This window comes from Glycine soja, chromosome 2 (genome assembly GCF_004193775.1).
Source record: "Glycine soja cultivar W05 chromosome 2, ASM419377v2, whole genome shotgun sequence".
In the NCBI taxonomy this organism is placed as follows: Eukaryota; Viridiplantae; Streptophyta; class Magnoliopsida; order Fabales; family Fabaceae; genus Glycine; species Glycine soja.
Genome location: NC_041003.1, coordinates 50393994 through 50534603, shown reverse-complemented (window position 1 = coordinate 50534603; position 140610 = coordinate 50393994). Strand labels below are relative to the sequence as shown.

Genomic DNA, 140610 nt, shown 5'->3' with positions numbered 1-140610 from the left:
GTTCAACATAGCCTGCCTAATTAAGAGTAACAACTAGGCAGGATTATGTTTGGCTTTTGTTGGCTCCACTTGTTTCATTGCAAGACAGCATGGTATTTATACTAGATTGAAAGAAATTTCCGAAATTATACCACAAGGGGGAAAAATATTAAAAAGATAAAATGATAAAGAAAAATATACAAGTTTTCGTAATGGATGATTCAATACCTGACCAGATGCAGCCAATGCATCTGTAAGAAGGGAAACAGCCAACCACACTTGCATACATATCTGATGTGCCGCCATAGCTACTGGACCATGTCGAGCAGCCATTGATGTCCCCAATGTCATGGTTGAAAGAACAGAAAGTGTTCTTCCAAGAAGGAAACCACCTGTAACAGCCCACAGATCATAACTGAAACAACTACACTAACCTAACAGAAAGCTAAATAATATACACAGTAAAGAAAAGAGAAATGTGTCCATGCAATTAAAGTTAAACCTTCATAAATTAATGCTCTATAAAAATTAATAATCTCTCTAAAACAATATTTTTTCTGATCCCAACTTGGGCCAGTTTACAAAATTAGTAATGTGTCCATTCCAAACACACACTTGTTCTATCAATGCTATTTCCTTAAAATAGAAAAATTACAAACAGAAACAGGAAAAAAATTGGAGGTGAGATCTTTTGCTTGGAAAGTGTTTTGTAAACAGTGTGAGATTGAATTTAGCATCTAGTTGTTATCTTCCCTTTTCCCTACTTCTTCAACAAAGAGAAAATCATTTGAAGAGGAGTGCCAAACACACTCTTTCATCTCAGGTTTTAACAACACATAATAAGAAAGAGACAAATCCTCACCAGATTTAATATAACTGCCAAATTGCAGGTCTCCCATCTTTGGAGGTAGTAACTCAGCTCGCTTATTCAGACACCAGATCATCAACATGGTCCCAATATATCTGAGGTACAAAAATTCCATCATAATTAGGGTTGAATCAAGTCAAGAAATAGAAGGAAAAAAGAATGCTTTTGAAAAGGACTTACTGAGAGATAACTGTGGAAATGGCCGCACCAGTTACACCCAACCGAAAGTAATACATAAGTAAGGGAAATAAAAAGACAGCTGAAAAGTTACCAATGCCTGCATTTTCAAAGAGGAATTAGCACACACACACATACAATATAATGAAAATGATTTTAAAATTTAATCAATATTTGAAAGAAAGTAAAAGTAGCATAATGTTAAAATTGCAGCCTCTTTGCATATGCAAGGGGAAGGCTGTGTACAATTACCCTCCCCCGTACCTTTGCGAAATGAGGAGCACCACGGTATGTAAGTTTGTTTGTTTTTTGAAAGAAAGTAAAACAACAAGAACATTTAAGATATCAAAATCTAGAATTATTTTTCAAGATTATAAGTCAGTAAGTCACAAGCATTCCAATCAACTAAAATATCAAATGCCCTTTCCCTGGTGCCAGTGGCGACCTACAACCAGCCGAGGATGTGCACTTGCACCCCTCAATTTTTAAAATTTATCAAATTTATAAATAAAATTTTATATTTTTATATTTTATTTTATTTATATTTATATAATTGAACCACGGATTTTATTTTTTATATTTGTTCATTCCTTAGAGTTGCATGTGAGGTAGGTAATAATAAAAATAATGTATTCATGAATTGCTGAGTATTATAGGATCCTTCAAAAGGTATTAGAGTGCATGCAGACTTGCCTAGACATATAACAGGAGTTTTTGTATCCTTAAAACCGCGGAAAATGCCTTGAAGAGACAAAGAAAGTACAACAGCAGGAGCGCCAACAGCTCTTAAAGAGAGAAAGTGTCGTGCGGGAACATATGTTGGATTTTGCTGTTGAAAAAGGAGATGACAAATTTCATATAAAAAAATAAAATAAAGGCATAGAGTAGAGTAGAGAAGAGGGTGAAAACATACAGTAGAAACACCAATTAAATGTAGAAATGCTCCAGATCCCAGATATAAAGCTAAAGCCTCAAAAAAGCCAAGGACGAGTGCCAATAGCAAAGCAGTGGAGACAGAGGAGAGTTGTTGTTTTGTTTTGGCATCTGCAGTGGAGGAAGCCTTGGCAATGTCCTCGGCAACAAAGGAAGTAGCAACACTTAGAAGGGGGATATTAAAAAGCTTAGAAATGATGTTAAAGATGGATATGGAAACGCCGGCAGAAGCCAATTCAACAGTGCCAAGTCGACCAATGTAGGCGGTTTCCATCAACTGTGCTAAGGGGTCAATTGCCTGACTGGCAAGGGCAGGCAGAGTCAGCGATATAAGCTCTCGTCTCACATCCACAGAAGAGAAGGAAGAGGCTTCGGCTTCGGCTTCGGCTTCGGCTTTGGCTTTGGCTTTGGGACCAAGTGCTATGAACGGCACGTAGAGGCTTCGGCGCAGGAAGTGGGGGCCATAACCGTAACTGATATGGCTACGCTTGCGCATGCGCATGAAGGGTCTTCTGGTGAAGCCTCCATCAATATGATATTGATATTGAGAGGTGGTGAAATGGGTAGCCTCCATGACCATCACTGCAACTGCAAACTGAAGGATGTATTGCTGATGAAATGGAGTTTGTAGTGATTTTAGATGAACGCCTTTGACGTAATTTTCTTTTTCTGGGCTTATATAGAAAAAACACTTTTTAATCCATCGGTTAACTTATAAGCTTTTAATCAACTTATAAACATTTTAATTACATGTTAATTATTATTAAAGTCTTAATTTATAAGCTTTTAATCAACTTATAAATTTTCAAGTGATTTATAAGTTAATTTTGTCGATACACTTTTATAATTTATGGTGATTTAAACTCTGAATAAAACTCGCAAAATTATTAGATACATATTTTTCATAAACACAAATATGTTTTCAGTCTTTATTATAAAATGAATAAGTTTAATTTTATTCATTGTAAGAAAATTCTATGGTTTTGATCTTAAAAAAATTGAAATCATTATTCTTAATCCCTACTATTTTGTGTTGACATTGTTTAACATGTCAATTGATCATTTCAAATGGCACTCACCGTGTTTGTTCTACTATGTCATCATGCGACACTTCTAAATTATTTTTCTAAATCTTAAATAAAACATTTGAAACCGAAAATAGTAATTCAAATTTTAGAGGACAAAAATGAAAGTAAAATGTTTTTTAGAGACCAAAGCTATCATTCATTCATTTCATTGGACCAAATATAATAATTTCGATGAAAAATAAAGTTTTTTTAACAAAAAATCAAAATCAAAATCAAAATTTGTTCATTTGAAGAAGAAAAAAAATTATATATATTTTTATATATTAAAGACTATGTTCCACAGAATATTTTATTAACTTTTAAGTTTTTATTAACTGAAAATTTTATTTGATTATTTAGTAAATAAATTTTTTTAATAATTTTTATCGTTTTTTGAAAATGCTAATTGAGATAATATTTTTTAAAATATTAATTTTTAGTTTTTTTATATTTTTTCTATTTTTATTCTTAATATATTTATTAAATTTCTTACTTATTTTTTTAAAAAATAAATCATAATTTTATTATGTTTTAGTTATTTATGACTTTTTAACTACTTCAACCTAATTAATCAGTTAACTTTACTTTCAGTTAATTTTGTTAACATATTATAAATAGTCTGGAACATTACCTTATCATTATTAAAAAAAAAACTTTATCTTACATCAATATTGAAATAAAAAATCCTAACCACACTCTCTTTTTAACACTACTAAAATATTAAATTCAGCAACTTACAATAAATCCGGGGAAGCCTCAATGCTTCAATAGATTAAGAACTAATTACTTGACTATTGTTTTGTAAGACCAATTTGATCATTTTCACAAATAGATTAAGAACTAATTACTTGACTATTGTTTTCGTCACTATTTCCATCAATTACATCTATTTTGATAGATAGCTCGTGCGTCAACTCGTCTCTACAGTTACGCATAAACTTTCTCCAATTTGGGTTTCGTAACCGTAACATAGAGGAATGAAACGCGCGTGCGAGATCATGCAACCACATGAAACACACGTGAAGTGTAGTAAAGAGCAACAAATTTTTTTATGGGATTACATAAATAAGTACTAATAAAGTTAATTAAGGTGCAGAAAGAAGAATTTGTGCCTTAAATGTTCATCAGTCAATGTATGTCGTTGTTACTTGTTGGCAGCGCCCACCTATACATTAAGAAACACTTTTCTCTTTCCCTTTGATTTTCAATCGTAATATTACACAAGGAACTAACAGTTATCAGATAATTAGAACTCTTAGTACATGTTTAAGATTTTTTTTGAAATAATTATTTTTCAAAGGCTATTTTAGAAACTTGGTTACTAAAATAATGATTTCTTTGAAATAAATTCAAGCAAAAAGCATATTTAAAAATATAAATCATTACTCTGTAATTATACATTATTTTAAGAAAATATTAGTTGTACCTACCAATTTATTTTAGTAAAATATTTGATTTAATTGTAAATACAATCAATTATTAAAATGGTCCGTAGAAGGAATTCGTGTTAATTTAATCGGTGTAAAAATAAAAAATAAAAAATAGAATGAGATACATATGTTTTTTCACATCCCAAACCCCAATAAACAGAGTTTGTCTCGTCGGCTCTTAAAACTAATTTATGTGATGAAAATAGCATATTAGTTGAGCAATGAGCAGGAATGGCGAGGCTTACAAGGTCGTAACGAAAAGCTATAACAGAGTTGTGAGTAAGAATTAGCTCCAAACCAAAAGCAGGAAAATATAACAGTAGAGTAGCAAGTACAGTTTGAATTCCAAATATAGGTAGAGAATCCGCTGGCTAATTAGTTAGAGTCAAGCATCGAAGAAACTTGCCATGCACTCCATATTTAGAGTTAAGATGGAATTCGTTGTAAACGACATTTGACTCAAAATCAAACTTGGACAGCGAAACCAAGTACTCAACGTTAAATACTTGATTGAAATTGAAATTGTGGATGCGCTTCTTCTTCCATGCAATTGCAATCAGCAACGCAATATTGAATTAATGAAATTCGGTGTAAGGTACGTAACGATACCAATGTCCACAGAAACAGCAATGAAGAGAAAGAAGCATCACACTGAGAAATCCAGAATAATAGGACTCCTTGTTGCGAGTTTCCTTCGAGGTCGGCTCCTCCACCGCACTCTCATCATCGCCATCTCCGCTTGCCTTCTTCTGCTCTTCGCCCTATTCTCTCTGTTCGCTCCGTCCACGCTAAATAAAATCAATCTTCAGACTACTCAGAACAATGACCAAGTCAGATCACGATTCCATGATTCGGTGTTTCAGGTTCCGGTAAGCTATTAAGTATTAACTGAAACGCAAGTGTCATACTGCTTCTGCATTTTTCTCTTTTATGCTTAATCTATTTGTGTTGGTTGGACTTTCATTTGAAGGCGGGTGGAGGTAGTTTCAGGCGTGATTTATGGAGTTCAACTCACTCACGCCTCTTCTATGGCTGCAGTAATGCCGGTGTCAATTTTGCAAGTAAAGCAAATCCAACCAATTTATGAATTTAAATTAAATCAAATTTTAAGCCGTGTGTTCATTCGTTTTTTTATTGGACGTGCAATTTGATTGCGTAAGTACTTATTTCTTGCACTTGCAGAGGCAAATGCCAAAACGAATCCAGATCGATACTTGCTAATTTCCACCAGTGGAGGTTTAAATCAACAGAGAACAGGGGTAAGCTTCTTCATCAACTAATAACTATTTATCATCAACTCACATGCAATCCTCTATGGTTTCAAGGAGGTAACCAATATTGGAAGATTTACCTCTTTCTCTATGCAACCAACATGAATTTATTAATAATGTACCTGAAATATGTCATATGCTATTGCTCTAAATCCAAGGAGAGACCAATTAATATGGGAGTTGTGGCTGCAGATAATTGATGCTGTGGTGGCTGCATATCTTTTGAATGCTACTCTTGTTGTTCCAGAGTTGGATCATACATCTTTCTGGAAGGACACAAGGTCTGCTGTCTTTGCCTTGCAAATCATATATGATATTTTTATTGGTCATTGTCTCTTAATTTGTGTGCTATTTTTTGCAGCAACTTTTCTGAACTATTTGATACAGAGTGGTTTATAACATTTCTCCGGAATGACGTGAGAATTGTAAAAGAGCTTCCGGAAATGGGAGGGAACTTCGTGGCTCCATATACGGTGCGTGTTCCAAGAAAATGCACCCCCAAGTGCTATGAGGATCGTGTTTTACCCGTGCTGGTCAGGAAGCGTGTAAGTCTTCACATGCATCCTCAGATCAAAAATATTTGCATGCATTCCACCAATTAAAATCTGGACTTTATCTCCCCTGTTTTGACCCTAACTAGCTGGAAATATGTATGAATAAATTTACTTGAAAATATATGACATTTTATATAAATAATGTGAGTAGAACTTTTAATCATAAAAAAATGATAATTGATTTTTTTAGTAGAACATTTGATATTTGATTAAACATATAAATAAGAAGGAACGAGAAACTAAAATGAAGCGATAGAACATTGATTAATCAAAATTGAAATTCATCTGAGCAATGATGACAATTGACTTTTAAGCCGGAAAGACAATATTTACTAGTAGTATTCATTATTTCCCATAAAATACAATAAAGAAATTATCAGAAGTAGTGACTCGTGAGTCTGTCAAAAGCGTAGTGCACTCGTGCAGTGAGTAGTGTTTGGGAAATATTATTTTTGAAAAAATGTTATTTCAAAGCTAATCTTCAACTATTGTAATAATTACGTTATGGTGTTGTTCTTGATTCGATGGATGATGATACTTAAATTCCTTGATGCATGCAGGCTGTTCGGTTAACTAAGTTTGACTATAGACTTGCTAATATGTTGGATGAAGATCTTCAAAGGCTGAGGTGCAGGGTTAATTACCATGCTCTCAAATTTACGGATTCCATTCAGGGGATGGGTAAATTGTTGGTTGAGCGGATGAAAATAAAAAGCAAACATTTCATTGCTCTACATTTGAGGTAAGCTTTATTTCTGGTTCCTTTACTTTGCCATTTAGTTCCTCAACAAAGAATGCAGTATATATGCAGCATTCGTGATCATCAGCTTCATTAAGTTACAGAAATTAACTCGCATTTTGTAATTGAGACGTAAGCTAAGTTCTTTTCATGATTCATATTGAAGTTCAACGTGATTCAAACTGATGTTTTATCACATAGGTTTGAACCGGATATGCTTGCATTCTCTGGTTGCTATTACGGCGGTGGAGAAAAAGAGAAAAAGGAACTTGGCGAAATTAGGAAACGGTGGAAAAATTTACATGTAAGTTTTTTTTTTTGTAGTATTAGATGTAAGGTTTTATTAGCATATCTAAGAAATGAGCTCCACATGCATCATGCATGTATGAAAAATGATTGATGTATTCTTTGTTATTTGGAAATGGGAGGCAGGCAAGTAATCCTGAGAAAGTTCGAAGACATGGAAGATGCCCACTTACACCAGAGGAAGTGGGTCTTATGCTAAGAGCACTAGATTTTGGAAGTGAAGTTCTGTTGTACGTGGCATCTGGCGAAATATATGGAGGTGAGGAAACGATAGCTCCCCTGAAGGCTCTTTTCCCAAACTTCCATTCAAAGGAGACCATAGCTACCAAGGAGGAGTTGGCGCCATTTGTGTCATTTTCTTCTCGCATGGCTGCACTAGATTTCATAGTTTGTGCTGAGAGTGACGTATTTGTTACAAACAACAACGGGAACATGGCGAAAATTTTAGCTGGAAGAAGGAGGTACTTGGGTCATAAAGTCACCATCCGGCCAAATGCAAAGAAGTTGAACCTGTTATTCATGAACAGAAATAATAGGACGTGGGAGGAATTTGCCTCTCGAGTTAGAACTTTCCAGGTAGGGTTTATGGGAGAACCAAATGAGTTGAGGCCCGGCAGTGGTGAGTTTACTGAGAACCCATCAGCTTGCATATGTCAAAAAAACTCTGCTGGGGGAATTTCCTACCCCCTAAATCATAGCAATATTACCGAGTTTCAAGAGCAGCAGGAGTGGTCGTCTGAGGTAGATAATAATCTCAATGGAACTAAAATTGATTCACTCCCTCTTATAATGACCACGGACCAATTAGCTGAAGTGCAAGAATTCTTCTCCGATTAACTCTGTTATCTCTCAATGATTTCATGGACCGACGCTATTGAAAATTAAGCCTTAATTTGTACATATATATTCAGCTTGTTAAAAAATGTAGACTGTAAGTAGCAATTGTTCTAGAGGATAGCATAAGCGTGCGTGAGTGTTTCATATAATGTGGGGGTGTTGTTAGGTGCCTTAAGCGGTATTGCTGGTGCACCCATCATTTTTTATTAATGTCCAAAATGTCTCTGATTTATTGTTCCTTTTTAAGTTGCTTCTGGCTTAGTGGTGATCCGTAAGCAGATTTTTCACATATGAATCAACTTGATCCTGATGAAGTTAATCCGTAAGTATGAAGTTAATTTGTATAAAATATACGGATCAAGTTGATTCGTATGATTTATACGGATGAAGTTCATCCGTATAAAACATATGGATGAAGTTCATCCGTATGCTTTATACGAATGAACGTATGAGTTGATGATCCGTAGACCTCATACGGATCAAGATGATCCGTATAAGCCCAATTCAAAAGTTTTTTTAAATTTTTTTTGAAAAATATTTGTGATGAATTAATTTATAATTAATGGCCCAAGCAAGAATCGAACCTGCACAACGCTCTAACCAACTGAGATAATGAGCCAATTACATTATAAAATAAATAATATTACTATACATAACACTAAACTTTCGAATTTATATTTAATACACATGTAAATTTAAATAATAAATTTTGTGACAATTAATTTTGATATAACTCATATAATTATTTAATCCGTATATTTTTTTATAAATAAAAAATATTTACTATTACAAAATTTAATATATATTAAATTTTGTAATAGTAAAAAAAAATTAATGTGCAAATGAATAATTTAACATATTAATAGTTAAAAAAATAAAACTTTAAGAAATTAAAAAAATAATACGAATGAAGTTCATCCGTATAAATTACACGGATGAACTTGATCTGTATGCTTTATACAGATGAACTTCATCAGTATAAACCATACAGATCAACTTGATCCGTATGCTTTATACAAATCAACTTCATCCGTATAATTCATACAGATCAAGTTGATTCGTATATGAAAAATCCGCTTACGGATCATCATTCAATTAGAAAAAATAACTTAAAAAGGAACAACAAGCTAGGGACATTTTGGGCATTAATCAAAAAATGCTGGGTGCACCAGTAATATGCGGGTGCACCTAGCAACACCCTTTTCTAAACACACTTGAAGAAAACTACCGGACTATCTACCCTTCTGGATTTGAATTGACTCCGTGGCCCAATACTTGTATTATTCGTCTTGCTTTGCCTTTATAGTAGCATTTTATTCTAGTTTTACTTGATTAGTAAATTTGTCTTTTCTTTCGATTGGTTTAAGGAGCACTTTGAAAAGTCATATTTACGGAAATTTCTATTTGTTGAGAATGTAAAAAAAAATTACTAACAATATATGAAAATTAGACTCTTATTTTTATACCATCATTTTAATTACAAAAATACGTTTCCCTTGAAAAAAATATGTTGGTGATGTAAATGTATAAAAATTCAAGATTGTAAGACTCGAGAAGATGTTAAATTGTATTTTAAAGAAAAGAAAACAATTAAGATCCTTTTAATTGTTTTTAAAAAATTGATACATTACTGATATATCCTTATTACAGGAGAATAGATGATAGGTTTTTTGTCCAAAATTTATGATTTAAGTTACTAATGCAATGATACTAAAAGTTAAGTGTGAAGGCATTAGCAAACTCATATATATATATATATATATGTAATCATTTCTAAATATTTAAAATATTTGATATTTTTCATTTAACAAATAAAAATTATTGTAAAAAATATTTTTTTAAAGCTGGATGGAAAAAGTTATCCTTTACCTGCTAGAGAATCTCAAACAAATAAAGCATTAATGTTTTACCACAGTCACATATTATGAAATTAATTCCATTTATTTATTAAACTTATTTTTTAAAGAGTGTTTTTATTGATAAAATAAGTTATTTTTAATTTTTAAATTTTTTTAAAATAAATTCTATATAGTTCTTAAAAAAATACTTTTTAAAAATTTAAACAGCTGGCTCATAATTATTGCTATTTTTGTGTTCTTTTGATAATAAGAAAAGCGTTATGCATAATCATCTGCTGCCAGTGGTTACTTTTTTTTTATTCTTATTAAATGTTATGAGTTGGTTTTATTAGAATGTTAATACGCATAATCTCTTTCTCATCCTCTTCCCTCTTTAATTACTAAACTAATTTTATAACTTCTGTCTACTGGGTGGTGTATGTACGCGTATACTTTGAATTACATTTGTCTATCGTGGTGTGACCTTTCATAGCTAAAAGAATTTGTCCTAAGCCCTTCTTACAGTTTAATCTGTGAACTGAAAAAATACATTTCTTCTTCTTTTTCACCATTTTGTATAATTAAACCAACAAATAGTTTCCTACTTTTCTCCCACTAATTATTTTTCCTAGGAGACTTTGTATGAGATTTTGGCTCTACTTAATAATCACAACCAAAAACTGACACCAATCATGAAGCCCATCAACGCACAGAGACAATCCTTTGAAAGGTGATGACAATAAGTCATTTCAAGTTGGGACCATTAGCGTTACTGTGAAGCCCTTCGGGGTTGGCATTTGCGACCCATTCGTATTGGTCCCCAACTCCCTTTACAATCACAATGTACTCAGTAGTTACATAATTACAATAAATTGTGAATTGAACATGTATTTTAATAAATAAAGTGCAGTTATGATTAATAGTTGCCTTTTTATATATCATCAAAACAAATTATATTACTTTGTTTAACAAAAAATGGTTAAGATTTTTTTTTTCAAAAGTTGAAAATTATTATATTCGTTTATTGGATTAAAAGTGTTTAATTAAATTAATTTTTAACTAATAAAACATAAATTAACATGAAAACTTATATATGGTATTATAATTTTATGAACAAAGATATGGTAGTATTTTTTTAAGAAAATATTTTATTACAAAATTAAAAAACTCACTAAATAATACAATGATTAAAAAATATAATACTAAAAACTTTATAACGGTCACATTTATTATCGCAGGTATGTTATTATTTGATCAAATTGTGTCTTCCTTTCGCATAAAATAATTACATACTAACATCCATACAATTTAATTAAATCAATTTACATAATAGAGATTACTTTGACAACATAATGGTTTAATCAATTTAATTAAAATTACCAGACACACAAATAAATGAAAAGGATCGTAATGGTTAAATTTGCATCCAATTATGATAGCAATAAATATTTGGAAACAACATCATGGTAAACTAATTACGCATCCGAAACGACCATACCACGGTACTATCACAAATTTATACTAACTACAAAAATATTATAAACTATCAGTCTATCACTGATTCATGAAGGAAAAACAGTTGACAAAAAAACAATAAATTATTCATATAAGACAAAAGATTATTGTCTTATTACTGATTCACGTAAACAATATATATATATATATATATATATATATATATATATATATGAAATTGTGCCACATACAAAATACCAACACCGGGCACGTACAAAATACCAACTTTGTATTCGACATAAATAGTTTTCGAAAATCTTATATGTATAAAACAAAAAAATAATTCTTGCTCACGAAATATATATTGTTCAAGAAAACCAACGTCGGATACATAGAACCTTTATCCCAAATAGAATAATATATAAGCATACGCGACACAAACAAAAATTATGTACAAACCCGTAAATCAAATGTAGAGGTCTTTTAGTCAGTTGAAAAAAAAAACTTTATGATCATAATACATAAATTTACAGTTTTTACAATTTTATTGATCGAAATAGTTTCTCCCCAAAATAAAATTAGGGTTCATACAACTAAAATGGTCCATATATAATACATATCAAACAACTTTAAATTCCAATAATCTAATAGTAACTTGGCTTAGATACCACTTGTTGAATAATTTAATAAGCCTTATAAAATACCAAATGAGCACCAAAACACATTATGTCATATTATCAAGAGGTTTTAAGGAATACTTGGATCCATAGAGCTTGATCAACACGTAGCGGAATCTTACAGTGGTTACGAACAATTGATTTAATGATCTTCTTCAACCAAATCACCTTCTTCCTTATGAGACCTTTGTTTTCTCTTCAGATGGGGAGAGGATAAACTGTTTCTAGATTTGATGTCTTAGGAACCATAATCATGTTTTAGGTTTTAACCTATTAGGGTTTCTATTATCCCATAATGGGTCAAATTGATTATAATATAATATGTAACTCATATTAATTAATTAGGAATTTTACGCACACAAACGCTAGTTTTTTTTTCTTGTTTTTTTTATATCATCATAATTAAGATCTTAGATTCCTTAATTGATTATGTCAATGTTATTTCATCATTCATATTTAATAAAATATACTAATTATCTACAATAGTAGTCACAAATCTTTTTTTTTATTCCTTAATGACTTGTGTTTTGTGGTGTAAAGTTGAAAGTAAAGACCGCACTAGAAAGTGTTACTTTCTAAATACTCCTAAAGTCGTAGATTCAGTTTAACTTTGATGATTTTAAAAGGGGAGCTCACATTTTTTTTAAGGAAGAAAATTAACTCATTATTAATAGTAAGATGAAAGATACAACCGTGAATATTATCAAAAACTTGATACAAACATAAGAATTTGATGTCCTTACTAAGAAACGAGCAATAATTTCGTTGGTCTTCTAATGATATTGTGTTTGAAAAATTAGAAAATGAAATTCTACATTTAGATAGAAGAACATTGAAGTTCGTAATTTCTGTAAACCTTGTTTAGATTCCATTCAGAACTGTGTCACAATCAAACTCAAATATTATATTTTGAAGACCTATGTTCTTGAGCCCAACGTAATCCATGAAAAAGACCTACGGCTTCTGCCTCTCTCCTTTATGACTCCCTTTCCCATCAATATTTACTAGCTGAAAGTATTAAAATTTATTTATTTTTAATTATTCAAATATTATAAAAGAATTACATATATGTTTTAATTCCAAGAAATGGTCTGAGTCTCTCAGAAATTGAAGGGAAGGGAAAGCAGAGCAACTTTTATAGCCAGAATATCTCAATGAGGTTGGCTTAATGCCTTCCATTGCACCTGCATGCATGGTGGGCTCTGACTGGGTCTGCATTGCATCACATGTGCCCTGCACGTGAGTGTCAGAACTGACTCTCTTTTGGGTTTGGTTCGGCCTTTGGGCAATCACTTATAAAAGACAATGTAATGGGCTACCATTAAATATTACCATCAAATTAAATGAAATTCCTCTGTGTATGTAGAGTGTGGACAATCACAATACAATCGCAATAGCATTGATACAGACTAGTTTACCTCATTTAAAGAAAGAAATATATAGTTACTTTCTAGACAGTATTTAAGAAGTTTATTTTAAGTAATTCCTCTAACCATAATCGTTATCAAGCATCCTTTAAGCCTAACTCGTTGAATACAAATATTTAAAGTGCTTTTACAATTTATTATAAAGATTTGAATTCAATACTGTAACTAGCTGGGAACAAAAAAAAAACATGAATTAAAACACTGAACAGTGTAACTAAAACTTTTTTTATAATAGAAAAGACAGAGGGGATTCGTATAAATTGGCAGATCCCGCAATAATCAATCACATGCACATATATATACTTGGACAAAACTTGACCAAACATGAAAAATAAATAGCTTTACAAGAGGTCAAAACGCAAATAACAAAGCCTTTGTGGGGTCCAAGCCAAGAAGACCTCATTGCAATTGACCTGACCCACTCAGTCTTCAGATTCAGAGCAATAACACACGAATGATTCACATTTGAAATTTGGGGACGCTCCAAGGCCAAGGCTCTCCTAACTTTCCCACATTCCCATAACAACATTATGATTAAAATGCTTGCCCCATCAGATGAGTGGAAAGAAAAGAATATCCTCTCTCTCTGATTTCATCTGCACAAAGTCCTCATTACTTTACTTTAAAGCCTAATAGATTGGTAAGCCTATATGCATATTCTCCAGCTGATCCCATCCTCTCTTTGACTTCTATTTTTTTTTTTTTATATAGAAAGAAAAGTGAGCACCTTTGTTTTCATCTCCTTAATTAACTTTTACGTAAAAAATAATTCAATACCATAAATTGCATTTGTCTAGTTTTCTTCTTGACCTATAACACATGTACACCCTTTAATTATAAATACCTATATAACATCTCTTGTCTCTTTTCATATTTTTTATTGCATTTTTTTATCACATTTAATTATTTGTATGTTTCTCTTTTCTTTTCTCAAAATATCAAATGACATGTAATGTTTATACATCATTATTCTTTCTTTTTCTTTCACGTGACTCTTCTTCCTTTCCATCTTTCTTTTTATATAATAATAATAATAATAATAATAATGGAAAAAGGGTGAGATGTCCTATTTCAATTCTATTGACTAGGGAGAGAAACCTGCATTCCTGGGTTTTTTAGAACATCACTTCATGGTTGATGGTAGTATTCTCGTAACCCTTACATCAAAGCAAGTAGGAGTGAAGAAGTACGAACAGAGTGTCAGTAATCGACTGATTGCTAGAGAGAGGAGATTATTATTCTCACTCTGAATTTTACTATTCTCACCACCTATGTGGTGGGTTTTACTTATTTCCAAAATTACCTTTTCCATGGAAATACATTTTTGTTATATAAATATATAATATAATCATGTTTTTATTGCATATATATATATATATATGGGTGAAAAACATAAACAATGAAAATACGATCATATGATATATTTGTATAATAGAATTCTGTTTGTGGTGAAAAAATACATGTAACAAAAATACCACTCAGTTATAAAAGTATACAACAAAATTATATTTTTGTTGTATTTTTTTTTCACCAAATATATATATATATATATATATATATATATATATATATATATATATATATATATATAAAATATGATTTTGTTGTTTACTTTTAAAATGCTGTGCTTCCATTGGTTCGTTTGACCGAGCATAATTTTTTACTCATATGGTTAATTTTAGCTTATAATGTCTATTTTATATAGCTTGGTATACAATTTTTGCCAACAAAAAACCTTCCTCCTATGAAAAAAAATTGACTTGAAAGATTTGGGGATTGGAGTGCATGAAAAAAGAAGGGAGAAAAGGGAGTGGGGGTGTTGTGAGAGAGAATGGCGAGGGAATTAAGGGAAAGGATTGAGGTGTAGGAAAGGAGGGTAACAAAGACCATAAATTCCATTAATCAACACTTTCTTACTTATAGCATAAATTACATTTGTCTTGCTAGTTTTCTTCTTTACCTATAATATATATGTGATATATGGACACCTTTTAATTATAAATATGTATTATTTTCTTACAATAAATTATAATTAGGTATTAAATCTCACTTTAAATAAAGATGAATAGATTAAATCTTATGTTAATATATAAAATGTCGAATGTCCACCAAAAAAAATATACAATGTCGAATAATTAATTAACTTATACTCGTATTATGTTCTCTTAAAAAAATTAACTTATATTATGTTAATAAAAATCTTTCCAAATATTTTACCCTCATTGTATTCCCAGCATAAATGATGAAGTATTTTCAGCAGGACTTTCCCATTTTATGATCTGAGCGGCGGAACCAGAAGATCTAATACCAATAATAGTCTATCTCTAGTAATCTATCTGTTATATAGTTTGGCAGCAAAATCTACGCATCGCATCTAGCAACATCGATTTTTGATATGTGGAGTGTATAGATTGAGGTATTCCATTGTCTCAAAAGACTATACTATATATTAATATTTCCATACAGCAAACTCATGAGGTACTAATTTAATCTTACTTTATTATATTGTTAGATAAAGTGATACGGTAATCAAGTAAAACAAAAGGGGAAAAAAATTAATTTTGAATTATTCTTTCAGTTAGAAACTTCATGACATAGCAAATAATAATTATCTAGATTTCTCGATATGACATTCTATCTTCCATATATTTTATAAAAGGTGATTGAATACATGTTTTGTCCGTCTGAGGATCGAGGAGAATAATATCAAACTGGCAAACAACATACTGTACAATTTTTTTTTTTAAAAAAGTAAAGAATATTTTGCATAACCAATTTGAAAGTTTTTGTCCCGATTATGAACTAACAAGGTAAATTTGTTTTATTGGATTTTCATGATTATATGTTTAATCCTTAAAGAAGTTTGAGATTTTTTCTATGAACATATGATGTATTATTATTTGAAACCAAACACGGGACAAGTAGTGTCAAAGTTTGGTGTAAGGAGGTACAAAGAACATACGATGCAAGAAAAGAATTTTGAGAAGTCAAGAACATAGAATTCATTTCATTTCAGATTTGTAACAATTTCATCCACAGTATTGCCGCATGTATTGTATTCCTTGAAACTTTTGTCACTAAACATGATTTTCTTTTTTGTTGCTGCTTTACTGGAGAAAACAACTAAAGTGCGTGGTCAGTATCTAAATCATCCATATAAAGAGCTACATAAAAAAAAAAAAACTAGTTATTCTACGGCACGGGTACATGAACATGACCCTTAAGCACATATTTTAAGATTTGTTCCCCAAATTCATGTATTTTAAAAAAAAATACTAAATAACCTTTTAATCTCTAAAAAATAGGGGTTTTTTTTTTTATTTTAGTCCTGCATTTTTTTTATTTTACTCTTTGCTGTTTTAAAATTTAAAATTTATAAGAACTAAAAATGATGTTTAAATGATTAAAATAAATTTCCTATTTTATAATGACCGAAAGCTTATTTAAGTCCGGAAAAAAATATTAACTTTAGTAGTTTTCCACTGGCATTTAGCCGCGGTACAAAGATTATTCTTTTACCTATTAGATTAGAGGTTAACTTCGCTTTTATCTCTCCATTATAGTCCACGTATAATTTTTGTATATCACTATCTTTTAGCGAAATTAATTTCTTGGATTTTTATTTGAGTTTAATTGATATGTATTGTTAATGTAAAAGTTTTTATAGTATTAACAATTTTAAAATAATTTTTTATATGACTTTAGATAATTATTATTAAATATCAACAAATTTACCAAATAATAATTTATAATTAAATAGTGTAAAAAAGCTTTATATTATTAACATATATATTATTTTTAATTATTAAAAACAAGATTTTGTGTACTAGTCAGGATTCGGAAGTTGTCGTACTCGGTGGTCGTTCGAGTATCCTATTCAAATTCCAAATATCTAGCATATTTAAATAAAATAAGAGATAAATTTTATCTTCCAGTCCAAAGATAAAGATAATACCCTAAAATTAAAAAAATATTTATTATAGGAAAAATATAAGATCATATACATTATCTTGAGAGAAAAGATTGACATCGTATAGCCCGATCTCTACGATACCATCATGAGTGAATCTTGCCAAATTCGATCACAAGATTTTGTAATACATAAAATTCATAAATTCTCACTTACTCATGAGAGTGAACAAATGCAATACATTCAAAGAGACAAGAATAAATCCATAAATCTATTAAAATGGGGTTGGAATTTTTTTCTTCTTTTATAATTATTTAAATATCTAACTTAATGAATAATGATTTTCACAAAACGTTTATTATAAACACGAGTATTGATATTTACATAAAAAACATAAGCAGTGATATTTATAATTGAAATTTAACTTTTAGTATTACAAAATCATGAATATTTCCTCTTTAAATATTGCTTAATATATATTATAAATTAAAATAATATTATTTAATTATTACTAGTTCAACCATAATTAAATCATTAAACCTTAAATTATTGTCATCACCAGTTTAACATATAGTCCGATTTTAAAAAGTTTGGACCTATTTTATCCTTTTCATTTAATTAAACAAAAAGACTATATTATATATGCAAAAAGCCAATATAATTATTCATATTTTTTACTGAAATTATTCATTTTTTTTGTTTACGTTATTTTGTAAGTACTCATATTTCACCCTGTAAAATATATTTAAAATAAGAATTTATATAGAATATATCGTCGGTGTAAAAAAATTTATACATCTTTCAATCACAAACTGTAATATATAAAAAAATTTGTTAATTTTTAAGTAATTCATTTAAAAAACATGTTTAAGGTTTTGATTAGATAAATTTCTTAATAAGTACTTATAAGATTTTTTGGTACAAATAAGTACTTATAAGATAAAAACAGTAAAATGAATCAAACTAACTTTTTTTTATAAATTAAAATTAACTTGTATATCTCCTTTTTTTATAAGTTGGACGAGTTTTTATAAATATTGAATTATATATATAAGTTAACTTTAACTTACAAAGAAACTTTTTATTCATTTTACATTTTTTTAAAAAGTACTTTACTGACAAATTTTACCGAAAAGACTTTTAAGATGATTTTTTTATTAACTGTGGGTGTAAAAATAAAAAAAATAATATTTGGATAAAATTTTAAAAGAAAATTTAGAACAAAAGGTACCGTGTTCATTTTCTTGGTGAATAATGGAAAATTGAAGAAAACAAAACAGGAGTGCTGCAATAATTGTCTCAATAGAGATTTGAGATCGATTTTGAGTACTGGCGAAGCATATGATGGAGTGGTAAATGCAAGCAAAGGCATCCAATCAACAACTCAATAATGATAAGATAAATTATTGGGTTGGGCGATATTGATTATTACTGTATGACTCTGGTAGCATGCAGTAATTTGATTTCACATTGCATATATATAGATGATTTTCACATTTATATTCTCCTTGCGAAAATACGATATACTGTGTATGCCATACAAAAGTTAGTAAGTTACAGAACCAACTCAATGCAGATACGGCGGGTAGCCCACAAGACAGATACGATAGAATAATTATAGAATATTAACTACGGATTACGGGTATTCCCTAAGACGATGAAGATGATTGTTATGTTCTTTTTGCATGCTTTTGTAATTGTGGATGCTGGTAGAAACTAGCATGCATGCATGTAGAATTTAGAAACGTAAAACAGAAGAACAATGTGAAAAAAGAAGTGACCGATGAGACAACGACGTGGTATATATATTATGGCATTTGTTTGGTGCATACAACACATTACCAATCATGGCTTTGGACCCCCCACTTTCAAATCACGTTACCAACCGCAATCAATATATTGGTGCCCAGATTCATATTTGAATAGGAAAATGTTGTGTCTTTGTATAACAAAATAGTCTCTCTCTCTCTCTGGCCAATAAAATATGCTTTTAATTCTTGAGAAATATTTAATTTATTATTCTTTAAAGACATGAAATTTTATTATTTAAGAATATCTTCAGCATTTTAATTTTTTTTTTATCAGATTTCACTTGTCTAGTGTGTGTTTGCAATCTATTGGTAAATATTTCTCTAAAGTTTTATCACATCAAATACATAATACTATAACAATTGGTATTATAATTGATGATTGGATCGGATGATCAGCTCAAACAAATATAATAGAATTGACGATGTATTTAAATATGAAAATCTTTTATATCAAGTCTTTCTGATAGTAGATCTATATATATGACGATCAAATGTCTTTCTGGTAACATGGATATTAGTCACACCATGTGTTCCATAGCCCTGAGAAAGAAAAAAAATGTTGACAGCAATGAATAAACTCTTAGGACCTAACAACAAAGAGCATATTAATTGGTAGTTATGATATCAATGGAGCTTTAAGGACATTCCTGGATGAAAAAAATGCTTCTGCTTAAGGAGAAACGGTCGTATAAAATAAATTCATATTTGAGAGATATTATTGAAGTTTAAGTGCTGGTGAAGTCTCACATTAAATATACAAAAGCACATTAAGCAATATATATATGAGAAAGACCCACAAACTAGTCTTATAAGGTTTTAGGTTAAGAGTGATGTTATATTCACTTGTATAATGCACTTGTGACCTTTCGTCGAAGATTTTCTCCAAATTTATCCCCTCAATTTCACAACCAAATCATTTTTAATAGATAATTTTAATTATTTATTTTAAAATTTTTATGTTAAAAGTTTTCTTCAAATATCAACTGTTTGTACTATTAAATATTTTTATAGAAAATATTATATTAAATTACAAGATATATTTTTAGAGTGAACTGTTAAGTGTATATATTCTCTATAATTTTTTCTTACACAATTTCTTCAAATTTGTATGTGACTAAATTCACAATAGCAGAACAAGTTATGAAGGAGCGATATCAAATGTGTAATGAGTGAGCCAAATGGCAATGACACCTCACACCTATTCGCTATTGGTACAGATAGAGTATCTTTTCAATCTTATTGGCTTTCATAGGCAGGTCAATTTCATTTCATGTTCGTTCTCCCACTCGATTAGTTTTAGAATATCAGTAAGTGGCCTTAACAGGATTTCTTGTTGGGCATCAATCTTTTCAAAGCTTCATGATTCGTAAAAAAAATTTAAGAAAATAATAATACATGAAAAGCTGACCATTTGGATTGTTACTTCAATTTTTTCAAAAAGAAAAAGAGCTTTATGAGCTATTACACATCATATGAAAGAAGAAAAATAAAACATAAAAATTGAGAGAAATTAAATAGAAATGATAAAATAACAATATAAAACTAATTAATTTTATTAGTATGAACCTTTTTAATAAAATTAAAATAGTAAAATAAATATTTTAAATATATATTAATAAAATGATATACTGTACTCACACATAATTTTATTTATAAAAAACTAATATAAATTACGACTGTAATATTAAATATCAGGATAATATATTGTATATATTATTAATATAATTTACTATATATATTAATAAATTAATTTAAATTAAATTAAATTATTAAAAGAGATAATCCTAACAATTTTCATTTACTTTTGTCTATTTATAAATGACTGCTGTGTATTTTTTATATAATCGTGAAATAGAATTTTAACACGTGTAATGCACAATAAACATGTTAATATTATATAATTAATATTTATAATATATAAACTATTTTGAATATTTAAATTTTATAATAAATAAATATTTTCAAAGGTATACATTGTATTTTAAATTTATAGTAACAAAATATTAATTTTTAATTTACAAATAAAGATAAAAAAATATAAACTGAAGAAGATAAGGTTTATAATTTTTTTTTTAAATTTCGTAAAAGAAAAATTCCTAGTTGATGCCCAATCAATCCAAATGATTTTCTCGTAGAAGACATGGCAGATGTTTGTCATGGTGATCATCGTGCTAGCGACTAGTTGTGTTTTTTAATTTGATTAAAATGTATTTGCAGTCTCATTTTTTTATATTATCATTAAATAAAAATATTATTTTTATAATAAATATTTTAAAATATAAATTTAAAGCAACTTTTAGTTAATTGAAAATATATTAAAATTAACTTTTATATTCTTTTAATATATATCAAAAAACTAAATGACCAAAAAAATTAGTGTTAACAAAATAAAAACAAAAAAGTCTGATCTGACCAAAGAAATTAGTATGTAACCCCTTAATGTTATATGGTAGTTTAATTTAATAGTGAATAATTGTAAATTAATAGATGTTATATATTCAGTACAAACGAATTTGGAGATCAAATTTCTATCCATATACTTGAGAGATTAAGAGATATGGTTATCCGCTAATGATACTATGCACACTATGTTGATATAATGCACACCAGATCAATTGATAAAAAAAGAAGAAGCTATTTTTGCACATTGATAAAAAAAAAAAACTAAAAGATGCGTATTGCTGGAATCAAAATATGACACAAGTAAATGATTTTCCAATTATGGAATTCCTTTTTTTGTTAAGTACAGTTACAAAAAAATATTAATGTTATATGTCTTACTAGCTTAATATTTTATGAAGAAAATATTATTTGTAAAAATAAATATACTGAATATCTTAAAATTAAAATATAAAAAATATTTAATACTTTATTCTTTCTAATAAGTAGAGTAAAATGTAAGAATTGAAGATTCAAACTTATTCTTACAATGAATTGATTGACAAGGTTAGAGTTGATTGGATTCGAATCCAATTTGCACATAATACGATGATATGAATTGAACATTTCAAATTAGGACCATTGCAAGTCATGAAGGACTAAGGAATCAGTTTTTTTTTTTTTTTTTGAAACGGCTAAATGAATTGCTACATAAATATGCTACGGAGATTCTACAAAAAAGAAAAGAAGAAGAAGAAGAAATGTCTATTTTTTTAAGTTGACTTAAGCATATGACTTGGTTAATTGAGAGTTTCTTTTCTATGTGCTTAGGAGGTTAGGGTTTGGAGAGAAATGGGTGAAGTGGATTAGAGCTTGTTTGTCTTCTAGCTCTATTTTGGTATTGGTGAGTGGTAATCCAACCTTGGAATTTTTGGTCAAAAGGTGATTGCATCAAGGAGATCCCTTAGCTCCTTTTTTGTTGAATGTTGTGATGGAGGGACTCTGCCGGATGATGATACAAGCGAATGCAAATAATATCTACTCAAGCATCTTGGTGGGAAAACATAATATATTGAAGTTAATCTCCTACAATATGCGGATAACATCCTCTTTTTTGGTAATGCCACTTTTGAAAATGTGCATACTATTAAGATGATGTTGAGATGTTTTGAACTCATTTCGAGACTTAAAGTGAACTTTCACAAAATTTTTGTAGGAGCTTCGGGGGTGGTTGATGTAACCTTGGAGGGCTTTGCTACTATGTTAAATTGTACGATTACCAAATTGCCTTTTGTTTACCTTGGGATCTCTATTAGTGCAAATCCAAGAAAGGAGAAAATGTGGAAGCCCATTATGGACAAATTTGCTATAAGGTTGAACTCTTAGAAACATATAACCCTCTCATTTGTGGGAAGGCTTTACTTGATAAACTTGATAATATATTCTCTCCCTTTATTTTCTTGTCTTTCTTTAGGATACCTGGAGGAGTGGAAAAAACAATTGAGAGGTTACAAAAAAAATTCCTTTGGCCAAAGTCTCATGGGGTTTAGGGGTAAAGAAGGTTAAGTTTTTTTAATGAGGCACTTTTAGGTAAGTGGAGATGACTCTTGTTTAAACAAGAGGGGTCTTTGTGGGGTAGTATTTTGGAGTAAAAATATGAAGGGTGGAGTGAATTAGTAGATGGAAATGTGCCAAAAAATTCTTTTATTTAGTGGCGAGACTTGTGTTCTATTTGTGGTAGTCAAGAACCTTTGTCTTGATTTCAAACTCGTTGCAAGTGCAAGATAGGTGATGGGGGAAGGCAAGCTTTTGAAAATATATTATATATATTGGTAGGGGATGAGAACTTAGCTTCTTCTTTTCTTAGGTTGTTTGGTCTATCAAAACAACAAGATGAAACCATTTGCAAAATGGGGAGGTGGGAAAATGAAGTGTGGATGTAGGACTTAGTGTGGAGGAGGCGTGGTTTTGCATGGGAAGAGGTGTTGAAACAACATTTAAATCAAAAGCTGGCAATGTCAAATATAATTAGCAATATGAAAGATGATTGATTGTGTACTGAAGGTAAAAATGGAGATTACACTATAAATAGTGCTTACATGCTCATTAGTGATCTAAGAGAGGGAGTTGAACGCCAAGACATGTTTTGGAGTTATGGGGCCTAACAGTCCCTCCAAAGGTCCATTGCTTTATCTGGAAAGTGTTATGCAATGGCTATCTTCTAAGTTGAACTTAATTAGGAGGGGAGTAGTACGGATTCATCTTTGTGCCCATTTTGTAATTCTCAGGAAGAGTCCAGTGACCACATCTTGTTTAATTGTAATTTTAGTCATCAGATATGGAATACCTGCAATGGTTGGCTGGGTTAGAGTATAACACCGTCAGGGGAAGCCCATATGCATTTTTTCTGCAACATAAGGGGATCTCTGCACCTAGAAGAGAAATATGTGTTCGGATGAATATGTGGGCATCTATCGTATGGAACTTGTGGAAGTTAAGGAATCAATGTATTTTTCGAGAAGCGCATTGCACATACTCTAATATCCAAGTCAAATTTTAGTAGAGTAACAATTCTGATATATGAAGTAATGAAGTAAATATATATATTTGAGGTTGTCATGCACTATTTGTAGAGAATATATACATTATATGTTATGTGATCATTATTTCATTTTGAGCTTGTCACATCTTATGTAAAAAATCTGATGCAAAACATATAGTTATTTTTTTTTTGTATGTAGGGCTTATATTTGTAGAGGCAGCATGATTGACAATTGTGGTTTCTTGATTTAAAGGAGTAATAATTAAAAATTATTCTTGAAAATTGTCATACAAATTGTGTAGTTGATCAACACAAAAGGCTGAGTCAATTAAGTAATTTAATGTTGAGCAAAGTTGCTTGACCTTTTTTTATTTATTGAAGTTGCATGACCTTACTATATACTTTTAGAACAAGAGGTAATACAATACTATAGTGTTAATACTTGAATATTCCAACAACAAACAATACTCAGGAAAAAGTATGGCCACAAAGGTGGGGGAGTTTGGAAAACAAAATATCACAATATTTTAAAATTTAATTTTGGAAAACAAAATTACCAATAATTTTATAGTCCAATTTTTTTTTTCGTGTTGAATACTAATACACTTCTACTATGATGAATATTAGCATTCTGTGTATATATAGCCACAAAGGGTGCTCAACTTATATACATGTGTTGTGCATGAGATCTCTAGAAATCAAATCCAAATCTGCTAGCAACACTGGTTATATTCAGCAAAATATTTCCGTTAGTCATTAATTTTTTTTATTAGTTTAAAAATTTATTTGACTGTTTGGTATATAAGTCTTTTTAAGTGATTTCTTAATAATTTCTACCTTATTTTGAAACACTTTTAAAACGGTAGCTTTTAACTTGTTATATTTTTTTTTTATTTTTATTCTCGATATATTTATTCATTATCTTTATTATATTTTCTAAATAAATCATGATTTTATTATTTTCTGTTATTTAACACTTTTTAACTACAACTAGTTTTATCGAACACTTTTAATATAATAAGTTAGTTTTTCAACTTCCAATTAATTTTGCCAAATATAATCATACTCTTTAAAATACTTTTTATATACTTTCTCTTATGGGTTAAAATGTATTCAACATATAAAAGCTACAACTAGTTTATTATTTCCTTTAAGATTCTCCTTTTTATATTTTCTTTTATCATACTCTTTAAGATATTTCTTTTTATATTTTTCCTTCACTTTTATCTTCAATATATTTATTCATTATCTTATTACATTTACTAAATAAATCATGATTTTATTATTGTTATGTTATTTTATACTTTTTAGCTACAACTAGCTTTATTGAATACTTCTAATTTAATAAGTTAGTTTTTCATCTTCAAACTAACTTGGTTGAATATAATCACAATCTTTAAGATACTCCATCTTATGTACTTTCTCTTGTTGGTTAAAATATATTGAAATTATAAAAGCAAGACCAAATTTTTAAATAAGATGTAAAACCCATAAAATTTTGTGATTTTGAATAGATTTCAATGAATGAAAATGTGTTAAAAAGAGTGTATACAATATTTGATTAACATTTTTCTCAAATCTTTAAATAAATTTCTACCTTTCAAAGGATTAATTCTTTAAAAAGAAGAACATTCTACCGATCTGACTTCAATAACACCAAAAAAAACAGCAGCAATTCATTCCATGATACATTTTCTGTAAACACATCCATATGTGGACAATTCTTTGGTATTTTATTAGAAACAAATGATTGAGCGGGATAGTTTCTGCGTCTCGGGCAACAAAATAAAAGGAGTTTGTGGATCTTACTATATAATAAAGGAGTAAAACAAATAAAAACGTATGTTAGATGACATATATATTGTTTTAAATACTTTTTTTTATTACTTTGAAAAGGCATTGCATATTTTTATATTTTTAAAATGTTAAAGTTCCTTGTTGATTTAATATTAGGAGGGAAAATATGAAAGAATAATATAAATTAAAATACATAACTTAAACTTTTGATTTTACATCATTAATATTTTTTTTTCTTTTTTTTCTTTTAGAAGTGTATTTTACATATTATTTCACAACTGTTTAAAATACCTTTTCAACAATTTTACACTATCATTCTTTTATTTTTATTTATATATTTAATTTTCTTAATCACTATTTTTTAAAACTCTATATCATAATTTAAATTTTTACTATAAATTATATATTAAAGTAATATTTATACACTATAAATTTTAATTATGTAAAATAAAATTCTTATAACGTAGAATAAAATACTATAAAGAAAATAATATTAAAAAGTATAGCAATTGTGAGAGGATAAGATGATGTAGTATTTTTCAATTAGAAAAAGGAAACAAAATTGTAACGTAGTAGTTCCGATAAAGCCGAAAGAATTGAAGGAGGCAATGGAATTCCCAGTTGGTGGTATTTAATATAATAAAAAGCAGATAGTTGTAACCGAAAGGAGGAAGGGGCATAACCGGAAATAGATTAGCTTAGATTAGAACGGAGGCAGGCGTCAAAGTTCAAATTTTCAAGCTTCCAAAGTGGGAATATGTATGTTAGATGTTTTTCACGGATGATAAGGTTTTATCATATGTTGTTATATAAAAAATTATGTTCCAAGTTTCCTACTTAAGTAACCACCAGGAAACTGGGATGAATTGAGAGAAAGGGTAGGATATAAAATAGAGTTGAAAGTTAAAAAGAGGAGGGAGGGTCAAAGGAAATAGAAATGATATAGAAGTAGAGAAACTGTTTAACAAGAAAGAAAGGGGAAGAAAGCTTGAGCCAAATGTATTTTAAATTTAGATGAAGAAAGAAAAAAGTGAGAGAGAAGAGAACACCGACGAGGCAAGAGAGAGAGAGAATTAAAATAATAAAATTAGGATTGAGAAACGGACGAGGAAGTCCGTGCTGGCAAAAGATTCCCTCATTCATTCACTTACTTTTTCTATTGGTGCTGCACAGTAACTGCTGGGAGGTGTTAAATAGCAATTTTGATTAGAATTAGAAACCCTAAAAGGAAAAGGAAAAGGAAAAGGAAAGAGGCATGGGGTGTGCCAGCTCCAAGCTGGAAGATCTCCCCGCAGTGGCCCTGTGCCGGGAGCGGTGTGGTTTCCTGGACGAAGCAATTCACCAGCGCTATGCACTCGCCGCCGCTCACATCGCTTACATAAATTCTCTCAAGTCAATTGGTCACTCCTTACACCTTTTCATTCAGCAAGACATGGATTCTCCTCCTTCCCCCTCTTCCTCCCCTTCTCCCCCTCACAAACTCGCCCAACACCTCCCCCCCTCCTCTCCTTCTCCCTCCGATTCCCTCGGCTCCCACCTCCACTTCCACTCCGACTCCGACGACCTCCCCTCCCTCCACCATTCCCCTCAATCCTCCTCTCCTATTCCTATCGCTTCTTACTTCACCGGTCCAGATCATCACCCTCCCCATCTTCATATGAATTTCATGCAGAACAAGGCCTCTCCTTCCATTGTCTACGAGCAGATGCCTTTGAGTCCCCAAACCATGTACGTTGGAGAGTCCTCCTCTTCCTCCTTTTACCCTTACCAGTATCCCCCTTACCCCTACCCCTACGATCCCTATTCTGTCGGAGTACCCTCTTCCTCGCCTCCTCCTCAGCAGCGCCTTCCCGTTTCCAAGCCTCCCCCGCCTCCGCCCTCTCCTCCTCGCTCCTCCCCTTGGGACTTTCTCAATTTCTTCGATAACAGCGACGACAAGTACTATTCCCAAACTCCTTACCCTGCCACCGCCACCGCCACCCCCAGCCGCGATTCCAGGGAGGTCAGAGAGGAGGAGGGGATCCCCGATTTGGAAGACGAGGATTACCACCATCACGAAGTCGTCAAGCAGGTTCATGGGGATCAGAAGCTTGTCCAGCCTAAGCACGAACCCCCTCCCTCCTCCCACCACAAGCCGGACGAGGAAGACGAAGATGATGATGATGATGATGATGATGATGATGATGATGATGATGATGAAGATGAGGTAGAATACGAGGTGCACGTAGTGGATAAGAAAGTAGTTGATGGTGATAATAATGATGGGAACAAGGCCAAGGAGCACGCCGCATTGCGTACCCGGAGACCTGGTTCCCGGAATCCACTTGAGGTTGCCAAAGAGATTCAGATTCTATTTCAGAGGGCTTCCGATTCTGGTGCCCAAATCGCCAAGATCCTTGAGGTCGGCAAGCTTCCCCACAATAGAAAGCACGCAGCTTATCAAGGTAATAAGGATAACAATTCACATTTCTCTCTATTCACATTTCACTCCTCACTCACCTTTACCTTATCGCTTCCTGCGAAGCAGCTTCTTCGAAGATGTTACAAGTTGTTGCTCCCTCATTGTCCCTTGTCTCCTCCCAACCTTCTACTTCCAAAGATGCCGAATCCGCCTCCGCTGCTAACATGGATTTTGATGTTGATCTAACAACCGGGGGGCGCAATCTTTCCTCTACGCTGCAGAAGCTCCTTCTTTGGGAGAAGAAACTCTTTAACGAAGTTAAGGTATGGATCTTAAATCACCAATCTCATTCATTCCATTGCTTTCAGTTTTTTCCACTTTTAATTTTTAATCTCTGTGAGGCAATTTAATCCTGCTGCATTCACATCAGTTCTTGTATATTCTATTGTAACCAACCTGTGCTGATAATTTGAAAGAAACCAACTGATCAGAAGTCTTTTATGCCATAAGTAAAACATTGTTAACCAGTGTTTACAGGTTTCCACATTTTTTTTTTCCAACGTTCATTTGTTTGCAGGCAGAGGAAAAGATGCGTGTTATGCATGATAGGAAGTGTCGCAAGCTGAAGCGTTTGGATGATAGGGGTGCTGATTTTCATAAAGTTGATTCAACTCGAACTTTGGTTAGGAATCTGTCCACAAAAATTAGAATGGCAATTCAGGTGGTTGATAAGATTTCTATGACTATAAACAAGATAAGGGATGAAGAACTGTGGCCACAGCTGAAGGAATTAATCCAGGGGTATGTGATGTTAAAAACTAACCATTCTTGTTATTTGTTCAAGTCCTAAATGTCTCTCTGTTAATGATGGGCAACACTGTATGTAGGGATGGATGGAAAAATAATCCCATATCTATGCTCCAATAATCCAATCCTTCAATTCCCCCCCAATCCATTGGATTATTGAATTTTTGAAAATGCAACAAGTGGTGTTTCTTCCTATTAGTATTTATTTAGTATTGAAAGCCAATTACTTCTTCCTTCTGCCTTTCCATCACTATGTGATTCATAAAGTATAACATACTTTTAAATGGATGGTTTTAATTAGTTGGATCAGGGATGGATGGGATTGGATTTTTTCATTATATTTCTAATGGATCATAAATAGATCGATGGATTGTTTTTACCAATCCATTATTATCCAACTCAATTTGTGCTTCTTTTTTGGGTGCTTGTCTATTATCGTTGAGTTGATATAAAATGACCTTGTGTGGAATGTGTAGATCAATCAGCTGGTAGTGTCAATTTTTACAGTTATAATAAAAACTATGCAGGCAACCACATCTAAAGGAGGGGTAAGAGTTGAGGCTTTGTTCTCATCTTATAATGAGTCGGTCAAGCATTTTCTGGCCTGTTCAGTGGCACTTTCCACTTTCAGCTGTTTGTATTTGCTTTTAGTAACTGAACTAATTATGTGCTCTACAACATTAGACAAAGGTTGAATGGAAGGGGTTATTTTGTTATTAAGATTCCATTCCATAGGAATCATTTCCCCTATATTTCAACCCTATGAAATGAATCGATATATTGATGGACAATTTCCCAGAATTCTTTGATAACCATGGTCAAATGTATATATATATATATCCTGAGGAAATCCAACAAATCCACCTGCAATCTACACATAATGCTGATAGAAGCAAATACTTGGCCATCTTCGAAGACCATTTTTGATAATTTTAATAAATCCTGCTATTTACTTTGATGTATGTTTATAACTTCCAACCATATAATCTAGATAATTTGGTGGTTTATCTGTCCAATTTCTGGATAATGTTGTGCTTGAGCTGTCAGCCAGAGGAATAATCATCCTTTACAGGGGAGATGATGCAACCCTACAAGAGCTTTTCGAAGAAATTATTACTCTCCAATCTACAAGAGGAACCTAAAAACCTTAAAATATACCCTGTTTATCCTTGTGCAAGTGGATTGAACACTTGAATTCAGTATTCTCCATCCAGTTTTCCGTTGCACACATGCTGTGATGTTGTCACCCATGCCATTTTTATTCTTCTCAAGTTTGTATGGTTGAATTAATGTTCTCATTTTCTTTTGAAGTTGCTAACATTTTTCTGTCCTTTGGGATAGGACATGCATGAGAGATATCCATTCATACATAGTATAGGATACATGTTTTGCCTTTTCTCATACTAATGTAATTATCACCTGAGAATTTTTTGGGAGTCTGTGCATAACATTCAATGTATATATGGTATAATATGAGTTAAGCTTTATTTTCAGGTTGACTAGAATGTGGAAATCCATGCTTGAATGTCATCATGATCAGTGTGAAGCAATTAGAGAAGCCAGAATACTGGGTTCCATTGGATCCAGGAAGAAGAGCAGTGATAGTCATCTCCAGGCAACCAAGCAGCTTGAACATGAGCTTATCAATTGGACATTCCAATTCTCTGGCTGGATAAGTGCCCAGAAAGGTTATGTTAGAGCATTGAATAATTGGCTGTTGAAATGTCTCCTGTATGAACCTGAAGAAACTCCGGATGGCATAGTCCCCTTTTCCCCTGGTAGGATTGGGGCTCCGCAAATATTTGTAATATGTAATCAGTGGTCCCAAGCTTTGGATAGAATATCTGAAAAGGAAGTTGTTGATTCCATGCATGTATTTACCATGAGTGTGCTTCAGATATGGGAACAAGATAAGCTAGAAATGCATAGGCAGGTGATGCAGAATAAGGATCTAGAGAGAAAGGTGAGAAATATGGATAGAGATGACCAGAAGCTGCAGAAGCAAATTCAAGCGTTAGAGCGAAAGGTGGTTCTGGTATCTGGAGAAGGTAAAGGTCTCTCAGTTTCTGAGAATATCATATATCAGAGTGACAAAAGCAGCAGTCTACAGGCTAGCTTACAGTGCATTTTTGAGGCCATGGAGAGATTTACTGATGAAACTGTGAGAGCTTATGAGGAGTTGCTACAACGGAGCAAAGAAGAAAGTGCTGCCCGGAATCACGAGAGAGTCTCATAGGGTGGTGTGTAGCTGATGGAAGTTGGAATCATATTATCCTTGCCATTTGCCGAGAAGAGAAACTAGCTGATCTCCCTCTACTAACTCTATTCTTTACAATAGAGTCTTGGGAGGAGGGGCTGGGTTTGACTTCTTACTAGGCTAAGCTAAGCTAAGCTAAGCTGCATTGGAGCCGAAGATGCTGCTGGGATGGGACAGTGGAAATTGTTGTCAAACGGAAGGAGAAGTGAGGTGTGAGGCGCACAGTGGCTTTTTGGGTACTCAGTGCTATAAGGCTACAAGTGAAGTTGTGCTGGCTAAAAGACAGTGGAGCCCACAAATTATAACATCTAAATGGTCTTTCTTTCTGCATTAGAAAATAGAAATGAAGGAGAAGGACGGACTTTCAGGTATATAACCCCTGTAACTGCAACTGCAAGTCATGATAGAAAGGCGCTCAAATTGAAGCAGTGAAATTGGAACAAGTTTCTCTCCTTCGCTGATGAACGTAGCTAGCTAGCTGTCTGTCGGAATAACGCACGTCACTGAATGCATGGGTGTTTATTGGTTCCTGTATTAAAATTATGTTCATTTCGTAAAAATATTCGTTTTCAAGTTAAATTATTGTACAGATTACCTATTAGTAACACTGAGCAGGCTTAATGGAAAAGCATTTAGAATAAAATATTTTTTTTATAGCCATTCGTTCCTCAACTGAAATCAATTGCTGAGAACTGTTCAAAGAATGAAAACAGAACCCCGTTATTATTAAATGCAAAGCAACTCACATTTGACATCAGTGGTGGTGGGCTCTTCCGTGACCAAATTTTGTTTATGACAAGACAAGATAGACAACAGAGAGTGGAACAGGCTGGCCAAAGCAGAGTCGAAGAGCTCTCAAAGTGAACCAACCTCATCACGGTTGACTTAAAAAGTAAGTCCAGTTGAACTAATTTATTTAGGGTGTTAGAATTTTTGGTGGCAGATCCAAAAATATGTTTAAGAGTAAAATCATGTTTAGTTATCTCTAAAATCAATTTACGAACTTAAGTTTAACACAAACTTAAGTTTGTAAATTTTATCGCAAACATAAACTTTTGAGATAATTCACAATTTGGTTTATGAAATGGAAGTGGCAATTTGTTTATTTTTGGCTCTAAATCTATATTCTTACAGACTAATCTCCCAATGTCTGAATTTACTTATTTTTTAGTTTCTCTTTTAATGTCCATAAACTTATACTATTTTAGAATTAAATTGTTCAAAGACATATATTAATATGTTGTCATTTTCAAGATGAAATTTTGTATTGGTATTAATAATATAAAAAATAAATAAAATTATACATTAAAAATAAAAACTAAAACTTAGATAATCATCATATGATAATTATATTAAAAAAAGAATTTTCATATTATGTTTAGATAGTAAAACTGATGCATAGGAAGAGAAACATTTGAATTTTTTTAACCATTTCTTTTTACTAAAAACATTTTAGTACTACTTGTTTATGTACTCCTTACCTAAAGGAAATTATATATATCTAATTACAAATGTCTATAAATATGATTAAATAATGAAATAATAGTTGTCATTTGTACTAAATAAGTTTTTCAAAAAGTTGCCTGTCAAAAATGAATTTGTCATCAAGGCAACTTTTTCAATGTTAAAAGGAAAACTCAAGACTAAATAAGTTTGTTAACTCATTTGTACGTTAGGATAGATTCAAATGTGTCCACAAGCTTGGATGGGTTCCTCATATATCATACTACTCTAATTTAAGAAAGCACTATTTTTTGGAAATTGTGAATAACATTATCTGTTTTGAGAGTAAGAAGTTGAGGTGTAAAACATCTTTCTCATTTGGATCATAGTGTTGAGAAATTGTTTGATGCCTAAGGGGTTTTCTTTTAAGTCCTTCATCTAAATTCGTAGCAAGTGAAAGAGTGACTTTGGTGAGTTTGTTATGGTTCTTGATGGGGGGTGTTTATGGAAGGATTTCACCTCGTGGGAGTTAGGTCATGTGGTGATCTCTGTCTGTGTTGGAGAATGCCACGCTTTTTGCTTTCGACACTCAGCTTCTAGCTTTTTTAACCTTTTATTTTTATTTTTTATAAGATCTTGCTAATCTAGCATCAATCTTAGGAGTTGGTCATAATTTTTAGGATGAACTATGCTTGTGTGAGGTGGTTTCTTTGCTTTGCTGGGAGTTTTTTCTATCTCACGGTTGTTATGGGACACAAGCTTTCAAAAACTTCTTTTGTGACAATCGACTAATGCTCTTTTGTTGGTTTCTAGTTCTTTTGTGAAGTTTTATAGGACCTTTCTTTTGAGTCATGCTCCATGTTTTTTCACTACATCCTCCTTATTTTTTTTATTCGTGCTCCATATCAATTGGTGCGAGTACAATGAAAAATAACTTAAGAGTTGTTTCCTACCAATGCTCATCTTTAGCCACTACAGGTTGCCTCAAAAGGGGGAATTGTTGGTATTATAATGGTAAAGATGTCTTAAAGTATCAAAGGGTGCACTCATAGAGATTTTGATGCCAAAGACAATGTTCGTCAAATTAACGACTAGTTTGAATGAAAGGAACATACTTGATGACAATTATTACATTGGTATTTATAAAAGTTTAACAATGGTGTGTTTAAGGGTTTAGTGTCATCATCCTATTCTATTTGTTCAAGGAGTGGTTGAGATCGTAGGTGGTGTTGATGTCTTCTTGTACGTGAGGTTCATTCTCGTATTAAGAGTAGTTGAGTAATTTTGGGAAGGATGTACTCACTAAATCTTTAGGTAAGTGTTCCGATAAAGTTAGTTCAATAAAAGTTGAGCATCCAATCAGTGAATCAATTCAATGATTATCGATTTGAGAAAGTGTTCGACCTCTACATGTAAGAGTTATTCAGAAGTTGATTAATTCAAATAATTCAACAAATTCAACGTATTGATACTCTTTAAAAACATGTCAAACTTTGGGTCCATTGAACTAAGGGGGATCTCCAATAAAAAAAAAACTTACATATTTTACACTTTTCCATAATATTATATCGTTGTTTTTACTTTAAGCAACTCAATCATTTTTTTCTCGAACCAAGAAACTCGTTAAGTTTCTCAATAAAAAGAGTATACAATTTATCTCATTCTTTTATATTTCATCATCATTCTTGAAATTTCAATTTAATATATTTGAATGCCAATTATTAAATAATATTAATAAATAGTACATTTTAATTAAACAAAAAAATTACTTTAAAATTTAAAATACATAAAAAAACAATATATCCATAGGATTACTAAAATAGATGCAACGGGGAACGGTTGAGATGCAACGTTAAATTTTAGTATTAAATAAGAAATGCACCATAAAATTTCTGTAATGGTTTATATTGGTTATTTTACAAAGAGGTGCACTGTAAATGAGAGATGCAAATCATTCCATCTACACATTAATCCTATGTATGGAATGAGGAAAAGAGGCTAGAGAATGAAAGAAAATTTTTAAAAATGAACTTGAATTGAAACGCCGGGTCTTAAATGGGTTGAAACGGTTCATATACCTTGCACTTGGTTTTCTTCTTCTTCATGTATCCGTACAAGGTGGGGTGCTTATTGCTTACGCGTAAGAATTTCTTTTTTTTGTCCTTTTCAGTCCTAGTTACGATTTTTTTTAAGACACCTTTGTTACGAAATTGAAATGTGATTCTTGCGTTGCGTGGTAGATTGTCACTTAACAAAAGGTGACAGATCACAATTTGCACAAAAATGTTATTGGTTATTATTGAATTTGAATTGGGAAATTTTGGCTACGAGACATTGTTAACTGTTTTTTTACAAGTGCTAATCATAATATGGTTAACTGCTAATGATTGATCATAACATGCACAAGTTACGCTATTTATGAAATATATTTTTTAATTTTCTTTTTCTTTTTTTATTATATTGTATAAATATAATTTTGACTAATGTTAAATGAAAGTGTCGTATGAAGTATTTATTAACCGCACTCGAAGTGAAACGTACGAAAGTTAGTGTAAAATGTACGAAAACTGGTGTTCGGTTCGTAGGAATCCATGCTGTCTAATAAACGTTAGAAATGAGTAGGACCAAGAAAATTATATAAATAGTAATAATTATAATTATGTTTCGCGGTCACTTGTTAAATTCTTACCAATGTAGCACCAGGTTTGTGGGATCCGAACTCTCCCACCTTAAAAAGGAAAAGGAAAAACTTTGACTTGATTAGAATATGCATCCCAGCGCGTGATCCATGGTAATACTAATGGAGAAAACATTTTACGGAAGGGAGAGAGAAGTCTTAAAATGCACCCTTAATGGATCTGCGCAGAAGCTTCCCTCCTATGAGAATGACATTATTCTTTCTTGGTTTCAAATTCTCAACTGTAGGCAAGTGAAAAGGTAAGAAATCAGGTATGTACTAGACACCAAGAAAGAAATAATTAATTTGAATATATAAAATTCATTAGATAAAAATTACTAGCATATATAAATTGAACACATGATGTTTATCTGGACTTCACGTGTCAGGTGTTGAGATGTATTAGTCGGCAAGGTATTATTGGTGGAGCTGGCTAGCTTTGGAAGATATTTGTAATGCGTCGCAAAACCAGGTAGGAGTCAGCGATAGTTTTCTTTTTTCATAACAAAAAAGAATCAAAAAAAAAAAAAAAAGAGAAAAGAATGGGAAGCATTGATTGGGTAGGTGTAAGATAGGGTTGTAGTTAAAGAAAGTATGGATAAAAAGGTAATACTGAGGAAGAGCATATTATGAAGTTGGAAATTCATTTAATAGAATATTAATGAGTGCTGGATTGTAATAAGTAAACAGTGATTAGTAGTAATTAGCAACAGTGAGGGTGAAGGAAGGGTACTGAAGCATAGCATAGAAACAGGGAAACTAAAAAAATTGCCAAAAAGGCAAATCACGCGAACACAATAGTTGTAGAGTATAGAGTCTGTCGAGATCTCATTCATGATCGGTGATAATTGTTGAAGAGAGAGAGACAGAGAGAGAGAGAGAGGATGGGTTGTTGCCAATCATCGATGTTGCTGAGAGTGGGAGAGAGGGAGACTCACCCTGAAAAGGAGAAGGAAAGGGAAAAGGAAAAAGAGCAAGCGTACGGAAACCACCAGAGGCAGTCTGAGGGAGGAGAGGGCGACGGCGAGAAAGAGGTGGTTGATTTCTCGTTCTCGGAGTTCTCGCTGGCGGAGCTGAAGGCGGCCACCAACAATTTCAGCTCTGAGTATATCGTGTCAGAGAGTGGGGAGAAGGCACCCAATCTGGTGTACAAGGGTCGCCTCCAGAACCAGAGCCGTTGGATTGCTGTGAAGAAGTTCAGCAAGTCTGCTTGGCCTGATCCCAAGCAATTCGTCGAAGAGGCTTCCGGCGTTGGTAAGTTGCGCCATCCAAGGCTCGCTAATTTGATCGGTTACTGCTGCGACGGCGATGAGAGGCTTCTCGTTGCCGAGTACATGCCTAATGACACTCTTGCCAAGCATCTCTTCCACTGTATGTCTTATCTCTTGTCTAGTAGTGTTTAACTTATCTGTTCATTGTTTGATTCATTCATTGATTGATTCATTGATTGATTGATTCAGGGGAAACTCAGACTATTGAGTGGGCCATGCGGTTGCGAGTGGCTCTGTACATCGCACAGGCTTTGCACTATTGCAGTTCTGAGGGGCGTCCCTTGTACCATGACTTGAATGCTTACCGTGTTCTCTTCGACCAGGAAGGTGATCCTCGTCTCTCTTGCTTTGGTTTTATGAAGAACAGCAGGGATGGCAAGAGTTATAGCACCAATCTTGCTTACACACCTCCTGAATATTTAAGAAACGGTAACTAACTCCCTTCTCGACATTTACTTTTTATATATAATATAATAACTCGTTTCTCTCAATCGGAATGCTTTTGTTACAGGAAGGGTCACGCCTGAAAGTGTCATTTACAGCTTTGGAACCGTTCTTCTAGACCTCCTCAGTGGCAAGCACATCCCTCCCAGTCATGTAACTGCCTTCTATCATTTACCTGCCCCTTTCTTCACCTAACTACTTTGCAAAACTCCCACCTTCTGCAAACAATTACTAGTTTCTTCTTAGTTCACTTGGTGTCCTAACTTGTTGTCACCTATTTTATTGTCAGGCTGATTCCACATATCTCGCTAAAAGGCTGTAAATGCCTCTATGTTTTTAATCGTGCCATTTTAATCTTAAACATGTCATTCTTACTTTCAGTGTTTTTCCTATAGGTCTTGACTATTAATTGTGTTTATAAGTGCTTGTTATGACTGTATTTATTTTGTTGCATTGAAGTTGTGACTGTACCTTAAATGATGTTACATTATTGTTCCATAAATGAAACATGAACTTGTACGAATGACAACTTAAGGTATGAAAATCTTTCTAGTAGATTAAATAGTTAATAATGGAAGTTGCAGATGCTATGATAGGTATTTAAGTATAACATAAGTGCATTTTTCATATGCACACATGTTTAATTTGCTTTCTTGGTTGGTGTCATATGGAGTTCATATGCTCACATGTTCAATTTGCTTTCTTGGTTGGTGTCATATGGAGTTATCTGATTCTGTTTGCAGGCACTTGATATGATACAGGGGAAAAACAATATGCTCTTAATGGATTCACATTTAGAGGGAAAGTTTTCAACAGAAGAGGCAACAGTAGTGGTTAATCTTGCCTCTAAATGTTTGCAATATGAACCTAGGGAGCGGCCTGATACAAAGGATTTGGTCACAACACTTGCCCCATTGCATACAAAACCCGATGTACAAATCCCTTCTCTAACTTCATAATGGAACATATTGTTGACTGACACTTTGTTGTTTCACCAGCCCTATCAAATATTTCATTTCACTAGAATAAGGCTTTATGTTGGATGTTAATGTCTAATATTCAAATTCTACGACTTTTTATATTTCATATTTCTTTCTTTGAGTACTCATTTCCAAATGGAATCGACATGGTTGGTGTCGCTTAACTCACCTTCCTCAAATTATATAAAACATGGTAATTCAAATATTAGTAATCTGGGTGATTTGCAAAAGTTCATTTTGACTCTAGGGTTTCTTTAGTCCGTAAACTTTTCCACTTGCTTGAGATGCTATAACATAATAAGGGTTTTGTGTGTAGGTAAGGTTAAAAGAATTTGTCATCTTTGCTGGTTTGGTCCTTGTTTCAGAGTTACATTAATTAACCTCATTCACCCCAAAATAAATCTTGTATGTACTACTGTTAGTTTATTACTTTTAAAGGATAGAAGAAGATTTAGTAATATAGGCATAGGACCTTTAAGAAACCTGTTCTTTGTGTACATCTATCTCATAAAGAGCTTAGTCAAGACTTTTTTTTTTTTTTTTTTTAAATCTACAGCCAATTCTTAGAATTTGAGCTTAGGGTATAATTCAGCGCCCACAAAATCAGTTTGTAAAGTGAGGATTGCTTTTTGAAGTTCTAGTTAAGTCACCTTTCTAAGCGATGTGCGACTAAACACACCTCCTTGAGGCTGCAATTAAGGTATCTCAAAAAGGCCACATTAATAGAAGTGACTGCAATTAAGGTGACTTTCCAACACACCCTCTCACACCTAAGGCTATGGGCCTAGATGTTGCAATTGGGTGGCCCAACAATGAATTTTGGATAGGTTCTGCTACCATCTTGGAATTTGGGCTTAGAGCCCAACTCTACCCTTTGAAACTAGCTTTAAAAGGTCAACTTGTACGGTGAGCATTGTCCAAACCTTACAAGAACTACATTGCCATATCTTTAGTTGATGTTGGATTTTTACACATCCTTTGCCCCCACAACCCAATTACAACACCCTTTCATGCCTAGGAATAACCATCTAGAGCATAGACAAATATGGGTGGCTCAATAACAGATCTACGATAAGCTTTGATATCATATTAAAATTTGGGCTTAGACTCTTACTCAATCCCACCAATTGACTTGTAAGGTTAAGATTGCTCAAGCTTTATATGCTCTATTTAAGTCATATCTCTAGATGATGTTGGACTAAACACACTCCTTCTAGGCTGTAGTTTAGGCAACTCCCTAAGAGTTTGCAATTAAGGAGGCTTTCTTATCCCTCCCTCTCCTCATTTTCAAGGCTATATAGGCTTGGAACATGGTAATGTGGGAGGCCCAACAATAAATCTAGGATAGACTCTAATATGGCTTAGGGTCTATCTCAATTCCATAGAATTGACTTTAAAAAATCAGTTTGTAATTTGATGATTGTCCATGCCTTATAAGAATTACATTGGTTATATCTCAAATTGATGTGGGATCTTAATGCACCCCCTTGTGTCCATGACCCAATAGCATCCCTTCATGCGTAGGAATAGGCATCTAGAGTGTAAACAAATATGGATGACCTAATAATGGATTTAGGGTTGGTTCTAACACCATATTAAAATTTAGGCTTAGGACCTAATTCAACCTTGCAAAAACGACTTGTAAAGTGAGATTGCTCCAGATTTATAAGCTTTATTTAAGTCATACCTCTAAGCAATATGAGACTAAACACACCTCCTTGAGGCTATAATTAAGGTGGGCTAAGGGTGACCACAATTAAGGTAACTTTACAACACCCCCTTCATGCCCAGAGCTATGGACCTAGAGTGTGGTGTTAAGAACCTTGGGAGAACCACACCACAAAAGCCAATTATTGTGATTAGAGAGTCATAGAATGTGGGTTTGAGCCTATCTCAACCCCAAAAGCTAGCTCATAGGTAGGGTTGTCTCCCAATTATATATTCTGTTGTGGTCTTATCTCTAGCCAATGTGAGGCTTGAGTTTTTCTAAACACACCCCTTCATGCTCAACACTATTGGACTTGATGCGTGGATGACATGGTGGGAGGCCCGTTTAATGGATTTAGGATAGACTCTAATATCATCTTAGGATGTGGGTTTGGAAAACTCAGTGGCAACCAACGTAGGCTTGTAGTTGTGACGGGTGTTCACTGTGAATAAAGCAAAGCACGCCCTCAGGTGGAAGGAGGCGATTCCAGTGTGACGCTCGCTAGAGATGTGTCACGCGTCGTGTGCGTGAACTTCTCTTGCCGGAAAGGACCCTGCGTGGGGTCATTGTGGCGGTGTGTTGAGTTGCTTGTGGACATGGATGACGTGACGTTCTCTCGCCGGAAAGGACCCTGTGTGGGGTCATTGTGGCGGTGTGTTGAGTTGCTTGCGGACATGGATGACGTGACGTTCTTGAAAGGTCGCTGATGCAGATTGACATGTGGGCAGCACATTGGTTGCCAAAACAGGCCCAACACTAGGTGCAAGTATTGTTCACCTGCAAAGAAAGTTGCGCACAAAATGTATTTGTGCAAGGGACGTTGGTGACCGTTGTTGTGGAAGTGGAGTCCGAAGGAATCTTGGTAGCCATGAAGGGAGAGGCGACGGTGGTTGTTGGCGAAAGGTTGCCGAGATGACTGCCAAACAGTAGCAAAGGTGTGTGGTACTGCACGGATGTTTGTGAAGAGAAGGAATGTAACCTTAGAAGGACAAAGAAAGGTCCACCGGGGACAGTAGGTCCCCAATGGAGAACGACTTTCGTTATTCCTCTGTCAAGAATAACCTAAGCTCTGATATCATAGAACAGTGTTATTTATTGTGTAATGTTTTGTGTTAATGTAGACCACACCTCATGCTATTTATAATATGAAAAAAGGAATCAGGATTGATTACAAGATCAATCAATTATTGATTAATAAGGAAACTAAATAATGAGTAATAAGAGAAATAATCTCATATTAAACTGTTGTAATTAAAACTTATCAAATCATATATTTCACAAAGAGTTTGTTCTTTTCATTCACCTTCTTATAAAGAGCTCAGTCAAGACTTTTTATCTATAGCTAGTTCTTAGAATTTAGGACCTAACTTAATCCCACAAAACCAACATTAAAAAATTAGATTGTAAGTTGAGGATTGTCCAAGCCTTATAAGGACAACATTGACCATATTTCTAGTTGATGTGAGATCTTAACTCACCTCATGCCTAGGATTGCGTGACCTAATAACAACTCCCTATGTCTAGGAATAGACATCTAGAGCATAGACAAATACAGGTGACCTAATAACGATCTAAGGTAGGCTTTGATACCATATTAGAATTTGGGTTTATGGTCTAATTCAACCTCACAAAATCGGCTTGTAAAATGAGGATTGCTCAAGGTTTATATGCTTTATTTAAGACACATCTAGGAGATAAGATGAAACAACCCCCTTAAGACCCCCCCCCCCTTCTCAAGGTTGCAGTTAAGGTGGGCTAGGGGTGACTGCAAGGTAGATTTCCAAAAGACTTGCTCACGTCTAGGGCTATGGCCTAGATTGTGGTAATGCAAGTGGCTCGACAATGAATCTAGGATAGACTCTACTATCATCTTAGGATTTAGGCTTAGCGACTAATTCAACCCTACAAAATTGACTTTAAAAAATCATCTTCTAAGTTGAGGATTGTCCAAGCCTTGTAAGGACTACTTGTGCCCATGATCCAATGACACTTCACACTTGGGAATAGACATCTAGAGCACAGGCAAACACAAATGGCCTAATAATAGATCTAGGACATGTTTTAATACCATCTTAAAATTTAGGATTAAGGCCTAATTGTTAACTCATTGACAAGTGCACCAATTCGTCCAAGTAGTAATTTAAAAAGATAAGATTGAGTATTGCTTCCACAAAGATTTCGTTTGCACTCAAGATGATGTATATCCAATTTGTGTACAATTAATGAATAGATTTACGAGGAGCAATTTGAGGCATTTTTGTGAAGTAAACAACTATACTAATCTAAGCTATGATTGAGTGAGAAAAACAAACACTGGGAGTGGCAAAGGATCGTGAACGCAGGATTTGAATTTGTTGGGGGCTTTCCTATCGACACTACTCTTTGATGCGATATAATTAATTTTTCTCTATTCAATATTACCCTAGTTATCACCTACATCTATTAGTGTACCCTAACCATGATTCCTCACATGAGAGGGCTTAATTCCCCTAATATCTTTCTCAATCCCTCAAGAATTAAATTAGTTGAACCGCATGACTAATGGAGATGCGTAACAGACCTCACACTGTCCCTAGCAATGAAGCATTTAGATGTTCTTTCCAGTTCTAAGGATAACAAGACATTTTCCAATGCCTAAACCCTAAACATATCATATATATGGGTGATCAAACAAATACATGTGAATACACACAGAAAGAAACAATGAAAACTATGAATAACATTAAATAGATAGTGAGAGTCATTACATAAAGAGAGTTTGGTGGAAAGTTCCTCCAACAATGGGTGGTTTAACCTCTCATTATCATGAGACACCTAACTATACAAAAGAGATGAAAATGTGTGGAGGAATGGAAAGAAGATGGGCGTGGAGGTAGTTGGTGGCTCCTAATGGTTGTTGTCTTCTTCTTCGAGCTCTAGGTTTTTTGTGCTACTAAAATCTAGAAGAGTCCTCCTAAACCCTCCTTATATGAGTTTTTGTGATATTCATGCTAAGCGCGAGTAAGTGACTGGGCACTAAGCGTGCATCACGCGCTAAGTGCATCTTCACGTGACTTTAGGCTCTCCAAGCAGCTTCCTCACGCTAAGCCGGGATCTTTTCGGCTTTCCGCTAAGCGACTACAACGTGCTAAGCGAGCCTGGTGCGCTAAGCGAGAACCATCAGGCTTCAACTTCTCTTCAATCCCTCATTTGTGTTCCTCCAAAACAAAAATCACCCAAAACAGTATAAATCTAACAGTTTAGGCATCTACCACACAAAAACTCAGAGGATACCAAAATTTCAATTATTCACACAAAAAGAAGTAATAAAAGAGGAGAAAATTGATAATTCTTATATGTCTTAATTACAGAATATGCTTATGCACATCAGTTATCACTAACTCAACCCCACAAAATCAACTTGTAAGGTGATGATGGTTGATGCTATATAATCTCTATTTAATCCATATCTCTAGGTAATGTTGGACTAAACACACCCCTTGAGACTGCAATTAACCAAAAATGAATTTGGGATGAGCTCTAACACCATTTTAAAATTTGGGCTTAAGATATAACTCAATTCTACAAAATTGACTTTTAAAATCCAGCTTGTAAGCTTTTTTTTTTTTTTTAAAAAAAAAACAGCTTGTATGGTGAGGACTGCCCAAGCCTTAAAAGTACTACATTGGCTATTCTCTAGTTGATGTAGGATCTCAACTCCCCCCTCACACCCATGACCCAATAACTACATCTCTTCACGCCTAAGAATATACATCTAGACCACAGACAAACATGGGTGGCCTAATAACAATCTATGGTGGACTTTAATGCCATCTTAGAATTTATGTTCAAAGGCCTAACTCAACCCTACAATCAGTGTGAATTGCTCAAGCTTTATAAGTCACCTCTCTAGGTGATGTGAATCTAAACAAACCTCCTCAAGGTTGCAATTAAGGCAACCCCTAAATCCTCACGCTCACGGCAGCCTAAAGCATGACAATGCAGGTGGCTCAACAATGAATCAAGGATAAATTATTACCATCTTAGAATAAGAAAACTCCCTTAGGCTTAGGGATAACATCTAGAGCACAAAGAAATATGGATGACCCAATAACAAATCTTGGTTAGACTTTGATACCTAATTTGAATTTGGGCTTAGGGCCTAATTCAACCCCTCAAAATCGCCTTGTAAGGTGAGCATTGCTCAAACTTTATAAGCTCTATTTAGAAGCTATGTTTCTAGGTGATGTGGGAGTGTGGGACTAAACACACCCTTTCACAGCTACAATTAAGGCAAGCTAGGGGTAATTGCAATTAAGGCGGTTTTCCAACATTAAACAAATTTTGATTCATATTTTTCAAGCATTTTAAATATAGGACAATCTAGTACACAAGGCTCCTAATATTGGAGTCTAGGGAGGGTAGATGTATCAGGCAGCCTTACCTCTGTGAGTGGAGAGAGGTTGTTTCTTGGATTTGAATGTGACTTCAAAGTAAGACAACAATGTTACAGTTGTTCAAGGCTCGCCCTCTATGTAAGCATTGCAATATGTGAATATGAAAACTATTTATGTAGAGACTCTTTATTGTATTGCATTTATATATTATATAAAGAGATTCAGTTGGATAAGGATGACCCAATTGCTAGACTCGCATGATTTCAAAGTTTGAGCTTATGGTCATACACCTGGTTGAATGACTTTAGGATTGAGCCCGGTGTTACTTTTAAGTTTGCATTTACTTGCAGTTTGAAAAATCTTAAGCTATATGAATGATTTTCATGTATGTACTTTGAAGGTTTTGAAGTTTATATAGCCATCGGATAAAATTTAGTTATCTATCTATAAATTTTAACTTCGCATTCATGCGTATCGTACAAGAATGTGTTCTTTTAAGCAGTATGATAAAAATAGTGCACAAGCCAAACTAGCTCATGCAAGGCTGAACGTGACTAAAGAAAGTTCTTCCATGCTTTTTGTATACTTTTTTCAATTTATCATGCATGCAAGTATTTTTATTGTCTTCCTTGTCTTATCATGTATTTGTAAGTGTAGAAAACTAGAGAAGGGATTAAAGGTATATATTGGGCTATAGCAATGCCAACATCTTCTGTCACTTGATATGGAAATATATCCTTGTTAAATGGCAATTTAGGCGTATAAATGGGATTAAAGCAGCAACAATTCTAGTTGATTATTATTATGTGCTTCAGGTTCGTTCTCACATTATGCTTGGAATTCCAAAGCACGAGGAGGTTCCATCAACCCCACAACGTCCTCTTTCAGCAATGGGTGAGGCTTGTTCAAGAATGGACCTAACTGCAATACATCAGATCTTGGTTGCGACACACTACAGAGACGATGAAGGAACTAATGAGGTAACTGATGGGTGCATTGGGTTTAAATTTACTATTTTTGGTTGGATGATATGCCATAAGGTTTGAATTTGGATTGGTTCAGTTGTCGTTCCAAGAGTGGACTCAACAGATGAGAGATATGCTGGAGGCAAGGAAGCGTGGAGACTATGCATTCCGTGACAAGGACTTTAAGACAGCCATTGATAACTATTCCCAGGTGCAATTCAGCACTTGTTTGACATTGTAAATTATTGTAGCTTTGCTATGAGCACGCTAATTATTTTGAGATGCTTCTGCATTGTTTGTTATTCATTCATGCAGTTTATTGATGTTGGAACGATGATCTCTCCAACTGTTTTTGCAAGGCGCAGTCTGTGCTATCTGTTATGTGATCAACCAGATCCTGCACTACGAGATGCAATGCAAGCACAGTGTGTTTATCCAGACTGGCCCACGGCTTTCTACATGCAATCAGTTGCTCTTGCAAAACTGGACATGCACAAGGATGCGGCTGATATGTTAAATGAGGCAGCTGCATTGGAAGAGAAGAGGCAAAGAGGAGCAAGATGATCATAGTTTTATGCAGTGGGATAATTTGAGGGTGCCAAGTTCTGTATAAAGGTTGAGCTGGGAAGCAAAACTAACGTTTGAATCTGAGTTTAAATGTGTCAGAGAAATACAACAGTGGTGGAGTAGATGGCACATGCTCTTTATTTCACCATCTTATAGGAATCTGTTACAACTTGAAAACAACTGTGCTTATGCACTCTAAATTGGGAAGTAATACCGGTAATTTTTCCATTGTTAATGAAATTGATTGTTTGATGCCTACTGGGTTACTTGCTGATTGTCAACCAGGTGTTTATTGAGGTTCTTCTAACTCCTCACTGGTCAAGGCCATGGTGTTCATAATATTATGTTATGCCTGCATAATCTACATAATACATATCATTTTGTTTATTTTTCCATGATTGGTAAAATCCTGAATACAAATTACCGGCCCTTGCCCATCGGCCATCGCAGTTGGCAGCATGCACGATTTTTAATCCAGCGCTTAATTTTGATCTTTACAGATATTTAAAATACTTTTGTCCTGTTTATAGGAATGTAAATTATAATTTTTTGTTTCTCTCATTACCTTTGAGGTTTAGTGCAATATTATACCCTTGTATCTTTTTACTTTAGGACAGCTTACTTTAGCCTATATCATACCAAAAGCCACTGTTACTTTCAAAGTTACTCGTGCTTCGTCTAGCGTCTATCTTACAAAGATAACATAAAATTAGAAATTTTATGGGTTTTGAAATAGTAGTATAAATTGAGAATTTTAGATGCTGTCTTAATTAACTTCATATATCCTTTATCTTAAACACTTAGAGAGCCCAGTTTCTAATATTCCATAAAGGTAAACCAATTCAAAGGGAAAATGTTTTACCATTAAGTTCATAAATTAACTAACACATGTTTCAGTTTAATTAATGATATAAAATCTGTGTTTTGGATATTTAATTGCATTAAGTATTTAGAATTAGAAGAAAAGTTTTGTTGTTTATAATTCTATTTAGGTCAAGTTAGATTATCTTTCATAAAAAAATAATTATGATTTATAAGGGAAACAAATGTTTTAATGGTTTCAGATTATATGGATTGATTTTGCCCATGTAGGTTTTTAAAACAGATGAATCATCAATGCTCATTACTTTTCATAAAGTGGGTACGATGCCAACAAGGATATAACCTCATCTAAATTCCGAGTGTTTACAGATTAGTTAAATCACTTTCAAGGAAGAAAAAAATTGGACAAATCAAAATAAATTAGATTGGTTTAATTAGATTGGGGGGCCAACTGCATCAAGAAGGGATTGGTTTGTTTTTTGGTTGACGTAATTGCTCCAAACCAATAGGCACCCAACGTAAATATTAATGTTTTTTTAATGTAATTTTGAATTTTTGTTTTTGTCTTGACAAGGTATTTGGATCTTCTTATTTAACATATAACTAATTCTCCTCTCACCTGATCAACTCATTTTGTAATAGAGTGATATCAACTCATTTTGCAATAGAGTGATATCTTGAGCTGAAACTACATGTCCAAGCTCGGAATTAAAGAATTAAATATCATTTTAATTAAGAAATTCAAGTATCAAATCACTTATGTTAATAATTTTATGTTATTTTTGAGTTTTTTTTGGTACATTGATATATTTCTGATTACATTATCTACTTTTGATTTAATGTGAATTTTTTTGTAATTTTTTATTTATGGATTAGTTATTCTAATTATATTTTTTTAGTTTTAATTATTATACATATTTTTATTATATATTTTACTATCAATCTTATATTTTATCTTAAAATATTCCATACCAAGTCTAAAATGAAATAAATTAACATACTCTAAAGTAGATGTCATATTTTTATTATGCTGATTAGTGTAGTGGTTAAAATATTTCGAAGCTTAGTGTTAAGATCATATAATAAATTATGTAAGTAGTTTAATGGTTTAAATAAATAATATAAGACGAGAAACCAAAAAATAATCAAATTCTGCCTTGGTTAAGAAAAAGGATAATATGGAAAATTAATAAAAAAATTTAAGGATAAAAAAAACATAAACAACTAGAAATTAATATCTTAAAAGTATTATTTGAATTAAAGTATAAAAAAATGTTATAAGCTTCTTAAAAAAAATTTATTGATCAAATATTGTTAAGAATGTTGGACAAAATATTTCAAATAATTAAAAAGCTAAAAACTAGGTGAAGTGTTTGCCAAGCATACACAAAGCTAAAACTATTTATTCAATTACTTCTCCTTTTATGATGCCCAAAGTACCTAATCAATCTATGCTGTCAAAATGTTATTGTATAGTAACTCACTCTCCACTTGACCGTTAACTTTATTATACAAAGTACACCACTTTTTAAGAAAGGGATGATTGATCAAATAGAGACATTTTATAAAACTTTTTTTATATATTAAAAAGGTTCTTACAAAAAATATTATTAAATTTAGGTTTTTTCAGGCATCTTAGAACAAACTTATCAAGTTAATAAGTATTTTTTGTATCACATTTTTTTTATATAAAAAAAAGGTTTGCACTCCACGTACGTGACATATGTAACATTCACTTGATGACATTTGGAGTCATTAGGTGAGTCAATATTGACATTTGCAAAATTATCATGTCATCTAGAGTTTTTTTTAAAAAGATATCTTCAGGCTTATATGTGTCAACATTTGGTGAAAGTTGTCAGTGGTGCCACCCTTAGTAACATGTGGCTGATGTCCATAAAACTCACAAACCTAGTTGGAAAAAAAAAATGTAAACATATTTTTACAACTAAAACACTTGATCGATCAAAGACTTGAACCTCACAATGTGGTCATTGCTTCAAGCCAAACACGGCTTGAGCCACACAATGTGACCAACAATGTTTCTTCATTTTTCTAAAGTTTGTTGGTATGAATGTCTAAATATATATGAGATTTTTTTTAATAATTGAATGATTTGTGAACATTCAAAAATTTTAAACACATAATTAACAATCATTATTTTTTCTATCTTTATCTTATGTCGCATCACCTATTATATCTCTATCAGGAGATGCTAAATACATTTTGGGTGTTTAAATTACTTTTAATGTTTTTATAGGAAAACAGTAGCACTAAGTATACAAGTCAGCTAGTTCACGTAGGTTTGCAAATAACAGGTTGAGACAAGCTGATGACTCGTGAAATAAATGAGTTGGTTTGTACTGTGGGCTATTGCTTGTGTGTTGGCGGGCACCATGGGCTAGCTAGTGGACCCTAAATAAAAACATGAAAAGTTATGTTAAAAAAAGTTAAATAATAACCTAAAAAACAAACAAACATTAAATGATGCCAAATTTAAACTAAAGAACAATCAAGTATATACAATTAATTAGTTTGTTTTTTAAGAGGAATATACGTTATGTGAGTTAAATAATTAAGTTGGTTCGCAAAACTGCAACTGCGATGTAATAAACAAGTACTAAATCTGTATAGATGGACGACTTGCAGTAATTATATATGGGCTACTCTTAACAGCACTAAGGCCTAAGCCTGCTGTTGAACTAGCCAGCTCGCTAATCACAACCTATATATCCAGTTTTAGGAAAAACTTTAGTGCTCAATGGAGTAGAAACTTTAACAAAGTAATAGAAATAGCAACGGAGAGAATAGTACAGTATATCTAGCTACATATATACTGGGTCAACTCCTATTATATATAGGCATTGGTAGATACTTATCAGATAGTAGTATATGATAGAAGTTCATTCCAATGAGGTTATTGTTAATTTTAAGTTTTGACTTGCTTGTAATCATTTATCAATTAATACGAAAGATCATGGATTGATTCCTGAAATGATGGAGAGAATGACTAAGCACGTCTCAGGAATAATTGTATCCCAGTACGGATGAGATAGTTTTGAACGAGGATCTTCAGCTCGAAATGTGGGTGGTGGTGTCATCTTAATTGGCATGTTATTGTAACCATGTTAGTTGAGGATCGTAAACCAATTAAGATGCCTAGCTAGTCTTCAGACTCATTTGAATCGAAATGGAATTGTTAAAATGATATACATGTTTTTAAATTTTAAAATAAACAATAAAGACACGGTGGTTTTGTGATTTTTCTTTTCTTCGCTTCAACTCCATGTACCCAAAATATTGTCACCACGTCAAATATTTCTTTATGATTAATACCAAAATAAACAAACGAGCTTAATTAATTTTGGAGGCATATATATAGGAGTACATATATTTGGCACGCGGACGCAATAATGAACAGTGGGTGGGTGATGGAGGTCCCACAGCGTCGAATTGATTGCATTGCATAATAAACACGTGCACGCACTCGTCTCTTTGTTCTCAAGATAGCAATTTGATTTGCATATGCTTTCATTTCCACTAGCAAGCAGAAGCAGGTACATCATCACCAATAACTCTCTCCATAATGATTAGTGTTTTTGTTTCTCATGCATATGTCTTGTTGCTATTGCCTTTTAAGGCGCATGCACATGGCTGCATATATTATTCGCACTATCTATACGTTAAGTCGTATATTAGCACCTAGCTAGCTAGTTCGCTCCTCAATTTATAATTTCTGGCTGTAGCAGTAAGTATACATATATACCTAACCTATCCTATCATCATATTTCTTGCCAAACTAGTGCAGTAGTATAAAACTGTGACGGACTTCATCAATCTCTTTCCACGTATGCGCCACTTTATACTTGATATATAGTTCTGGACTGTGTTTAATTTAACTCGAGTCAATTCGGTAAGAAAAAGACTGTTTTACGAATGAATTGAGCTTCATGTTACATAAAGTAATTAGGTTAACTCAAAATTCAACGGGGAAAGATTCGATAATGTGATAAGAGCTCAATTCTATTTCCACACATCCTTGGAATATATATGTGGCCTTTTAATTTAAAAGATGGATTCTTGGAATAAGTTCGATCCACATTAAATCAAATGGAGGACCTTGCTCCAATTGTGCCTCAACCTAGTGTTATCCGTGCAGACCAACAAGAGAAGATGCATAATAATTATTGGAGCCAACAAGTGTTAAGCCAATCAATTAATTTACGCACACAAACCATCTTTTTCTTTTTCCTGATATTAGTATTACGCATCCCGCATCCCACAATTTAATAGTTGTAACTTGTTAGACTCTATGGTTAATTACGTGGGAAATTTGAAGCTTCAATAATTTGCGTTAAGGGGTACTATTTTGTAAAAAATAAAGAGAAAGGACGAAGCTAGTTCATTCTTTGTGCACATGGATTACATTGGTATCTAAGAGAAGAAATATCTGTGCATCACTTCCACAAATTTTAAGAATATTTTTGCCTGTCACCAAACATGGCGCGTTCTAAATTGTTGGTGTTTAAAATAACGGAAGTCGGAAGATATGACAAACGAGGCCAGCTCTCTCACCCCAAATAAAAAAGATAACACTTGGTTTATACTTTTAATTCGAGTCCTAGTGCACAAATTTAATTCAATATATGCATGATACGTATTTATGTCGTGGGAAAGGATATCCTTATGGAGTGGACATATGGTCTAATTTACACAACTGAATTATCTCACTTTAGAATATTTCACCCTAAAATTTTAGATGCATATATGTTAGCCTCACGCATTACTTACGTACATATACAGACAGAGGAAACATGTCTAATTTTAATCAGAACTATGAATGACTGTATTTAATATTTTTTAAGGTTTGATCATTTATTTTAGTTATACGATTATAAATAATTTGTAATACTGTCATCTAATTAGTATTTATTTTCTATTTCATTGTTATAGTCTCTCTTTTAGAGTATTATGTTGACCGACTCTAAAAAAAATTGATCAAGTAAAACAAGATAGGATCACAGATAATAAATGACATATTTGAATTCTTATTTGTCTCCATAGAGTAAGTTAAACATAATTATTCATATTTTATAAGTGGTTTCCTTTTTCTAAATTTATGTGATAAAAAAAGAAAAAAAAATAGTGTGCTAACTAATTATTTCCCTTTTTTACACACAAAATATGGCAACTTGTGATAAATCTTTTTGGGATAATGTGTAGTTCCCATATAAATTGGTCATTGCTTCTCATGAAAATTAGTTGGTACTAATATCATAATAAAAAAAAAACAAATAAGATAAATCTTTTGTGCAATTGCACGACATGTACATGTAGAATGTGTTCATGCATGCATTGAATTAGATTAATTTTAAAGAAAAAGTTTATTCCATCCAATAATTTTAATTTTCTTAATTAACTATTTGATACGGTTTGTTTTAAGATTTAAATCAAATCCAATCCAATTCTATTAAAAAAAACAGTTTAGATTGGATTTTTTTTTAGTTTTGTTTCTATTTTCCTTTAGATAAAATATATAACAAATATAAATAAAAGTATCAAGTATCTCATCTTACATCACTATGTAGTTAATAGTATTATATTCTTCAAATATAAACAATTAAAAATAAATTTATACAACATGAAAATCATGTGTACTTCTTTTATTCGTAAATTACTTTTTAAATCTTCTTATCAATTAGTCTAACATCATTTATTGTTATGATTGTTTTGAACGTATAAGAATTTTTAAAAAATATTATTCAAAACCTTTGAAAACATATTTTACCTAAAAAATTATACTTGACATTTATGTCAGATTATTTGATAACATGATAAGTCTATAAACTAACAACATTACTGTTATACTATTATTGTCCTTGTTAAAAGATGACTTAAGCATATAGAGTAATAAGTTTGGTGTCTGGAAGCCAAAATTATACGAAAGCAGAGGCAGGCCTGGTAGTTAACATTCCAATTTCCTTTAAAAAATAATTGTGTTAACGACCAAAACTCGTTTTAGTCCTAGATATTTTTTTTATAACAAACTTTGAAGCAAAACAAATTAAAATATAACACATAGCTCACCGCAAAAGGACAAAACAAAGACGACCTGTTCTAGCCAAAAAGAGCACTGATTTTTTACACCCGATAAATGCAAATACTTGTTGACATCCATAATTATTTTTTATATTTTTTTTCTAATAATTACATCATGTTAGTAATTATATTAATTATTTATTTCTTATATTATTTTTATCAAAAAGTTATTATGCCATTCGAAATCATGATAGTTTGTATTAATTTCAGCATAGTATAGTATGTAATTTAATTTAATTTAATAAGTTTTAAAAAAGAAGTACATATATAGGAAGTTGCAATTATAAACATGTAGTCGTGGTAGACTACGTTAAATATTTATCATGTCATCTGGTGCCCACAGTCCACACGCCGATGAATAATTTTGAGCAAGAAGAAGGCAGCATCAAATCAATTCATGGCGTCAACTCCATAACCACCAGCTTAGCTTACGCGTTAGGGAGGGAACATGTATGTCAAATTCTAATCTTACCAATATATTTATTTAAATTATTATAGGATTAAAGTAAGTTAGTTATTATATGGCAGGATGTAATAAATATTTTTGAGGCACATGCGCAATAATATTTGGTGCACGATCATATAGAGGATGGTAGTAGTATATATATATATATATATATATATATATATATATATATGGTGTTGACTTAGAAGAAGATGATGGTAAGAAAAGAAAAAGAAGAAGGAAATGCAAAAGCTAGGCTGGGAATTTGTGAGGCAGGGGTTTGAGATAGCGAAGGAGAAGGACGATGAAATAAAGTGGGTGGCTCTGCCAGACCAAAAGGAAGCTGGGCATGGCCATGGCTTCTTTTCTGCCAATACTGGTTCTTTCCTTCCATCCTCACACTTTAACTTTATTCTTATTTTTATCATTTTTAATTACTTTATATTGCTGTATTAGTCCAACACTCCTTAAAAAACAAACAAATTTTGTCTTCAGCACTTCTGCTTACGGCAACCCTTCATTTATTGCCATAACAATTCCACCGGTTTGACAGTTATTAATAACCAACCATCCTACATACTATGCTATTATGAATGGGCAACCCATAGTCAATGCTCATAGCTATAGTACCCGTATCTTCTTTGGCTGTTAGTGAAACTGAAAATTTTACATTATTTTACTACTACTAGTACTAGGCTAACCTTTTTTGTTAGGATAAATTTCACATGCAATGTCTCATAAATGTTTTTAATATAAATCTTTATTAAAATGAAACTTTCATTATGATAAAATGAACCACACCAAAACCACTTGAGCAATTGTTATATATATAAACTTTGTTCTTTTTATCTCTTTTATCCATCACTTCCTTTCCGTCCAAAACGTGATTTACACTCGACATTTTTTCCAATTATTTATTTATGACACCGACAGCAATACAGCATAGGAAATAATGTCGGATACTAGAGAATTTGCATGTAGTCAAATCTGATGTTAATTTAAAGTGCCTATTTAGTTTGTTTACCTAATTAATTAATAAGGAGTACATACATACATGTACATAGAGTGATGTAAAGAACTTTTTATTTACGAAAGGAGATTGTCTATGTTTTTATAAACCAATAGCCGATGATGTTGCATGCCCTGTGTTGGCAGGACTTCCGCAACATGAGGGAAATTTTAGCCTTGAACCTGAGCTGCCGGTGATTTCAACAGAGGACCTGCCATGGCTTGTTGGAACAGATGCAGCAAGGAAAGCAAGATTTAAATTTTGGAAAAGAACTTTGGTGAGATCAAGTGCTCTGAAATGGCTCCTGGTGAATTCCTTTCCCGATGAAAGCAAACTCGAATCGGCAAACAACAAGAACAAGTTTAAAGGTTGTCCACGTGTGTTTCCGATAGGTCCTATTTGTAATTGTAGGATTGATGGTGAGCTTTTGGGAAGAAGATATGAGCTGCTTGAAGTGGCTAGCAAAGCAGAAGGCGAAGTCAGTTGGGTGAGTCCCATTGGGGAAGCAAAGTGGCACTCGAGGCTTCAGGGAGGCCTTTCATTTGGGTATTGAGGTCCACTTGGCGCCAAGGCTTACCGGTTGGGTTTTTGGAAAGGGTTATGAAGCAGCAAGGCAGAGGCATGACCATGGTCGTTTCTTGGGCACCACAGAATCAGATTTTGCAGCATAACTCTGTGGCTTTGTTATATCACTCACTGCGGCTGGAATTCCATATTGGAGGCTTTACAGTTCCAAAAGAAATTGCTTTGCTACCCGGTGGTCAACTCTGCCTATGTTGTTCAGGTTTGGAGGGTAGGCTTAAAACTCAATATTGGGCTTGAACCAAAGGATGTTGAAGAAGCACTTGTAAGGTTCATACAAGATAAGGAAATGGATACCCGGTTAAGGATATTCAATCAAAGAATCATGGGTGGCAATAATAATAAGACTGGAACTCTCATGTTGAAAACCTTCCTCCAAGATCTCAACAAGGCAAGGTCTACAACTACATGAATTATTTCTCCATGCAGCTCTTTGTCAAGACCCTCACCGATAAATTTACTATTCCTCTTTCTGAAGGCATTGTAATATTCAGAAGGAATAATCGACGACACTCCACCTTGTCTTTAGGCTCTGTGATCGTCATGTCTAGTTCACTTGAATCAATGTATATTTTTGTTTGAGTTTTTATAATAATTTCCCCCCTTCTTATGTGTATTATTATATATAAGAAATTGCAATGGCTCTCTGCTAGTATGTTTTATTACAAAATCTTGGTTGAACTTGGGTACATGGTCTTGTTCTTGCTTTCTGTTCATGCTTATTTCTTCAGATATCTTAAGTAATTGTTTCTATTTCATTATACATTTAAGTCTTAGACATAATTTTAATTTCTAAATGTTTAAAAAGAAAGAAAATTTCTACCACTTTGATCACAACTCAATTCAAATTTAATATGTTAATTCAGATGTATATGAAATGAAACTAAAATAATTAATTTTTTACTCCTCACGTCAACACAATTATATATGATTACATTAATTTTCAAGATGCATATATACCCATTTAAATCATAATCTATCATGTTCGTACATATATACACTCATTACATTCATGTTATATAACAAATGCATATATTATAACCGCTTCATTAAAGTCTTCAGCATTTGCAAATCCATATTATGCATGTTATACCAAAAAAATATATAACTACTAATCGACTCATTCCTGTGTATTAATACACATATTGGACTGGAGTTTACTGGTTTTTGCAGTGGAATGAATTAGAAATGCACAACAACCTACAAATGAGACACGAAAGTCTCACTAGCCAAGAGTTAATCTAAAATAAGATGCACATCATCAAGACCAGATAGTCAGGTCTATTTTGCCCAAGCACGCAAATCTGAATTATTATGTTGCAGTGACATTAACAAAGCTGTCGTGGTGGTGGGTTGGCAGAGCCTTTCTTCATTCAAGAAATGTGCCAGACCAGATAGTATTATACTCGTGCAGATCTGGATTTTTCCTGCCCCCAGAGGGGAACAAGCTAGGATTTAATTCATATTTTTGTCATTTTGGGTTACAAGGGAGATGTGGCTGAGACCTTTTCTTTCTGATTCTCCTCTGAAGGAAATTTTGAAGTGATTTCTTTATGGAAAGGCCTCGCGAGACATGTATTAATAAGGTTTCAGAATGCAAGCCTGTGCTTCCCTCCATTTCTCGACTTGCTAACCATATTATCACTCTTGCCTGCATATATTTTTATAGTTTAAATCATGAATTTGATGGTGATACACTGAGAAACGGTATTTAATCATAAATCATTGTTGGTATAATTTATAATATATTTTTGTAAACTTATCATATTAATATGTTGTGATTGGATGATGTAAAATTATTTTATACTTGTATAGTTTATTTTCTCTTAATCATTTTTTTACAAGCATTCATTTAATTTAATTTAATCCCATCTAATTTTAATAATTATTTCCTTTCAATCAAAATTGTATAATTATTAACAGAAATGATTTTTTTTCAAATTTTACTTATTTTCTAACCGTTCTCCATATTAGTCATAGTCTTTTTTCTCTCGTGAACCGGAGGATTAAGATAAAAAAATTTGTATAATTATTTCATTTATTAGTTTTTTTTTAATTTCACAAGCTTGCTTCTCCCATTTTGTGAGCTAAATGCTGATTTCCAGTTTCAGAGAAGAAGATAAAGCATGAAAACATGGTTTAAAAACATAGAAGGTTGGAAGATATAAAGTATAATTAGGCATATTAATTACCTGAAGTTCTGCCGTGTCAAAAATGCATTGGCGTCCATTATGAAGAATAGCTACAAGTTTATTGTGTATGTTCAACGTCCTATTCCTACAAAAATCTTACAGAAAATGAGAAGAATTAGCAAATAACGTAAGAAGAATCCCACTTGCTTAATTCCTGAGATATACAAATGAAGGGAATCGTAACGAAAATACTGAAAAGAAAGAGTCCAGATTGCTTGCATTGAACGATAGGGATGAGGAGACGAAGACTGAAGACGAAGATCCAAATAGCAGTTTCGCTTCATATATTAATTTGAAAATGAAAAATGGAACTATTTTGTAATGGGTAACAAAGATATGGCAAATTTCAAGTCATGCCAATTAATTTGCAAATATTGAAGAACTCAAAAAACGCAGGGAGTTAGTTGATTTGAAGGGTGTTATATATATACAAATATAGCTAGCTAGGAAGTTAATTAAACTTGAAAAAATATCTTTGGGAAATGTGGAAAATGAGTTACACATGCCCAAAACTATTCATTATGGTTATATAGCTCTTATCAGTTGCGTACCCGCGGCATTCAGCATCAATCAATGCCTTACTAACTCAATCTGTGTTTTCATGTGCCTTCTATAAGTTGACAACTACCATTATTTGCTCTTCTAAAGTAGAAAATTACCCTAATTGGAAATTTGGCCACTTGGTCGACTTGAGTTGGTTTTACTTTCTCTGTGTAACCACTCTTATTGCATTATGCATCTCTTATACGTGCTCCCTCTAATTTCTTTCACGTGATAGAATTCATTTTTTTATTTAAAAAAAAGACATTTTTTATTTGTTGCATGAATTTATATATATAATACCCTTAAATTTCAATCAGCTGCCTATTTTCCTTTCTTCAACCAAACCCTTTTATCTATCTCTGTGTTGGTCATTTTCCTCTAGTAACTTCTACGTACTCTGCTAACTCATCACTATTTCATTTTCATATCTGCACGGATTATTAATTATAAGAAGAAGCTATTCGATGAGGACCTTAGTTAAACATTTTAAATATTATTTCAATTATTCCGGCATATATTCCATCAGCACTAATAGGATCCTTAGTTTTTCCGCACAAAACTTCCAATTATTTGTTGAAAAATGACTAGCAAATTGACTGTAATCAGTTTTCAACTAATCTTTTAGTTAGTTTCCCCAAAGATAGTCTTCAACTTGAAAAGAAAAAAAAAAAGACAATCTGAAAGTTATAATATTTATATTTCTTTTTTATACAGTATCTCTTACAACTCTTTTTCTTCAATTTTTTTATCATGCACGTTATTTATCTCACATTTCTCGTATAATAAAAGTTGTATAAATTTGAACTAGAAACCTAATTTCTTAAAATCTAACCCGATCAAAGAGTATTACACACTTAGATTGTTCTCATGTGTCACATGCCCCGTGTGAGGCGTTTTTATTTTATTTTATGAAGACGTGTGTTGTTGTTCTACTTCAGAAAGAGCAAGATATATCTAAGAAATCATGTGCTCCACTTCGTAGGCCTAATATGCCAAGATTTTTTTGAGCCAATGGGACATAACAATATGTAGCAAAGTGATTTTTAACCAATTGACGACTGTAAAGTGATTTATTTTGAAAATAACGTTGACATTTTTCATGTAATTATGTAAAAAACAAGTAGAAAAGGGTAAATAGTAATTAATAATGAATGGTAACATTAGTTGCATTTCCATGTTAATGGGGGATAAGGACGTGGGAAGTGAGAATAAGGCATGAAGAGGGAATTTAAAAAATAAAATGAAGAAGGAAGATGGAAGAGTCAAGAGTAAAAGATGAGGACCAAACACCCAATCCCTCTGAGATGGACGCGGCTACTACATACGTGATTAAAAAGAGCATCAAGCAATCAATCACGTACAATTGTGCACAGGCACATGCATAATGCATTCACCCCAAGTGTAATCCTTTATCGATGATAAATTCCTAATTAACACTGCACTTGTGGAAATGGTATTCACACCTTTCATACTTATCCCTCCAATTCCAAATCTGGTTGGCCTACTTCATAATCTTCAAAGCAAGCACATGGTTTAAGCATTTTGTCTTTTCAGTTAAAGCCATCTCCTAGAGGCCCCTGATTCTGAACTAATATTAAGAGACCAACATCACAACTTATTGATCAAAAGAGGCAATTTATAGCTAAGGAGATAACGTGACTTGGATGGTTAAGGAAAAAAAAAGATTGTGAGTTCAATCTCTTCTACTAATAAAAATTAACAATACTAATAATTAACATTTGTCGAACTAAAAAAATATGTTAACCTATGATGAGCTCACCATACTATGCTGAATTGTTTTTCCTCCCTCTTGCTTAATAAGAGGACTAATGATAATTGTTATGCATACCTAATTTGTATACTTACATCGCGTAACAATTATTTAATTTTTCTCTCTTTTATTACTTTATTTGTGTCAAAACATTAGGAATTTGATTTCTTCTGAGTTTTTATCCAGTAGATGCTAAAATTAGTCAATTTACAGTATGTTTGATTATATTTTTTGTAGAATCACACAACAGGAGTCCTGGAAGATGGTTGAAGAACTAGAGTAGTGCGTCAACAACCATTTAGTGCAAGGAGTCAACCTTGAGGTCAGGCTTAGCGCGTATCTGGCGACTTAACCCACATCTGACGATTTAGCGTGCAGTTACTTATGTCAGCTGGACTTTGCATGTGCGCTCAGAGTGCTCATGCAAGCTTAGCACACATTTAATGTCAAAAAACATGACTGTTGCATTTTAAAGAAAAAGAAATGGGGAAACTTGAAGTTGGGTCCAAATAAGGAGCTAGGACACAAGAGAAGAGAGAAAATTCACTCACTTAGGGATCATTTCCTCCATTTTCTTCCATTCTCTTCCACACCTCTTATTTTCTTTTTGTACGTGTAAATCTTTCATGACAATGAAAGGTTAAACCATCCATTGTTGGGAGCTCATCAACCAAACATTCTTAATGTAATGATTCTAACTATCTATTTAATGTTATTTTGATATTATTGCCTCTTTTTTGTCCTTAATATCATGTTTATGGTTTGATCACCCATGTTCATGTGGTGTTATAAGGTTTATGCATTGGAAAATGTTTATCTCTTAAGAACTTGAAAAAAACATCTAGGTGATCCATGTCTAGGGATAGAATGATATTATTTAGTCTTATTTATGCATCTTTATTTTTAAAGCAAATTATTTTATGTAGCTCTTAAGGGATTAAGAGTGAAATTAGGTAATTTATACTCTTTCACATGAGAGATCATGGTTAGAGTGGATTAGCGAATGAAGGTAATAATCTAAATAATGTTAAATAGTAAAAAAATCATTATTATTGCATCAAGAATAGTTTCAGTAGGTTGAGTCCCAACACATTTCGTAATTTTGCTTCAACCGACAATTCACCCCCAATTGTTTATGTTTTATCTTTTTAATGTGCTTTGTTTTATTATCTTTATTTATGTTAAATTTTACATTTTCGTATCATGATTCGACCAATATCGAATTTAATTCATTATTCACTTAAAATTAGACATATACAAACTCTGAGTACAATCAAAGTCCCTATAGACTTGATACTCAATCTTATTGTTTTAAAATACTACTTGAATTAATTGATACACTTTGACAAGAAGTTAACAAATAATCCATTTAGAAACAAAATTTTTCTTCTTTTTTTCTAATGTCATGAAGCATTAGATCATAGTCTGTGCTTTAATTTGGACTTCACTCGTGTTTTCTTGAATTGCAATTTGAAAGAGCATTATTCTACTTCTATATAATAAATTTAACTCTCCACATATGTACCAAAAAGCAATTTAATTCTACACAAAATAACTTTTATACAATTACTCTTTTTCAGTTAGTCATGTGTTTTCTTCGTTTAATGACACGTCTTTTAAGTTTTCATAATGGTTAAGTTGGAACTGCAACATATTTTTTGTACTTGTAATTTGATAATTCAACTGTGGTTTGACACTTTTACCAAGAATTAAAGATATTATGATGGTGGATTTGTTTAAAATAAGTGTTTTTTAGATAAGTATTTTTTAAGAAGCAAAGGATTTGTTTCTTAAAATAAACCATTTTTTTAAGAAATAATTTAGACAAATATACTAAAAAAATAAAAAATATATTTATTTTATTAAAACAAGCATTTGTTTCAATAAATAAATTTAAATAAACTAGTCATAAATTTCCCTAAGTTGGTTTTTCCATTGTCCTTATTCTAAAAGTGAACTACAGCATATATATTTCCAGCAATTCCCCTGCATCCGCAAGATGTAGAAGCTAAGGGCTCTCTCCATTAAAAGGATGGTGGCATAGATGAGAAATATTCTTTTCATCTCTTCCACAGATTTGTGTTGTATAATTCCATGTATTGCGGGAGATAATTGGGTAGCAGATCATAATCTCCTTTGCTTTTGGAATGGGTATTTTGGGGCTCGCCTTGGCATTACATTGCATGGTTTTGTCATAGCTACGTACATGTGTAATCAATTTCTCATAGTTTTACCCTTCCATTTGCCAATTTAATAAATTTAAACCGGCATCTGGTTACCTGAAGTCCATGCACTCTATCTAGGACACCTTAAACTGTAGCAACCTTTTTCTTTTATTTTCTATATTTTTGTCATTTGGGGAATTGCTAGTAACTTTTCCGGGACTTAAAAATTTCCTTTTTATTCATGCACTCTGTTCGTGACAAATCGCCGGTAGTAACTTGAGGGTGTTTTCATTGATGGGGTTGAATTAGTCGATGGGATTGCTTGTCAGTGAAAGGAAAAGAGGATAACATACAAAAGTAACGCTTAACTATGTTAACAAATATCATGGTTCACACCTTCAAGTGGAAATTCTCACTCATGTATATAGTGTAAAAAGTTAGTAAGAAAAAGAAGAAGAAGAAGAAGAAGAACAGAAGTCTTCATAATTGAGGAAGACTGCCCTGAATCAGTTGTATCAACTGTTACCATGCTGCGGCAGATGATGCTCTTGTTGTCTTTGTAAGTGATGTTGTCCTTCATCTTCCTGTCCCTGTTGTTGCACATGCTCACGATGCTGCTGCTGTGTCCTGTTAACATTCTCAATGGAGGATTGAACCCGCCTGCTAGTTCTCCATCCAATGAATTCCATAATGAGAGAATTCATACTGACTGCAATCCCAAATCCAGTGAATGAGGAAAGGAGAATGGAGAGAATTGCATTAAAATTGAGCTACAAAAGTGAAAAAAAGGTAGATGTCAAAATATATATATTTTCACTCTCACCGAGTGCCAAGTATCTTCACGAAGTCAGGATATCATCTTACAATAGTATAAAATACATGAGATAACAGGATGAGAATTGCAAACTGGAAGCAAGCATAAGCCCATACGAAACTCCTGCTCACTGCCACCACAACAGCATCACTCATGTTAATCAGAAATTAATAACCCTGTATCATGTAGTCTACAGAATAGGATTAAAGCAACTCCAGAGGATCTAATGAACAAAGAAGTTACAGAGTATGGGCCTTGTTCTAATCAATTCTCGTATCAGAATCATTAGGACAATGTCAACTTCTTTTGCCATTTTATTTGTTTTAATCAGACATTACACACCAAACCAGATGTTGCGGCTGATAGAAATTGTTTCTTTGAACTCACTAAACTTAAAATGAACAGGAAAATTACAGAGTATGGGTCTTGTTCTAATGAATTCTCATGTCAGAAACAATAGGACAATGTCAGCTTCTTTTACCACTTTATTTGTTTTAAATCAGATATTCGATACCAAATCAGATGTTGCAACTGATAGAAATTGTTCCTTTGAACTCACCAGACTTAATCGTATACTCCATTTGCCAAAACCCAAACAAACTTTGTTTCTTTTAACTCATCTGACTTAAACTGTATCCCCCAATTTGCCAAAACCCACACATAATCAGGTTCAAAATCAAAGTCCAAGATTTACATTTAAATACAAATATCAAGATCCAGTACAGGGGTAACAACCCGGCATTAACTAAAGAGAACTTTGAACTGTAGCCATCCACCCACTGTAGGACAACAACATCAATGCTTTTTTCCACAGGACTTAACAGACGAAAACTAAGGGAGGAGGAAGGAGGAAGAGGAGGATATGGATCAGCACCATTTAGAGCTAGAACCTTTTTCGAGTTTTCTTAGGTCTTCATCCACTCCTTTTTAATTGGATTATCTTCCATTTGATATTTTTGTCACTGAAGCTCCTACTGCTCTTTAAATTAAAATTATTTAACAATGTTGACTTCTCCTTTAACTTAAAAACTATTATTATAGAACCCTGCCTTTTAAGATAAAGCCCATTATAAAAGCAAATGGAAGTAAAACGTCAGATGTTAAAGGGAAAGCTTCTATTTTCTGGGTCCTCCCAGTTTGTTAAAGCTTACAAAAATGATTCTGCATTATAAATTTTTTGGGGGGCTTTTTTCATAAGCTGATATTTTTAACCTATGAAAAAAGAAGTAAAACAGTTTTTAAAAACAAAACTTACATAACTATTACAATTTTTTAAACATCTTTAATTAAAATATAGTTTATATTCAAAAAAAGAAACTGAAAAACTCAAATAAACAAGCAAGAAATACTTGAACATGCTTATTCTTCCTTTTTTGGGGGTACAGGAATGCTTATTCTTCCTTGATAAACAAGAGTTAGACACTTAGTAATTACAGTAGTGATGAGGGTAATTCTCAATAGAGAAATGAGGTGTACAGACCTTGTAACTTATCTCAATTCTTTTGGTGGTAGGAAAAGCGCAGATAAGGAATGAAATTTACAGGTCTAGTGAGGAAAGACATACTAAATAATAATTCCAGCCCAATGGAGGTCGAAACATCTGATTTACATGTTTATAAGAACCTACTAGTTAGTCCAATATTTGTCAATTGCAATGCATTGTTACTTGTTTGTCCAATATTTCTCAATTTCCATTGCATGTATTCCATTTTACTATCTCATGATTATCTTTACCATTACCCATATCTTTAACCATAGCTTGGTGCATAATAACCTACTTGATGAATTCTAGCAACTCTTTCCAATAATTCTTTCCAACACACTTTGTACCATGAATTAAAATTCATGCAAGTCTTAGTAAATAATAAATGGGACTCGTTAAATAGGAGATGAGGCCTACATGAATATCATCCAATAGAAGGAAGTGCCTTCAAAGGAGTATAAAGAGCATATTGCTAACATTTCTCTAACTTACTATAAATTTGAAAATTATACATGAATACCAGTTCACTTTCATACTTCGTAATAAAAATAAAAACCAGAACAAAAATGAAATCAAAAGTGCAAATGTTAAGAAAGAGAGAAGAAAACAGCTTTACCCATGGTTGATGCAATCATAGATGAAAGGAGACCTAAAACACAGGAGAATGGTAATGAAATGGCAAGAGCATGAGATCCCAAATCTGAAACCTGGTAAACTAGAAACCATTGTGTCAGACACACTTATATTTCACACAAAACAGTAGTTATAACTTATAAAGTTGGCTTGGTGGTTAAAGGGAGAAGGGGGCAAGGAGAGGTTGTGGGTTCAAATCCCTCCCTTTATTCCCCAGAACATAGGTACAAAAATGTATTCCATGAAATAATTAACGAACAAATTGAACAAAATAATAAAATGCAAAGAAAGCCATTTGTTTAAATTTGGACCTACAACCTGCCTAAATTGTAAACCACTTTTCCCACTCCTTCAGCATTAATTAAACTTCAAACAAGTGATTTTTTACCTTTTTAAGAAGCAGATAGGATTTCCTTCTTAAAAAAAGCATAAAACTATTTTTTTTAAGAAAAAACTATTTAGGCAAACATAAAAAAAATTGTTTATTTTATTATAAAAAATAAAAAATAAGTTTAAACAAACAAGCCCTAAGTAGGTTTTCCCTGTTATTATGCCCTAAACCTAGAAAATTTTCCTTCATCTATAAACTGAGAAAATTGCTATACTACCAGTGGATGAGTTTATATTTTCAGAATCACCTACTAACAACTACAAGTTGGTCAAAATAATCTTTCAGAGGCAAGTTTCTCTTGTAGATGGCACTGTGATAATTAGATGCAATAAGCCCAAAATCATAACTTGATGCAAGCAGCAGTTAGCCAGTTACCATAAACTTCAGCACAGATACAAAGAAAAGCATACCAGTAGTTGCTCTAGAAAACAAAAGTACGAAAGCATGCTGACCAAGATAAGTACTGGTACATCCTGCCAGATCCTGTCATGCATTAAAATGCTAGAATACATTACAATTAGAAAAGTAGTGATCGGCTGATGATTTATCATAGATTTTTGTAGACGTAAGAAGGGTGATGTTTATGTCTTTTTAGGAGGAGTATCTTTGGTAGATTAACAAAGAGATTTTGATTTATTTATTATCCTCTAGGTTTTGACATGTCTTTTTTTCTTAAAAAATACTTTGTTTATCCAAAAAAAAAGAAGAAGCAGATGTATATGTTGTTCAATATCAGAATCAACTGCATATGTTTATTAGACAGTCCATCAGCCAATAGCATATGGAGAAGGCTTTTTGGTGTGTTTGATGGGCCTTGGATTTTCACCCATAGCAACGAGCAGTTTCTTTAGATGAATTCTAAAATTTGGCAGGTGCAGAGGGTAAAGTTTTACGGCAGTGTCTTGTACACTGTCATTTGGGTCTTAGGATGGAGAAGAGATGCTTGGTTACTCAAGGATAATATCCTTCAACTTGGTGTAGAACATTATTGTTCTGATGGCATCTTATTGGAGCTCAGCACATGGATTCTTCCAAGGGGGGATTCTTAGATGAATATAAAAAGGGATTGGACAGCTCTGTTATTTTCTTTGGTAAAGTGAAAGAAGGAAATCTATTCTTTGTAATTTTTTCCTTGTATTCTTTCTTTTCCTTAAAAGGAACAAAAAGGATACCAAACAATACCAACAGCACATCTTACTGCCACAGTGCCACTTACTGAAGCTGAAGCGTTTTAAACTTAACAACCCAAAATAATTAAGATCTACTACTTTATAAAAATTTATAACCAGCCTGGTTGCCCTAATATCATATCATAGATAACACTTTAGGTCTCTTCTATGTCAGTTTAAGTGCTAATAGAACGCACAGATGACTAACACGGTGAAGTAATTAAACATACCTGTAATAAACTATTTCTGACTGTTGTGACACATTTGATCCCTGCCTAGCAAGAGTTTCAGGATTATAAATTTTCAACAGTGTTACTGGGAGGTTTTGGACATCCTGCTTGCAGACATCACAGGTCCTGTTTCCCTTAATACTAAACCACTTTACTGCACATTCTTGGTGAGCAAGTGCAAGATCACCTTTACAACTGCATTCCATCTTAAGTGTATTCCCTCCTTCCCCAAGCTCCACCAAACAAATCCTACAGACTGCTTGTTCCTCTGGAATATCCTCAGTAGCATCTTCAATGGCTGGAAAGGAAAGAACAGAGTGAAAAGACACAAAGGAGGAGGAGGGATTTAAGCATACAGTTAACAAGACAATACAGGATAATGAGAATAGCATATTGATTAAAAAATTTATGCATTCTATAGGAATCCTAACTCAGAAAAAGAAAACAAACCATTAACTAAAACCCTAAGATCAAATTGAGAATCAAAATTAAAAGTTAACATCATTATAAACTTCATTCAGTATTATCATTTCTTTCTTTAATTTGGAGAGTCCACTGCAATGAAATGAAAAGGTTTTCCTTAGATTATATCTCCAGGAAACCTCTATTTTCTTTCTTCTATATTATTGTTGCTAGTTTCATTTAATTTATGGTTTAGTGCTCAACTCGATATCAAATACACGTTGCTTTTCAAAATGACAGAACATTTCAAATTATGCACATTTTAATCAAGAAGTTTAAAAGGGACCTTTAGAAGAGAATTTTGAAAATTCCATATATTTTTGAGGAATTACCAATCTCTGGAACGAAAGCCCCGTCAGTTGACTTTCCACCAACAGTTTCACGATGTGGTTTTGCCGAAATTACACGAATCAAGCCCCTAGAATCTGTAACCCTTAAATTAGTGGATTTGCCATTAACTGGGACTGAAAATGATCGCATCATATGCTGATGAACTTCCATTGTCTATACAAAAAGAAAAGGCATACATACATTAAGTAACATGTGCCATTTTTTACTTACAAAATGTAAATAATAAGTACAATGTAAAAGTAGTTGTTTTGGTCTTGAAACTAGAATGAACAGTGGAAACATACACTTAAACCAGAATCACATCCTAAATGTCTTCCGTGTCCATTCTCTGCAGCCGAAGTTGCAAATGGAGTAACTGGTAATGAATGTGAAACTTTTGTTGATGGGGAGATAACCTTATTATTAAGAGACAGATGAGTAGAAGAGGAAGGTTTATCCAAAGGAGCATCTGATGGGGGAGTGTTAGGAACTATGAGACCTGTCCTTTCAATATCCTGGGAACAGGTATTTATCTTGAAGCTCCTCTGAGGAAGTAAACCTCTCATTGAAGACCTGACTTTGGCTGAATTTGGCCTTGGGGGAAGTCCTCTTGTGGAACCAGGACTTGATCGTGAAACCAAAGGACCATCAGTCTTTGCAAAAGTAGATAATGCAATATCTAGTGACCGTGCTGGTATTTGCAGTGAGGATAGATTAGGTCGTCTGGACTGAGGAATCCGGAAGGCCTTGTCACCCTTTTCATTTCCAGTACATGTCTACAATGCCATGCCATCAAAGTATAATTCAGAGCTGGACCTGTTTGTATTCCTTTTATGATGGCATGGTGTTATAATTAATAATTACTTAGTCTATCCAGTTAATCTAAATACTAGTAAAACATTAGTAATCTTTTTTGGTTACAAAAACAATAGTAATCTAATTCTAATCAATTGATAAAAAAAAAAAAAAAAAAAAAAAAAAAAACAGATTATAGTGCACTGCCACACCCAGACCCACAAAAAAAAAAAAAAGATCTTGAATGAAAAGAAAGCACAGAAATAATTTAGTAGTCACATTACGATTATTCAGATCAAACCAAACCCAGGGTTTCATTTCAGAAGAAAATATTTAGAGTAACCTGGGCAGGATCCGGCCCAAAATCAGCAAGTTGGAGCTCAGCATCAGCACTGACACCTCTCTTTTCCATCCAAGGAAACGCTTTGGCAAAACTGTTACAGTCATGGCATCAAATGCCCAAACGCCATAATGTATTATATTATAGTTTGATTAGAATTATAATAATAGAAGGAAAAGAGGGGTGAAAATGATGATACCGATCCGAACAAGGGTTAGGGATCATTTGATTGAGATAATTAATTAATTAATTAACCAAACTCGAAAGATTATTCGCTTTTCAGCAATAGTTAGTTATCCCACGATTATTACCCGCCAACTGCAACTCGTGACATGCCAACTTTATGATCCTTACACTTCTCCCACGATTCTCCATTCTAGGTTTTTCCTCTGCACTCGGCTCCCACACCTTTCTTCACATGCCTCTCAATTCTCTTGCTTATAAATTTTGATTGGTTTCTTAAAGTTATCAAAAATGAATGAATTTTAATAAATTATAATTATTCACAATATTTAAAAGAGAGGTGTTAGCGTGTCCGATTAGGCTTTCCAGTCCAAAATGCAAGGGGGTGGAGGAAAGAATAATTAGAGGTGAAAGAAGTTTTAAGCCCAAGTAGAGAATGGAAGGCCTTTTCAGCCCCATTTGGCGTCAAGGTAAAAGTTTGATTTTATTTTCGAATATAATTGTTAGAAGAGTTAAAGAATAAGAAGGTGGTAAGCAGGTGTTAGAATCTATAAAATAGCGTGAAAAAGAAAAAAAGAGAATTGGGGAGTTTCTTATTGGTAGAAGTTGGACTAGAGTTTGAAGTGGAGTCCAGTGGCAATAAAGGTAGAGTGAATTGTTGGAAGCAGTGGAGTCCAGTGGCAATATAAAGTTTGGAATAAAACTCATTATAAATTATAAATTTTTTATTCAATGTAAAAGTTATTTAAACTTCGTGCATGTTTGCTTTAACATCACATTGAACTTGATCCACACTTTCTGTGTATTCTAAACTATTTGATGTGAATTTTCTGGAGAATGTGACTTCTGGGCACGGATCCAAACATGTAAATATTTATTTAAAATTAATTTTAGACTCAGAATCAATTTTTTTTATCGTGAAACTAAACACACACTAAATGAAATAGTGTCCAAATACCATTTTTCTATTTTGTTATATACTTGTTTCCTATCTCTTTTGCATAAAAGTTAATATAAATTTGTATTATATATAAATAACATTCCTTATCTCTGTCGCCTTTGGAAACGTAAAATGTGGAAGCAAGAAGCAGCCCTCTCTTTATAATAGTAAAATCCCCATATTGTGAAAAAATAAGTCTATTTGAAATTATATAGTTGTTAACATGTATTTGGACCTATATTTTGACATGTTTCAACTTGAGTTTAAAATGAGTCAAACATGATTTTTCAGTTGACCATGATGCTTGGTATAATGTTGGAAACAAAATTCCAAGTTTCAAATTCAAGTTTAATGGAAGCAATTAAAAGTAATTTTTGTATTAAGACTCTTAAGTTGTGTTATTTGTTTTATATATATCCCTAGTTATGTTAAACTCAAGTCGTTTTGGTGATTACATGTCCAAAATCATTTGTGATTGCAAGTTTTTAAACATGCCAAAATCAATTTTCTAATACATGAAAACAAAAATCACATGACTAAAAACTCACATTCTTATAAAATCACATTGATTAAAACTTAATTCTACAGACATATATCCAAAACACGCACATAATATATATGATGCCTACAAGATGCAAAAGTTATAATTGATGACTTCAATGGGACGTGAAAATTCACGTTAGATTGTCCGGGGAAGTAGTGATTTTCCTTCCCTGATCTAGCAACGTAATAAAAAAGGACATGGTATTTTTCCATCTAAAATTAAGCATATGCACAAACAACACTTTCTTGTATACCAGCATTCAACACGCAAAATTTTGACCGCACCAGCAAAATGAAAGTTCCCTTGTGCAACTTCAAATCCACTATCCAATATAATGCATATAATATTACAGATATCGCATGGACAGTTGCTATTGACATTCTTCCGAGAAACCAACTCCACCGAAGTATACCTATTCTTTTTTCTCATCTTTTCCATTATTTTGAGGATTAAGCTCGTCATCATCATAATATTCTTCAAAATATTCTTCATCACTATCCTCCTCATCATCATAATAATACTCCTCGTCATCGTCATCCTTATCATCCTCGCCATTTTGTAGACGAAGTGTGCCATCTCTTGACTGCTGACCTCTTAACCTCTCTTGAATTCGATCCCTAATTGCTGTTCCCTGTTTGTAGATCCAAGTGGTAACATTAAAAAAAGAAAGCAAAAAGATGAGAAGTTTGCATACATTGAAAGAGTTGCATAGCGTTTTCACATAAACTAGGCTCACCATCTTGTGACAGCCTTCTTCAAACATTTCCAGAAATCCAGCAACCCAGCGGTCGGCATTTTCCACCCACTCATTCCGATGCATACCAGCAGTCTTTGCAACAATTTGGATCTGGATAAACCACGCATAGATATGTATCTTTACCATAATTGATAATTCAATAAAAACAACCATGATAATTTTTAATGTATGATACTATTAATCGTACATAAATGTTGAAAGGAGAATACTTATGTCCACAGGACAAGTATTGCCTTTATTATGTATAAAAAGCATAGGTCACTGCTATATACAAAGCAAAAACCGTAGATTAGTTTCAACACTTTCAATTTAATGAAACATCTCCCTCACACCCAGATATACATTAGCAAAATCAATAATTTAAAAAAACTGCTTCCTAAATCCTAATACTGCTTTTAAAAACTATTCTTAGAGACAGACTCAGAGAGAGATGAGAAACTAGTATCAATTCTCTCTATTTTCTTTTACAAGATGATTACAGTAAAGCAAGTCCATAGTTTATTCACTCTCTAGTATCTTTTCCATGCAGGCACAAGAATTTTAATGTTGGCCAAATATTAATATGAGCTTAATAAAGTCATGGAAAGAATTGAAACAAGCAATATTTGGAATCAGATGTATAACTGCCAATAAAGAATTATGCCAAATTAAACTAGTAACTGATTGATATCAGTTTCATGGCAATAAATCATACAACCACTAATTACCAGTGAAACAGTGATTTAAGATGCTCAACAGTGAAGGTTTGACAAAAAAAAGGGAGAAATTAAGAGCAATATTTTCTCATTCATCCAGGTTTGTCACACTAAAATTACAATGATAACTTAAAACTATATTGAAAAAATATATATATAGATATGTAAATTTAGCATGTAGCCAAAGGTTTGCAGTACTTCTAAGATAAATAAGAAATTCAATCTGCAAAGTTCTCCCCCCACCCACCCTTCTCTAATTACAATAGTAATCAAACAGCTAGAAGATTCATGAAGCTACTACAATTATTTAAATATTAAAGCATACAGAGGATTTGAAAACACAGATCTATATAATGAAATTTATCACAATATGAGGAAGGCAATTTTTGAGAGGGTATATTCAATTGATTTGATAATGTTAGGACTCCATGATTCTGAACTAAAACAGACTGCATGGTTCTAAATAACAATTAAAACAACATAACCGTATGTCAATTCAGATTGGGTTGGTTTTTTTTGTTGATTTTACTCCTTAATCACGTTTTTGTCATTGAAAAATCACTCCGAGATCCACAGATGCAATACTTCAACAAAATTGTAAAGATAAACCGTTGAACCAAAAACCAGTAGCAGATGTCCAACGTCCCATAACAGTTTGAATCACAATTGAGCTTAACTATGAATTTTTCAAAGCACGTTACCAAACATTCTTAGCTCCTACTTCAACAATCATTACATGTATCAATTCAACTTGATTACCTAAATGATATGTTATAGCAATACATACCTTTTCGCCAACTTTTTCTTGATGTTCCTTCACTTTCTCTTGTAACGTTTTCAACCTTCTATTCACCCTCAGTCGCTTTTCCTATTTATGACAAAGTAATGATGACAACCACAAAAGACAAGAGCATTCACCAAAGGAACAAAGAGTGACGTCAATATAAGAACAAACAATTTACTTAAAGAGGTATCATGTTAAATTTTAAAGTAGAATACATCAAAGAGATCTATGCCAAATCATGCCTTCACATAGCTCACGCCAAGCTCGTTTCTTGAGTACCCACGATCCAAGTTCCGCAGCACATATTGGTTATAATCTTTGACAATCCTCATTATAACATCTGACGTGGATATTCCTTCAGTCCGTTTTGTTTCCTTAAACCTCCCAACAGATTTAACCTGCATACAAAGTTCACGGCATATAGTATAAGTGAAAGGAGAAAGTAACAACGAAATTAAAAATAAAAAATAAAAAGAAGGTTTTTTCATACATACAAATTCATAAACATCATTGGCAGCACCACTGGCATCAGCATAACTGTGGACAATGGGTTGACAAGTGCAAAAAAGATGATTATATTATGCAATGAAGTTACTAGATTCAGATGTTGATGTTGAGAGATTATTCTTACGGAAGAGAGTCATGAGCCACATAGTCAATGTTGTGCTTGTCAAGAAACTCTTGATTGATAACCCAGGGGGCATCAGGAATAACTTCATCCACCCATCTGGTCTCAAAATGGAATCGAACTCAAATTCAAATTCAAAAGGTTGAAGAAACAAAAAATAAATAAAATATCATACTTGCAGTGGCGCAGGGATTCGTATCGTTCGGCCTCTGTCATAACAGTTTTGCCTTTGTATTTGTGGGTGACTTGATCGTTGCAACACCCAACAAGCAAGTATGTATTCGGAAACCTAAAATCCCAAAGTAAGTGTCTGTGAATGGAACCTTGAAGAAACTCCTTCTATTAATGAATTAGTAATTAATTATTAATGGATTGATATAAAATGAAATATATAATCAGATCTCGGAAGGAAAGAAAAGGATCAAATAGAAAACGAGGCTTAGGAAATGATTGAAGCATACGATTTCTTGGCTTGCTCAAGGGAGCGGGCGTGGCCAAAGTGGAAGAGATCGTAGATGCCATCCGCGTATACCCGAACGGGACGGTCCTGGTCCTCCGGAGGCAACGCCGTTTTCGAATGCTCGCTCTGATCTGCCATTCGTCTCTGCTCCGCCCCGCCTCTCCTCTTTTCCTCTCTATGACATGAAATCGCAATTTCGCAAACGCCGTATGCGCTTTTTCTTCACTATTTTCCTCCCAAATCTTCTTTTTCTTCTTAAAACCAAGACCAGGAGTAGTAAATGATTGTTTTTTTTTTTATTAACAATATATCCAATAATACTATCAATTTTTTTGGTACAGAAATAAAAACGATAGTATTACTATCAAATTAATGGCATATAATCCATATGTTTACATGAATTTCTTTTAAATAAAATACATTATTTTGATAAAATAAAATAAATTATTGTTGAAACATTTTCTGAAATCCCATATATCATTTATTATTAGTAACTTTGTTGGAGGCAAATATAACTATTACGTGTAATAAATCTTTTTTTTAATATTTATCACATTTATATATTTAATATTAAGGAAACATTTGATGTAATAAATCATTCATATAATGTAGATACTCGTATTCATTTTGAGTATTTTATCTTTTATTAAAATAATTTAAGTGATGTTCATCATTATTTATTAAAAATCTAAAATATAATTTATATGTTAAAAAATATTTAAGTATATATTAGTGTGTGTAATGTAACTGATAAATATTTTGTATACATTTAAAGTTTACAATAGTTAGTTACTTATTGTATAAATTATATTATAATTTAATTTGTTTATAAATAGATACTTTTTAAAATTTATTGAAATTTAATTTAAAAATAAAGATGAAAATGATAGATTGAAACAAATAAACGATTAAGGAAATAGAAATATACAGATGAAATTAAAAAAAAAAAAAAAGTGGTTTGAGAAATAAATTATAAACAAGTACTAGTACTATTGCCACTCTTCTGGTGATGGGTTTGTAAGTAAATGCTTCGTTTGAGAAGTGGTGTTGATAAATGAACAAAATTCAGGCACATTGTGGACGTGACTTGACATGGACCTTTCTGGTTCTTCTGAAGAAGACGAAGGCTCTTGCATTCCAATGGCTCGAGTCCTGAAAAGGACTTGTTCTTCATGGTTAAGGCCTTCATCAAAATACATGTGGATTCTCCTACTCTGCCAGCCCATTTTTACTTGTTTGCCCAATCAGCTTTGGGGTTATAACGTCCATCCATGTCCACATATGCCAATATCATAGGTTGACGATAAGACCCCAATCAGCATAAAAAGAAAAAGACTTGCGTGGACTTGAGTTGTGAGGAAGGATGAAGAAAGCTGCACGAGTGGTGTTTATCCCTTCTCCAGGAGTTGGTCATCTTGTGCCCACCATTGAGTTCGCCAAGCTTCTCATCAACCACGATGAGCGTCTCTGGATCAGTGTGTTGGTAATGGACACCACAAGTGCTGCTTACACAGAGTCCCTTGCATCCCAACGTCTCCAGTTCATCAACCTCCCCGAATCACCCTCCAAATCTGAACCAGCAATGACCTCTCTCCTCGAACAACAAAAACCACACGTCAAACAAGCTGTCTCCAACCTCATCTCTGACGACTCCGCCCCAGCACTCGCCGCCTTTGTCGTGGACATGTTCTGCACAACCATGATTGATGTGGCCAAAGACTTGAAGGTTCCTTCGCTGGTCTTCTTCACCTCAGGCCTTGCCTTTCTTGGTTTGATGCTTCATCTTCACACCCTGAGGGAACAGGACAAGACCCACTTCAGGGAGTCCCAAACTCACTTGCTCATCCCCTCCTTCGCCAACCCAGTCCCGCCAACAGCTTTGCCTTCTCTTGTGCTCGACAAGGACTGGGACCCCATTTTCTTGGCCTACGGGGCTGGCCTCAAGAAAGCCGATGCTATTATAGTAAATTCATTCCAGGAGCTGGAATCCCGTGCGGTGAGCTCCTTCTCCTCCCACGCCATTTATCCGGTTGGACCCATGCTAAACCCAAACCCCAAGTCCCATTTCCAGGATGATAACGACAGGGACATCCTCGACTGGCTAGACAGTCAGCCTCCCTCCTCTGTAGTATTCCTGTGCTTCGGGAGCAAGGGTTCTTTTGGAGAGGACCAGGTCAGGGAGATTGCACGTGCTCTTCAGGACAGTGGCCTCCGCTTCCTATGGTCCCTGCGGAAACCTCCCCCCAGTGATTCCAGTTTCATGGCCATGCCCTCTGATTACCTTCCCTCCGATTTCGTTGAAATTTTACCCCCGGGCTTCCTAGATCGGACGGCAGGAATCGGAAAGGTCATCGGATGGGCCCCTCAGGCCCAAATACTGGCCCACCCGGCCACTGGAGGCTTTGTTTCCCACTGCGGTTGGAATTCTACCCTTGAGAGCATATATTTTGGTGTGCCCATTGCCACCTGGCCGCTCTACGCCGAACAGCAGACCAATGCATTTTTACTGGTCCGTGAGCTCAACATGGCTGTGGAGATTGCGTTGGATTACAGGGTGCAGTTCATGGCTGGACCTAACACTCTTTTGAGTGCGGACAAGATACAAAACGGAATAAGGAATCTGATGGACATGGATCTAGACACAAAGAAGAGAGTCAAGGAAATGAGTGAAAAAAGTAGGACGACTTCCTTAGAAGGTGGATGTTCCCACTCTTATTTAGGTCGTTTGATTGATTATATAATGAATCAAGTCTAACCATGTATATACAACATGGATGGTTGGAGGATATATATATATATATTTAGTTCAGCACAGGTCAATCGGACCTCAATATTTCAATTACCTGTTACTGTAACTGATTTCTTTGTTTCAAATTCTTGCCACTGTGCATCAAACGCGTGTTTCCATCTGAACATTGTCCGAAATTATATATTTTTTGTCAAGTTATTTGAATTTGCTTCATGACATTAGTAGTCATCCATAGCATCAAAATTGTGGTTTCATCACATCGAATGTCCTCTATCTACTTATTTTCTACCTTGGAACTGATCAATTACCCCGTGTAGGATTATGGATATGTTAGTAGACCTACCTCAATTCGTCAATTCAACAATCCATTAACATACATGATAAAAATTAAATTTGAAAGTGTTTTTAAAATTATAAAAGATGATTCCAGGCATGGAGTGTTTTTTTGCACGTTAAATTGGCTTTGAACAAATTTGTGAAATGTCTATTGAATGGTTTTGGAACAGAAAAATACACTGTTAACTGGTATGAATGTTAGTAAGTGATTGTGACATCTAAAGTGAAATTCAGCTAAACAAGTGATTAATTACATCACATTGACTAATACCTAATTCAATGAAAAGTAAATATTTATCAATTCAATCTGATAATTGATTAATAAAATATGCAACTATGTCATGTAGTAGAGTCTTTTCCGGCGAGCTAAGTTCAATAACAAATTGAATCTAGCGTATTGTCTTCATCACAATTATTACCGTGTCGTGTTTAGTGTCAATCTGTAGAGGGCAATCCCACCTTTTCTCTCCGACGGGTACCCACGCAGGAATATTTCTCGTAGCCCTCTCCTTTCATCCCGGTGCTGGATTTATATTTAAGAGGAAAAACGAAGAAAAACAATCAACAACGGCATATGACATGCAATGTACTTAACTTCAATTAAAAGAAAATAGTGAATACATAAGCAACTTGAACATGACAGAAGGCATCCATCTAATTTACAGTTTTACACGTGATACGGACTCAACTGGAAATGAAATTCTCTAAAATAGGACCATTGTGCATGAAAACTGGCTGGTCTCGTTTTGTAAGACAAATAATGCCAAAGGAATCCTATCCCATATGTTTTCCTATATATATATACCACTACAGTTACAATGCTTGCAAAATAAAATTAAACTATTTAGGGGTAAGACTCAATAATAATCATAGTTGCAAGTTTGCCTCAACATAGATGTTCCTGAGCTTTTGCCACATATTGTCATTATAACATCACTATGGCAAGAATCTTGAATAAATGTATCATCAACCTCGTAGACTTCTTCATGAGATAACATCTCCACTATCACCCAAAACACTTTGCTCTTAATTGTTCGGTTTCAGTTTTATCAAGCAAGCCCTAAGACTACAGACAAATATTGTATTTAAATGCTGCATTATGTAAAAAAGGCTGAGCTGAAGAATTATACCTCAATATAACAGTAATCATCACACCATTTCTTGTATCAGGGGTAAAAGGTAGGATCAAACTTGTGTCACTATTCAACTGCACAATGGTATTGTACATGAATTGAATGTGTTGTTCATCACTGAAAGAACTGTTTCAAATGAATGACCAATAGCAGTTCGGGTCATGTATGTGTGCACTGGTCATGAAACTATCATTGGTTATAACCAACCCTGTGACTGCTGTAACAACGAACCAAACTCAATTTTTTGAAAGCTGCCCACTGCAGAGCAGCCAACAGCTCACTTTGATAAAATTTGTTATAATACATGCATTTCAGTCACTAGATTCCAAAATCCTATTTAAATTTGAATTGTTGCATGGCTTATAACCAGCATCCTTCATGTCCATGGTCAATTTGTCCAAGATATAATATATCTCACCACTTTGAGGGTGCTTCTCATCTCTGGATACAAAGAAGTTCACACACCCAGCAATCTCAACCCAACTACATCCCATTTCCTTTTGCAAACCTTTTTCCTTCATCTGATTTCTCACTCTATCAACATTTTCCCACTCTCCTTCCTCTGCATAGATATTTGAGAGCAAAACATGATATCCAGCGATCCTTTTTTCTGTTTCCATATTAAGCAACTTTTCAGCAATAACTTTTCCCAATTCAAAGTACCCATGATTTTTGCAGGCCCCAAGAATAGAACCCCAGATTTCTATGGCATTACCATCCTCACCCAATCTCTGGACAAACTCATAGGCTTCGACCACCCTCCCAACCCTCCCTAACATGTCTGCAACACAACAATAATGTTCAATTGAGGGCTTAACTTGATGTACTTTGTCCATAGACTCAAATATGTGAAGACCTTCTTCAACCAAACCACTATAACTGCAAGCAGACAAGATGGCAACAAAAGTAACTGCATCAGGCTTAATCCCACATCTCAGCATCGAATCATACAAGGCAAGAGCTTTCTTACCCATTCCATGCTGACCATAGCTCATTATCATTGTGGTGTATGTGACAGAATTCTTCTCTGGTGCTCTGATAAAAACATTCTCAGCATAACTGATTGCACCCGATTTGGAATACGTGTCCACTAAAGCAGTTCCCACAAAAACATTTTCGTCCAAGAAATGTCGTATGGCAAATGCATGAAGTTGCCTGGCAAAGGTTGTGCTTCCCATTGAACTACAAGCTGGGAGAATCGATGCTAAGGTCACTGCATTTGGCATTACCTTGTGAACTAATGCCTCTCTAAGAATGAGAATGGCTTTATCGCTGAGACCATTCTGTGTATAACCAGCAATCATAGCATTCCATGTGGCCAGATCTCTATCACTTGGGCAGTTCTGCTCAAATAACAACTCAGAAGTCCTAACCAACCTGGATTTCGCATACATATCAATCAGATAACTCTCCATACCCTCAAACTGTATCCCATGGCGAATTAGATATGCGTGGGTTTGCCTTCCAATGTAAGAGCTCCTAATGTTAGAAGCCGCAGAAAGAAGGGCCGTCGCAGTGACGGAATCAATGGGAAACTTCTGCTTCTCCATCTCGCACACAAGCATGAGTGCTTCCTCATCCAAACCATTTTGTACAAAGGAAGAAATTATAGTATTCCACGAAACAGCATCCCTTTGAGGCATGTTATCAAAAACCTTCAAGGAAGTATCAACAAAATTGCATCTGGAGTACATAACCATGATAGCATTGACAACAATAACGGGAGTAACTGCCAAACTTTTAAGAACAAATGCATGCAGCTGCTGAGCCAATTTAATTTGCTGCAGCAGCGAAACAGCACAGATAACGGACAGAAAAGTGACCTCATCGCACACGGCCTCCTCTGACTCCAAGGCTCGAAGGAAAACATCAATCCCTTGAAGGGGACAGTTATTTTGAACATAACCACCAATCATGGTATTCCAAACCTCTGTATTTTTGTTGGAACAACGGTCAAAAACCATCCTAGCATAGTCTAAGCAACCAAGATCAGCAAACATAACGATTGCGGAGCTAACAGCGAAGACGTCATTGGCATAGTCAGCACCAAATTTAAGAAGCAAGGCATAAAACATAAGAGCGGTTTTGGGATCGGGGACAGCAGGGAAGACATTGACGAAAGTAACGGGAGTGGGAGTGATGGAAGTTTTAATGAGGGTGGCGAAGGCGCGAAGTGCGTGAAGCTGTCTGTGGGTTTTGACATACCAGGAAATCAAGGTGTTCCAGGCGACGACGTTTCGTTTGCGCATAAAGGCGAACACTTTGAGGACGTAGTCGAGTTGGGATTGAACAGTGGAGGGGGGCAAGCAGACGGAGTACATGTTCAAGAGGGAGTTGTAGACGATTCGAGAGTTGGATTGGGAGCGAAGAAAATGGGAATGAATGGCCTTACCGGCCAAGAGGTTCTGGGTTAGGGAGCAGGCCTTGAGGGTGGAAGAGAAGGTGTAGCAATCGGAAGGGGTGTCCGGGCTGGACTTCATTTCCGCGTACAGATGGAGGGCCTCCAAAGGCATGTGGTTGCAGATGAAGCCGATGATGACGGTGTTCCAGACCGCGGAGGAGGCACGTGGAAGCGTGTCCAGAAGATGGCGTGCCAAGTGAGGTTGTCCCTGTTGGCACAGTTTGCTTAGGCGAGACCGAATGCTAACGCCGCGGCTTGGCTTTCCGCCCTCAACTGGAACAGGAGGAACGGGAACAACCGTAGAAGAAGCCATGACCCTCATCCCACACACAAACAAACACTATCCCAATCCCATCCTATTCTTGTCACTCTTCATCCATTCCCAACCTACCACCAAAATATCTATCCATATTACAGAAAAAGATTAGGTGAAATTGTATGAAATTTTTCCTAGGCCAGTTTTTTTGTTTGCCTATAGTAAACAATTTTAATTGTCTTTTTTCTGTTTATAATAATACAACAATTTTTATTATTTTTTATAATTTAAAATGTCTCATTTTCATTCTAATTACAATTTTTTTATACTTTTGATTTCTTCACCATCAAGTGTCAACTAAACTCATTTGAATAAATGTAATGTCACATTGATATCAAATACAATTAGGTAACTTTAGACAACGAAAAAAGATAATAAAAAAATAATAATTATATAGACCGTGTATCAAACAACATTAGTTTTTTAATTGACTAAAAATCAATTAATTTTGTTTATATTTGAGTTTGATGAAAAAAATTAGACGGGCCCATCGCCAATGCCATCGTAAATGGATGGAATTGGATCTTCAGAGAAACGAGGAGTGCAAGGTTGCTATCGTTAGTGTTGATGATGCAAAGGAGGCACTTGAATGCAAGCATGTTGTTTATGATGTAAGTTTTTGACATTTTATCACTTATTGTCCTTTTCACACACCTACCCCAAGTCTCCAAAAATACTAAATCATAGTATCAGCTGCATATGCTTCATGCATAGTATCACCCACTATTGGCAAACCCCTTCACCTCTTTTCTTGCTTCCCCTGCATCCCATTCCCATCATTTCATTATTACCGACAGTCATTGCTGTTACCCATTTACAACCATTTGTTTCTTGTTTATTAATTCTGACAGCCTTCAATTCATCATATATTAAATTCATCAAAATTAAATATAACATAAAGCCAAAGAATTAATGAGTAAACTTCTATTAAAGGTACATGAACTGGACGCGGAATGCTTAATAGTCACTCATCACTGTTAACCTTTAGTTTTATCAAATAGGTCCTAAGACTGCTGAAAAATACAGTATTAAAGCTTTATTGTGTGGAAAAAGGATTAAGAATTATACCTTGATATAAAAGTAATCATCACACCATTTCTTGAATCGGGGGTAAAAAGTAGGTTCAAACTTGTCACAGGCTTGTTTTTTAATCTACATAAGAAGCATGATATATTGTTAGAGAGATTTTAAGTGACCTTGATTGCAGAATCCTTAAGCATTTGCAAAAACCTTTCATAGAAACATAAAGAGAAACAAATTCTGTGCTTAACATTTCAATGCCTCCCATTTAAATGAACCAAGCTACATAAATTGAACTCAAGAAAACCCACCTAAAACTACAAAAAAAAAATATATTAAAAGTACTCTCAAAAAGGACCAAAATCATCAAGGTGTGGTGACATTTTAGAACAAAAGAAATTGATTTTTTTTCTTTAATCTTTTACCAAGAAAAAAGCCATTATCAATTCTTAATATAAAAAAGATATCAAAATAGAAATATCAAATTTATATTGTTCGAGAGGAGAAATAATGAGAGGTGTTTCTTTTTTCTTGTACTAAACAAAATCCCTAAATTGGAATAAAATAAAAATTATTTTAACCTTTTAATTTAAAAATAATAAATAAATTTATGTTAAAATAAGCTAAAAAGAATTTTTTAAAATAATTATTTTTTTATACATTTTATTTATTCATTTCCAATATTCTTATCAATTATTTAAATAAGAAGAAATATTCATAAGTCATTGGTGAACCTTATTTGACCAAAATCAACTCAAAATATTTGAGTTGGATTTTCTTGTGTATTTAGGTCAAACTTAATCAAAATTATTTATGTATGAGTTGGTTTATAAATTTTAATTTTTAAATGTTCACTTATTAATTAATATTAAAATTACTATTATCATTATATATATATATATATATATATATATATATATATATTAAATTTTAAAAATATTATTATTAGTGATAGGGACTCTATGAAATTCTTTAAATATGTTTTGTGTAAGAAGTTTTTTTTTTAAGGATAACATGAAAGTTCACCTGGAACCGTGATGTTGCAAATTAATCAAATATTCTAGGTGTAGACGATAGGTTTGTCTTGTTGGTTGAATTTTTAAGGTTTGAGGTGTAATATAATTGGATATAGACCTATGTAATATGTATCAGTGTTTGCTATTATTTTACTTTTTTTTTATAAATTAGTTTGAAATTTGAAATCATTTTAAATTTGCAAAGCTCGTTAACCCAACCCAAATGATTTTATTTGTGATTGGATTTGTTTGAATTGGTTTTTTTAAAAAAATTATACAAATTCAACTCAATTCATAAAATATTTGATTGAATTGAGATATAGATTTAACTAGACAGAAGATAACTAGACTCATAAAGACTCCTACAAATAAGTAGAGAATTTGTTTTGACTTTTTTTTTTAATCCTATTCATCTAATAACACATGTTTTTCACCCAATTTTTCTTTGTCCTCTTTATTTCACTTTTGTAATGTACTTATTCATTAGGGGTAGGTAAACGTAAGTCCTCTGACATGAGAAGCTTATATATAGTTATTATGCAAAAAGATTTTTAATTATTAATTTTTGCTAATATAAGGATTTTTAATGTTAAAACAGTACTCAAAAAAAGGCCGGAAAAGAAAAATGAAGTTGAAAAGTCGAAAACATCCCGGGTCTAGGTTTTCTCTCTCGTCCACTCGCAGATTCAAACATTTGGGAGGCTGAGGCATCTCTCTCTGTTTTCTAGGTATGTGCAGTTCCTCAATTAGAGTTTGGGCGAGGATTCCAATTCCATAACCATTCCCTGCCATGCCACCTTCTCTGCTTTTGCTAACTTTTTTTTTTTTTTTTGTAGAATGGGAGCTGGGCGTGAAGTCTCCATCTCACTTGATGGAGTGAGGGACAAGAACCTTATGCAGCTCAAAAAGCTCAATCTCGCTCTTTTCCCTGTTCGTTACAATGACAAATACTATACCGATGCACTCGCTTCCGGTGAATTCACCAAACTAGGTTCTACTCTCTGCTTCTTTCTCACTTCCGTTTTTTCACATTAATTCATTGCTTCGGCTCTTTCATTCACCATTACTTCACAATCTTTATTCTTCCTACCTGTTACGTACTTCTTTCTCCTTGCTTATGTATTTCTGAACCAGCTACTCTACTGGGTTTATGCTGTCAGGGTTTTGTTGGGGAGTCAAATTCAAAACAAATCACTTGTGATCCATTTCAAATAAATAAATAAAAAATGAACTCTTTTTTGTTCCAATTAGTTACTTGTTTGCCTCCACAAAGCTTCCCATGATTAGGGAATGATCTGATGGACAACAAGTTGGTTGCCAAAACATATATTTGATAGTTTTTTCCTTTTATTTGATGCTGAAGCAGAAGCACGAGTGTGTCAATGTCTGTATCTTGGCTTGTATATTCCCTTTGAGATTTTCTTAAGCTTACTGCACTTCAGTTCCTGCACAGGTTGTCTTTAGCAATTTAGCTTCCTTCACATATTAAAGCTCAAGATTCTGATTCCACTGTAGGATATTAGGTCTTATAATCCATTATTAATATATATTCCTCTGCAAGGGTAAGGCTGCATACAATGACCCTCCTCATACCTTCGCACTGCAAGGAGCCTTTGGCACCGGGTACATTAATTTTTTTCATACTCATTGTTGTCAAAATTGTGAGTAAGATCAAAGGATTGCCTTCTGATTCCCTTGCGCGCTCTCACTCAATTAAGCCTAATCACATTCTCTAGTCTCTATTGGTTTTGTGTTATGCCTTCCATTGACCATCATCTGCATTCTACTTCCAGCACCAACATCTTTGTTTCTGCCTTCAAGGTTCAAGCTTCGTGCCTCACTGCCTTCAAGCTTCTTTTTTTCTGCCCTTGCTTTATGTTTTAGATTGCCATTGAGGATTACTTATCTGACTTTTTTTGTATGTAAACTTATGATTGTGAATTTTCAATTTTAGTTTAGTTAAATATTGTGATTTAAGCGTTATTTTTTGTGTACACATGTGTTAGTATAATTTTGCATTTTTAGTAGGATCTTATGATTCATGTTACGATCTGGGTTATATAATCTTCTACTCCCTTCCCGGTCTTAGCTAGGATCTTGATTTTGACAACATTGGATATGCTGATGGTTGGAGAGCTCTTTTGAATTGATTTCCCCCCTTCTTTTTTCTGCTTTATTTAAGGAGAATTCGTACTCCCTCTTTGCTTTTGGTAAATTTATCCATGCCTAAAAAAATGTACAGAGTTATCTTTATTGGAATACAACACAAGGTGTCTTCAATACTTAATCATGTGCTTTTGAAAGCATTTGGACTTAAGAGTTAACATGCAAGCATTTCTTTAATCAAACCAGCTGTTTGGTATCTCTGCCCTTTCAGTTTGGTTGATAATATGAATGATACACAAAGAAGGGATGGGTATACAAGGGACCTATAGAATGTGTCTAACACCATTGATTACTTTGCCTTTGTCTTTCAGCTTACTATAGTGATATTTGTGTTGGAGCGATTGCGTGCCGGCTGGAGAAGAAAGAAGGTGGGGGGCAAGTTCGGGTTTACATCATGACATTAGGTGTTTTAGCACCTTACCGTGGACTTGGTATTGGTAAGCAAGAAACGGAATATCTTTCCCTGGTGATTGAAAGTTTAATTGATCATTCTGTTAATGACTTCTTGGTGTGGATACCTGTCCCAGTACCACAAATACAGATTAATGGTTTGTCATGAGGTGCAAGCTTCATATTGGGAACATGTTAATTTACATCTGGCAACAATCATTGTTTCAAAATTTATCCCTTCCTTTTAAGCTTGTTATGTACATTGTTTTATAAACTATGCAAGTTTTGTGATGTGAATCTTGGGATTTATGCAGGAACAAGGCTTTTGAATCATGTTCTTGATCTTTGCTCCAAGCAAAACATTTCTGAGGTTTACTTGCATGTGCAGACAAACAATGAGGATGCCATAAACTTCTATAAGAAATTTGGATTTGAAATTACAGAAACAATCCAGAACTATTATACAAACATTACACCGCCTGACTGCTATGTTCTCACGAGGTATACTGTTCTAAGCACAACGAAGAAATAACATTTCAGATTTTGAGGGGAAGTAATCAGAGATTGTTGCATTGTTTTATGGGTTTTGCCATGGATGTATTACACTAAGGTTTTTTATGTCCAATGCTAGATTTTAAACAGCAAAGTTAGCTAAAAAAAAAAAAGGAAGCACTTGGAGATTCTCTTGCTAAGGTACCATCTTAGAAGCAATTTATTAAAAACTATCACAAATTATTAATTTATTATGATAACTAAAAACTATCACAAATTATTAATTTATTATGTCAAAGACTAAAAGAAGCAATTTGTCAAAATCTAAGATAAAAAAAAATAGCTTTAAATTTTAGGTACTAAAAAAAACACTCACTTCAAAATCAAATACTAAAACATTAATTAAGCCTTTTTTAATCAAGTATCCTTGGCCAAAAGTCAATAGCTAATATCTTGAGACATTAAGATTCATTTAAGAAATTGACCTCTCTCAATATATATTTTTTCATTTGTATGAGTTAAAAATTAAATTCATAATCACATGTTTAAGAGATAATATTATTTATTAATCATGTCACATGCTTATCTACATTGTATGGTCAAGACTAAATGTTTTTGACTTTGGGTTATATTAAAATTTAAAACTTTGTGAGCAATTATACCCAAAGTTAAAAATATTAGCAAACCAAACATAACATTAGTTTTAATTTTGTACTTTAACCGTACTTTTTGTCTAGTTATAATTATTTATATTTAGTATTTTTATAAAAAATATTCAATAGATAAAATTAGTGTAATGTGTGACATGTCCTTTATTTTTTTAGATTAAATAAAAGTATAATATTTTTTTTAAAATGAAATAAACAAAATGGTTTCCAAGTGCTAATTTTAGAGTTTTTCTTCTTCTTTCTAAACAGTCCATACTTTTTTTTATTATAGTCTATACTTTCTCTTTATTAATTTATACAGATTAACCTCATCACTTTGCATTATATTTTTCTAAGTTAGTGGAGATAATTTTGAGTGAGAAACGTAACATTAACAAGTTTAATTGAAATTATGAGATCCAAATGTGAATAATTAGAATAAAGGAAATCAAAATCATGAAGATAAAAACATGCATGAAATAATACTTTTTTAGTACTTATTAGTTTTACTTCTTTTTTTAACCCCTCTATTTGACGTTCAAATTACAAAATAATTAATAAGTTATATTTGTTTAATTTTTTGACATAAAAAAAAGTTAATTTTTGGTTTGACCAGTCTTCAGTTTTTTTTTTAATAGATCAGTTTACTAGTTTAAATCAGTTTGATTTAATTTTAAACATCTCTAATACAACAAACATATATGCTACAATTCATATGAATAAGGCAGAGATGAATAAAAGAAAAAAAATGTAAGATGAATGACGAGATGCAAAGAGATAGGAAAAAAAAGTGCACTGTATAAACTATTATATAGTTTGCTATATGAATATAATATCTTACAATAATTTGCATCGCGGCAAAGAAGAAACATAAGTAACTATTTTGGCATTTTAATGTTAGACACGGATCCTAGGTATTTAATTTATCTCAATTGTTTGGTATGGTGAAATTATCCTGCAAAAATTCCACGTGGATAGAGAGTTGAGAGTAAAGACGATGGAAGACATTATCCACACAATATCCCATCCCTTATCGGATTCATCATACTACGTGTACACAATTGGTTGGAGAACTAGATCATAATCTCATCCTCACTACACTGCGTCATTCAATATCCACCAGGAGTTCGATACTGCTTTTACATGCGGGCCAAGGTAGTGGCTCAGCGTGCCCCATATCTTCCACCCTTTGGCTATTCCTAACCATTGAGTACAACTTCACATTTTAGAAGAATACCCCCTCTTTTGCTGCATCAGAGGAGTTGTAAATTAAGAGCATGGCTGCACAAGCTCTTGTATCATCATCTTCTCTTACCTTCTCAGCGGAGGCTGCAAGACAAAGTCTTGGACCAAGATCACTCCAATCTCCATTTGGCTTCTCCAGAAAAGCCTCCTTTCTTGTTAAGGCAGCTGCTACCCCCCCTGTCAAGGTCTGTAATTCCTCTCTCACTCAATGTGTTTTTATATTTTTATCTACACTTGTACTTAAAAAAAAAACTCTCTTTCTTTTGGTGTTCAGCAAGGATCAGACAGACCTTTGTGGTTTGCATCAAAGCAAAGTCTTTCTTACTTGGATGGCAGGTAAATTTCATCCTTGTTCATTAATAACTTAATATAACGATATATAAACTTCTCATAAGCTCTTACAGAATAATTAAGAAGATAAAATGAAGTTTATTTCATGAGTTAAAATTAGTCTATGCATAAGTTAATTCATTTAATCTAGTTATTTTGTTTATTCCGTTAACACTTATGTATCTATGCTATTTATAAGTGTAATAAATAAATGAAATGGCATGGTGGTGGTGGAATTGAGTTGATTTAGCATCATTTGCATTGCAGCCTTCCGGGTGACTATGGATTTGACCCTCTGGGACTTTCAGACCCTGAAGGAACAGGAGGGTTCATTGAGCCGAAATGGCTAGCATATGGTGAGATAATCAATGGTCGTTATGCAATGTTGGGTGCAGTTGGTGCAATAGCACCTGAAATTCTAGGCAAGGCTGGTCTGATCCCTCAGGAGACAGCACTCCCATGGTTCAGAACGGGTGTGTTCCCACCTGCAGGAACCTACAACTACTGGGCAGACTCCTACACACTGTTCGTGTTTGAGATGGCACTGATGGGATTTGCAGAGCACAGAAGATTCCAAGACTGGGCCAAACCAGGCTCTATGGGCAAACAATACTTCCTAGGACTAGAGAAGGGTCTTGGAGGTTCTGGTGAGCCAGCTTATCCAGGAGGACCTTTCTTCAACCCACTAGGCTTTGGTAAGGATGAGAAGTCCTTGAAGGATTTGAAGCTCAAGGAAGTGAAGAATGGAAGGTTGGCTATGTTGGCAATCTTGGGTTACTTTGTTCAAGCTCTTGTCACAGGTGTTGGCCCATACCAAAACCTCCTAGATCATTTGGCTGACCCCGTGCACAACAACATCTTGACCAGTCTCAAGTTCCACTGAATGTATTATATGTTATTTTACATATTCTTTACGTTGCCAAAACTCAACTACCTTTCTACCTTTCTATATCATGTGGACATTTTGTTCCTTGGTGTGGCGCTGTAAGAAATGACATGTAAAACAACTAGAAACATTCGACATCTTTCTTGTGTTATCTCTTTGCTCGTTAGATTAACCGTCCCTAAGCTTTTATTTATTTGAGCCTTCTTCCTTCATTCCAAATTGCTCGAGTCTCACGACAATCTTGTTAAACTGGAATGAATCCTATACACAAATGTGTATCTTTTAAGGCAATAGCTTAACTCCCAAACATTTGTTTCACAGCAACCTCAAATATCAAACAGCAATCAAGTCACAAGATTTTAATTTTGGTCCACAATTAGGTATTTGAAAATCATTTTAATTCTTTTCTATTTTGAGTCTGAATTAAATATTTTATTTTAGAAAACTAAACTCATTGACCAAGAGTAAAAAAAAGGCTAAACGCTCTTGGAGTGCTTTTTTATATTCAATGCATAAGATTTTTTTTTTTAAACACTATGCATAAGATTTAAACATGTAACTTAGTTTGTTAAGAGAAATTAAGTTTTTTTGTCCCTCGAATCAAATCACGAGGTTTAATTTAAATTTCATTCAAATTTGATAAAAATATATTATATGCGCACAAAGATTTTTTATGTGTATTTTGCGTGGTCAGAATTTGTGCGGAAAGATTATATGCATACAAAGACAAAAACTGCTGGAACAACAAGGACCGACCAAGTGGTGTGATTTAAGAAAAAATGAAATTAAAGTTGATATTTGGTAAAATTTTATTGAGGTTTATTGTAATTTTTTTACACTATCAATCAGTTGAAAATCATCTTAAATTATGATTCAAAAGTTTTGTTAGTATTGAATTTTATTTAAGAATGACTTAAAAAAATTAATTAGTATTACCTATATCATATATGAACATGATATATCTATCTACTTTTCATGAGAATTTTACATAATCATAGTTAAATGTACTTAATTTAGGTTAATTTACTTTTACAAACACTTAATTGAAAATTATTTTGATATCATGAATGTTATTACATAGTGTTGATAAAACATTTTTAAATGTATAATTATTAAAAAAATATAACCTTTTGATTTGAAATTAGGCAAAATTGTATTTTTAGTTCCTCATTTTGTCTTCAATTTCGGATTTGATCCCCCATTAAATTAATTCATAAATTTTATCCTCCTATTTTCTAAAATCATGCAATGTTGGTTCCCCAGGTCATGATTGGACGTTGACCGTTAGCAAATGATATTGACTGTCACGTGTCATGTTCTTATTGGATCATGACTGTCACGTGTCATGTTCTGATTGGTCAATGAAAGCAACAATGCATTTCATCTTTCAGGGAGTTGACATCCAATTAGAGCGTGACATGTGGCAGTCGTCATCCAATAAGAATGTGACACGTGGCAGTCAATGTCACTTGTTAATGATCAACGTCCCATTGTAGCCTGGGAGACCAATGTTGCATGATTTTACAAAATAGGAGGATTAAATTCGTGAATTAAATTACTAGGGGACCAAATCCAAAATTGAAAAAAAACTGGGAGATCAAATTTACAATTTTGCCTTGATATTATTAAAAGAGTAAAAATAATACAGTGTTACTTCCACATAATCAGCGAATAGTTAGTCTGGAATATGATTATGTGAGGTGCAGGAAGCAAAAATCTAGATTCACCTGAGAACAAAAACTATAAAGCAGGCCAGGCGATCCACGAAAGGGTCAAACAATTAACTAAAAACAGAATATGAAGCGAAGGTGGGCTTGAGTGGGCCAAGCGTTCAGCAAGAGCAAGTAGTAAAGTATCATTTTCATTTTGGCGAACGAGTGCGAATCTTTTTTCTCTTGTGTTGTTATTTTATTTCATCTGCATCTGCATCTGCTACGTTGTGTTGAGCAGTGAGATCTGTATCGCCAAAATTCATGGTAACCTCTCTAACCAGATCTCTTCCTTTTCACTTTGCAATATGCTTTTGCTCCTGCATCCATTAATTTTACATTCCTCGCCTTTTTGCTTCTTCTTTTATTACTTGTTAGCTTTCTCAATGAACCTGTTTGCTGTTATACTTTACTCTTGTGATCTGATTCTCGGTTTTTAAGCCGACATGCATTGCCTTTTTCTTCTCTTCTTCTTCAAAACTATTGGATCTGATTTCAATATGTTGATATTATTATTATTATTATTATTATTATTATTATTATTATTATGTGCTTGCATTTTGCTGTTTTTTCCCCCTCAAAATCTCTGGCCTCTCATGTTAAAATGCTTATTCCATTGTAGATTTCGTGTTGAATGCATCGTCCGAGTTAGGTTAATTTTTCGACATTTTTTGGTGTAAAATGGAGGTGCCAACTAGGAGAAAACCCGTGATCTACTGGATTTGCCTTTTCGTCATTGTCAATGCGTTTGTACAAATTAGCAATGCATTTTATCTTCCGGGAAGCTACATGCACACTTACTCAAATGGAGATAATATATATGCCAAGGTTAATTCATTGACTTCTATTGAGACTGAGCTTCCCTACAGCTACTACAGTCTCCCTTACTGCAAGCCCCTTGGTGACATAAAGAAAAGTGCTGAGAATCTTGGAGAGCTCCTCAGGGGAGATCAGATTGATAGCTCTCCCTACCTTTTCCGCATGAACGTTAATCAGTCAATCTACCTCTGTACTACGACCGCCTTGAAAGAGAATGAGGTAAAGCTACTGAAACAAAGAACTCGTGATCTGTATCAAGTAAATATGATCCTTGACAATTTGCCTGTTATGAGGTTTGCCAATCAAAATGGGATTAAGATCCAGTGGACGGGGTTCCCTGTTGGGTACACACCCCCTGATGGCAGTGCTGATTACATCATTAACCATCTCAAATTCAAAGTCTTGGTTCATGAATATGAAGGAAATGGTGTTGAAATCATTGGGACTGGGGAGGAAGGTATGGGTGTTATCTCTGAAGCTGAAAAGAAGAAGGTATCTGGATATGAAATTGTTGGCTTTCAGGTTATCCCTTGCAGTGTTAAGCGTGATCCTGAAGTCATGACAAAACTCCACATGTATGACAATATCTCTTCAACAAACTGCCCATCTGAGCTAGACAAGTACCAACCGATTAAAGAGCAAGAGAGAATATCATTTACATATGAAGTTGAGTTCGTGAAAAGTGATATAAGATGGCCATCGCGTTGGGATGCTTATTTAAAGATGGAGGGTTCCCGGGTGCATTGGTTCTCCATCCTAAATTCACTGATGGTGATCTTTTTCTTAGCTGGTATTGTCTTTGTCATTTTCTTGAGAACTGTGAGAAGGGACTTGACACGGTATGAGGAGTTGGACAAAGAGGCACAAGCACAGATGAATGAGGAGCTTTCTGGATGGAAGCTTGTTGTGGGTGATGTATTTAGAGAGCCTGATGGTTCAAGGCTTCTCTGTGTGATGGTTGGGGATGGGGTTCAGATTCTTGGAATGGCTGCTGTGACTATTGTTTTTGCAGCCCTGGGTTTCATGTCACCAGCTTCCAGAGGTATGCTGCTTACTGGGATGATAATTTTATATCTTTTCCTGGGAATTGCTGCTGGATATGTCAGTGTACGTCTATGGAGGACCATTAAGGGAACCTCAGAAGGGTGGAGATCCATTTCCTGGTTATCTGCTTGTTTTTTTCCTGGAATTGCTTTTATTATTCTGACAGGACTGAATTTTCTTCTCTGGGGCAGCAAAAGTACTGGTGCTATTCCCATTTCCCTGTATTTTGAGTTGCTCTTCCTCTGGTTCTGCATCTCAGTTCCACTTACCCTCATTGGAGGATTTATGGGGACAAAAGCTCAGCAAATTGAATATCCCGTGCGAACTAACCAGATTCCAAGGGAGATTCCTGCACGTAAATATCCATCATGGCTTCTTGTTCTTGGGGCAGGAACTCTTCCGTTTGGAACCCTTTTCATTGAGCTTTTCTTTATCCTTTCCAGTATCTGGCTTGGGAGGTTCTATTATGTATTTGGTTTCCTGTTGGTTGTTCTTCTATTGCTGGTTATTGTTTGTGCTGAAGTGTCAGTGGTCCTCACATATATGCATCTTTGTGTGGAAGATTGGCAGTGGTGGTGGAAGTCATTCTTTGCTTCAGGCTCTGTTGCTCTTTATGTCTTCTTGTACTCCATTAACTACTTGGTTTTCGACCTGCAGAGTTTGAGTGGACCTGTCTCAGCTATACTTTATCTCGGCTATTCCCTGCTCATGGCAATTGCAATCATGTTGTCAACTGGAACCATTGGCTTCCTTATGTCATTTTACTTTGTGCACTACTTGTTCTCATCAGTAAAGATAGATTGAAGTTTGCTTTGCTATCTCTCACCAACTAAGCAAAAGGCATGCTGGAAGATGAATTTTTCTTAAATAGTATAACTTTTGCTTAATTCTTTTTTGTAGCTCTATTGCTTTGCAGCATGTTGAGTGGGGAAATAGATGCCTTGCTGATTGCAGTAAATAGTTGCCACTCAATTTTATGTTGCTATGCGAACTACAGTTTGTTCCCCTTTCTATCTGTCTCTCCCGTAAGTGGTTTACTCATTCAACTAGTGTTTGGTATCATTTTGTTTCATGTGATTTAGTTTGTTCAAGTTGCTTGAGGAAGTTGTAATTGCACAGACTGTCTTATTCCTTATTCTTTCAAATATCAAGAAAAATTAAAGGGATACTTCTAGATTTCTTGACGGTATCCACTGTGCTTTTGGGAGTTCGAATATTTTGCTTTCAAGGATTGGAAAGTGACTTCTTCGTTTACATGATTTTTCTTAGTTTTCCACATATCCGGCTTGGCATTATATTACTACTTCCAGTCCTTATTAAAAGGTCTGAATCAAAAGTTTCTTGGTTCTTTTTATAAGGGTTAATCTAAAATGTCTCTTACGGTAATTATTTTTTTACAATAAGTCAGTTCTGGAATGGCTTAACAGTAAGAGAAACATAATCTATTAATTTAGGATTAATGCTCTCAATTAAATTAACAGAATTCTTTAATTCTGATGATTAGTTAGTAGGGACCTTAGAATAAGGAGCAGAAGTAGTACTTTTTTTTTACTGCGTATTGTTTCATACTGAGTACATATTTTGTTGTGGATCTGCAAAATATTAAATAAATGTACTGGAAACGGCCTGTGAAAATAGACCTGTCCACAAGTCACTCTTAGACGGAATAGGATGCTGCGATGTTCCTTTTTATATTTTGATAAAGACAAAACAAGTTTAATGGATCGTATGCAAGTGAGTCTTGTTATAATGTTTGTGTCTTTATCTTTTAAATCATGAGAGAGAACATGCAAGGATCTATGCACATGTTTGTTTTCACGTCTGATTAGCAATCGACGTGGAAGCTACAAGTTGCGGCAACAGATTAAATGCACGTAGTATCCCTATGATGTGAAGCCAAATAGATTCTAAATTTGTTTTAAGTAGATAGTTTGTGTGATTGGCTCATTTGTCTGTGCATCTAACTCTCTTGATTCCGTCAATCTCATCGCAAAGGGAAGCCACCCTCTCCTGCTGCTGATACTAGTATCAGCGTATCACCTTTGTTATGAGTTGGGTTTGTTGTTTGGTTATCATGTATCCAAAATGAAAAAGAAAAACATTTATAAATTACAGGTGTTTCGTTTCGTATATCCTTCTGCGTTGGTTTCATATGGTTCTATTCTAATGACAAACTCCTGGATACGCTAGCAGTGAAAGAATTACAAACCTTTGTTAGGTTTGTTTCTTCTGGCTACTATTCCCTTGGCCAGGCTCTTCAATTTATTGTTTATCCAGTTTGGCAAGCTACAAGAGAAACTTTTGCGTGGATCTTGTCTGCACAGGCTGTGTAGAGTAAATTGATTGGTAATTATTTTATATTTAATAGTTACATAAATTTGTGAGACACAATTACTTTATAACTAAAGGAATGACGTATTCGTTTTTTTTTTATTGATTTAGTTGTATAGATAAGGCGTACACTGGAAATCCACACTAGTTTCTCTTAACTATTTAGTTATTCAAATCAAATCCTAAAACAAACATCATGAAAAAAGAAGTTGCCTGCTAGTTATTGTCAAACATCGGCAGATTACTCCTACACATTAATTATATTGGGATGGGAGACCCTTTCCAATCTCCAAGACATTCCAGAATTGGGTCAACAATCTTTGCTTGACACATGGCTGTATATACTTTTTCAAATTCCTCATCGGGTGAGAGATTCTTTTCTCCGGTGAGCAACCCTATCTCTAACTCCTCCCTCACAAACTTGTACAGTGGATATGACCTACACTCCTTTATTCTGTTTGGAATTGCTGGATTGCCATTCTCATAAGCTACCCTTGCATTTTCAACTTCCTTTGGCAAGAGAGACTTCAATTCATCCTCAAAAGCTCCTATCTTCTCAAAAATCAACAAGCTCACATTCTTGTCATTAATGGCACTGATGTGTGCTTTCTCATAAAGTACTTGCTTTAGTTTTGGCATCAAGGGGTACGTAACATTGGAGGGATCATCAATGTAGGAAAATACGTACTCTCTATCGACCACTTTAAGCAAATCTTTCTCACAAAGTCGAAATGGGTTAATTTCTTCTTTGCCTTCTGTAATTAATGTTTTCTGTGCAACTCTGCTTACAGTATTCTTGACCGTACTCTTGAAATTTTCCTCCAAATGCCTCAAGTCAATAGCTTGGCAGAGTGCAACCAGATAAGTCGAAGACATGAGCTTTAATATCTCAACGGCTTCGACAGTTTTCAAAGCAGAAATTAAGCCCAAAGAGTTCACATCTTGGTTGTGCTGCTCAGCACTTTGCACATGGCTCGTTACTGGATTTGCTAGATATTGAAGTTCAGAACAATAAGCAGCCATGGCAACTTCAGATGCCTTGAAACCGTAATCCAGACTTGGGTTTCTACCAGCAGAAAGATTTGATGGCAACCCATTGTTATACAAATCATTGACTAGCTCAGTAAATTGGGCAAAGATGAGTTTGCCAATTGAAGCAACAGCTAAACGTGCATTATCCATTGAAACTCCAATTGGGGTTCCTTGGAAATTACCACCATTCAGTGCCTTATTCCTTGTGACATCAATCAAGGGATTGTCATTTACTGAGTTTATTTCCCTTTCAATTGATTTGGTCGAATACCGGATGATTTCAATCTGTGGACCAAGCCACTGAGGAGAAGTTACAAGAGCATAACGATCTTTTCTTGGCTTCTGCAATGGATCTGGCTGTTGCAGTTTAGCATCTTTGACATAAGAGCTTCCATCTAGAATGTGTTCCATAATAGCTGCAGCTTCAATTTGACCAGGATGATACTTCAGCTTATGTATTAGATGATGTGTAAATTCTGGCTTCCCTTGCATGACTTCTGCAAAAACTGCTGATAGAACTTCGGACAATAAAGCTAATATGTTTGCCTCAAAAAGCACAGTAGAAGCTACGCCAGACCCAACGGCCGTGCCATTTACGAGGGCAAGACCTTCCTTGGGCTTCAACTCAAAGAACCCAGAATGTAGACCTGCTAAATGGAAAGCTTCCTTAGCATTAAGTGACTCTCCAGAGGGTCCAACAGCTTTACTATTTCGCCTACCAGTTAGCAATGCAACAATGTAGGACAGAGGAATTAGATCACCAGACGCAGTAACTGTACCACGTAATGGCAAGATGGGGGTGACATTGTGGTTCAGTAGTTTCGTGATAGCTTCTAGGATTTCAAATCTGATTCCTGAGTAGCCTTGAAGAAGGGTATTAACCCTCACAAGCATTGCTGCTCTTGTTGCTGATTTAGGCAGTGTGTGAGATAACTCTGTCTGGTAGCCAAATATTGCGCAGTTTAAAAACCTTGGGAAGGAAAAGAAGAATTTAATTAGAATGCAATGGTCTTTATACTGTCATCTACTAATATATATGTGCGTGCGTGTATGTGTGTGTATAGGTTGTTGTCACATATATCAAACGTTTGTAGACTAAAAAGTTTTATTTGAAATGGCTTTTGATTAGTTGGTGAAAATCTTTAAACTCAAGGAACAATTAGAGCTTTGACCATGAAGTTGCATAATAGTATATAGTATAGAGAGTTGAAGCTGACCTAACCATTTCCTTCTGAAGAGCAAGGCCTTGTTGAGTTTGCCTGTGGGAGGCAGCACCAAAGCCGGTGGTAACACCATAAATGGGAGTGCCTTTGTTAATGTTTTGGGTGATCCAGTCGCAGCTGGCGTCAACGCCTGCCCTTGCAGACTCTGAGAGATCAACCTTAGCCTGCAAGTTATGGTTGGCATTGGCAACAGCAACAGCAGCCACCTGTGATATAGTTAGTGTCTCCCCGCCACCCAGAGAGATAAGTGGCTTCCGGTATTCTGCCACCATGCGTTTTACTTCTTCAAAGTGGCTACCCTTGAGTGAATCTGCTGCATGGCTCCAGTTAAGAGGGTCATTTTCTAGAATAATGGTCGCCATGTTCACAAACAAGAGATCAAAAGTTGTAAGGTTTTGAGAGAGGCTTTGAAGCTTTAAAGAGAGGAGATGGTAGTGCTTGGTTGGTGGGTACTGATATGTGTCGGGGTAGGTGGTTAGGTATTTCTTGACCTTTCATGCATAAGTGTAGGTGGTTAGGTATTTCTTGACCTTTCATGCATAAGTGTTACCATTGACCGAGTCATTTTTGGCATAACCATAACTTGCCGGCTAAAGTTACATTTTACTACTCTTCTCTGCATAAAAACATGTTACTTAAATTTGTTGTTGATAAAATTTTATAAATATACAAATATGTATTTAAACGTTTTAGCATCAACTCAAATTTTTGAATGATCTAAGACACATTATTCTTAAACCATTCAAAGATAGTATAATGATTAATTAATCATGAGTAGTAATACTATAAAAAAATAAAAAAAGTTGTATAACATTGCAATCATAATATCTTTTTTAAGAAATGCATATTATGAAATGCTACAATGTTAACAACATCACGATTGTATGATTCAAAAGCTTTAGAATGTAAATTGTCTTGTTGAGGATAAAGTACAGTGAGTATGGTTATCCAAGAATAGTACGCAAATATCTCAAAAAAATAAAAATAGTACTGTATTATCGAATCTACGCCCGTGATCAAGTTGAATTAAATTATAGGTAATGTGGATGATTAAATTGTTTAAACTAATATAACTTATACATTATTACTATTATAATTAGTTTTATCTCAATGTCATGATGATGGTCATAGTTATCGTCTTATATATATATATATATATATTGTAAGATTAGTAAACATAAATGTATATTTGACATGGGATGTGAAAATTATAATTATGAATTTCTTAAAATCATATCTGATACATTCCAGATGTATAAAGTATTGTATTATATTAGTGTGTGATATAAAAAGACGAAGAAAGAATTATTTGTGACGCAAGAAGGTTTGAAAAAGGAAAAGTAGCCGTTGGCAAGGTAGTAGTAGTAGTAACCGAGGCGCGGGGGCACTGCATTAGTTGTTTGCCAAGATGTTCACCCAAGGTCTGGACGAGAGCGCAATCCAATGGATCAAGCAGGTCTCGTCAGATTCCCTTCCTTTTCTTTCTTTATTAGCTTCACTTTCCAATTTCTACCTACATTACAGGGATCAAAACCACCACTTGATGTTGCCGACAAACTCACCGATCCATTCCCACCGTCTCCTCTTTTCAGCACTGCTAACACTCTTAATTCTCCCCTTCTGCCTCCCTTCAAGTTCCACCCAGCTTTATTACAACCGCGCAACCTCGCCTTTGCCACCGGCGGCTATGGCGCCGGTCCCGATGACAGTTACGAAAGCATGGATGATGCCAATTTCTCCGATGAGGAACTCTCTGCTCCCAACAACCTTGACTTCTCGGACTCTCCAACACCACACAACTATGACGAGGAACAATTGTTTCCGTGTAAAGGGCGCAGAGAAATTCTCAAGACAGGCTTGGCCGATCAAAGCCTAACCATTCAGGTTCCCAACACTGTCAGAAGATTCACAGATGGAGAAATGGGTTTCAATAAATGTCTTCAAAGGAACCTCACTCCAGCTGGCACTGCCGGTGTTCAGCTTCAAAAGCAATTTCACCTTCGCAATGACACTCTTGGATTGGGTACTCCAAGTGCCCCTCCCATCATTGATTCTGAATTTCCACTGGAGAGGGATTCAGAATGCTCCATAAGGAACGAACCAACTGACCCTGGATCTTGGCCTTCAAGGGAATCTCTGGATTTTAATGATGGCACAAAAAGTGAGACTTCAATTGAACAAAAGCCTAAGGCCAAGACTGTTGCTGAACCCACTGTCACTGAGCTTGCTGAAAGGTACTACTGTGTATTGCATTCTCTAGGGAATTTCTGTTTGGAATTCTCCTTCCTAACCAGCTACAGTGTCCTTTTAATATTCAACTCTGCAGACTGGACAAGACTTTTACAGATGACATAGAAAGACACACCCCTCATTTACAATATTACAACACCAGGTACTGTCAATCTTCAACTTTTACTTTCTCTTAAAGAAATATTTAGTTTAGATTGGATCAACATTAATACTTTGCTAATTATAGTAAAATTTCATTAATATAGTTATCTTGAAATTTACATTTATATGCTCACTTCCTTTTGTGGAATGTTATGTTATTTCAGCAGTTGCAATAGTCAATTCGCCTGGCAAACCCTTATCACTTATGATGCCTGCATACGTTTATGCCTACAAGCATGGGCAAAAGGCTGCACTGAGGCCCCAGAGTTTTTAAAAGATGAGTGCCTAGCTCTCCGAAGTGCTTTTGGGTGGGTTCCATTTTGTTTTGCTAACACATTTCTTTTGGTTTCATTTCTTGTTCTCCTCATTTCTCTTATTTCTCTATTTCCATAGATTGCATGAGTTCCTGTTGCAACCTCGAGGTGTAAAGCCAACTGAAGGCAGAAATAACAGGAATTCAGAACAAACACTTCCCCTGAAGACTAAGAAGGTTGTAGGGAAAATAAGAGTGGAAGGTAATCTTACAATCTCAACAGGTTTTCATCATTCAAATGTAATATGATTATAATTGTACATAGACATATTTTAGAACTTCCGAATGTAATTATGTTTATAACATTGGATCTCCTTCAAACAACTTGAGAGTAGAATAATCTGACATCCTATATGAAAATTGCAGTGAAGAAACTACGAATTATACCAAGACAAAAACTTAAGATTACAAAGTCACAGCGAGGATCAATCTACATGAAAGCTGGGGTGGAGTATGTCCGGCATGTTTCATCACTTGTGAAAAATGGCATAAATTCTATGAAGGCAGCCTCCTTCTCATTGGCAGCCGAAGGTTCGTTTATCTGAAGGTTTCAGCAACTCTTTCATTTTATAGTTTAGAAATCTTTTTGATCTTGATATGAGACTTGTATTAGACTGAAACAGTTACATATTATCAGGATTTAGGAGTCATACTCCACCTAAAGAAATGGGATTTTTTAATATAGATTTTTTTTCTTCATAAACACCAATGTTTTTATTGCAGAATGGAATTAAAGGTATCTGTTTTATTCTTGTAGAACCGCTACATTGTTTGATCCAACTTAAGAGTACAACGGAAGAAAATGAATCAGAGCCATGTTCTGCAATTCTTTTGCGCCCTGGAAGTGGAGATTACCATGATTTGTAAGTTTCAGTTTTTTACTTTTATGTTTTAATTGGGAAAAGTATTTATAATTGACCGGCTGTTAGAAAATAGCGAAACATGATGGTCGGTGAAGGTTTTCCAAATGCATTATGGCACAATATAGTAGTAGACAATCGTAACAGTTGATATCACACACTATGCTTTATGTTCTAAGTTTCTTCCAGTACACAGCCTAGTGTATAAGATGGCAATTTACTTTGTACATTCTTTAAGGCAATCACATGTTGTCTTGATTTCTTCAATTGTTGAAATACACATAATAATCATAAAGATCCTGAACTCTCACCTACTTTCAGTTTCCCATTGAGCCAAGGGGATGCTTTAATTGTAGAAGTCCAAGATTCGAAAAAGGTAGTCCATGGTGAAGCCAGGATTCCAATGTCATCCCTCAGTGATAATCCTGTATGAGCTCTACCCTTTCATTGCCCACAGATATTATTCTCTCCCTTGCACCTTCCACATTTACATAATGAATTATCTTGAATGTGCAGAGTGACAGAATTCGGTGGTGGCCAGTATATCATGATGAACGTGAATGTGTTGGCAAGATCCAGCTCTCTATTGGCAGTACAATGACAAGCGACGAGAACAATCACATAAAGGTTTTGTCTCTACCAAAATTTAGTTCAATAAATCTTGTTTTATCAAATAGAAATATTCCAAGTTGACATATCAGGATTAAGGCAAAGAAGTAACAGTTTATGAAACATCTTAGATGGAATATATCAGAAAAATTGTTCTCAAGAACTAGATTCTTTCTGAGATTAACCATGGAAAGGATCATACCTATCACTGTGTTTAATCAAATTATCATTTGTTGGTATTAAAAGAGAAAACTATTGTAATTTGGTTGGACAAAGGATTTTTTATTTATTTATAGAAAAGGCTCATCGTGATTTTAATATTGTTTTATCTTGGTTCAAAACTTTTGGCCATTAAACACCAGCATGGTCATTTCTGGCTATGCTGTTCTGAGCATAGATTCAGGTTTTCATTTGCCTGGTTTGTACATTTCTGCAGAGTGCGGCTGTTGTGGAAACTCAAGCTTATGATTTATTATTGGAGGGTGCCATGCGCGCACAAAATTTCCACTCCCGAAACTTGCGTTTAAATGGGCCTTGGAAATGGTTGTTAGATGCATTTGCAGACTACTATGGAGTTTCTAATTCATATGCCAGGCTGAGGTATTTTGAATGTCATTTGGGTGCCCCTAAAAATATGGAAAAAAGAAACAGTTTTCTGATATTCTTTATGCTACATGATTTTAATTTTTCTCCACTTACCTGTGGTGGTCTTCTTGTAGATATCTATTACATGTGATGAATGTGGCAACTCCAACCAAGGACTGCCTAGGGCTTGTGAGAGAGTTGCTTGAACCCCTCATAAAGGCCAGAAGTGAGAGGAGTCTGACCAGGCAGGAGGTAAGTCATATATATTGCTCTCTTTCCCATTGCAGTAACTTACCATATCATGTACTTTGGTTTGCTTAATCTTATGTTGTTCCAGCTTCCCATAATTCAACGGCATTAGTTTAGAGCTCAGACTTAATACCATCATACATATCTTAACACTTGAACAAAAAGAAAAATGATATGAATAGAAAACTAGAGTAAAAGTTCCCTGAATCGCTTGTATTTCTGTTGTCTTAAGTACCTTGAGAAATCTGGTATTTATTCATATCTAGTGCTGTCTCTATCTAACCAAACTTTGTAATTCATGATTATGGAAATGGATGGTGGTGTAACAGTTTTCTCTGTTTGTTTGTTTGTTCTCACAGAGAAGTATACTTTCAGACTGTGAAACTCAAATTGAAAGTCTTCTAGCGACAGTTTTCGAGAATTACAAATCGCTAGATGAAAACTCGCCAACAGGTTTAACAGATCATTTTGGTTCAGGATTTGATTCTGCTGCACCAGCTTTGGATCCTGCTGTTCAAGTCTACACAAGTCTTCATGACATACTATCTCTAGATGCTCAAACTATTCTAAGAAACTATCTTCAGGTAATTCCAAATTTGCACTGTTACTGATAACTGATGCTCTTGTTCAACATAGTTTCAAGCATGGATGTTTGAAGTAGATTTATGGCTGCATGTAAAGCTTGGTTTTCCTTTTTTGGAGCCTAAATGAAAAGGTTACTGTCAACAGACTGCAGCAAGAAAAAGGTGCAGAAAACACATGATGGAGACTGATGAATTTGTGTCAAGCACCTCTGAAGGTTACCTAATGGATACCATTACCATCTCAACAGCATACCTGAAGATGAAGAATCTTTGTGTTTCAATAAGAAATGAAATTCAGGCAGACATAAAGATCCACAACCAGCATACGATCCATGGTCAGCATATATTTCCAAGGTAATTGGCTATATAATAAGTCTATAACAGCTCTCTTTAGCAAGTTGACAATACAGTTAACAGTGCATACAAATTGCAATTCATTTCTCACACGTAAATTATAATGAGAGGATTACATTTATCTATTTTACTTCCCCTGCATGGGAGATGCAATTGGTCTTTATTAAATCTAAACATTCTGCAACTTTCAATTAGCTTAACAGAATGTTATTTTCTTCTGTTTCAGTCAGAGTTTTTCATTATCAAAATCTGTACCCATACATCCAATGATAGCAATCAAATTCCCTTGTTATTTTTTCTCCATACATTTTAATTTTGGTTCATCATAGATTTTCTGAGTTCTATTTTCCAATTTTCAGTTCAATTGACCTGACAAACATCACAGCAGCAGTTTACAGCACAGAGTTGGGTAAGAGACTGAGAGCTTTCCTTTCTGCATTGCCACCATCGAGTCCACAGGCACATGTAAATGAGCTTCTAGTTGCAACTGCAGATTTTGAACGGGATTTGGAATCATGGAATATAAGGTTTGTGAAAGAAACTTCTCCCATGCTAATGCAAAATGCAGTACCAAAAAAACTTCAGATTCCCCAACATTAAAATATCATTTCTGACACACAATACTCTTCATGTTCCAGTCTTGTGCAGGGAGGTGTAGACTCCAGAAATTTGTTCCACAACTATATCATGGTGTGGATACAGGATATGCAACTTAGTTTACTTGATTTATGTAAAGCAGAAAAGGTAGTAGTTATTTTATTTAAGCTGCTATAAATGTAATAAAGCACTTCAGTCTATAAATGACTTGACCTCCCCAATAATGATACAGGTGCCATGGGCTGGAGTAACCACAAACCACTCCACCTCCCCATTTGCCGAGGAAATGTATGAGAAAATCAAAGACAACCTTACCCTTTACGAAGTTGTAATCAATAGATGGCCTCAATACTCACTTTATTTGGAAAATGTAAGTTCTAAACTAGAGATATTTCTATTAAACTAAACCATCAGCATTCAGGATATCTTTTTCTATAGTGTCTCTCTCCTCTCATATATATAAACAATTCCATCTCCACTGTATAAAACATGTGGTGTACCTTGAGTTTGCATTTTTCTTACCCTTTTCTTTCTGTAAGGCTGTTGCAAACATTGAAAGGGCAATTGTGAAATCCCTTGAGAAACAATACAGTGATATATTAACTCCTTTGAAAGATAGCATTCAAAAGAGACTTCACTTGCAAGTTCAAAAGATAGCAAGAAGACAATCAGCTACTGTTCATTTGGTTCCTAATCAAGTAAGTTCTCTGTATGTTTGCATTAGGTCTAGATTCTAAAATCCAGCTCAATTTAAGTACTCAAAATTTTAAGCCCCCTCAAACTTTTGTGGCACAATAGAAAACATGCAGCAATTTGGTTTCTATCTATATTGTGTTTTTATATATTGAGATATTTTCTTATAACATTTTGTTTTATCCACAGTTGGGAATATTCTTGAACACCATCAAGAGGATTCTTGATGTCCTGCATTGTAGAGTGGAAGACATCCTAAATTCATGGGCATCCTGTCTACCCGTCATTGGAGATAAAAAGACACTGTTTGGGGAGCAAATGAATGGAATTACTGTTCTCTTGAGAACCAAATACAAAACTTATTTGCAAGCAATAATAGGGAATCTTGTCAACAGTGTAAGATCATTCAAACTCCAGTTTTATATGTCAGTTCCGTGTTATCATAAAATGGATAACAATAGTAACCATAAAGTTTTTGTTTAGAAGCCTCAAATATTTATTTACATTTGATACCATTGAATTGTTCAGATACAAGCTAATCGGAACACAAGGCTGAAAAAGATCCTTGAGGAAACAACAGAAACAGACGGAGAAGCAGAAGTGCGTGAAAGAATGCAGTTGCTGAATTCACAACTCACTGACTTCATCTCCAATCTGCACGAGGTCTTTACCAGCCAGATTTTTATAGCAATATGTCGCGGATTATGGGATAGGATGGGACAGGTAACCAACTATTCTAAAAACTCCTATATTTTGTTGGTTGGTTGACATTTTTCTCGGATCTAAATTTATTTTCATTGATTTTGCGATAGATTATTTTGAAATTTCTCGAAGGGAGGAAAGAAAACAGGATATGGTACAACGGCTCTTCATATGCTCTCGGGGTAAGTCAATATTATTAGATCATGTATGCAGCCTTTTTCTGATGATGTTGATTGTAATGTTGTACCGTTGACGTTGATTGTTTCACTTTGTAGATATTGGATGATACCTTTGCTTCCCAAATGCAACGATTACGAGGAAATTCGTTGCAAGAGAAGGATATTGAGCCTCCTCGCTCAGTGATTGAAGCTCGATCTATTCTTTGTAAAGACACGGCAAATGCAACCGATACATCTAATTACTTGTATATATAATTTAGCTTTATATATTGCCAAATTTGAAATCTCTTTGCAGACTTCAGAGGTTGAATAACGTGATAGCTAGGGGGCCATTATTCTCAATTAATGTATCTTTTGCGAGAAAATAACGATATATATTTGGTCATGTAATTTGACCTGACCGGTGACTCTGAGACAGCTGGAGTATAGGCAAACTGACACTTCAGTTATTCAAAAGTTGTTGAAGTTCAACCGGACATAACATAGGTGAGTCGGTTTCCATTTCAAGATGGGAGTAATGTTGGATAGCTAAACGTAAATAGGGATGAAAACAAAAAACCACAATCAAGAATATGGAGTGCTCACTGGATTTGATTAAACCCAATCAATATCCCAATTAAAAAATCGAATTGGATTGACTTTCTGTAATTTTTACATTTCCGACTCAATTCAACTCAATCATAAATGAGTTGAGTCGAATTGGATTAATTGAGCTTTAATATCAAAAAAATTATAAGAATAATTTTTTTTTCATATTTTTTTTCCTAACACAAAATGAACACAACATACAACAATAAAGCAAGTCCAGGAAGAGGAGCATAATAAACATAACGGAATCAATAGAAGCGCACACAACATGATGCAAATGACAAATGAATCTATAGATAGGACAACCAAAACAACCAGTGCTATGATAACATACCAGGGTCCAATTTTGACTAGTAACTATCACATCTAAAATGTCCCCAAACCCGACTCGTGAAGATGGGTATTGGTGGAAAACAATATTAATAAATTTTTATTGTGTTTATTAAATGAATGTTTTATTCAATTAATTGTGTTTATTTTAAAGACATTTTCCCCCTTATCACGACATTGAGAAGATAAAAACAAATAAGTTAGTATTAAAAAGTTTTTATTGCTCCCTTCGAAGGTAAAAATGAAGAAGTTGGTGTTAAAAGTAAATATGAAAGTTTTTAACACTGTAAGATATTTCTTATAAAAAGAATTGGAGGTAGTACATCATAATATATATAAAGATATTTTTAACGGTAAAAAAAATATACTTTTATATTTTATTAACTTTAGATAGAAGAATTAGTATCAGTATAATTGATATTAAATTTACTCATGACAATATTAATATTACACACTGGAAATTAACCAAGCACAACAATTTCATATACCATACAAAAAAGGCTATTAATCTCATGTCTAGTTTGTTAGTAGTTTCACTCCCTTTACTTTTCATATTATTCACATTCATTTAAACTTTCTTCTCTCATTTCATCGTACATCTCACACTCCTACTATGCATCTCAAACTCCTACTATGCATCTCAACTTTCCTTAGTTCTCTTGAACTACAGTTCTTTTGAAATCTTTAGTGCACCAAAAATCTTCCACCGGTGACAATAAAAAATCTCTACTATCATTCATGAAATCTCCAACTCAAGTCTCTTTATTCTCATGTAATTATGGATATTATGCTTGAATTTTGAAACTCTCATCACTTTATCCTTGTCCTTAAAATAACAATTGACTCCCTCTTTTAAACTCTCCCAAAAGAATAGCAACAAAATTACCATCCATACTTGTTTATTTTTTATTTTATCTTTATCTTTCATATACATATTCCTCTCTTATTTCAAACTATTGCCTACAAAATCATATTCCTAAATCACTATTGTATCCATTTTCACACTTTCCTTTCTTCCCAATTCTTGCAAATCTCGTTATCGATACCAAAACCCTACATTTTGGGGGCAAGAAGTGTATTCGATTCCTTGTCGTCGCCAATTAAGGTACATGCTTCTACTTTTGAGAACATGTTTGTTTTCCCATGACTGTGAATCATATCTATATCCCACTATTTTGACTTAGGGTTATGATTTTCGTCCTTTTTGCTAAGCCATTTTCTCTTTGTAGTCCTTTGATTCTACTACAAGATACTCCATTGATGTCTTAATAAGTGTCCGTTTATCTTTGATTTTTTTGTTTCCTTCATAAAAGTTGTTTATATCACGTTATTTCTCAAATCCTTTTGAACCTTGATTCTAATTCAACTTTTTTCCCTTTCCCCCATTTCAAAGCAATGCCACTTGGATCATAATTTGCTTTTTTCCACCAAAAGACCCATATTCATCATTGTTGTAATATAGTCACAAGTTTTCGATATGCAAAGCAGGAATAAATATATGTTGAGGAAAAGGTGAAATACCATGTTTTAAGCGTATATCGTGATTTATACTTAGTGTTGGCATCATTGATTTGTATCGGCTTTCGTGGAAAGCATTTTATCCCTGGTTTTTTTTTTTTGCAGGAAACCCTAACTCAAACATTCATTTAAGACAAAGCTTGATTTGCCTTGTTAAGTATGGGAAACTACGCACGATAGGGTTTGACGACTTCAACCTTATGTTCTTTAAATCCTAGTGGGGAATTATTGGTACATCGATTGACCAATTTGTCTTTGACATCTTTCTTAATCTATAGAAGATAAAATAAGTTAATGAAACTCTTACAACTCTTACTCACACGTATGATGATCCCAAGAAAGCTTTCTGATATATATGAACTTATTGCACCGTGTAATGATGTCATTTATAAGGTTGTGAAAAAGTTGTTGCCAAGAACTTTGATTAGTTATTCCCAAGTGATATCCTGACACCAAACTAGTTTCATTTTAGGTTGATGTATTATTGATAACATCTATTTTATCCTGAAAACATGCATCCAATAAATTGCATGTAAGTCAATAAAGGTTGGATGACCTTCGAGTTAGACTTGGAAAGAAGCCTGCAATACACTAGAACACACATTTCATTTGCAACATTGTGGACATGCTTGGTCTCCTACCTTAGCTTAAGGTAGTGTTCTACTACATTTCCATGACATCGATGAAGATAAAAAGGAATGCTAGGCCTATAACCTCGTTTAGAGTTCTTAAGGTACATGTCAGGGCAACCCTATATCACCGTAACTCTTTATTTTATGCCTTAAAAGATTGTATCATTGCCTCATAGATGTAGTCTAAAAATAGAAGAATCCTTTTGTTTTGGTTGCATGTTTGCAACAACATGATCTCACATGTTGTTTAAAAAAATGAGATTCTAGTAGTTGCAAAAGTTTCATCAACCAAAATCCAATTAATAACGATTATTTGAGATATATCATACTTAGGGTCCGAAAAGGAGGTGAGTCTTAACAAATCTCAGGTCTTCCTTTTCTAGAAATGTCAACCCAACGATGACAACAAACTATAGTCATTATTATCTTGGGTTAATATCTTGGTGCACCCATGATACACCAGAGAACATCAAAAGACACCATTTTTCTTTACATTAGATTGCATAAGGAAAAAACTCTCTTGTTGGTAGATGACTACATTATCTTTTGCAAGATGTATCTTTTTGGAGCATTCATTGGTACGTAATGTAAACAATATGCATATAAGTTTTAGTTTGTGAAGAAGCTGAATGCACGTGTCATAATTTTATATGGGGAAATACGACAAACAAACGATAGTGTCATCTCAAAGCATGGAAAAATTAATAAATCAAAGAAGATGTATTAGGTTTTTGGACTCTTCGAACATTAGAGCTTCCTATATCATGAAATTAGTGTGATTTATGGTTAGTTGTCCCTATAGACTATGGGTTTGTATTACAAGATTAAAATATTAATTTAATTACTATTAATGAATGTAGAAACGAGAAATGAAAAGGAGAATGGTGAAAAATATAATAATCGGAAGAAAAAATAATGTGATGATATAACTTATGTATATAATATAATGAAAAGAATACTTAATAATTCTTTTACGAGTATTATTTCCCTTAGATATAATTAGGGTTTGTTTGGTTTAGGTGAAAAGCGAAAGGGAAAAAAAGAAGAAAAGAAATAGGAAGGGAAATGATTATATAATTTTTTTGGCAAGAAAGAAAATGAAAAATAAGAAAGTTGAAACTTTTCTTTCATTTTCGTAATTGTGTAAAAACAAATTAAACAACATGGATATTTTTTCAATAAAAATATACAAAATTAACGACATTTCAGTCTTTTTCCAACATAACCGCACATTTCTTTCTCCATTACACATAAGCATAAAATCAGATGTGTACGTCTCATAATTTGTTCCCATTCATTTGATTTCATATTCCAAAGTGAGAAAACTCTTGCCTGTATTTTTTCATGTACTACTTTGATATCATCTCTCCATCTTTCATGCGTTTCAAACAAATCATTAATATGCACGTAATCAATACATACATAATCAGTGATCTCAAATTTTTTATTTTTTTGAAATATAAATGCATTGAAATTTAATATAAAAAATGTTTACTGTATTGACCTAATCAATCAGACATTTAATGCGATGCTAAAAAATAAAAAAATTGTTAATCAATGATCTCAATTTAGCATTTATATTTATTAAAAGTTCACAAAATATATTAAAATCTCATTTAGTTTGACCGCTGATTTAAATGTTACTATAATACTAATAATTACTATTAATGAATAAATGATTAAGTTTTTAATAGTTCAAACGTATCTTTTATGTTAATGAATCAATGGTTATTTTTGTTGTAGAGATAAGGTATATTATTAACCATCGGATACAAAGTTAAAAACTATGAGCAGAAAGGGGATAAAGAAATGGAGAAAATAATTAGTTAATTAATAATTGGTATTAATGATTAATAATGAAGGTAGGAAAAGAAGGGAGGGAAAGAATTAGAAATAGAAAATGGAAAATATTCAAAAGGGTGATTCCCTCGCTCGGGAAAATTAGAAATATGGATATTAGTTCCACTTCCCTATAAAAAGAAGCAGAAATTGTTGGCAGTGAGAAAAATGGCGCAGCTTCCCTGCGACTCCGATGGCGTCTGCATGCTCTGCAAACAGAAACCCAGTCCCTCCCAAACCCTCTCCTGTAGAACATGTGCTACTCCCTGGCACCTTTCGTGTCTCCCTTCGGCCCCTCTCTCCCTCTCCGACTCACATTGGGACTGCCCCGACTGTTCCGACACCTCCAACCATTACCCCGTCGCTCCCACCGCCGACCTTGTCTCCGCCGTTCATGCCATTCAGGCCGACACCTCTCTCACTGACCAGGAGAAGGCAAAGAAACGTCAAGAACTCCTCGCTGGCTCTTCCGACTCCTCAAAGGACAAAGCCAAAACCAAAGACATTTTTGACGGAAGCTTAAATTGCTCCATATGCATGCAGTTACCGGAGAGGCCCGTCACGGTTTATTTCTTTCTTTTCTTTTATTGATTTCTGAATAGTCAGTCAGTGTTTTTACTCATGATATCTTTCAGACACCTTGTGGGCACAACTTGTGTTTGAGATGTTTCGAGAAGTGGGTCGGACAGGGGAAGCGCACCTGTGCCAATTGCCGTGCTCAAATCCCGGCGAAGATGGCGAGTCAGCCGAGGATCAACTCTCAGCTGGCAATGGCCATCCGATTGGCGAAGGCGGCCAAGTCGGGAGAAGGGTCCTCGGGCCCACCCAAGGTGTACCACTTTGTCCGCAACCAGGACCGCCCCGATACCGCATTCACCACAGAGCGAGCCAAGAAGACTGGGAAAGCCAATGCTTGCAGTGGTAAGATTTTTGTGACTGTTCCTCCTGACCATTTTGGTCCCATCCCGTCTGAAAACGACCCCATCAGGAACCGCGGTGTTCTTGTTGGTGACACGTGGGAGGACAGGATGGAGTGTCGCCAGTGGGGTGCTCATTTGCCTCATGTTGCCGGCATTGCTGGACAGAGTGGCTATGGTTCCCAGTCTGTTGCCCTTTCTGGTGGTTACGAGGATGACGAGGATCACGGTGAGTGGTTCCTTTACACTGGCAGTGGTGGCAGAGATCTCAGTGGTAACAAACGAACCAACAAGCTTCAATCCTTTGACCAGAAGTTTGAAAACATGAACGAGGCCTTGAGAGTCAGCTGCAGGAAGGGTTATCCCGTTCGGGTTGTAAGGTCATCTCATCTCTCTCATTCCTTTTTTTTTTTTTTTTTTTATTCTATTACCTACTAATTGCATTTATTTTCTGCTTAAATAACTTTCCTTCTGCTCAGGTCGCACAAGGAAAAGCGTTCTTCTTATGCACCGGAGTCTGGAGTGCGTTACGATGGAGTTTATAGAATAGAGAAATGCTGGCGCAAAAATGGAACACAAGTAAGATGCTTCTAATAGTAGCCTTTGTGTTTATTGAATGAGGCCTGCAAATGGATTTTTGCTCCAAACTCTTTGGTTCATGGAGAAGCTCTGTACTGTGACAGGGTTGCAAGGTTTGTAGGTATTTGTTTGTGAGATGTGACAATGAGCCAGCACCCTGGACAAGGTATGTTTTTTTTTTCTCTGCAGCTCTTTTGGTGTGTGTGCTTATGTGTTGTTGACGTGCAGTGATGAAATTGGAGATCGCCCACGCCCACTGCCTAAAATTGATGAGTTGAAGGGTGCGGTTGATATAACTGAAAGGAAGGGTGATCCATCGTGGGATTTTGATGTAAGTGTTGTTCTTGCCCTTTTGCTGTTGATAGGTTGATTTATGTTTTGTAGGATTAAATTCTGAGATAACCATAATTATTTTTTGAAATCCTTTGAGTGGTACGTGTTGTTCCACTATTGATGTTCTATAATCTATATACTTTGATGGTCTCACCCAGTACTTTTGGTCAAATTTAGGAGGAAAAGGGGTCCTGGTTGTGGAAGAAGCCTCCACCAGAAAGCAAGAAATCAGTGGACATTAAAGCTGAAGATGGAACAACAATCAGAGTTAAACGGAAAGCAAAAAATGTGTCCGTGAAAGAAAGGCTATTGAAAGGTATGCTCTGTCTATTATACATGTTCCCATAATCTATCCTGTATAGTCAACTTATAGCTTTTGTTAAGTTGTCTTAAATCCTTATTATTTTTTTAAAAAAACCCATTGTAGACTTGTAGTTAATTGAACTTGTAAACTCTATTCATTTTTGCCACTGGTTACCTATATTTTCAGAGTTTGGTTGCCAAATATGTCGCAAGGCGATGGCTTCCCCTCTTACTACACCTTGTGCTCACAACTTCTGCAAAGCCTGTTTGGAGGGTGCCTTTTCTGGCCAAAGTTTCATCAGAAATAGGGCATGTGGAGGTGGACGCACTTTACGAGCGCAGAAGAATTTTATGAAATGCCCATCATGTTCAACTGACATTGCTGACTTTCTCCAGAATCCACAGGTACTGCGGAATGCCGTTATTGGGTTTTATTCTTGCACCAAGTATGCATCCGACCCTTATTTGGATTTCTTTTAATTGTATTCCTAATTTACTTGGGAATGCTTATGCCTATACTTTGATGGCTTCATTTTGTATAAAGTGAAATGGTAGAAAATTCGGAATAAGCAAAACGGTCTGCTGATGCATTTTTCCCTTCTTTTTTTTAGTGCTAGCATAGATTGCTAGATATGGAATTTTAAAATATGGAATTAAATGAGGAGGGTGAGCAAAATGGTTCATCTTGCATGAAAGTAGAATGGTAGAAAATTATGAATTCTTTGATGGCTTCAGTTCACTTTATATTGAACTTGAGTGTGTGTCTCTATGCTTTATATTTTGTAATTTTTCATTCATTGTATTCAAATTGGTATTTTATTTGTGCTCATAGTTTCGTTGCAATTTTCTGGTATTTTATTACAGGTTAATAGAGAAATGCTGGCTGTTATAGAATCACTACAACGCCAGGCTGAAGATGAAAATTCTGAAGAGTCAAGTGATAAAAATGATGAAAATCTGCATGACCCAACTGAGGTTTCTAAACCTTGTGATTCTAGTGATAAGGTCCTGGAGGAAATTAAGGACAATGAGCTGAATCAGCCACACAAGCGAAGGAAAGAGTGAAGGCCGGGTTATTTTGGTCCTTTGGATTATGGGTTTTCATTAAACAGCAAGGGACGGACTGCTGATGCAATTTTTAAGTGCTATAGATTGCTAGATATTGACTTATATATGGTCTTTTGATATATTTTTTCCTTGTCTTGGTGTGTTATGATCGGAGTAGAGGTTCATGTGATAGAAAATTTAAACTGTAATGCATATCTTAATGCATTATGTGTTTTTATTGAAGATGTTATGTTAACTACTAATAGTATTAAACAAGTTTGAATTTTTAATGTTGACTTCCGTTGTAAAGTTATTTAAATTATGATATAATATAAAGATAGGATTAAAAAACTTCATACTACAATGCATTGTAGGTACACACATTAGACTAATAGTATGCACGGGGTAGATTATGAGAAGTTTCCATCCTTTGTGAGACATCAACTTGTAAATCTAGCTTTTGATTCAACTTAAATTTACTATAATTGGCTCACAAGTATGTTTTTCTAAATATCTCGTATCAACCTGTGAATGTATCTCGAGGAAATTTTGAAGGTTTGAGCAAGGTGTGAAAGTTTTAAGGAATCAGGTAACTAAATCTTAAGGTAAGCTTTGTTATCCTCAAACTCACCTTTTTCTCCAATCTTATAGAACCAAAAACAAATTTTTACCCATTTCTTTTTATGACAAACTTTAACCATTAGATTATCAATAATTTAAATAACATTATGTATTGTTTTTTTTAAAAAAAAAATCAAATTTAAGTTAAAACTAATGAATGTGAAAAAAAGATAGATCGAAAGAAATAAGAAATTGTATTTGTTAGGAGTACATTTGAATTTTTAAGTTGCATCTGGTACATATTTGAATTTAATTTATGATATTTAGTTACAAATTTGCTAAAGAGCATATACACTTTATGATAGGAGAATATTCAAGGGTCTGTCTAAAGAAGTAAATAAACTTATATGTTTTGTAAACTAAAAGGTCATTCAACTCAAGAGAATCAAGAATCATAACCGCGTAGGTCAATAAAGTAAAGTTATAACGAAAGACTCGAAACGGTAAATCTAGAAGACTGAAAATGAAAATTCGAGGAAAGGGGACCTTTAATTAGTTATTACATTAGTAGTTGCAAAAAATTTGATCACCAATTTTATAAGCTCATCAACGCTGAAATTACAACTTCCAAATGTAAAAACAGTAGTATATGTGAACCCAGCATCCAACAAGTAAATTAAATAAATGAAATAGTTACATAGATATGTTATGGGTTTAGGATCATTTGTCAAATTTTGCACAATGATATAATTAATTATTCGCTCGAATTAGTAGGAAATTGCAAGAGTTTAATTACCGCCCTTCTCAACTCATGTGGTCTGATACAGACACGCTATGTACTTTATTGCAGTTACATATGGTTAAAAGTATTAGTTGACTGACTTCGGGTCGTCTCTCAAAAGTCTTCCTTATTAATTATAAATTTATAAATAAATCAATAAATATTCATACAAGAGATTTATATTTCTTTAATTAAATGATTTAATATTTAAATCTTAATTAATTTTTGTTAATTTCTTATGAAAATTAATTATCGTTTTTTTTACGAATATTATTTCATACCAATATTATCAGTATTTTTTTTTTGTAAGTGTACAACTCAAAAAATGATTTTTTTAATAAATAAGAATGAGATAATATTACTGTTCCATATATCATTTGGAAAAAAAAACAAAATAACACTCTTTGAAATGTCTATTGACGAAGAGAGAAAATTGATGTGACAGAATAGAAAGAGGTTAACACACGCTGAGGAGGATATCCCCTATTTATATCTCCTTTCACCATAGATTCATAATAGACCCGCATTCCCCTGCTTACATACAGAGCACTTGTCATCCAAGAGAATGAAGAAGATACTAGTATCAATCAAGTTCCTGTTTTGTTTTTCTCTGCTCTGTGTTTTGTTCTCTTCACTTCCTTTACTCCTTCAATCCTTGAAGCCATCCCTCATGCAATTCTTCAGCTACTTGGTTGAAAAAAGCTACATGTTCCTTTTCTGCAATGGCCTCCTTCTTGTTTTAATAGCCATCAACTCTGCTCCAATCAATGCCTCTTCACCACCAACCACTGAACGTGCTGCTTTTTCTGTTCACATAGAAGAGAATAGCAGCCAGTTAGAATCCAAGGAACCAGACATTGCAGTTGCAGCAGCACCAATTGCTGCTGAGGAAACTGAATTCCCACAAGAAGAGGAAAATGTTTTGGAGATAGTAGAACGAGAAAATGTGCTATCAGATACCCAAGAAGGGGGAAATGCCCTTGTTACCATTGATGAAGATGTGCATGACACTGAAGAGTTAAATAAGAAATGTGAAGATTTTATTAAAAGGATGAAAGCAACGTTCTCTTCCACTAACTTGGAGCTAAGGGCTGTCGACAGATTTTATTTTGATAATCGATCATGTCTCATGAATCTCCCTTTCTTTTGAATTGACTTTAACTAACAGGGTGTCTTTGTTTCCGAGTTATTTTGCCACCCAGATTTTTGCTTGCAGGAATTAAATCCTGGCCTACATGGTTCTGTCAGACTATGTTCCATGTTCTGTTCTCTGTTCCAATGGAAACTCTTTCATTCTATATCTAATTTTCATTTAACCTAGAAATAAGAAACGTCTAACATAATGTCGTAAAGAAGGATGCTAACATGGCCATTGAGTTTAAAAATATGATACTTTAATTGGACTTCTTTTGTTTAGTTTCTTGTGAGACAATTCAGTCCATCTCGCACCCTTATTAAATTCAACCAATGCCACTATAGTAGATAAACTTTATTATATATCATCGTTCCTGATTTGAGCATCAGGACTATTTTTTTTAGAGGTATCCATCACCCTATCCATGATATCTCAATCGTATCATAGAGTTGCACCACCGTTGAAAGATCTCGAACACATAAATGAGCAACGGTTTAGCATTCGGTCCGTGGAACATTTGATTTTGGGCTTTCATAAGCTCCTGAGTGGAAATTTGAGCAATGTAAAGATGATTTTGGAATTGTGGAAAAGTTCCCTTTCTAAACGCGTGTCAGGAAAAAGAAAACACGGATAATATTAATTAAACCAATACCTAAAGAAATATTTGTCAAATGTCCTTTAAGCTATCAAACGATACGGACACTAGACACGACACGAATATAGACACATGACATCTCATCTCTTAAAAAAGTTAATGAAATGCTGATTTATTTGTTAGTGTTGGTATCGTATCGGATATGAACACAGACACAACAAGGGAATGAAATGTCCATGCCTCATAGCCTTTAAGTTTTAACCTTGCAATTCAAACACAATCAAGCTAATCTTTGTTACTTTTTTTTATGTATTATATCCAGAAAGAAAAATAACAGTGCACAGCGTATTGTTGCTGACATTTTATTCGGATTAAGATCATCTACAGTTTAGTTAAGAAACTGTAAGGGATCTCATCCCTTCATTTACAAAATTATCTTTAATATTTGAAAACCTAGTATACAGCAGGAGAGAAAATAGTGCATGAATGATGACATTAGTAACTGCCTTGGGTGCAATTTTTCAAACCGCAGAGGTCTAATTCTCAGTCATGCTTATTTAAAGTGGCAGATTTTAATGTGATAGATATGTTTTTAAAGTACTTATAAATCAAATCTTATTGTATATTCCGAAAGAAAGAAGAATGCTTGCAATATATTTTTTGAGTTAAAATTCATTGCAACTTGGCTTGAAAATGTATTAGGGAGGATATTCACAGCATTTCTGTGCAAGGAAATAATGTATTTACAGGTTGTGAATGAAATAAAATAAAGGATGTTTGAAATTGATTACGGTGGCACAGTGAGGAAGGGGGGCACGTAGCTTCCTTTGTTGAACATTATATTGTAAATTGAATCGTACGTCCTTCTCAATTTGACACGCTCTTTTTCGTTTGCAAAGGACATACCAAACAATTGTTTGCTTGACCTTCGATCAAGTCTTAATTTCTGAGAAAGCCAACCAAATCAAAGCCACATCATCAAAATAAACGGGTAGACATCGCTACTTTTCCACAATGATAAAGTAAGCTTTAATCTAACAATTTAAGTGATTAATGTATTAAAATTAAACTGTTTTAATATTATTTAAATTTAATTCTTATAAAAATAATTTTTAACTAATTTTTTTATTGAATTTTAAATAAATTATAATTTATTTTTTCTAATAAATGAAAAGATTAAGACTAAAAAAATTTAAACTTTAAGAATGTGGGCCTAAACCCTAAACCCACATTTGTCCTTGGTTGATAACATGTATCAATACTGTTCAATCCAACCTTATGTTATTATTTAAATTATTTATGTAAATTAAAAATATTATATATATCTAAAGAATTTATTATTATAAATTTTAAACATATAAAATAAATATTTTTAATTGTGTAATTTACAATACAAAGAAAAAGGTAAATTACTATAAAGAAGTGGCTGCATGGACGCCAGGTCATTAGCTGGTTAGATAAGGGTAGGATCCACAAGAAAATCCAAGCCAAGAGAACATATGAGATGACATTGCATTTGCAGCACCCAAACATCAACATGGCTGCCAAACTCACTCTATCTTCTCCCCTTTCCTTCAAAACTTCATTTCTTCCAAAATCACCATCATTTTCTCCAGGTTTATGCTCCCCCAGAACTAATGTTACTGGTGTCAAAGTCCATGCTAAATTAGGTAACATAAATGCAATCACTCTTTTACCTTTATTTCAGTTTTATGTTATTATTATTATCCCATCCTTGTGAATTAAATGAGGTTGAGATGATAAACTTAGGAATGTGGATCTGATCCTATTAGGTGGTGGAGATGAACAAGCCAAGAACGGAGGCAAGAAGAAATTCATAACAAGAGAGGAAGAACCACAACAGTAACAATTCATAAGTTTTATTTTCCCATTCCCATAATTTTCTGGTGACGTCACATATGTTTCCCAAAAGCTTTCTATTGAATAGTGATTGCTACTAAAAGGATTTTGTGTGTGCGCAGGTATTGGCAGACAGCAGGAGAAAGAGAAGGAGAGAATCCCATGAAGACTCCTCTTCCTTACATAATCATATTTGGTATGTCAACTCCTTTTGTAATCTTGGCCATTGCTTTTGCAAATGGTTGGATTAAGGTGCCTGTTCGATGAGACAACACTTTACTTCTCATTCTCAAACTTCACCAGAGAAATTCTTTACTTTTTCACATATGTTATGGCTCGTTTTAATGAACAAAGTTCACTTATGAATGTCGGATTGAGGAAAGCATAAATGAGGTTTCTTGTTTCAAGAATAGCACGTTGGTGATCCGAACACCGGACCTGCCTGCTAATATGAGATGGTTGGTAATCCGACTGTTCCATGGAAAATTAACAATGGAATTTTTTACACCTTAAGTTTTTCTTTCTTTCTGCTCCTTGCTTATAAAACAGGAAAAAGAAAATGGGAAGAGGTTTAGATCGTTGGTATACTATAGAACTACTGTTGTTTTTTATTTAGCAGAAACTATGGTTGGCATCTCTATCTTATTAGCAATATTCAGACGTAATGATGTATAATGAACAGTTATGCCTAATAATTAAATATGATTGTCAACACTGATCATTCTGTCGTTTTTATACGGAAATTTGTGCGAGTAAAACTAAAGAAATGTAGCATGGTCTGGGAAATTTTAACCAATATGAATGAAAGGTTAGTCTCAGTTATCAAAAGTAGAAAGTGGTGGAAACAAGAAGATACTTGCCACATGACGAAGGTGTATACACAGATTACACTAGCACTATGCATATTATGTAATCATTGTAATGTACATTTAGGTATCAAGTTTAGCTATTGCCTGGGGAGCAATTGCCATTTCACTTCTATATATCTGCCCCTTATTTTAAAGCATTTAAATGGCTATTAGTTCTTCTGTTCAACCATCGAATTACCATGATAGAATCAGGGCATTTGCCATTTGGCAATGGGTCGATTTCGGAAGCTGATGACATTATCTGAGATCACAACAGAGAACAGGGAAAGAAAGTCATAGTACATTACTGTCAGCCACTATATGCTAGAGTAACCATTGAATCTTCATCACAGCATGTGCAGTAAAGCATTTTCAATTCCAAAACATATGACCTTGAAAGCAGGATAGCTACTATGAGTCTATGAATATGTATTGTATATATTGACTGCCAGAATAAAATAATATTCCCATAAAGACCAATTTTACATGGAAATCAAATTTTCATTTACCTACTATAATCGATTTTCTACACATTTGATTAATGACCTTAACAAATGTTCTAATAAAGGCCGCTTAAACGAGGCAAGTACAATAGCAGACAAAAAACACAATGCTTCATCATCTTTCCCTGCGCAGGGTCTTGTACAGTTCCGCAGTAATATATTTGTGTTGAAACTTATAAGTTGATCGTAGTGCCACAAATTGATCCCTATCAGTTTTGTGGATGTATAGATGATTCAGTTCCAAATGCGTGGGCCTAGGGACATGATGACTACCACTTGCGGATGAAGCCTCATTTCTTATTGCCACTGGTAGTTGTTGTGGTAATTCTGGTGGGGGTTTGCTGAACTCCTCTTCATTTAAGTTTGTGTTATCATAACTTGATGGCGGTGATGGAGGATCTTCAAAATCGGATAAGCTTGCAACTATTTCTGGGATATAATCCTGTAAAAATGGTTTAATCAACGAGCTAGGTGAGGTTATCTTTGCATATATAGATGAATTGCACGAGTTGAAGGGATTATAAGTTATGACCATATTTTGGGATGTTGATTCACTCAATACACTTGTGTGTTAACAATATTTTCTAGCAATGGATAGAAGACTGGTGAAATCAATCTAAACTAGAAAAAGTGGCAATCCAACACTCTGAACTTGCAAACTTATTCTAGTTCATACTGCATATATGATCTCAGACCGTCCACCTCTACAGTAGTTATATTTCAGAAGGGGGTCATTTAAGAGGAAATTAAGGACAAGGTATATTATCATCATCATTTATATTTCGTTAAGTTAATTTATTTCGAGGTTAAAACACACACTGGTGTCTTATATGCAACAAAACATCTATAATGTAGAAATTTTCTATCTACCATTCCATATGAAATTCTACTTCTGTGCCAAGCATGCAGCTCTATAGTCTATTCTAGTTTGGTATGAGACCATCCATTCAGGCATGGCGCTTTTGTTTCCTCATCAGACAACAAATTTTGACAAAAATGATTCAACATGTGACTAAATGGATTTAGTATATTATTGAAGTACTGCTGAATAAATATTGTCCTTAGGCATAAGCATACATGGTCTCAAAATAAAGCCAAACTGTCAACCGAATTGATGATCGTGTTAAAGGTTATATAGTAAAAGATAACACTTGTGAAGATGTAATCAACAAGATCATCAGAAATTCCTGAAAAATAAACTAATAAAGTAAGCCATGAAATTAATTACCTGCAAATCCAATATATTGTAGCCATAACCTGAATCATCAGAAGCCGATGGGAACTCTGGAGCATGTGTCAAGTAGCCATCTACAATGAAACGGTAATGATAGATACCTATAGGGAGTGTTTTAACAATGACAAAATTTTGATCTACTCTCAGCAAGGGCTCCCTGACAGGACAAGGTAAATGTTCATCATATCATAAGATGAAGTAAAAGCAAGAACTATAGTTGGAATTTAAAAGTGTGTAGATGGTTACGTGGTCTCCCAGTTGTCCCATGATCCTGCAATAGCAACATTCGTGGCTGCATGATTCCATGTGATCCTCACATTTTTCAACCTTTCATGAATAACAGATTCTACATATCCATTTTGTGGCAGGGGTTGCGCTATCGCTGCTGGTCTTTGCATGGCAGCCACAGGGACCTTGAAAATAGCCATTTTAAATTTGATGTTTCAACGTAAACGTTCATTGTGTTGTGCCCTTCAAGATATTATTGTCACACTAGCTTCATTCAATGACATTAACTCTTAATTAACTTGTAAATTCTTCATCAGATTAAAAGCATTAAACCCTTATTGTAATTGCATAATTTTTTTTATTTGTAGTACCTGGGAGTTGACTAATGTTGCAATAGCATGCATGTATTAAGTCTCATTATAAATTTCTTCGGCCAATACATCTCATAACAATTCCCAATAAGACCAGCAGTTTTTCTCATATGAATGGTAAACAAAATCAGTATTCAAAATATTAAATCCACCTTAAATTTCAAAAACTTGAAAGATTACTCTGATCTTTGCCCTATAACCAAAAATCTGAGTTTAGTTGTACCATTCCAAATTCCAATTCCACAAATCACTATTAAACGGTAAAAGCAGGGCTGAGAAGCACCCCACTTTGATAGGATGCTTATTTCTCACTGCTTTGATCAAATTTCTTTTTTCCCCCTCATGGATACACTGTATAAAACTATAACATTAAACATAACCTATCCTATTTATTTTAAAGAGAGAAAAAACACAAACCCCATAATTATTTTTTTTTCAATAAAAGAAATTAAGAAAGGATCATCTAACTCTGACCTGGGGTTGTATGAGCAAGGGAGGTGGTGGCTCATATGGTCCAGGTCCAGGTGGAGTTAACTGAACCAAAGGATCTGTGAATCCATTGGTATTGCCATAAAGCGCTTCAGGTGGCAGAAATTTGATGTCTTGTTCGTACTCATCCTTTTTAACTCCTGAAGTGCCTTCACCATCCTTTCCTCTGCTGTTACTTCCCATCACTGAAAGTGGAAGAAACCCAGATTTTGATCGCAATCACCACTAGTACTATCCTCAGAATCAAAATACCATACAAAAACTTCAGCAGTCAGCACAGAAAGAGAGTAGAGCAGATATCCATGCTCAGCTGCGAGATAGCACGAATCCATTAGATAGATAAGAAAGAATCAGAAAGCAATCTGGCATACCCATTTCAGTGCATAAATAGAACAAACCCTTGAAAGCAAACCAGGAATTGACTCTAGGTAGCAGAGTGGCATTGTTGTTATAGAAAAAAAAATAGTTTTTATTTTTTTTATTTTAATATATTTGATGACCCTCTCACTCTCTTTCTTTCTCTCTCTGAGGATGCCACTTTTCCCTGCCTTAAAGCAACTGAACACGTAAGTATACAGGGTTTTATTCTCCAATGAATTTGGAAGATTCCGCTGTGGACTAATTATTATGAGTCTGGTTTAAAGGAGAATGTTCCCCTGCTATCAGGAACAACCAAACACTGTCTAATGAAACTGTGCATACCTTTTGCTCAGTTTCTTGTCCTTGTGATGGTCCATTAAATTAATTAAATTTCTGTTGTAAAGCAAAGCAATCAAACACTACAGAATATTGGTTTGGTACCATAATGGATTACACCAGCTAAACGAACTTGTTTTCAGCGTAATGGTATTGAAGTCAAAAGCTCGTAGAAAAGTGAAAGGAAAAGATTCCAACTTGCTACTTGTTACTAGTATTATTATTCAACTAAACTCATAAAATGGCATCTTCTAAAAAATAAAAAGAAAAAAGAAAATCATAAAATAGCATCGATTGTGTTGTGCTTCCGGTCTACACAGAAAGCATGAGTTGTTGGATTAGATTTGACATGTCAGCTTTGTCTTTTTTTCTATTTTGTTTGCAGCTTCTTGTCTTTTGCATAATAAAGTTTAATCATTTCAATACTAGTGCACTTCTTTTGCCAATAACAAGAGTACTGCACATCGACAACCCATCAAATGAATAGAAAAATAAAAGCCTGCTCCGTCCTCTTGGTTGAAGTTTGATGGTTCAATTTAACGATATACTAGAAAACAATATGACACTAAATCAATAATTTATGAAAATATGATACTAAATCAATAGTTTCTATTTCAACCCTATTGTCAATTTAGTGTAATATACATATTCCTTGTGAGAGGAATAAATTATCTTTTGTTGCAAATGATAGAGAAAGGGATCGGTACCTGTGAGCCAACCACTGTATTTCATATTCATGTTTCTGTGTGTGATTACTTTTTAAAATTACAGGTAATGAGTAATCATCTATTTTATATTATATAGTACATGTACATCGTATCAGATAAACAATGCATAAAGAGGGCTTTCTTGTATTACAATTCACTAGGACTAGGCTCTTGTTATCGAATCCAACGACGGTTTTATCTTTTTCTAATGAGTCTGCTCCCTTGACGCGAACAAGAAATTGCGCCATCAGGTGGTGACAAAACCCTTTTTGGAGGATTATGGCTTTGTGTTAGAGCACTCTTTTGGCAGGGACGTTACAATGCACTTAGTTGGAAATTGGCCCCTTGAACCATTTTTTTCTACCTACAATTTCATAGCTGTACGTACCCAATAATTATATTATAGTCGCTTGAATCTTCAAATAGATGTAGACCTATTGGCTATACCCTATAAGGGAAAAATCATGTATGTAAAATGAATTAAGGAAAATTAATTATATTTATTTTTAAATACGTCAAAATCATGATGGATTATTAAACTAAGGATTATTTCACTCTTACTCGTTTTAAGCAAAAACTCACTTTCAAGGGGTATTTTCTAATGTATAAAATAAAAAATAAAAAAATTAACCAAGGGCTTTCATTTTCTACCCGGCCTTCTCCTATTCTCCTATAGGGTCATTAACATTGATGCATCCTATAAAGTATATATGCTTAGTGAAGGGGTGCCAAACCCAAATAAGTTCTCCCGGGACAAAAAGTAGATACTTACGGATTTTTTTCCATTATATAGCTGCTTTTGCGAATTTAAGATGCAACAATAGCATCCCAAGATTCCAAAGTTCAAACAACCATGTGAAAAGCTAAGTTAAAGCATCAATAGATTCTTGTTTAGGCCTTTTGAAGTTATACAAGTAGCTCCTACCCTTCATCAGTTCCAATTTCCACACCCAACTTTACCAAGGCCTCTATGTCTAAGTCCCCGAAGTATCTATCTTCCCATGTGGTTTGTTTTATATTTCCAAAAGGAGTCAGCATAATAGGTACTAGTTGAGCATGTCTTAATCCACTAAAGCTCGTGAGAGAAAATTATGGAGGAAGTGGGCATCTCCTTTTAAGCATCCAATCAATGATAACAAGCTCAAAGTAAAACAGAAGGTAGCATATTTTAATAGTTTAACAGTTCCATGCTAGGTGTCAACTAAACATTACATAATAATCTAATAACTAACAAGGATCATTATCTTCAAATCTCAAGATTTTTTTTTGCAACAGGTGGAAAGGTTTGTAAAAATAACTTATTAGTCTTTTTATTATAAAACAGAGTATAAGCATTATTTTTTTCTTCTAAAAAAATAAAATTAAGAAATTTTCATGAATCATGTGGTTATACTACCCTTCCATAAAATTGCCTGTAATGAAATATGAGATGATATGATGAGATCAACAAGAAGTCATAAATCAATTACATAAATGAATTGGACACCACATCCAACTCAAAGTCTTAAGACATTAGATATATGAATTTTTATCACTTATATGTTGTTCAACATATTCATTTTCATCCAATGGAACATGATTACCACTCTCACAGAGGAAGAGATCGTCAAGTGGGTTCAAAGCATGAACTATTAGAAGTATTATTGTTTTGTTATAGGAACATCAACATGGCTTGTATTAGGTAAGGAATATATATGTTGCTCTTAGATGTTGCATCAAATGAATTGTCAAAGGGATTAATGAAAAATTATACTTATGTTCATGTTAAAGAACACACTAACTAAGGAGTCATAAAGTTAGTGAAGAACTCAAGAAATCCAATAAGTTATAGTATGCATGACCTATCATGATTAAGGAAACTCAAACCTATTTATAGTGTTTCTTCTAAACGTCCTGTAATGATTTCTGTCCTTTTTAGAGGTGACATGTATTGTGTCTTTCTCATATGCGAAAGGAAGTGTTTATTGTGCCTTAATCATGTAAAGGTGTAAACTAAATGTCATGGTCGGCTTATAAGGTCGACTTAATCATGAATAGGAATTAACCCTGGTATTATATTTGCTTAAGGCTTACTTGACTATGCATTAGAGTTAGGTCCACCAAAGGACCTACTTGTGTGACACCTTCAATCCCGATATATATATTTACATAATAAAATACATGAAAATGTGAAATTACATAAAAGAGATTTTATTTTCTAAGCATAAAAGAGTTCATGTAGGTAAAAGGTTCACATCCACGTTGATCATTAAATTAAAAACTTATCAAATAAGAGTATGAAAACATCTCTAGCCCAAAATAAGACCGTCCAATTCTTTTTACAAAAGGAAAGCAAGTCAAGCAGCGGAATAACATAAAGTAACATGTTCAAAACATTATGCAAATAATATAGAAATTCATGTCCTAATGCCATATCCTATCAGAATATTGTATCTTAGCGTCCTCTAGTATGAGATTCTTTAAAGTTATCCACCTAACCATCTGCTCCCATGAACACTCAATCTCAATCACAAAGCAACATGTTATCACATCTCATGAATCATATACACATCACACATTATTAGTATATACATGACACAAACACAGATTATACATATGAACTATACAATACACACAACTACTCAATTATTTTTAAAATTATTTTAACTCGTCGCACCTCAAAGTGATTAGACTCGTCGGGTTCCCACAGTGGAGCTTATCATAAAACTCATCGAGCATTAACTCGTCGCCCTTAAAGGGTCTTATAGTTGTGTGATTGTACAGTTCATAACTCACAACTCAATACACACAACATCTCAATACATGTGTGATTTCACAATTTAACACATACTTAACTTGTCACTTTAATTACACACAGTTCATCACACTTCCATAATCTCAAGACAACACGTTATCACGTCTCATGCTTCATATACATGTCACATAATAATAATATTAATATGTTATGTTCATACGATTAAACCCCTCAAATAATTTCACATAATCATATCAAAATTAAGAGAATCAAAATCATAGGTTCAAAAACACAAAAACACTAAGAGCACTTAATTTTATCAATCAATTTGCATCAGGGCATCAATTGGTCTGTCAAACATAACAATCTCATGATTATAATTGTAAAGGAAGAATTAAAATACAATAAATATTCCAAAATAAACCTCAATTTGATCCTTTAAGAATCCCTACACATATTTATTCTAAGCTCAGTTGCGATAAACTCATCATTTATCTCTCAGTAGGCTCATTTGTCTAGTTCGATAGCGATAGTGGCTTCTCTAACAGTTCTCTAAAATTTTTCAAGTTTTTCCTCTAATTGCTCTGCTAGGGTTTCAAGTGTTAATAAAAAGGAGAATAGATTGGAGCCTCATTTTTACTGTCTCTGTGTAAGGGGCATTGCTCTCTCTATAGACATTATTTCGAAAATTCCACCAATGGAAATGTAAGAAAATGAGTTCTAAAGGTGGTGTCTAAATTTTAGAATGATCTAACAGTTAACGAGTTTATGTTTGTAATTTTAATAGGACATGTTTAAGTGTATGCGGGAAAAAGAGAGAATTTTGGAAGAGGAAAACGAGAGAATGAATTTGGGAGGAAGAAAGAGCTAAAGATGTATCATAATTATAAAAACTGACCTAATATATCTTTATTTACAGGGTACTTTGAGTCTATTATTTATTCTACTTTTCTTTATTTTATTATTTTATAAAAAAGAACTCTATTTAACTCCTTTTAAATAAATAAATAACCCATTAAAACATCTCTTTATTTTCTAAAACATATATTTATTTTATTTATTTCAAAACTTATTATTTTAATTAATAAAACCATTTTCCTGTTATTTGTTTAATTACAAAAATACCATTATTTTTTCTAAAATTTTATTTATTTTTAAATAATTTTTTTATTTTATAAAAAAACGAGGTGTTACAACTTGCTACTATGACCAAATTTTTATGTATAGACATCTGTTATTACGTCATAATGATTATTTCAATAATTTCCCATTGAAATATACAATTGTTGATCAAATGTTAAGTTTAAAAGACATAGACGCTTCATTGTTAGTCTCAATCCGATGATACAACTTATTTCTCTCAATAAAATAGAACAATCATATTTTATTATAAAGGTTACTAATTTGGCTTGTGATACCCAGTAGGGGGGAAATGCCAAAACATCATTATCTTGCCTTATGGAATAAGCAACTTAAATAGTTGGCTGCTTCTTGGCAAAGTCGTGAAAATTTATTTTATTTTATATTCTCTCTCTTTAGGTTAATTTATTGTTAAAGTCTTCCAAGGGCATTTAATTTGCATTGTAGGGAAAAATATCAGGAGTGTGACTTGAAATAAAACATGGTTTCGCAATTTCCTCTATGAAATGGGTCAAATAAAAGAAAAATTCGGATTGCGATGGCCGAAAAAACCCGAAACAAAAGATTTGAACTAACCATATATATGTTTCATAGCTACCAATTTTTTTTTGTGTGTGTGAGAATAATTACAATCAATTATGAATTAACGATAAGTTTGGTTTTAAAATATTAAGATCAGTTTCTTCATTTTTATCCCTTTTAGAAGATAACGTTTTAAAATACATTATTGAAGTGTAACATCTTAAAAATTGTTATAAATTACTTAAAAAAAAACTTTTATCAAATACTATTAATAAAGTTAAACAAACTTTTTGCTGGTAAAAAAAACTAGAAATGAGTTAAAATAACTTCTCAAACATAACTATAATATAATTCATTTTGTAATTAATATTCTAAGTTTGGTAACTCTTTCTGTTTTTATTTTTAAAAAAGTAACCAGTGAAAAATGATTGCCATTTTTTTCCTATTCGTGATAAACAGTATATATCTAGAACAAATGATTCTGTAAAAAAAAATCTAGAACAAATGATAAAATTAAAAACGTTCATTCCATTTTAGAATATTTCACAATGAATTTTTGTTTGAAAAATATTATATGTTGGTCTAGTAGGAAATATAAGATTGACTAAGTGGTTGATGAAGGTGAAGGGAGAAGGAATGAGAGAGAAATTGAAGGTTCAAATTTTTTAAACTAATATTTCTAACAAAACTAATAAATCTTTGCTATTAAAGAAAATTACATGTTGAATTTTGTACAATTATTGAACCAGATTTTAATAATAGTTTTTTTTATAAAAAAAAATGTGAATATAACAAATTATGCAAATGAAGTACATAAAGCCCAAATATCTTGAACTTGAGTAGCCAACCCCTTGAGGCCCTAAGCTGGTTTATGATTGGGTTTTTTCTTTGTGCACCCTGAAGAATTGTTAGTGCACCCAACAAATTATATGAATGATGAAAATGCCCTTCATTAAAAATTTAAAAATCATGCCTCCCTCATTCTTTCCCTTTCCTTGCGCTTGTGTTATTGTTCATTCTGTTTTTTTCTTGAGAGCTCCACCGTTGCACCGTGAAACCACTCTCTGAGTCCATTCGCCGTTGCTCCCCCATCATTGACTACCCCTCCGTCGTCTCCATCGTAAGTTCTCAAGGTCCCTCATCCTCTATTTGTTTATTATGATACAATGGATTGTGAAATCTATATAACATACAAATTGGCAATGACTTATATGGATTATTAATCTGTATATTTTTTAATTTAATATTTAAATAAATAATTATTGTTTTAAATGTTTTTTTAAAAATTATAAATAAGTTAATATTTTTGTTAAAAAAATTAATTTTTAGTAAATAAATATTTATTTGTTTTTTTTAAATAATTACATTTATTTTATGAAGTTGGTTTTTAATAAAGAAGTTAAGTAGTTTGTTTATTTTCAAAACAATGTATATATATTATTGTGATTTAATATTATTTTTAAAAATATAAGTAATTTAATTATATTTGGTATTTTGAAAATTTTATTATAAATTTGTTAGATATCATAAATTCCAAATTTTTATTGGTATATATTTGACAATTTAGTGTAAGAAGAAAAAGTAAATTTGTAAATTAAATTTTTTTTGATATATATATATATATATATATATATATATATTATTAGATTCATAATATTAAATATTATATAAATAGTGTTTGGAAGTTTAAAATTAAAATTATTTCATTAGTTTAAAAAAGTTATTGCCATAGTAATTTGTTGAAAAATAAAATAGTGATTTGTTAGAAATAAAAACCAAAACTGTAGTTACATTTTGATCATTAATTTTAGTTTACTAGAATTAGTTATGTGAGGTCTATGTATTTGAAAAAATAAATTTTATATGCATTTATGAATATATAAAAGTAATAAAAAGTTATTTAAAAAATAATATACTTTTTATTTATGAATTAATAAATACTAATTGATTGAAGTATTGTTTGAATACTTACATAAATTGTTATGATTGTTTTAATGTGCAAATTATGGTTAGAATCATAAGTTTGGATCGGGATTTAGGTAGGATTATAGGAAGAGTCTTAGGGAGAGAAGTGAGAAATGATGCTAATGAAGCCCCCTGTGGCGAAAGCCCACAACATCTATACATAGGCAACAACAAGTTGCACTTGTTGCTGAGGATGTTCAGCACGTGGATCATACAGCTGACGAGGTCCATCAACAGCCTGAAGAAGCAGCAGCTGATGATGTAGTTCCTGATGCCGAGGGTTTTTCAGGCGAGTCCCACAACACATCAGTTTTGATTGGCTATGTTCATCATGTTGCAGTGACTGTTTGGAATGGAGAAGTATTTATATTTTTAAATAAATAATTTTTTCATAAGTATTTTGTATTACTATTGACAAGATTTAAATTTTGATTTTCAGGAACGTCCTGAGTTATCCTTCCATGGAAGGAAGGTTGAGAAATTTGGCAGGCCTGCTCTAAAGATTGAAGGCTTAGTCACTGCCACATGATTAAGTCATTTAATCGCATGTTCCTTGAACATTGGCGATCAGAGACTTATATAAGCTTTTGTGGAAAGGTGGCATAAGAAAACTAGTTGTTTCCATCTTCCTGTAAGAGAGATGACTATCACCCTCGATGATGTGGCATCGTTGCTTCATCTGCCCATCACAGGCGCCTTCCATAGCTTCGAGGTTCTTCATATGGATGAAGTCGTGTTACTGTTAGTTGAATTGCTTGTAGTTAGTGCAGAAGAAGCTAGAGTTGAGACAATACAATGCCATAGGACATATGTTCAACTATCGTGGCTACGAGACATTTATCGTAGCAAATGTGAGACAACATAGTGGACTATAGCAGCTCAAGCATATCTATTGCATCTGGTAGATTGCACTCTCTTTGCTAACAAGAGTGTCACACACATGCATGTGGTATTCTTGGATGCCTTTTGTGACCTTACCCAGAGTGAAAGCTACGCATGGGGAGCTACCGCCCTAGTCTATATGTATGACAATTTGAATGATACATCTAAGACCAGCGTCATATAACTTGCAGGATATATCACCCTTTTACAAGCTATTATATACCATGGATAATCCATCAACAAGTAGAAACCGCTTTAATTCCTCAAATCTGCATATGCCACCAAGCAGGTTGATATACTCGTCAGACCATTTTGCAAGCTCTTTAAGCAAATGGTTGCGCACCAAAGATCATGAATCTTCACCCATACCTAATAAGGCAACAATTACACGATATCCATAGTTATCACCAGCTTTGACATCAACAATGTTTTCAATGGAATCATGAAATGCATGGATGAAATTGATCCAATGTCGGCATAGTCCTTCTTGGAATTGCTTACTCAGATGATGATGCACTATGTTTGACTGAAAAATTACTATTTTGCACAGAATGTAATGCATCAACATACTTCCAGTAAGATGGATCACGTTGTGTTGATCTTTAATGTTTGGTCATTGGTTTCTTTTAGCACCTTTTGTTTTGATCTTTTCTAGAAGAGGACACATAAATTTTAGATTAGGGTAGGCAATTTCCTGAAGTTTACTCATTAGAGTAACTTTGCCACAAACATCAAGTTCTTTAAACCACTTGGATGTGGTTTCCATCTCTTCGACTATGCTGACTTTAGGCCTAGATAACCTTTGGTCTGGAAAACTTAACCTCCACCAAAACATATGGATTACACCCAGAGGTATGTTACCGACAACATATCTAGCTAGCTTGCATGCACAAGGAAGACCATGAATAGTTCTCATTACACATCCATAACGAGAACTATCAATACCAGCATAACTCACACGCTCATACTTAGCAACAATTTGATTTAAAGCATACTTTGATATCATGCCAAGTAATTTCTTGTATAAGATAACTTTAAAAACATATTCAACCACATGTGTACTTGTCTCAAAAGATGCCTTAATTTCAATGTGTTGCAGCATGATCATGATACCCTTCATATGAAATACACAAAAAAAACAACGACAACTATTTTTATCCATTAAGTCGTAAACCCTAAACAACAAAAAAAAAATTACAATTTTCATACTTGTTAGTTGTTGTGTTTCCTAAGTGCATCACTTTATTCGTCCAGGCTTTAACAAATCTTTCTTTGTGGGGAATTATCCATGTTTGGTTGATATAGTAAAAAAAACATTGACCATGGTGAACAAGCAATTTCAAACTTCTTAAGGCACTCATCGAACTCTTCCTCAGAAGGACAATCAATCAAACTCTCACACGCTTCCATGGCATAATCTCATGCATTTTTTTACCAACCAGGGATTTACACTTGTCTTCACATTCTTATCAATGTGAAACTGACACAACAAGTTGGTACACTCAGGGAATACAGTTTTCATTGCATTCATCAATGCTAGATCTCTGTCAGTAACAATAACTACAGGGAGGACATTACATTCAAGAAAAAGACCTTGAAACCGTTCTAGAGTCCAAACAACATTATTTAGACGTTCTCCCTCCAAATAGGCAAAATCAATAGATAATGTCATCCATGTTGGTGTGACACCAATAAAGTTAAGTAATGAGAGTTTGTACCTATTTGTTTTATAGGTACTATCAATCAAAAATACCAAATTACAGGCATTGCATAGCTTGACTGCATCATGATAAATCCAAAAGATGTCACGTACAACATCTTTAGCCTTCAGTCTATACCAATGAATATACCGATCCCGTTCAAGAAGCTTCATTAGTTGTTGCATTTTAGTATTATTGTCTCTTATGGAAGAACGATATGCATTTATTGCATTGTATACTTGGTTGATTGTTGTATAACTATTAACATTGTGCTTCTTCAACGTTAGCAGAATATTTCTTGGTTTTACTATTGACTTTGTCATATCAACAATAATAATCTTTTCATCCTTAATCAATCGACTAGCGTATGGATATCCAACTAATGATTTGACCAATTCATGATTGTGACTCTCACACACTAACTTCACCATCCATCTTTATCCTCCAACCACTGGTTTCCCACACAGCTTAAAGGGACACCCACATTTTCTACTGCCAGTATTTGTTCTTACCAAAATTTTCTTCCCGACACTATACTGACCACTCATTTTACAACCAATTAAGACAAATGACGTCCTTCCTTTTATACCAGTATTTGTGTCTAACCTCATAATCACTGTCATAAAACCAATTTCATAAACAATAACGCGAGCCCAATTCAAAACATCATCATAGGTAACAAACACCTACATTGCAATCCATACATCTTTAGTCTTCAAGAGACATTCATTAACTTACTTTAACAACAAAAAATCTTATTAATATCTGAGAAGTATTTAAGACATCAGAACAATCAATATATTCTTATTCCATACCAGCTTCGTCTTCATTTTGTTCATTCATATCAACTTCTTTAGACATTATATTATCATACATTCACTAATTTTCGTTCATCTTAATAAAACATTGAAAATTTTTAATAACAAAAACGATCCTTAACCACACCATACATATACTATCACACAATTTTATAATTTTTTTTACTGCATTTAATAATATAAAATATTAAAATTGATAGTCATATATATTAAAAAACCAACATCAAGTTTTTTTACTTAAAATTCATAAGCATATAATACATAAAAATTGATAATCTAACCATATATACTAAAATAGATAATATTATTGAACTTAATTGTAATCCATCAAATTATAAGCACTAAAAACAACCAATTTTAAAGCACAACGACTCAAATAAATTATAAGTCTAAATTATTTCAATTAATACCACTTCCAAAATATAAAAACAAATACTTACGAATGAATTATAAAATTATACTTATTTAAAAATATTTTAAATAATAATACTGGTTATATTTAAAATAAAAAAAAAAATATTTTTATAAAAACTAAAAAAAATTACTTATGGATTGTTCAATCGTAAGTTTTATATAACTTAAGGATTCATAATTCGTAAGTTTTATTCGCAAAAAAAAAAAACTATATCAAAGAGAATAACTTACTTTTGCATTTAACAATCACACCAGCCATTACTTGTCGATGTACTTTTTTAAAATTTTCACCTCAACCAAAGTAGACACAGTGAACTTTTTCTCTCACGCAATGAATGAAAGCAAAGAAGCCAACAGAATGAATGAATGAATGATTCAACAAGGTGAAAAAAAAAAGATAAAAGAAAGAAGAAGAACTCACTTGGGATATTTTTGAAATATCATAATAATATTGCTGGGTGCACAATCACATGGATCTAGACTAGCAAAATAGCACCTTTTTAGCCATGTGATTGTTTGGACCCGAAAAAGAAGAAAAAAAAAACCGCATACCTTGTTCAGATGTTCCTCCCTATGCTGTGACCTGCTACATGACACATATTCATACGTCCTCATCTTGAATTCTCACACAGAACTTCGCACATTGCCCAAACTAGAAACGTACTTGAATTCCCCATTAAATTTTCTGGCATTAGCATACTGATAGAGGACTGAGATCAGAGAAGGCTAAGAGAGCTAGAATTAGAGATAAGTTCTGTCTTATTTCATTGCTTTGTTATTTTCCAAATTTATACACTTTTCGATTTTCAATTGGATAAAGCTGCAACTTGTTGTAACAGAACTAACGGCCAGGCTAACCACCTAACAGCTGGATTCGATGATCAGGTTCACACATAATCCTGCAGGTATGTGGGTTTCCTAATTACTCTCCTTGGCCTATCGTTACTGCTATCTGCTATATTGCTATCTGCTATGTTGCTATCTGCTATATTGCTATCTGCTATGTTACTCTCTGTTATCTGGGTATCTGCTATCCTGCGAATGCTATCACATACTAACTAAAGGGAGAAAAAGGGGAATTAATGGAGGTACTTCTACTTGTCACCGATGAGCCACTTATGATTGTAGATGTTATAAAATTGCCTGATTCATATTTTTCCCTTTGGGTCCATAATTACCTGATTTTTTTTTATTTTTTTTGTAATAGCGTGGAAACCATCTGTGAATAAAATCTTTTTAAGTAGGATTCAAAGTGCCTTAGACAACTTATTGCATCAATTGATAAAACTAAGCTAGTGGGATACTATATCAAACCAACTTTGCTTTAACTTGCTTCATTATAGAAGCTAGATCTAGCACACAAGTTTCTTGTGTAGTTGTGTATTTTGTAGCCGGCTTGTTCCGTTCAAACTTTATTAAATCTTGACCATCACCTTATCTCTTTTGGCTGACATTGTTGCAGTTAATTTTAACTTTGGTTATTACTTATCCTAAAACCAGAAACAAAGAAACGAATCAAATGTCCATGGGTAGCTTTTATAACTTTCTTTTGAGCAAGATACTGTTTACTCCATTCTTAATTGAACAACAACCTTACTGTTAAATATTGAAACAGTACAAGTATTGGTTGCCCCACAATAATGCTATTTGATGCCTTTTATTCCAAATTTGGTGGTTCGGCCGGCCTTTAATTATTGCAAGGATGAGGGTGACAACTATGCATCAACCAATGTAAAACATAATTTATTTGTCTTGAACAATTATGGAGCCCTTTTCACAAGGAAAAATAAAATGCTTGAAATGGTTTATTGGAATATTGAGCAAAACTTGTCCTAACAGGCAAAAGATTTTGGTCTTTATAAATGATTTTGCCACCAATAATAATTTCAACGTGTTCTCCAGAGGACTGCCGTCATTAATATTACGCAAAACATAATTTAAAACATAAATATATATTTGGTAGGGGGCCTTGCACATATGATACATTTTTGCCAAATAGATATCTCATATGTGGCTCGCATTACAGTACCCTATCCAAGGGTAATGATTAGATTTAAATTTAATAGACATCTATAAAAATTATCTACAATGGCTAATAATGTTTTTACCTATTAAATGTAGGTTTTAATATAGATATGATAAATTTTTCACTGAATTCTGTAGAAAAGTGTATAAGACCTCTAATACTTTTCTTTTAGAATAGTACTATAGTACCTGAATCAGTTCATGTACGTACTCATATATCTAAGTGTATATTTGTTAAAAAAACATTTATCTAACTGTATATTTAATTTACACACACACACACATATATATATATATATATATATATATATATATATATAATTAGATTTTATACTATTTATTATTATTATTTGTTAACTTCTCTAAAAAAATCATATGATTTTTTGAATATTTATTTTATTAAACTATAAAAAAGATATATTTTGTTTTATTGAGTATGAACACTGACACTAAAACTATTACCTTACATATATAAATCAGAATACAGATCTTTATTTTTAGAAATACAAGTGTAAATCACTCGTCTTGAATCCTTTCCGTTGTCATTATCCAAAATGTATCGTATTATACAATATATTTTAAAATGAAATTACCTTTTGAGAGAATTTCAGTCCAATTCTTACTAAAAAAATACATTTTAGAAGCTAGTCGAAAATCAAATGTTATATTAAATTAAAATTTATAATCAGACTATATTATAAAATAACCACGTTGAAGGATTAAAAGAAAACTATTATTAAAAAAAAGAAAGTTGATTTTGTTGCCTATCTTTCAAAAACTTCATTAAAGTCCCACGTCATAAATCACAAATAAATGCTAAATTAACATTAATTTATTCATTAAACTAAAACCAACATTAAAATAACCTCAAAATAATATAAAATTTATTATTTTATGAATTATTAAAACACTATTGAAGAATATTTAAATGAGTAATTAAATTAATATTATTTTTTATTTTTATAATTGAAAATTAAATCAATGTCACTTTTATTATTTAAATGGATGTTAATTTCTTAAATGACTGAAATATTTGATATTGTCTATATATTTGAGAAATTAAAGTATTTGTTTACTCTTAATTCTACAATCGGAAAATACAATTATTATTTGTCCAGTTCTCTTGGTTTAGGAAATTAATGTCTTTTTGAAAGTTAGAGGAAAATAACAATGCAAAATTTTTGTATAAGTATATGAAAAATATTTGTTGTTTGAATTATTTGCATAGATAGAAAGGACTAAAACAGGATGAAATACATTTTATTTTATTTAATTTTTTTATGATTTGAAAGTATGTAATATAAATATTTCCTTTTTATTTTTCATCATAAAAATAATTAAGTAATAACATTATAATTTTATTTCATTTCACTTTATTTTATATTTTATTTTATTTCTTTCTGCTTTTTTTTTTATTAAAAACATACACAAACATAATTGTAGATTTGCTAGTGTGATGATAAAGTTTGATTTGGCTCATCCTGGATTACGTAAATTAATAGTATTTAGTGTTCTTTTTGCTGAAAAATATTTCGACGTCAAGAATGCTTTCAACAAATTAAATCTCAAAGGTATAGAACAGCGTGATATTTGTCCTCATCGTTAACGTTTTGTAACATGTTTTTTTAATACGTTTTCTACCATCAAATAAAAATTATAAAATTTTGTAGACTTCATCACTTTTTATTCAATGAGTTTTACTCGTAGCTTTTTTAAATTTTTTAATAAATTTTAATTTATAATAAAAATATATATAAAGAATATATTACTTCAAATTCAAAATAATTGTTATTTATCCTTTCTTATTTAATTATTTAATATATTTTAAATTAAAATATTATTAATTATATTTCTCATATATCTTTATTTAAAATAATTAAATTCAATTTTCACTAAGAATATTTCACCTTAACCTATTTAAATTCTAATAGAATAAAAACAAACTATATTAATATTTTATATTAAATAACTATATTAATATTTAATATTTAGTAAATACACTTTAATCTGTACTACGTGTTAACCTTGAACACTAATACTTGTAGATCGAAAATAGTATTGAAAGGAAAAACAAATATTGGCAACTGCACTGAAAAGAAAAAGGAAAAGGAAATAAAATAATGTGAAAGTGAGACGTACATTAGTGGAGAGTGGGGCCTAATAAGAGCGTCGGTGGGATGCCCAATTGCCAAATTAGTCCAAGAAGTGAGATGGTGCCACTTTGGCGGATGGGGTCCATCTCCAACCTGCCATTGTTTGTCATACTATGCCTTTAGTTATAAACCCACACACTCCTCTCTTCTCTACTCTCTGCTTTCAAACAAAATGAACAACCTCTTCTTTCTCTTCTTCTTCCTCTTCTTAGCCTCCGCCGCCGCCAGCGTCCCCGCCCACAACATCACCCGCATGCTTGCCAAACACCCCGGCTTCTCCACCTTCAACCACTATCTCTCCCTCACCCACCTCGCCGAAGAGATCAACCGCCGCCAGACCATCACCGTCCTGGCCCTCGACAATGCCGCCATGTCCTCCCTCCTCGACAAGCACCTCTCCCTCCCCACCATCAAAAACGTCCTCTCCCTCCACGTCCTCGTCGACTACTTCGGCGCCAAAAAGCTCCACCAGATCAACAACAGCACCACCCTCGTCTCCTCCATGTTCCAGGCCACCGGCTCAGCCTCCGGCACCGCCGGCTACGTCAACATCACCAACCTCAAGGCCGGCAAGGTCGGCTTCGCCGCCGAAGACAACGACGGCTCCCTCCACTCCTTCTACGTCAAATCCGTCCAGGAAATGCCCTACTACATCTCCGTCCTCCAAATCAGCGCCGCCATAAGCTCCGCCGACGCCGAGGCCCCCACCGCCGCACCCTCCGCCATCGATCTGATCTCCATTATGTCCAAACAAGGCTGCAAGGCATTCGCGGACCTTTTAAGAGGCTCCAAAGCGCTTCCGGCTTTCAAGGAAAACGTTGACGGGGGCTTAACGGTTTTCTGCCCCACCGACAGCGCCATCAGCGGTTTCGCGCCAAAGTACAAGAACCTCACAGAAGCTCAGAAGGTTTCGCTTCTGTTGTACCACGCGACTCCCGTATACGAGTCCCTGCAGATGCTGAAATCGAGCAACGGAATCATGAACACTCTGGCCACAGAGGGAGCGAACAAGTACGACTTCACAGTGAAGAGTGAAGGGGAAGACGTGAGTCTGAAGACTAAAGTCAACACCGCAAGCATAGTAGGGACATTGATAGATCAAGATCCATTCGTGGCATATAAGATAAACAGGGTGTTGATGCCGAGAGAGTTGTTCAAGGCCAGCGACGCCCTAGACCAAGCACCTGCGGAATCCCCTAAGCCTGCCAAGAAGAAGAAGAATGCTAAGAAGGGAAGCGAAGATTCCGATGCGGCGGATGCACCGGCGGACGGACCATCCGACGACTCGGAAGATCAGAAGGCTGCCGATCAGGACAGCAACGGAGTCAGCGGATTGCACGTGAGATTGGTCATGGTCTTGTTCGGTTTAATTATGGGTTTTTTGGTTCTATGATATCATGTCGCTAGTATACAGCTCAAAGCCTCAAAGATTCTTTTCTTTTTCTCTATATGTCAACCAAATAAAACGGTGCCACCGACATCTGTACCTATTTATTGTTTCTTTGTTTTCAGTGTGGGTAGATCCGGTTTGTGCTACCTGCCAGCTGGGATCTGCATGTGTGCATATAAACACTTTTCAATTCATTAGATTTAGATATTAATTAATATTGCCCTCTCATGTTTTATTGGTATTCTTTTTTATGCTGCCTACTTGTTTTAATTTCCACGGTCAATTAGTAGTTCATAATAATCAATGTTTTTCGGACTCATCAATATATTTTAATTTTGTAAGACATTAAGTGCAGATTTTGTATCGTAGTAGGACATTGGCTTAAGGTTTGAACTCATAACTGCGTACAAATTACTTAACTCCTTATCACTATTTCAGTTCTAGCAACTTGCATTAACTTAATGCCATTAAGTGAAGATTATATAATTAACGATTTCTTTTTTTTGCTATAATTAAATTAATTTCCTCTTGTTTCCTTTTATTTAATAGTTTACCATCATTTTCCTCTAATTGAATGATAGAATTTAAAAAATGACCACCCATCGATCAAACTTGTACCTTATACTGATACAGTAACTAGAGGGTAAAATGTATAAAATATCCTATGTATAAGATATTGTTTTCCAAAAGTAATAAAAGAAATTGAAAAATCAAGGTTTAAAAATTGTACTCGCAGTATCATAGTTATAACTTTGGAGGTTTTCTAAACAGCAATTATTGCGGTAGCTGCTCAAATTGCCCTCATTTTTTTTTATTTTTCTAGTTTTGATCATTATAATGCAATTGCAAATCCGATAGCATCCACAATTTAAAACTGAAATGAAAATAAAAATGAGAAATTATTAAGGAGTCCTGAACCAGTAAATCCCTGAGACTAATAATCAGTATTATTAATCAAGATATACATTGGACACTTAGACCAAGCCCATTACATATATATATTAAATTGGTTTGGATCCACTATTGTTAAAATTTAAAGCTTCTTCTACAGAGAATATGACAAAATAGAATGAGTTTCGAAAAGTTTATAAAAACATTTATGCGTGTTTAGGGGGGTGAGAAGGATCTCCCATTAACTTTGCAGCTGAGTATCAAATTTCTTAGCTCTAACTGAGTCATTAAAGTAATTGCATTGACAAAGATTATACAATTCTGCAAAGGACAGAACATAATCAGCAGTGACAGCTAATTAAAGATTGGAAGAAACTTTGCTCTAGTGTGTATTTTAGAAGTTTATAATAATAAATTGAGAAGAATCGGTATCCGAGGCAGGGAACATATTTTTCCTTGCAAACTTTCCCGTAATCCCTATAACAACAACGGCTAGGAGATCTGTATTGAATTGAATGTAACCTTTGGCTCCAGTCCTATTTAGTTCTGTATAGGAGATCTGTAGCTACTTTTTGTTCAGCCTCAGCAGCATCAAGTGGTCAATTCACTACAACCAAAAAGTTTGACTTGTTCATTACTTTAAAAATAATTTTTGCAGTGAACAAAAGGAACAAAGTTCAATGTGCTGCAGAGGGTGAATACATTTAAATGCTGATAATCCTAGTCCATCTCTTCTTAACCTGAGACTTTCAGATGGAAACCGTACAAAACACCAGAAAAACTTCCTCGTACTAATTACAAAAGTTTCTGTTCTTTTTAGCATCTTATTCCTACATTTATTTTCCACCTCAAAATTTTCTGATCCAAGATTTGGGGTCCCAGATTTCAAAAACAACTTTCTTAGTATTCGTATGACATCATCCCCATTTTAAAAAAATGCCGTATATGTTCAACTTAATATTTTGGGCTTAGCTCTCTCGGCTCTAAGAAGTGAATTAGAAAATCATCAGTCCTCTCCTCTACACAAACAGTAGAATGGCACCATATTTTGTCCTTATTAAAGACATAAAATTCAGGTTCCGGATGCACCTGGAAAAAGTACTAACAAATAAAGTTATGTATACACCTTGAAGTAAGTACTATTAACAAATAAAATTTGGGTGATGATATATAAACACTTCTATATATCAAATATTTTATTAACATGTATTATTTCACACTATTTTGCTCTATAACATCTTGTCACATTTTATAGTTGTCTCTCTTTATCTATCCAGAGTTTGCTGTCCACAAATGTTGTTCCACAAAGTTTACTTGCAAGA

At 33.7% G+C, this 140610-nt stretch overlaps 18 protein-coding genes, 1 long non-coding RNA gene and 1 pseudogene across 29 annotated transcripts in view; 13 read left to right on the top strand and 7 right to left on the bottom strand.

Annotated features, from left to right (window-relative positions):
• LOC114404008 (protein DETOXIFICATION 45, chloroplastic-like) overlaps positions 1–2618 on the bottom strand; it is a 5455-nt gene extending 2837 nt beyond the window's left edge. The window contains exons 1-5 of the mRNA XM_028367186.1: positions 1938–2618; positions 1718–1853; positions 1028–1124; positions 842–942; positions 208–371 (exon numbers count right to left, since the gene is read on the bottom strand). Of these exons, the coding sequence (XP_028222987.1) occupies positions 208–371; positions 842–942; positions 1028–1124; positions 1718–1853; positions 1938–2537 (1098 nt within the window). The 5' untranslated portion in view covers positions 2538–2618. The remainder of the gene's footprint in view (positions 1–207; positions 372–841; positions 943–1027; positions 1125–1717; positions 1854–1937) is intronic.
• A 2376-nt stretch (positions 2619–4994) lies between these two features.
• Positions 4995–8310, top strand: LOC114372226 (protein ROOT HAIR SPECIFIC 17-like). The gene is made up of 8 exons (XM_028329695.1): positions 4995–5323; positions 5425–5515; positions 5637–5713; positions 5918–6006; positions 6087–6270; positions 6840–7021; positions 7220–7322; positions 7451–8310. Exons 1-8 carry the CDS (start codon positions 5033–5035, stop codon positions 8159–8161), a joined length of 1728 nt encoding a protein of 575 aa, XP_028185496.1. The 5' UTR covers positions 4995–5032; the 3' UTR covers positions 8162–8310.
• An 18773-nt stretch (positions 8311–27083) lies between these two features.
• Positions 27084–32122, top strand: LOC114403965 (nitrate regulatory gene2 protein-like). The gene is made up of 4 exons (XM_028367183.1): positions 27084–28441; positions 28525–28721; positions 28976–29199; positions 30700–32122. The coding sequence occupies exons 1-4, from the start codon at positions 27253–27255 to the stop codon at positions 31439–31441; spliced, it is 2352 nt and encodes a 783-aa protein (XP_028222984.1). The 5' UTR covers positions 27084–27252; the 3' UTR covers positions 31442–32122.
• Positions 32123–35971: 3849 nt separating this feature from the next.
• On the top strand, positions 35972–46174 carry LOC114403981 (serine/threonine-protein kinase BSK1-like). 2 transcript variants are annotated; one of them, XM_028367185.1, is made up of 7 exons: positions 35972–36953; positions 37043–37282; positions 37365–37450; positions 38059–38229; positions 45177–45341; positions 45424–45537; positions 45642–46133. In XM_028367185.1, exons 1-7 carry the CDS (start codon positions 36467–36469, stop codon positions 45888–45890), a joined length of 1512 nt encoding a protein of 503 aa, XP_028222986.1. In that variant the 5' UTR covers positions 35972–36466; the 3' UTR covers positions 45891–46133. The 2 variants fall into 2 exon arrangements, with proteins under 2 accessions (XP_028222986.1, XP_028222985.1); XM_028367184.1 differs by having other exon boundaries at positions 35974–36953; positions 38041–38229; positions 45642–46174.
• A 6994-nt stretch (positions 46175–53168) lies between these two features.
• On the top strand, positions 53169–55556 carry LOC114377138 (annotated as a pseudogene).
• A 327-nt stretch (positions 55557–55883) lies between these two features.
• Positions 55884–57434, bottom strand: LOC114403954. Its single transcript, XR_003664725.1, has 2 exons — positions 57043–57434; positions 55884–56501 (listed from the first exon to the last, which is right to left on the bottom strand). It is a non-coding gene; the product is annotated as an uncharacterized LOC114403954 (long non-coding RNA).
• A 4432-nt stretch (positions 57435–61866) lies between these two features.
• Positions 61867–68628, bottom strand: LOC114403912. Of its 6 annotated transcripts, none has more exons than XM_028367151.1 (9): positions 68480–68628; positions 68172–68262; positions 67339–67809; positions 67036–67207; positions 66242–66539; positions 65253–65343; positions 64435–64525; positions 62386–62465; positions 61867–62291 (listed from the first exon to the last, which is right to left on the bottom strand). In XM_028367151.1, the coding sequence occupies exons 1-9, from the start codon at positions 68500–68502 to the stop codon at positions 62037–62039; spliced, it is 1572 nt and encodes a 523-aa protein (XP_028222952.1). In that variant the 5' UTR covers positions 68503–68628; the 3' UTR covers positions 61867–62036. The 6 variants fall into 6 exon arrangements, with proteins under 6 accessions (XP_028222952.1, XP_028222945.1, XP_028222960.1 ...); XM_028367144.1 differs by having other exon boundaries at positions 68368–68607; XM_028367159.1 differs by having other exon boundaries at positions 65253–65325; positions 68368–68607.
• Positions 68629–69884: 1256 nt separating this feature from the next.
• Positions 69885–73417, bottom strand: LOC114403904 (choline-phosphate cytidylyltransferase 2-like). The gene is made up of 8 exons (XM_028367131.1): positions 73161–73417; positions 72875–72988; positions 72703–72798; positions 72566–72608; positions 72314–72469; positions 72075–72155; positions 70572–70682; positions 69885–70466 (listed from the first exon to the last, which is right to left on the bottom strand). Exons 1-8 carry the CDS (start codon positions 73295–73297, stop codon positions 70248–70250), a joined length of 957 nt encoding a protein of 318 aa, XP_028222932.1. The 5' UTR covers positions 73298–73417; the 3' UTR covers positions 69885–70247.
• A 798-nt stretch (positions 73418–74215) lies between these two features.
• LOC114403895 (putative UDP-glucose flavonoid 3-O-glucosyltransferase 3) lies at positions 74216–76106 on the top strand. Its single transcript, XM_028367122.1, has one exon. The coding sequence runs from the start codon at positions 74523–74525 to the stop codon at positions 75912–75914; it is 1392 nt and encodes a 463-aa protein (XP_028222923.1). The 5' UTR covers positions 74216–74522; the 3' UTR covers positions 75915–76106.
• A 713-nt stretch (positions 76107–76819) lies between these two features.
• Positions 76820–80202, bottom strand: LOC114403888 (pentatricopeptide repeat-containing protein At3g22150, chloroplastic-like). Its single transcript, XM_028367109.1, has one exon. It carries the CDS (start codon positions 80098–80100, stop codon positions 77689–77691), a length of 2412 nt encoding a protein of 803 aa, XP_028222910.1. The 5' UTR covers positions 80101–80202; the 3' UTR covers positions 76820–77688.
• A 2545-nt stretch (positions 80203–82747) lies between these two features.
• LOC114403881 (N-alpha-acetyltransferase 50-like) lies at positions 82748–85378 on the top strand. The gene is made up of 4 exons (XM_028367096.1): positions 82748–82858; positions 82967–83121; positions 84608–84733; positions 85001–85378. The coding sequence occupies exons 2-4, from the start codon at positions 82968–82970 to the stop codon at positions 85216–85218; spliced, it is 498 nt and encodes a 165-aa protein (XP_028222897.1). The 5' UTR covers positions 82748–82858; position 82967; the 3' UTR covers positions 85219–85378.
• Positions 85379–86934: 1556 nt separating this feature from the next.
• Positions 86935–88452, top strand: LOC114403873 (chlorophyll a-b binding protein 8, chloroplastic). The gene is made up of 3 exons (XM_028367085.1): positions 86935–87255; positions 87345–87406; positions 87668–88452. Exons 1-3 carry the CDS (start codon positions 87103–87105, stop codon positions 88281–88283), a joined length of 831 nt encoding a protein of 276 aa, XP_028222886.1. The 5' UTR covers positions 86935–87102; the 3' UTR covers positions 88284–88452.
• A 1649-nt stretch (positions 88453–90101) lies between these two features.
• On the top strand, positions 90102–93051 carry LOC114403866 (transmembrane 9 superfamily member 12-like). The gene is made up of 2 exons (XM_028367073.1): positions 90102–90262; positions 90618–93051. The coding sequence occupies exon 2, from the start codon at positions 90677–90679 to the stop codon at positions 92660–92662; it is 1986 nt and encodes a 661-aa protein (XP_028222874.1). The 5' UTR covers positions 90102–90262; positions 90618–90676; the 3' UTR covers positions 92663–93051.
• Positions 93052–94244: 1193 nt separating this feature from the next.
• Positions 94245–96898, bottom strand: LOC114403853 (phenylalanine ammonia-lyase class 3). 2 transcript variants are annotated; one of them, XM_028367052.1, is made up of 2 exons: positions 96439–96898; positions 94245–96191 (listed from the first exon to the last, which is right to left on the bottom strand). In XM_028367052.1, exons 1-2 carry the CDS (start codon positions 96804–96806, stop codon positions 94448–94450), a joined length of 2112 nt encoding a protein of 703 aa, XP_028222853.1. In that variant the 5' UTR covers positions 96807–96898; the 3' UTR covers positions 94245–94447. The 2 variants fall into 2 exon arrangements, with proteins under 2 accessions (XP_028222853.1, XP_028222862.1); XM_028367061.1 differs by having other exon boundaries at positions 96444–96760.
• An 855-nt stretch (positions 96899–97753) lies between these two features.
• LOC114403835 lies at positions 97754–104925 on the top strand. 3 transcript variants are annotated; one of them, XM_028367043.1, is made up of 21 exons: positions 97754–97900; positions 97969–98678; positions 98771–98836; positions 99000–99143; positions 99229–99350; positions 99515–99679; positions 99906–100011; positions 100330–100435; positions 100525–100635; positions 101054–101217; positions 101337–101454; positions 101811–102035; positions 102181–102389; positions 102749–102916; positions 103028–103133; positions 103219–103356; positions 103526–103684; positions 103869–104075; positions 104208–104402; positions 104492–104563; positions 104657–104925. In XM_028367043.1, exons 1-21 carry the CDS (start codon positions 97853–97855, stop codon positions 104813–104815), a joined length of 3498 nt encoding a protein of 1165 aa, XP_028222844.1. In that variant the 5' UTR covers positions 97754–97852; the 3' UTR covers positions 104816–104925. The 3 variants fall into 3 exon arrangements, with proteins under 3 accessions (XP_028222844.1, XP_028222837.1, XP_028222828.1); XM_028367036.1 differs by having other exon boundaries at positions 97780–98678; positions 99003–99143; XM_028367027.1 differs by having other exon boundaries at positions 97780–98678.
• A 4659-nt stretch (positions 104926–109584) lies between these two features.
• LOC114403828 (E3 ubiquitin-protein ligase ORTHRUS 2-like) lies at positions 109585–112938 on the top strand. Its single transcript, XM_028367014.1, has 8 exons — positions 109585–110031; positions 110103–110764; positions 110864–110963; positions 111068–111129; positions 111192–111294; positions 111474–111612; positions 111787–112004; positions 112464–112938. The coding sequence occupies exons 1-8, from the start codon at positions 109636–109638 to the stop codon at positions 112662–112664; spliced, it is 1881 nt and encodes a 626-aa protein (XP_028222815.1). The 5' UTR covers positions 109585–109635; the 3' UTR covers positions 112665–112938.
• A 1573-nt stretch (positions 112939–114511) lies between these two features.
• On the top strand, positions 114512–115312 carry LOC114403819. Its single transcript, XM_028367001.1, has one exon. It carries the CDS (start codon positions 114554–114556, stop codon positions 115136–115138), a length of 585 nt encoding a protein of 194 aa, XP_028222802.1. The 5' UTR covers positions 114512–114553; the 3' UTR covers positions 115139–115312.
• A 1883-nt stretch (positions 115313–117195) lies between these two features.
• On the top strand, positions 117196–118299 carry LOC114403812. Its single transcript, XM_028366991.1, has 3 exons — positions 117196–117388; positions 117512–117581; positions 117701–118299. The coding sequence occupies exons 1-3, from the start codon at positions 117223–117225 to the stop codon at positions 117843–117845; spliced, it is 381 nt and encodes a 126-aa protein (XP_028222792.1). The 5' UTR covers positions 117196–117222; the 3' UTR covers positions 117846–118299.
• Positions 118300–118840: 541 nt separating this feature from the next.
• On the bottom strand, positions 118841–121891 carry LOC114403801 (SNF1-related protein kinase regulatory subunit beta-2-like). 2 transcript variants are annotated; one of them, XM_028366979.1, is made up of 5 exons: positions 121623–121891; positions 121237–121482; positions 120410–120576; positions 120158–120320; positions 118841–119371 (listed from the first exon to the last, which is right to left on the bottom strand). In XM_028366979.1, the coding sequence occupies exons 2-5, from the start codon at positions 121432–121434 to the stop codon at positions 119045–119047; spliced, it is 855 nt and encodes a 284-aa protein (XP_028222780.1). In that variant the 5' UTR covers positions 121435–121482; positions 121623–121891; the 3' UTR covers positions 118841–119044. The 2 variants fall into 2 exon arrangements, with proteins under 2 accessions (XP_028222780.1, XP_028222770.1); XM_028366969.1 differs by having other exon boundaries at positions 121237–121561; positions 121650–121890.
• A 15254-nt stretch (positions 121892–137145) lies between these two features.
• LOC114403794 (fasciclin-like arabinogalactan protein 2) lies at positions 137146–138642 on the top strand. The gene has a single exon (XM_028366957.1). It carries the CDS (start codon positions 137180–137182, stop codon positions 138398–138400), a length of 1221 nt encoding a protein of 406 aa, XP_028222758.1. The 5' UTR covers positions 137146–137179; the 3' UTR covers positions 138401–138642.
• Positions 138643–140610: the final 1968 nt, after the last annotated feature.

Excerpts from the sequence above, each read along its gene's own strand:
- LOC114372226 (XM_028329695.1), top strand. The coding sequence starts at position 5,033 with ATGAAATTCGGTGTAAGGTACGTAACGATACCAATGTCCACAGAAACA. Across the intron at positions 5,324-5,424 it reads ATTCGGTGTTTCAGGTTCCG|GCGGGTGGAGGTAGTTTCAG; the intron begins GTAAGCTATTAA and ends TTTCATTTGAAG. Across the intron at positions 7,323-7,450 it reads AACGGTGGAAAAATTTACAT|GCAAGTAATCCTGAGAAAGT; the intron begins GTAAGTTTTTTT and ends AATGGGAGGCAG.
- LOC114403965 (XM_028367183.1), top strand. The coding sequence starts at position 27,253 with ATGGGGTGTGCCAGCTCCAAGCTGGAAGATCTCCCCGCAGTGGCCCTG. Across the intron at positions 28,442-28,524 it reads AAAGCACGCAGCTTATCAAG|CTTCTTCGAAGATGTTACAA; the intron begins GTAATAAGGATA and ends CCTGCGAAGCAG. Across the intron at positions 28,722-28,975 it reads AACTCTTTAACGAAGTTAAG|GCAGAGGAAAAGATGCGTGT; the intron begins GTATGGATCTTA and ends ATTTGTTTGCAG.
- LOC114403981 (XM_028367184.1), top strand. The coding sequence starts at position 36,467 with ATGGGTTGTTGCCAATCATCGATGTTGCTGAGAGTGGGAGAGAGGGAG. Across the intron at positions 37,451-38,040 it reads AGCACATCCCTCCCAGTCAT|GCACTTGATATGATACAGGG; the intron begins GTAACTGCCTTC and ends TTCTGTTTGCAG. Across the intron at positions 38,230-45,176 it reads CATTGCATACAAAACCCGAT|GTTCGTTCTCACATTATGCT; the intron begins GTACAAATCCCT and ends TATGTGCTTCAG.
- LOC114403912 (XM_028367144.1), bottom strand. The coding sequence starts at position 68,393 with ATGATCCCTAACCCTTGTTCGGATCG. Across the intron at positions 68,263-68,367 it reads CCTAACCCTTGTTCGGATCG|TTTTGCCAAAGCGTTTCCTT; the intron begins GTATCATCATTT and ends TGACTGTAACAG. Across the intron at positions 65,344-66,241 it reads TCAGAAATAGTTTATTACAG|CATTTTAATGCATGACAGGA; the intron begins GTATGTTTAATT and ends AATGTATTCTAG.
- LOC114403904 (XM_028367131.1), bottom strand. The coding sequence starts at position 73,297 with ATGGCAGATCAGAGCGAGCATTCGAAAACGGCGTTGCCTCCGGAGGAC. Across the intron at positions 72,989-73,160 it reads CTTGAGCAAGCCAAGAAATC|GTTTCCGAATACATACTTGC; the intron begins GTATGCTTCAAT and ends TTGGGATTTTAG. Across the intron at positions 72,799-72,874 it reads GAATCCCTGCGCCACTGCAA|ATGGGTGGATGAAGTTATTC; the intron begins GTATGATATTTT and ends TTTTGAGACCAG.
- LOC114403895 (XM_028367122.1), top strand. The coding sequence starts at position 74,523 with ATGAAGAAAGCTGCACGAGTGGTGTTTATCCCTTCTCCAGGAGTTGGT.
- LOC114403888 (XM_028367109.1), bottom strand. The coding sequence starts at position 80,100 with ATGAGGGTCATGGCTTCTTCTACGGTTGTTCCCGTTCCTCCTGTTCCA.
- LOC114403881 (XM_028367096.1), top strand. The coding sequence starts at position 82,968 with ATGGGAGCTGGGCGTGAAGTCTCCATCTCACTTGATGGAGTGAGGGAC. Across the intron at positions 83,122-84,607 it reads CGGTGAATTCACCAAACTAG|CTTACTATAGTGATATTTGT; the intron begins GTTCTACTCTCT and ends TTTGTCTTTCAG. Across the intron at positions 84,734-85,000 it reads TTACCGTGGACTTGGTATTG|GAACAAGGCTTTTGAATCAT; the intron begins GTAAGCAAGAAA and ends GGATTTATGCAG.
- LOC114403873 (XM_028367085.1), top strand. The coding sequence starts at position 87,103 with ATGGCTGCACAAGCTCTTGTATCATCATCTTCTCTTACCTTCTCAGCG. Across the intron at positions 87,256-87,344 it reads CTGCTACCCCCCCTGTCAAG|CAAGGATCAGACAGACCTTT; the intron begins GTCTGTAATTCC and ends TTTGGTGTTCAG. Across the intron at positions 87,407-87,667 it reads CTTTCTTACTTGGATGGCAG|CCTTCCGGGTGACTATGGAT; the intron begins GTAAATTTCATC and ends TTTGCATTGCAG.
- LOC114403866 (XM_028367073.1), top strand. The coding sequence starts at position 90,677 with ATGGAGGTGCCAACTAGGAGAAAACCCGTGATCTACTGGATTTGCCTT.
- LOC114403853 (XM_028367052.1), bottom strand. The coding sequence starts at position 96,806 with ATGGCGACCATTATTCTAGAAAATGACCCTCTTAACTGGAGCCATGCA. Across the intron at positions 96,192-96,438 it reads CTTCAGAAGGAAATGGTTAG|GTTTTTAAACTGCGCAATAT; the intron begins GTCAGCTTCAAC and ends TTCCTTCCCAAG.
- LOC114403835 (XM_028367027.1), top strand. The coding sequence starts at position 97,888 with ATGGATCAAGCAGGTCTCGTCAGATTCCCTTCCTTTTCTTTCTTTATT. Across the intron at positions 100,636-101,053 it reads ACGAGAACAATCACATAAAG|AGTGCGGCTGTTGTGGAAAC; the intron begins GTTTTGTCTCTA and ends ACATTTCTGCAG. Across the intron at positions 102,036-102,180 it reads TTCTAAGAAACTATCTTCAG|ACTGCAGCAAGAAAAAGGTG; the intron begins GTAATTCCAAAT and ends TACTGTCAACAG.
- LOC114403828 (XM_028367014.1), top strand. The coding sequence starts at position 109,636 with ATGGCGCAGCTTCCCTGCGACTCCGATGGCGTCTGCATGCTCTGCAAA. Across the intron at positions 110,964-111,067 it reads GGCGCAAAAATGGAACACAA|GGTTGCAAGGTTTGTAGGTA; the intron begins GTAAGATGCTTC and ends GTACTGTGACAG. Across the intron at positions 111,295-111,473 it reads ATCCATCGTGGGATTTTGAT|GAGGAAAAGGGGTCCTGGTT; the intron begins GTAAGTGTTGTT and ends GGTCAAATTTAG.
- LOC114403819 (XM_028367001.1), top strand. The coding sequence starts at position 114,554 with ATGAAGAAGATACTAGTATCAATCAAGTTCCTGTTTTGTTTTTCTCTG.
- LOC114403812 (XM_028366991.1), top strand. The coding sequence starts at position 117,223 with ATGACATTGCATTTGCAGCACCCAAACATCAACATGGCTGCCAAACTC. Across the intron at positions 117,389-117,511 it reads CAAAGTCCATGCTAAATTAG|GTGGTGGAGATGAACAAGCC; the intron begins GTAACATAAATG and ends TGATCCTATTAG. Across the intron at positions 117,582-117,700 it reads AGAGAGGAAGAACCACAACA|GTATTGGCAGACAGCAGGAG; the intron begins GTAACAATTCAT and ends GTGTGTGCGCAG.
- LOC114403801 (XM_028366979.1), bottom strand. The coding sequence starts at position 121,434 with ATGGGAAGTAACAGCAGAGGAAAGGATGGTGAAGGCACTTCAGGAGTT. Across the intron at positions 120,577-121,236 it reads CCTTGCTCATACAACCCCAG|GTCCCTGTGGCTGCCATGCA; the intron begins GTCAGAGTTAGA and ends GCTATTTTCAAG. Across the intron at positions 120,321-120,409 it reads TGGGACAACTGGGAGACCAC|GGAGCCCTTGCTGAGAGTAG; the intron begins GTAACCATCTAC and ends TTGTCCTGTCAG.
- LOC114403794 (XM_028366957.1), top strand. The coding sequence starts at position 137,180 with ATGAACAACCTCTTCTTTCTCTTCTTCTTCCTCTTCTTAGCCTCCGCC.